The sequence below is a fragment of the Artibeus jamaicensis genome, unplaced genomic scaffold, assembly GCF_021234435.1.
Source record: "Artibeus jamaicensis isolate MK-2021 breed Jamaican fruit bat unplaced genomic scaffold, CSHL_Jam_final contig_415, whole genome shotgun sequence".
Lineage (NCBI taxonomy): Eukaryota > Metazoa > Chordata > Mammalia > Chiroptera > Phyllostomidae > Artibeus > Artibeus jamaicensis.
In genome coordinates, this window is record NW_026521823.1 from 36,129,501 (window position 1) to 36,251,396 (window position 121,896).

Here is a 121,896-nt window from a genome sequence, read left to right on the forward strand (position 1 = left end):
ATCCCTGCTGTTTACCACTTACGTATAGATTTTATAATCTCCCGGATGGACCCGCTGGAACAAACCTTGGCTACAGTTACAGGTGGCAGCTCAGATTTTGGCACCTAACAGACCTGGCTTCCAATTCTGACTCCACCACTCACTACGAGAACTTAGGATATGTTACTTCACTTCTCTGAGCTCCACGTTATCATATGTAAAATGTGGACAACATTCAAGGGTCATTACAAAAATTAAATTATATATAATCTGTGCAGAAGTTCCCCTACTGCCTGCCCTGGAGCAGGTGGGTCATCAAGGCCGCTGTCTCTCATTCTGGCTCAGGCACGGCCCTGCGCTCAGCCCAGTGCTCGGCGGGCAGGGGAGCACAGACGGGGTTTGGCTTACAGTGCTCTTCTCAATGAGCTGTTCTACCGCCACCTCTCAGCCGTCTGTCTGGACAGAATCCCACCTAACAGGACATCCTCTTTCCATCACCCCACCCTCGGTCTCCCCAGCCTTTCTCCTTCCTCTGCGTCAAGGTACCAGCAGCAAAGCCAGACCTGGGTGGCTCTGACCACTCAGTGCTGCTCCTCCCAGCTCTCCGGCTCTGAGCAGCCCTTCCCTAGCCACTCCCCCTCCCCCCTGCACCCCTCAGACCTCGGTGACCTGCTCCGCCTTCGCTCTGCCACCTCTTCCCTGCACCCTCTCCTCTGCCTTCCCGATCCACCTGCCCTACCTGGAGCCCCGGCTGCCTCTGTAGCAGCTGTACCTCTTCCCCTCCAGCCTTCTGTTGCCCCCTCACCAGGCGGAGTTGCTCTGTTTCTACCCCCAGCTGTGATACACGCACCGAGCTGAGTAACCCCTGTTCACGTCACTCCTCCACAGCTGTTGGACAGCATTCGTCCACCCTTAAAGCTTTCAGCTGTCCTGACCTGTCTCAGCTTTGCAAATGCCCCCTACACCGCCGCAGTCGGCACTGCTCTCAGCAGCGAGCCTTGCCCGCTGTTCAGCCAGTGTCATCCCTTCGGGCTCCCTGCTCATGACGGAGGCTGTGTCTCACTCCACTGAGGTAAGAGGCTACAAGAGACAAACAAGTACAGTGGGTTTACTGCCAGGTCCTCTGCCCTTGGAAATGCTCCGACAACTGAAAATGCAACGTGGCACACGACAGAGGACATTGATTGGTGCAGCCGGGAGACTGGCTGTCTTATCTCCCCTCCAAGAGTTTTGTTCCACTTCCTGCAGAATGAGCCCCCTGGGCCCAATGCCAGTGAATCACCCCACGCCAGGGGTTCCGAATTCTCCTTGGCCATACAGCCAGCCCGGTGGCAGCCCAGGCCTGTGTTCGTCACCTGAGCTGGCTCTGCAGAACTATAGTGACCCCTGTGCTCCTCTGGTCAGTGTCAGAGCCCCCAGCCCTGCCCCAGGCTTTCAGGAGTGATTGATCCCGTCAGCTTTGTCTTTTCTAAATGCAGTGAACTGGCTGCACCTGTGGAGATGGGCGCTCCTGGGCACCTGGCATCAGGGTGGTGGCTGTGACCCAATTACATGTGACCACTCCCTGGGACCTCCACCTGGTCACATTTCTGTCCTGGGTCCAACCCAGCCTTTGCCTCAGGTTTGCTAAGCACCGAGCTTTCAACGGGGTGCCCCACATACTGAGGGACATCTCACTTGTTTCCAGTTGGCAATTATGAACAAACCGGCAGTAAAAATCGGTGTTTAGGTTTTTGTGTGGGTGCACACATGTTTTTGACTTGTTGGACAAATAGCATGAAGCAGGAATCTTGGACTGTGACCCATCACTTTTCTGCTTTGCCTGTTACCCTTCTTCCTGCCTGCAACTCGGGGGGCAGTGCCTGGAGAAGAGTAGCCATCCTTCGGCTCCGAGCAGAGGGGCTCCTTGCGAAGGCCCCAGGGTGCATGGCGGTGGAGTCACTGTACCAGCACTGGACTGCCCACATCAGGCTTTTTGTTACGTGCGAAAAGATATTCTATTTTGTTACACTACTGTTCAGCCCCACTCAGCCCCAACCAGTCCACCAAGAAGCCTTCTCTGTGTTTCTGAAACCACCTGGAACTGGCCAGTTTACGGACAAGGCTTTGTTCTTAAAATATTTTTAGCCTGGAAGCAATGTAGTGGTTCTTTTTTTCTTGATTTAAATTCCATCCAAATCTTGAATCTTTTACTTTGTTTAAAATACATTTCCCCACCTCAGTGAATCTCAAAGAACAGAGAAGTGCGTTGCCAGTTTTCGTGGTGGGGAGAGGAAAACTAGAGTTTTCTTCCTCACTGAATAACCAGTTGTGGATGTGAAAACACCATCTGCAGTTCGGTACCTGCTGGGCAAAGGATGCACATTATGAGCAGAGAATCCATTTGCCTTTATGAGAGATTTTTTTTCCCTTTTTCCTGTGGAAGTCCTATTATCAAACCAATTAGTCTCTTTGAAGGATTCTGTTCTGCAGGAGAACTAATTCTCCACACAGCTGCTCATCCTGGAAATGGCCTAAGCGATAGAGGGAGGGTGAACCTGTCACTTCTGCAGAATCTGCTCCCGGAACCAGAACCAGCTCTGCCGAGGCGGGAATCCAACCTCCCCCGCCTGCCCGCCCCCACCCCAGAGGGCTGAGCTCGGCCCACACCAGGAGCTGAGCCCCCTCTCCAGGCCAGGCAGAGCGGAGGGCTCCCGTCACTTCTGGAGACCAGACAAGGCCTCGAACCCCGTCAGCTGAGCTCTGTGGTCAAGAGACCACAGCGGCTAAATCCAAGGGAGGGAAGGGCTCAAGGCCAAGGGCATCATGGGGGGAACAACGCATTAGGGCCCCAACCTGCAGTGTGTTCAGCGGCTCTTATGAAACGGGCCCTTTTCAGTCTCTGCTGGTCATGTGTGTGGAGGCATGCAGTTTGGCCAAAGAGATTCAGTTTATGAACTATAGATAGGAGACAGATTCTTCTTCTAACATGCCATTATGCTGTGTCAAATTCCACTCCTCCGCTGGGGGGTGGGCTCCCCTGAGGGTCTCTTCGTGCCATTTCATAGCTTTTCAGCCACTGTCTACCATTAACCTGGTCTCACTGTGGTTACTCAGCCCAAGTGTTGTTCATTCTTTGAGCCCAGTCTCCTGTTTGACTCACACTGTCCCCACCCCACACACTAGGCTCCCGGCCCCAGGGACTTGGAGTCAGGGTGTGTGGATGGGGTCAGACACCCGAACACCCATCGCGACTTAGAAGGGAGGGGAAGCACTGATCTGTAACTTTTGCTGGTACGTGGGGTGTAGAACCTCCCACCAGGTGTATTTCAAGCCACCATGGTGATGTCACGGAGTCACACCACAGCATCACTGCTCCGAGTGGGCTGTGGCTGGTACTCCTCTCCTCTTTCCTGGGCTTGCTCTTTGGGTGTTGGGTCAGGGAGGAAGGTAAGAGGACCGAGGGACTCACAACCTTAGCAATTACAAGGCGGCAGCAATGAGGTCATTCTCCCCTTCTTACTGGTCATCATCACCCGTCTAACTCAGAGTCCCCAACCCCTGCTGGCAGAGAACACGTCCCCAGGCAGCTCCCCCCACCATCCATGACCCCACGGCCTGGATGTCCCGAGCTGGTGACTTCACGCCATCAGGCGGGTCCTCTGTACCACTCTGCAGGCTGGCAAACCGACAGGCCCCTTTAGTTCAGCCTCCTGGGCCTGAGCGCCGGGGCAGACAACATTTCTAGATGTCCTAGAGTGGGGGCCTGAAGGAGGTACCGGCAGCTCCCGCCAGGACGCTTCCCACCTTCTACCCAGGCCAGACCTGGCGAGCAAACACATGGAAGGGCAGACGTCAGCCCAGGGACAGGTCGCCCTCTCCATGCACCTGACCCAGACCCACTCCACGCTGCCCCGGAACGGTGGCCTCTCACTCCCTTCCTCCGGCCCCTTTATTACATGTCTCAGCAAGTCCAGTGGGAGCTGGCTTGCCGGGGAGTGAGCAGCTTGCAGAACCTAGGACATTAAGTCCTTGGAGCTTCTTTTTCTTTGTCGGCCATAGTCACAATTTTGAAAAGACAAAGCATGCAATAGGGGACATGTGAAGTGTGAATGACATCTATAACATTCTTTATAGTGAACAAAAGGTTTTCGGGGGTCCTTCTGTGGTCTTTGAATTGGGAAACAGGTATGGGGGGGGGGTCTCCAAAGACTTTCTAAGAAGCACCCAAGCACAGAGGGAACCAGTTTTCAGCTCTCAACCTTCCTCACCTTCTTCCTACCAGTGATGAGCATCTTGTGGACGAGGTGTGACGAGGACCCCTCTCCCTTCTGCCCTTCTCCTGATTTTACAAGAGAACAGCGTGCCTCTCACCCACGCCAACCCTCATTAATTTTCAGTGTAGGTCACCATGTGCAGTTGACCACACAGCTCAGACGGGTCCAAAGAACTGATCGAACTTGCACCTAGAAAATATCTTTCACTTCCACCAACTTGTTTTTGAGAGCAAGGTCAATCAACACCTAAATTTACAAGCAAATAATTAGAATGCAGCTGGAGCTGAAGCCTATCCCATCCCAGCAATAAATACTATTTTTTGCTGTATGTGTTTTAATAGCGTTAAGAAACACATTGCCAATAAAAATCAACTTTGCTTTATTTCATAATTTATCAAAAGTTGTACTATATGTTTGTTTTGGTCAGCTGTGTTCTGACCAATAAATCAAACGATAACAATTCAAAAGAAATGTTTGAAGTGGGTGTTATGGTTACAAGAAATGATCTGTTTCGGTTTGCACTCATGGATGTTTTTGGCTGGAGGGAAGAACACGAGGCTCCTGGAGCACACGCCCACCTGCCCGCCTGCTCTCTTCTGCCACAGACTGACTCTCCCAGCCAACTCATGCTAAGGCACAGCCGTGTGGTTTGGTCTGGCCAGAGTGACCTGAGGGAAGTCTGCTGGGGCTTCTGGGAAAGGGTTTCCTCCTGCTCAAGAGAAAAAGAAGAGATCCTTTTCCCTTCCTGCCCTTGGATGGGTGAGAGGATGTGAAACTCGGAGCCACAGCAGCCATGTTATAACTATGAGGAAGAGCCAAAAGAACTGAAGCAAAGCCAGAGTCCTGACACCTCTGAGATGCTAAGCACCTCCCTCCAGATTCCTGATTATGACAGAAGATCAAAACCTGAACCTTGACATTTTTTTTTAGCTAGGACTTCTATTGTTTTCAGGCAAAACAAATCCTAATACACTAACAGTGTGAGATTTTAGAGACCTGGGGAGCCAGAGAAGATTTAATTTCAGAGACTGAGCATCGGACTGGCCTCTCTCTCACAGCCACATGGAGCCTAGATGGAGAAGGAGAGAATGGAAGCAGGGACCAGTGACGGTGACTAGCCACCGTAAGCCCTACCCTCGCATGCAGAGCTTTCACTGATGCATGGCGTGCTCTCCACGAGGAGCTGGGCTAACACTCCTCGCTCCTTCACTCATAGGAACCCAACAAAATCGGTGCCAGCAAACATCTCGTCTTCAGACTATCCACAGGTGTATAGTTTAGGCGTTTCTTGAGATTGGGCATTGAGTTCCTTAAAATTAGCCAGTTCTTTTAAGAGTATGAACAGGTGATATAAGACTAGGTAGATATTCTAAACAATTCTCGCGTCATTGAGTCATCACCATCACCAGGAATTGAACAGCATTCGGACTGAATCGGCCCCTGAATGTGGAGAAGAGTCAGAAAGAGAGTCCAAGGCGGGGTCAGCGCCCACAGACAGCAACAGGAGGGGACACTGTGATTGGTCCCGCCTAGCATCTATGGCACCTTGAATCTCTCTCACACCATGATGACATTTAAAAAGAAAAAAAAATGCCAGAAGAAGGCACAACTTAAATTCAGCAAAGCTGAATTCCGCACATGAACTGAATTCAGAAGTGGGGGCTGCGGGGTCCCAGGTGCTACGGCAACAAACACAACCCTCCTCCGGCGTCTGACTCACCCAGTTCTCACTGACATCGAGGTCAGCGGCCATGCCCCTGAAGCTTTAAAAAATGTTTAAAGGGTGAGAAATTTCGGCAGGAAATCCAGGCAGGGCAATGACAACTTGCTAAAGAGCTAGCAAGCACGTTAAGTGCTATTTTCCCAGCTGCAAGAAATCACAAACAGCAGCCGTCTCTGGGGGGCATGATGTGCCCCCCCCACCCCGCACCCCACTCCCAGGCACGGTTTTCTTGCCTCTCTCTCCCCTGAGCTCCAAGGGCTCTCGTTTTGCCTCTGTAACTTGTTTCCTGAGCCCTTGTCTTCTACCACTCACTTCTTCTACCTCAGTGACGTTAAAAACAACAAGCAAACAAAATCATGAACACATCAAGGGAAAACTTCAAAAGAGCTTATGAGTTACTTGGAACAGCAGAATAATGCCTCCTTCCCAGCCCACATCAGTGGGCCTCAGTGAAGTGCCAAGTCCAAGTTCTAAGCAGCAGGGGCGTCCAAACTTTGGCGTTTCCGGGCCACACGTTAAATACATTGCAGCGTATAATCACACACAAAAAAATCTCATAATATTTTAAGTAAATGTACAGTTTTGTGTCGGGCCGCATTCACAGCCATCCTGGGCTGCAGGTGGCCCGTGGACCACAGGTTGGACACCCCTAAAAGAATCTGATTTAACAGAGGAAGCAACCCTGGAGCGCTGAGCCCACTTTAATGCGTATTTATACCCGACGGAGCAGGAGCACTAAGTGGCTTCCTCTCCTTGAGAGGATGCATTTGCACCAGTGTTTTCTACGTGACAAGTCATCACCCAAATTCTGCGGGTGCAGGCACACACATCACCTACATGTTGATGCGCATCCAGGCTCCCCTGCGCACCGAGGAATTTCCCCACTGGAAAGGCCTCTGTGAGATATTATACATAGTAGCGCTTTGTAAATGCTAAAGCCCAACACGTGTGTAACTAGCTGGTAGTATCTTATTTGCCCTTTTTCTTAAATTAAGAAAGGTAGCATACCCAGCAAAGGGCCTTGGCACTCGGACCCGCCCATCAGAGGCTCCATGCAAAGAAGGGACAGACAGACGCAGCAGCAGAAGCCACACCCACACAGCGAGGATTCTGAGACCCTGGTGAAAACCACAGTCTTCTGCCATTTTGAGAAATAAGAATCTTAAAACTACCCAAAGAAGGTATGAGGTGTCTGGTTTTGTGCCTGACAAACCAAAGGAAATGTTAGTAAGCTTTTTCTTGCTTCTCTGTTTAATAAGGTGTTACATTTACCCCAAAGTTTACACGAACAATGAACAAAGCGTCCAGCATCGTGTTGACTCTTAAAGATGGAACGGGAAAACTGAACGACCCAAGACAATCAGTTCTGACAACTACTATTATTGCTTCTTTCCCCGTACAGCGCAGGGCCCTGCTACCACCAAAGCTGGGCAACAAAAGAAAAGAGAAAAAAAAAGGCCTAGAAAACTCGTGATAAATCACGTAAAGCACACTGTCACCAGGCTGTCTCAGAAGTGACAGAGATATTTAGATGAAAAATAGTGTAGGTTCCAAGCACTATTACAGACAGTCTTTTGCACAAAAACAATGACAATAAATATCTCCAGTAGCAAAAAAGATCACGCCAGCCAGTCGCCCATTCACGTCAAGTAATGCAAAATGCATTCGAGTGCAGGTGTAACCAAGACTCCAAACCATCCCTTAGAGTTTGCTGTGACAGCACTTGGCCTCCAAACTCAAGTTCACCGTGGCACACACTCCGTTTGCAAGGACCCCACAAAGACGGCTGCCCCGGGGGCCGACTGAAGCCAGCTGGCCCCTCTACGGGGCCTCACTACACGCAGCCAGATCGCCGACCAGAGCGTCTGGCCTCCTTGGGCCTCCATCGGGGTTGCTGATGCCCTGCCAGGCCCTCACCTTTTACAGGTTTGAATTGTGTCCAACTCAAACCTTCTCACACCACACCCAGAGATTTCCAAACCCCTTCCCAGCCTGATTTGGCCTTTACATCATAGGTGGAGCTTGTGCCAGCAGTTCCAAGCCTCAGCCCTAGTGCAGTGGTTGGATGGGGTGTTGTGTTCTGCCTCGATCTTAGACGAATTCCCGGGAAGTTGGGATTTAGCTCAACGTCGCTGTTGGGGCCATAGGAATAACCGTCACCAATATCAATGCTGGGGATTCTTCTCCAGCACCACCGCCTCTGTCCGCCCTGGCTGGTAAGGGTCCTGTCCTCTGTTCAGGAGCTCTGACCGGTGTCCTGGGCCATTAGATAAGGAGTGGCCACGTATGGAAGTCCAGATAGGATCTGCACCTTGGGGCCAGCGCAGGCATCATGTCCCCGTGGCTCCCTGGGGTGCACAACACACCAGGATTCACCGCCACCTGATGCTGACCACCTCCGCTGCTCCTCGCACAGTTCCCTCAGGTCTGGTCCCCTCCACGCAGATCCCACAGGCTCCCCCTAAATGTGTGACACCTGTGGTAGGCAGAGGGCTGGCCCCAGTAGTGCCCTAATCCCTGGACCTGCTGAATACCTATGTCACGTGGATCGTGGAATTGAGGTCACAGATGAAATGAAGGCTGTCCATCTACTGATCTTACTGGGGTGGGCCCAATGCAGTCACAATGGTCCTTACAAGTGAACAAAAAAGGCATAAAAAGAGATTTGATAACGAAAGAGGGTCATAGATACGCTATCTTGCTGACTTGGAAGATGAAGGGGCTATAAGTCCAAAAATGGGGATGTATCTAGAAGCTGTGAGGGCAAGAGAACAGCTCTCCCCTAGAGATACCAGCAAGGAACACAGCCCGGCCAGTATCTCAGGTTCGGCCCAGGGACACCCCTTTTAGACTTCTGAATTACAGAACTGTAACGACAATAAGTATGTGCCTTTATCAAGCCACCAAATTTGTGGTTATTTGTCACAGTGGCAACAGGGAACCCATACACCCTTATTCTGCCATTTCTTCCCCGTTCTGTCCTGTGATGACAATCCTTTGAGCGACAGGAGTGGAGAGAGAGGCAGGTGGGGCAGGGAAAGTGATGCTCGAAGGGATTCTTTTGGTTCTCCAGTTACATGAAGTGCATGCACCACAAGTTTTATGCACTTGGAAGATCTGACATGCCAAAACGGGTGAGTAGACATTCACTTTGAAACACACCTTAATCAAATGCTCACTCAATCTAATACACAAGCACTCGATGCGATTCACCAATGTTCTGTCCTGACATATAACCTTAAAGAAAGAAAGAGATGTGTACCTCTTTAAGTTGATAAAACAATTCACTTGCTATCTCTCAGCCCAAGGGCCAGCTTAATGAGGAAATACTAGGTGCATTCCTACAAAGGTCAGAAACAAGACAACAAGAGCTACCACCTCAGTTATTTACTTATGGTTCTGGGGTACTAGCCAATGTGACCAACTAGTAGAAAAATATTGGAGGTGTAATCATTGGAATGGAGAAGATAAAATTGTAATTATTTTCAGATTATAAGGTTGTTCCCATGAAGAAAACTAAGACAACCAAAACTATTCTAAACAAAAAGAAGTCAGGGGTTCAAGTCCAAGATGCCACCACAGGAGGCACCTGCACTCGCCCCCTCCCAGGGCCGCGCCCAGCCAGGCCTAGCTCGCTTTCAGAGGCTGCTGCTCCAGGTGTTGCCGTAGACGTGATGTGTCCGATTTCTCAGATATTTGGGCTATTGGGCGATCTGTAGCCTGTTGTGATTTCTTTCCTCGTTCTCAGTACCTAATGCTCTCAATGTTTTCTATCCTTTTTCTTTAAAAAGCGCCTCCCCATATTATGTAAGCTTCAGACCCCAGAAAACTTGAATGCACGATCAACTTAAAATTTGAATTTGCCGATGCCTCATGGGAAGGTTAGAAGCAGCAGCACCCAGTGACTCCTATTTTGGTACTAAGGACTCCGCCATCCACACCAGGCAAGGAGATTGAAGCAGGGAAAGCGCTGCGAAGGAAGCCTGGGTCTCTAAACGCCCCCCACCCCCTCTTGCTACCCTCTGTCTCTTCACGGCATGGAAAACACAAACAGCCCCTCCCCCAATCTTCTCCCATCCCGGCCCGTTATCCTCAAGGGCTGCTGCCCCTCCACAGCCCCCGGGGTGCTGCTCACTTCGTATCTTAAAAGCGAGAATTAATTAGAAGACTTAACTCCCCCAGTGATAGAGTCTTCGTGTAGAGACACCCTTTGCAGTCTCATCTGCAGGCCGGGGCATCAGCCCGGCAGGTGCCCAGCACCCCGAATTCCCAGACTACCGTGTCGCTTTGCACTTGGCACAGGGGAGCCTTCTTCCACCTACTGGCTCTGAAAGGAGCCTAAAAGTAACGTGAAAAAAATGATAAAGACGATGAAATCCAAAGCCATTAAAAACTCCAATATTTAGAAAATAAGCCAAAATGCTTAACAAGTACAACTATAAAAATACTGCTGAATTGTTTGTTCCTCTAGCAAAATAAAATTACCAACGTGTGAAGAAAAATAAAGGGGGTGATAACTCACTCCGGTCGCCATTTAGGTCAGTGTGTTACTTTAAACAATTTCTAAACAACGGGTTTTGGGCAGAGCTCCGCCCTCGTGTTTGACGCTGTGTGGTGACACCTCGGGTGGTGCCTGCCTCATCTCTTCCCCAGCTCCTTTCCCCCCCAACATCTTTATGCCGCTTCGCCGCACCTGGTTCTGTTCTCCTCGCCTACATCACAGTTTCTCTCGAGTACAGAGGCCAAGGGTCTCCTCTGGGTGGGCCCTCCTCTCCTCCCCTCCCTGACCTGTCGGTCCAAAGGGCAACTGGAAGACAGCCATGGAAGGACTAAAGCCTGCAAAGACCCAGTCCCTGTTCTCTCCAGGGAAAAACAATGCGGCCTGCCGCACACATCAGAACGAACCCCTCCGCCCCGCACACTCAGACTGCCCCACGCAGCGGTCCCAGGGCCTCCCCTCCTTTCCTGGGCTGCTGGGGGCCCGTGACTTCTCCTTTGCTACTCCATGACTTCCTGGGGGAAGAACTCCTTAGAAATTTCACGTTGCCCCTTGCTCCTGGAAGGAGCTCGAGAAAGGCTTGGCATTAAATTGAAGTTCGACAGGAAAATATTAGATGAGGGCTCGATCTACACACTTAACTTCATGATGAAGTGCCCTTCTCTAGGGAGACCATTGTAAATAGCAATTTCTGCGAGACATTTGAGCTCTAAAGGGCTACATTGACAAATATGAATTCTGGTTTTCAGTTTCAGCTTTTGAGAACCTTAAACTTTCATTTTTGTCTGGCGCCTTTTGGTTTTCGGAGCACTGACCCCAGCTAACTGTCCTGGGTGAGGCAGGTTGGTTGATTTCTGTCTTTGCTAATGTAAAGAACGGGAGGGGGGCTGAACCAGCTGAGGCAGCTGTGACTCAGAGCCGTGACTCTCCAGGGCGCCGAAACACCAGTACCCTGCACTTACCCAATCTGCGCTTTTCCTGGGGGCTGTCATTACAGCAAAATGGGGTGAACTTGGTGAATGAAAAGCTCCAGGGCAGCTACAAGACTGTGGAATTACACATAGGACATGATGACAGGGGCCGATCCGAGAGGAAGGTGGCCACGGACACCCAGTGGCCTAACTAGCACAGCCACTGTATATACTACTATGTTGTATCATCTATACTTTATAGATGTAAATACAGTACATCCACACATTTAAATACACCCGGTACTACAGCTACTCTGTGTACTACTGCATAGGTGACTGTAAGCAGGACACACGTGTGTGGGAGCATTCACACACCACAGCTGCCACTACAGCTGCCCCCCCGCCCCGTCCAGTGTCCAGCACCCCACCCCCACACTCTGCCTCTGTGGGCACCTTCATTATACCACGCCGTCACTCACTGCACAGCCTTAATACAGGCCCCTCCCACCTAAGAATCTCTCTCTCCTCCCGAGACTTCCCTCGCCTACAAACTGGTGCTTGAAGAAGGCGGTCCTCTCGAATTAGGCCAAGTCTCCCCCCACAAGCTATTCTTTTCCTGCACAGCAGACTCCACTGTTTATTATGTATCAGGCTATTATGTAGAAATAATGCCTGCCCTCCCCAACAGGCTGTGAGTTCCAAGAAGACGGGGACCTTGTCCTGTGCGCCCACCTTTGCACCTCTGGGGCCCAGAATAACACCCAGCCACAGCAGAGGTGCGATGAACAGTGGTCGCATGGATGGACTGGGGTCTGATGATAACCCAGCTGAGACACAGTACAGGTAGAGTAGGGGCAGACACCTGCGGCGTGACTTCCTCCAGGTGCCCAGAATGTGCCCTGTGTCCCACAGCCTGCAACTGGAGCCTGCAACAGAATCACCTGGAGGGTGATTTGCAGATTGTGAGGTGCCACCCCCAGAGTGTCCGCTTCTCTAGGTCTGGATGGAGCTGGGAATTACGTTTCCAATGCGGTTCCAGGTGATGCCCAGGCTCCTGTCCTTGGAACCTCGTTTCAACAACTACCGTTCTGAGACATCAGGTGGTCCCCATACACACAGCCTGCCAGAAGCAAAGCAGCCACTCCCCAGCTTTCTACCAGGCGCTCCCGGAGCGAGCGAGCGAGCAACGTGCCAGGGGCCGCAATCCCACGCCACGTCCTCGGGGCGGCTGCAGAACCCCAGAGACCACACTTCCGCTCACTTGAGCGTGAACCCCAACATTTACAGTTACCAATGCTCCTCGAGTGGTTTTACAGTACGGCCAGAGCTGAGCACCAATGGCAAAGTCAACCAAAAACTGCGATGGTTACAGGTGTCTAGCCTGCCATCGCCAAGGTTCTTCCGCGAACCATCTGTGCCCCTCGCTGGACTGGAGTTTGGTACCACAAAGTGCCATTACAGGTAAAACTGAAACCGTCTCTGACTCCAAACAGCCACATGAGAGGAAACTGAGCTTGGAGCGAAAGGGGAGAAGAGCTTTCATTTCTCCAATTCTTTACTAGCGGGCAACCACAACAGGTACTGCATTAGATGCTGGGGACATAGTGACGGATGGGACACAATTTCTACAGGAGTGGAACTTACAGTTTCTGGCAGAGTTGCTACAGAATTTCCAGGCGAGGGTCCAGAAGACAGAGGCAGGAAGGTGCAAACCTCAGAAGGCCACGGAGACGCCGCGGAGAAGACCCCATTGGGCCCAGAGAAGCGCTCAAAACTGAAAGGACCTACCTGGTGTCCCCCAGGGCTGGAGGTACCCACGGTGGTCCAAGCAGCACAGAGGTGACGAATGCAGGACACGAGGCCCCCGGGGCCTGGGCACAAACCTGTGAAAGGAAAAGGCCTGCGTGGGCGCGCCTGTGCAGAATGGGCCTGGCGTCTGACTCGCTGCACATCAGGGGTTGAGATGAGGTTTTGATATATTAGCATCGGACGGTACCTTGGCGGGGAATGAGCTACTGCTCCTCACTGGGGCACTCCAGCCATTAGAGAAAACACTCACATACACATCAAGCTAGCAAAATTGGAAGGAAAATCTCGTTCCCATCTGCACAAGTCCCCATACCTGCCAAGTGCAGGGTCCCCCAGAAGTACGAGGCCAAACGGGAGCCTCTGGGCAGAGCTGGAGGCCGGGCACTCAGAGGAGCCGAGCATCCTCCTCGGGAGCGGTGCCCACACCGCTAAGTGGGGACCTGCTGCCCCACGAGTGCGAGGTTTGAGGAGCCTGAGCTCAGCCCCGGCTTCTCAAGACCGACCTCACCTTCCACTCATCAGAGGGATTGTTTTCACCAGCTGGGGCTCCCGGCCCCGCCCCAGGCCAGTTAGGCCACACCCCCGGGGCGGAGCCAGAACCCCGTGGATTTTAGGAGCCAAAAGGCTCGCGAAGACATCTTGCTCTGCTCTATGGAAAGACTCCTGTCGTGGCCATTTCCCCAGGACCTGTGCCTCAACCCCTGGTGGGGCCAGGAAACCATGGCCTGAGAGAAGGGGTGCACCCACATAACGCAGTGTAGAATCTGGGGAGCAGAAAAGTGTGGTAACATGATTTATTAGTAAGTTTGCCAGACAACCGTAGTGTGTATGGGTTGGCCTCATATAATTATGAATAGCTCTCTTGCTCACTCTCAAAGGCTTTCTGATTCGCGGGACAAGAACCGTCCCACTTATTAAGTCTAAAGGCATAACTTTGATTCAACTACCCCCTGCCCCCCACCAAAGGTTATTGAGGGGCCTCTGTCCTAGGGCTCTGACAATGCTGGGCATCATGGCGACTGCAGGGGGGCGGGCGGGGAGGAGCGTCTGTGATCAGCCCTTTCTGGTAACCCAGCCGAGGATCCCGCTGTCACAGGCTAACTATGTCCCCCCACAATGCACATGCCGATGCCCTGACCCCCAGAACCTCAGAATGTGGCTGGATTCGGAGACGGAGTCTTTAAGGTAGCAATGCAGTTGAAATGGGGTCATCCTCACCGGTGTCCTTATGGGAAGAGTGGAGCAGAACAGAGACACAAGCGCAGGAAGAGCAATTTGAAGACACGGGAAGAAGACAGCCACCTGCAAGACAAGGAGAGAGGCCTAGGGAGAAGTCCACCTGCTCACACCTTGGTCGTGAACTTCTGGCTTCAAGAGCTGGGAGAAAAAGAAATATCTGTTGTTGACACCACCCAGCCCGTGTGCTTTGTTACGGGAGCCTGGGTAGCCTCATTGCTCACACAATGCAACGTAGAACAACATTTTCTCTCGACCTCTGCTTCACACAGAACTTTCCGTTGCCTTGACCTACGGTTAGCCCTGCTCAGCCAACAGACGCCCAGCCGCCCCACCTTGGGCCAGCGAATCTGCGTGGGCAGATAACCCGGACCAGCTGATCTCCGGTACCTGGCTGCTCTGTTCTGGGTGACAACCAGATAGGAAGAGTTAGGGGTGATCTGGGGCTCCTTTAATCCCTGCCACTGCGTCTCACTGTGTACGCAGGGCACAGAGGTTAAAAAATGAAGAACCTTAACCACAAACTGGACTCATGCTCCCTGCTATTGGCCAAGCAGGTTTCCAGGGTTACAAACTTGATGCCCCATCCCATCCTCCAACACAATACTTGTTCTCATGCCTGTTTTCCTGGGGCCAACCCGGGGATCTGAAGTTTCTCAGAGAGGAAGGCTGGTCATAAGGCTGGTCAGCTGTCTGGTATCAAGGCCTTTCACAGGGATCAATGAACAATTATCTACCAGTTACTCCTGGCATTGTGGGAATTTCGAAGGAATATTACACCTTCTTCCTGTCCTCAAAACAATGGCCGTCATATAGTTGGGATGGGTATGGTTGAAAGCTTCAAGAGTTCAATAAAAATAGGAAAGCCAAGTAACTAAGCCAAGACCAGAACTGACTCCCAACGTTGTCTCTGGCTCAATGGGTGACCTGAGCAAAGACTTTAGTCTTTGAGTCTCAGGGGCCTCCTTCACCAAAGGTGGGTAAGAGAACTTTCCTCACCGGGGTCCCAGGAGAAGGAAACTGGACAGTCTATGTAAAAAGCGTCTGACTAGTACCCAGCACCTTGCAGATGCGCCTCCTTAAAAAGAGGAAATCAAGTCTGGCCGTGCCCGCAGCAGCAACAAGGGGGGAGCTCACAGCCAGTTAACACAGTGCAACTTTGTTCTTACATGTGTCCAGTGTGTCCTGAGCACCTACTATGTGCCAGAAATCAGCTCTATGTTGGGAATCCAAGACTAGGTCATGAGGTACTCCCAGTCAGCTGGAAGCAGTCGGTGAACATGGCGTAACCAGACCACTGCGGGAGGGCCCCCAAGGGGAGCAAGGCTGAGTTTCTGTTACAGTGACACATTAAGCATTCATGGAAGGTGTCTATTGGGAAGGTGTCATTGTCACACACACACACACACACACACACACACACATCAAAGGGTTTATTGAAATTCTCACTTCATTTTGCAACTCAATGTTTTGCCTATAACAGCACCAGGAGACCCTCATAGATTAACATTCATTTTCAGGTTTCTGTAATGTAATACCTTCTCTTTATTTTCTACAGAAAATGAAAAGATGAACATCTATGATGACTCCACGAATAAAGTAACTACAGACGTGTCACCTGCTGCTCTCTGAAGTCCTGACGTCCCTTCTGTGCCGCTGTCCCGAGGCAGGCCGCTTGGTCACGTGGCCTGCTGAGGCCTCGAAGCTGACCTGGCAGATGGGGAAGGCAGGTCCCACGAGGCTGGGCTGGGGTCTGAGAAGACTCCTGCCTGCACTGACCACAGCAGGTGAGGAACTGGGCTCCAGCCACCCCATCATTCTTCTGGGGGGTCCAGCCCAGCCAGGGGCCATACCTAAGCCAGGTGCAGGTAACATGGTCGTCTCTGTGGCTGAGTTCAGGGAGGGGCCCAGGCAGGAACAAGGGAAGGAGTCATCACCCAGACCAGGGAGGGGCCTGTCTCACAGGGGCCTGGACCGGCAGTCGCAGGCACGCAGCACAGAGCAGCGAGAGGCGGACTGTGAAGGGTGACAGTAGCCACTGTTGGTCCAGGACTCGTTCTTTGCCAAGGACTTTGTGTAGCATCTTTGTGTAGCCTCACAACAACCTCAGGGGTCGTTCTGCATTACCCTGTGTTACAGGTGAGGGATCAGAGGCTGCAGGAGTTCAGAAACTCCCACAGCCAAGAAGCAGAGACCAGCAATCTTGGCTAGGTCAAGTCCAGGTCCCTACCCTTAACTCCACACCCCATTACCCGTAGGGAAAGCTCCTGAGCTTTCAAGAATGAGGGTTCATGCCAGCTACGCTGGCAGGCTCCAGGCCTCACCCACTCAGGGAGAATCTTCCCATGTTGACTGGCCTGGCCAGCATCGGCTGGAGAGCCAGGGAGGGCCGAGGTGTCAGGAGCCTGGCCTCAGTTTCTGCAGCTGAAGGAGGGTTGGGGAGGCAGGAGGTAAGAGCTAAATGCAAAAACAGGCAGGTGGCCCTGGCCACATAGCTCAGTTGGTTAGAGCATTGTCCCCATATGCCAAGGTTGCAGGTTCGATTCCTGGTCAGGGCACATACAAGAATCAACAAATAAATGCATAAGTTTAAGTGGAACAATAAATTGAGGTTTCTCTCTCTCTCTGTCTCAAATCAATAAATAAAAAAAATTTTAAAGCCAGATAAGTGAAAAATTCAGGGCCTATCAGTCTTCTATCCCAAATTTCTAAAATAAACATTAAGATAGCGAAATGAGTTTTCTCCCGTCTACCTGGATGCTCTGACAGATCACAGATTAGCTTATTTCTCTCGTGTCATTCCGGCCATTCTTAATGAATAGCCCTGCATAGATATGGCTTATGTGTCACCCAGCACATCATCCACATGGATTTCGTGAGGAGTTTTACCTGAAAGGAGCAAGCCGGCGCACATGCCTGCACGCCAGTCACTAGAAACGCTTGCTTCACGGGGAAGAATCTTGTTCTGTTCAGATCTATGAAACCAGCCGAAATGGGCTTTCAGCCAGGGGGCAGCAGGCAACAGCAGCAAGGAGAATTTGAGAATGTTCCATATCCAAATACTCAGGTGCCAGATGGAGAGCCCGGAGCATTTGGGGGCCTATTCAGCCTTTAACATGTGGGGACCCAGGCAGAAGTCCTGGGGCTGCAGGAACAGAGAACGGGTATCCGGGTGGGTCAGGCCGGCCCAAAGGGTCTCTGGAGTCAAGAGCCAGAGCAAAGGCCTAATTCCAGATGCAAACAGAAGGTCAACAGCACGGTGAGCCAGGAGTGCCAGAAACGATGGCTGGGGGGCCACGATGCACAGGGTGGGCCTTCTTCAGCACGGCCCGTGCCCTCGATGATGCCGGTGGTTTGCCTGCGGTGCTTGGCCTGCTCTGGATTCCAGCAGCATCGCCCCAATGTCTGCCTTCATCCTCACGCCACCTTCCTCTGTGCGTCCCTAAACTTCCTCCCTGTTAGAGGACGCAGTCCTATTGGATTACAGCCCACATGGATGACCTCACCTTTATTTGACTCCTTTTGCAAAGATTCTATTTCCAAATAACGAGGTGCTGTGGGTTAGGACTGCAACATATGCTTTTTGGGGCGGACACAGTTCTACCCATGATACCCCTTTTCTCCAGGTCTTCAAGTTGTTGGTGTCCCTCAAACCCACCTGCCCCCTGGGCACTAAACGATACCGGTATCTGGAAGCTGTCCCCAGAGATTTCGACTTGACTGGCCTGGAATAGGACCTGGGCATCTGAACCTGTACGAGTTTCTCCAGCTGATGCAAAAGTGTGGTTGTGTTTGAGCACTTCTGTTCCGGGAGTAACATCAGGCAGGGAACCAGAGACACGCGGGCCCTCTGCGAAGGGGCCCCCGACAGACTCAGCATTGGGAGCCCCGGCTCAGCACTGCCATGCTGGGTAGGCTCGGATTGCAGACACAAGCTCTTTGGAGCACTACTCAGTGATGGTCCCCGGTGTTTTAGAATGAGAGAGTCCGGGGTTTTCATGTTTTCCAACAACTACAGTAAAAAGACATAGCTAATCTTTCTCTTCACAAAGATGCATTTGCCTAGGCCTACACTAAGGAGAAACTGGATGATTTCAGGGCATGCCAAAGAGCCAAGAATTTTAAAAGCAGCTGAGTATCAGAAGATTGAGGCTCGGTGGCCTGGCCGCAAGGTGGAATGGGGGCTCACAGCCACGTCTGCACCCCAGGGAAGAGGCGAGCAATGAAAACGAGGCTCCTCTGACGAGCTCCTTAAATATCCACAGGCCTTCTTGGGCGCTAATCAAAATAATTTTGCCCTATTTTTAAACACTGTTGAATCAAAACTAAATTAATATGGACTCAAATTCACAGGGAGAAAAGGCATCAACATTTATAATGAACCGACAGACTAATTAACGTATCGGAACAGAGAAAGGAAACCATAGAAACAGATGGGAAATCATGTGGACCTCATTCATATGGGGGTGAAAGCAATTGAAATAGCATAGGGCAAGTTGATTAAATTTATAATGTGCCCAGAATGCATGCTGCTCCAGCCCTGTGGGGGTCTGGAGAGGTTTCCAGTGCTGTCTGACCAGTGAGTGTTTCTGAAATGCATTCAGAAATGTGTGGATCTTTGCCCTGGGCCTGAGCTTACAGCACGTTCAAGTTCAGGTCCTGGCAGAGCCTGGGTTATCCTTGAAGAGGGATGGTCCCCTGGTGAGGATCAGGCCCCTCCCAGCTTCTTTCCCCCAGATCTCCTCCACCCACCCTCCCAGGAAGCTGGGCAGGCTCCTGTCTCACTGTGGGAATAACCAGCCCCCCAGGCCCGTGGTGAGCAAAGCTGGCTCGCCCAGCCGCAGGCAGAGCAGGTGGGTGGCAGAGGGGTCTTACCTCCCCCTCCCATCCCGTAGCAGCCTGAACCCTGAGGAAAGCTAGCCCCATGTCCAAGCTGAGGTTCGCAGGCGATCTTGTGAATTTTACAAGACCAGGAATTCAGATAAAATTTGTCTCATTCAACTTTTAGGCAGGTTTATCTCCAAGGTATCTGACATTGCCTTTGACAACCACATGTTCACTTTGTACAGTTACCTTGGTCAGGTAGTATTCGTTAACATTATTTTGGTTATAAATAACCAAAACCCACTCTATGAAGGAAAAGGATTTGGGGGGAAGGTTCATCTTGAGGAATTCTAAGGAGATTTGGATAACTGGGGGTGCGCTGCCCTCAACTGGCTCCACCCCCACCCCAGCCCCCGAGTCTCCAGGTCCTAATCCCAAGAGAGGGAGGCCGATAAGCCACTGTCCGCCTCACGTTCACCCCTGGCTGAACACCTGAGCCAGGTTCCCATGTCACATGGTCCAAACCTGGCTACCAGGTCCAGCCCCTCGCAGCAGGCCAGGCTGTGGCAGTGGCTCTGTAGCCACTCCAGCAGCCATCTGCTGGCTGGCCGAGGGACACGGGGGACAGGAAGTCAGAGCCAAGTGCGCCATATGGGTCCATGTCCTTGGTCTCATGTCAGTTCCCCTCTGCCCGGTGTGCGTGTCCTCACCGCAAACCCCCAGTCCTTCTCAGCCACTCCAAGTCAAGAGGCGAGCAGTGCTCCTGCTGGCCGCCACAGTGCCTTGCTGGTGAATACGCTAAAGCCGAGGACTGCTTTTCAACAAAAGATCAGGAAGACAGTTCATAGATACTACAAAAAGAGAAGATATTGGCAATATCTAAAATCAGCAAAAAATGTATGTTACTACATAGCGGCTGAAAATCAACAAGAAGAAAGCAAAATACAGAACAATGGGTATAGGTTACGCATAGGTAATTTCAGAAGAGAAAACACACGAAAATGACAAGCCTACAGCAAGATGCTAAGCATCATGGGTCGTCACCCCAGTGCCAAGGAGCACAGTGCAGTACAGGTTTGTGCCCATTACACTGGAAGGATAAGAGAGCTGAGAAGGGCTGAGTGCTGGCAGGAAGCAGGGCGAGGGTGGCTGCAGTTGGGTGCTGCTCTTCCAGAGCTTGTGAGCATAACAGAGTACCTGGAACACCGCAAGTACACAATTATGTCCATTGCTTTTGTGGTGAGAACTACGAATAAATATCTCCAAGAAGGGAGCTTCTCTTGACAATATCACCAATCGCCCTGCATGGGAGAAACAAGCTTGATCATCTATCTGTTCAAATGGGCGTCTTACGCAGGGTCACAGCCACACACACGGAAGAATCAGCTGCAGTTCAGCTTTCATCCATTCACCCACGGAAATGTTTAATCTACATAGGAAGTAACTTTTGTATATTAAGTTTCCCTAGCATTTTTTCCTGGTAATGATTTTGAAAAGCAATTGAGAATATTACCTTCTTAGAGTGATGGAGGAATGTCCACAGCAGTCCCACTGCCAGATCTTCCCCAAATCGGAAAACCTTTTTCACAAAGCATCTCCCCAGCCCCGCCCCTGGCAAATAGTGAATCAGGTTCTGCTCAAATACTTGCAGCTACGGGGAATTCGTGGCTTCGGGAGACAGTTCTTGCAAGTTACTGCTGCAGTCCTCCTCGTGGTCAGCTCTTTCTACTCAAACCATCCACATCAACATCACAAGTCTGTACTCAGTGGACAAGACTGGAACTCCTATCAGAGCTGAGCCCAGGTTGCTGGTTTAGGGCGACATCCCCAGGACCTAGCACAGTTCTTGGAACCTAAAGGACACCAGAGATATTGGATGGGTGGATGGGTGGATGGGTGGATGGGTGGGAGGGACGCCCTCTCTGGTTGCTATAGAATAAGTTATGCATACTTTCCTCCATCAGACTGAGTCCAAGGCATGTAATAACACAGTTCTATCTAAATTAAAGATTTGGCAAGATTTTTATGTGAAATAACCAGAGAGCTGTAACCGTCCTAAGACCTGGAAACTAGCATAGACTTGAATGTCAGCAGTGAACCTCCGCCTCACAGTGAATCACCACCAATCACAGGAGGACAGGAGCGGTCAGATGAACACCAGTCTCATTCATTCTCAAACAGTAACACCAACAAGTGCCTGAGAGATCATCGCTAAGAACTGCCTGCACTTCCCAGCGGTGTCTTCTCTGACAATACCTAATCTATCATGTATTTTGAACTTAAGTGAATGACTGGAACCCTGATAGAAATGTATGTAATTCTGAGTTGGTCACAAGGACAAACTTTGGACAGAATCTGTTTATACTTCCAAAATGTGCATTTACTCATTAATGGCATGGTCTCTTTCTCAAACTGAGTCATTGGGTTTATTAACTGTTAATCTGAGAAGAACAAGACTGTTACCAGTGCTCAGATGACAAGTAAATAAACAAGCGCATTCACTTTTATTAGTAACTAAGATGAGTCACCCTGTCTCACACTGACTGTGCTGTGTGCTGCATTGTTTTCCTTCTCTTTTGCAGAATTTCATTTGCTCAAAGCTTCAAGTGCCCCAAGACCCATGTATTGTCTTCTTCACAGGAGGAGTGGAGAAGCATTAGGTACCTGGTACCCAGCAGAAGCCCCGAGGGCAGAGTTATCAGTGGAATGCCTCAAAGTCACAAAGAGCTAGAGGAGGGCTCCTTGCTGGCACAACCAGGTCACACCCTGGGGGGGGGGGGGCTCGAGGGGTGTGGCTGGCTCTCTTGCAGGGAATCTGCGCTTCCCTGGCCCAGCTGGGCCCCTCTCCTGGCTCTTTGCAAGACCTCAGGCTCCAGGAATTTGGACCAAGTGGTGTCAACTGCCAGCTTCCTCTCTGTGCTGTCTTGTGATTCAAAGCAGATTCTGCTCCAGTTTTTAAATGAAAAGGGAGCCCATTACTGCTGCAGGCCCACGGGACCAGAAGTGATTGAGGAAACGCCAGAGTCTGTGCATGAGTGTGCTGCTCATTGGTGGTGAACCTTGGGGGGGTGTGGTCCAGGGGAGCCCGGGGCAGGAAGGGTCTGAGGGCTGGGTGTCCCGCAGGGAGGCCATAGGAGCTGCAAGAAGAACACGGGGACTTGGTCACTTCACAGATGACTCTGGGTTGGAGTGCGCTCCTTCCAAACACACGGAAGGACACCCACGTGGGTGCACACTGCACCCCGACAGCACTGCCCTTTGCCCTTGGCTGCAGGAAGGAAGAGTTGGCGGAAAGAGGGTGTTTCATCACCTTGGGACTCGATCTGAACTAAACACCATTGAGCCCAGTGGCTTTCATTGCAAACTTCTCATAGAAAGTGGGTTTGGACTGGGCCTCGCTCACACCTGTGCCACCTCGTACCAAAGCTCAACACCTTGGTGAAAAGGCTGGCAGGCTCCATGTGCAGCATAGTCATTGAAGCTGCCGTTCACTTTGCCTTTCTCTTCTTCACGCTAATTTCCAGCCATCTCTTCACTGGGAAAGGAGGGGCGGGGGGACAGCTCTGTGGTTAGAGTAATGTCTGCATAATTCTGCATACTTCTGTGAAAATGGCTTTTTGTTTACAAATCATTTACATCACGGCAATTCTTATATTCTAGGTATGATTGCCTTGTGTATCAACATTTGAAGGGGCATTTACATTCTCAATATTTTATATATCGCTCACAGAATGTTAGGGCTTGAATGATGAGCCCATTCTATTCCTCACCTGCTTCCCTTAAATGATTGATTGACTGAACCCCCTTTACCTCCTCATCTCTGTATCTGAAACATAGAATGGCTACCGCGGGAGACTGCTGTAATGATGAACCGAGAGAATACAAAGTGCTTTTTTAACACAGTGTATGATTTATCATGAGTGTCATTATTACTACTACAGACAGACACAGCACAGCGATGAGCTGGCTAAGTACCAGGAAATGAGGAGGAGGTACCTCTTTTCCAACGTCCTGGTTTGTTCCTGATCTACCCGGGGCCTGGCGCAGGGTCACGCATCTAGGAAGGGACAGAGGCCGGCAGAAAATCCAGGCCTTGCAACCCACAGGGGTGCTTCGCAGCAAGTGCTCCGGACACAGACCCCGGAGAACGCAGTAACGCAGCTGGGCGGCGGGGCCTGGGAACTGGTAACCACGGCTGCACAATGGACACCTCCCGCCAGCCACCCTGAGCCAGCGCCGAGGAGGTCCCTGTTTTTGGTGGGTCGGACAGGCTGCGGCCTCACCCTGCCTCTCTGGCCCCTGAGCTGCGGGAGCCTTGCTTGCCTCCATGCCGCCTGCCTGTGTGCGCCTGTGCCGCTGCACACCCGCCCCGCTGCACACCCGCCCCACTCGGGGCGCAGCGGCCTCCACGTGGACCAGACTAGGCGAGGACTGAGTTTGCACTCCGCCTCTTCCGGAGCGTGGCCGCCGACACACTGGAACTAACGTGGTCATTTCTCCCGTGGGAGTGTCCGCCCTTCTGGAGATCCTGCAGTTTGGAGCCTGCAGGCGCACTGGCCGGTGGCTGGCAGAGGCCCTGGGTTACACCGTCCCCTGGTGCCTGTCCTCCCTGCTCTCACCCTCAGGCTGCCTGGGCCTGAGCCTCCGGCCACCCGCGGTGTGCGCCAAAGGAGGGTGACCATCTGGCAGACGTAACCACTTTGCGTCGTGGTTACCCTTGATGAATTTTAAGGTTCCCTTTGAACTCCGGGTCCCATGGTAATGTACCAATCTCATTTCACAAGCCCTTTCTCCTTGCCTCCTAGGTGCCAGGCCATATGCGAAGCGCCTCACAACTCTGAGCTTAGTTCACCGTCACAGCAACCCCACTGCAGTGGGTCATCAAATCCTCCTCCCTAATTTAGAGATGAGCAAGCAGACGGAAGGTTTAAGTAACTCTCCCAGGCTCACACATCTAGTGAGTGAGGACCTGAGGCCCCGTCCAGGCTGCCTGCCTCCCAGCCCAGAGCCCACGCTCTGGACCAGGCTGTTCTCCAAAATCCGCAGCCAGTGGCATCGCTCCCCACATACGTCTGTGACTGTGTGTTTTAGAACAGGTCTACCGGCAGGGGCAGGCCCACCCGCCTGGCCCCGCTCAGCCCCCCTGGCTTCATACCTGGCCTTGGCACTAACCTCCGAACTCCACGCGAACGCAGACCCCAGTCCACATCAGTTCCGCTTCTCCATCTTCAGATATGTTGTCAATAAAAAATGATGGGAGTTACAGCTGCGTAAGTTAATATTTTTTGGAAAGTACAAGAACTGATGCCAACACAGTCATGGTGAGAGCTTCCTTTGAGCAAGAATCTCCCATGTATAGGTTAGGACGCAAGAAGTCAAGGTCACGGTCACCCGCTGTGCTCCCCTCCCCCTCCACCTGCACAGTCTTCCGCCCAAACGATTCTCAACATCCCGCTGGATCACAGGTCAGTGTGTTTTCTCTCTGGGGGGTAACCGAAAACAAACGTAAGTCACTGAGAGCTGAATTTTCCTCACCAAGCATGTGACAGAAAAGGACGCCCAGGGAGTCGCTCCCTCGCTGCGGTAGATGCACTTCGTCCAGTGCCGTGTGGCTGGTGCTGTGCCAGGAACCCAGCACCCGGGTCTGCAAGGAAAACTGAGCACCAGCAGCCAGGGCTCCCAGCACCCATGTACATGGAAATAAACTCTGATGCTGTGTGATTATGTGAAACCAGCTGGTGCTGCAGGGTCGGGGGCGGGGGGGGGGGAGGATAGTTTATTTCACCAGCAGATCAGGAAGGCCCCCAGAGGACAGCACCTGAATGGGGCTAGGAAAACCAAATAGAAATATGGAACAGGAGCAGGCGTTGTGGCCTAACTTAAAACGGACTCTCTGAGAGGTCAGATTAAGAGAAAAGGGAGAAACGCAGGTGGTGCTGTCCTGCAGAGAAAGGGGACCCGTCACCATCAGCGCTCCAGGGCGGGTACAATCGCAGCTCCTGGTTCACCAAAGGTGATCATGAGCAGGGTTCCCACTGAGCCCACTCAGGAATCACCACCGTCAAGTGTACCTGACAGTCAAACTCCGTGGAACATAATCCCACTTGGTTTTCCCTTGCTCCCAAACAGCTGTGCTATCTTACGGGGTCACGGCTAATTATGATGAACAGGAATGTGCCGCTTACAGAGTCGTGGTTAATAGGGTTCTCCCATCACTGGTTCACCCCAAGATAGCTCAGAGGGTCCTGTGTGTGCCACTTAAAACAACCCACCAGTGCCCACCACGTGCCCCAGCCCTGTCTTTCTTTTCAAAGTCAGTGCAGACCAGTAAGACACAAACGAAAAGCACCACTAAAGCACATTGCGGGGGCCTGGGGCACTGGTCCCGTCAAACAACAGCAAGGTCTATCCAGGTCTGCAGTGAGACTCGTGTGCACCGTCTCTGTGCTGTGCATCCAGCCGGTATGTGACAACCAGGGACTTTGCCACGCTTCCCGCCTGCCGGTCAGACCGGCACCACGGGAGACTCAGAACAGACGCTGGGGACAGATCCCTAGAGGGCATCCTTCTCTTCACCACATGAAGCCCACAGTTGCCCGGTGCTCTCATTTCTAGGGATTTCCAGGGCCTGTCCAGGTAGATTCATAAAGCAAGAACTCCAGTTTCCTCTCCAGCGTGGAAATGCGGCCAGAAACAGAGGCCCTGCGGCGGAGGCGGCCTGGCCCCTGGCAGAGAGTTCTGTGTGTGATGATGTGTGTGGACTTCAGTTTCACAGCCATGACGTCATGCGATCCTCCCAGAAACCACATACAATCGTTAGACCTCCATTAATAATCCCCCTTTTACAAACGAGACAAGAGGTTCATGATTTGGCAAGAGTCAGCTCACCCAGTGGGCAAGTGGCGAGGCAAGTTTCAGATGGTCTGACTCCAAAGCCTGTGTTCTGTCCACAGTTCCTTAGCCCCGGGCTAAGCCACCGAGCAGCTGCCTAATTACGCAAGCACCCGCCTCCCCTCGCTTTCCCCAGAGGGGGCCTCCTCCCCTCTCAGACCAACCGAAGCCTTTCGAAGTCATCCTAACCTTAGCCCTCCCTTAATTCGCAGGCAGTGAAAACACCCGCATTCACAAACATGAGAACCGTGTGCAACTAACCTGACAAAGCCGGGACCCATCAGAGGCGGTGCTGCACTCAAAAACTTCAGTCCAGCAAAGGCACCGAAGAGGAAGGGCTCGCCAGGCTGGTCTGCGGCAGTTAGGCCCAGGAAAACACCGTTTGTTCTTCCGTCACTTCCCTCTCGTTCTGTGCCCACCCAGGACCCTCCGCTCAAACCCTCCACACCTGCTTCAGGGCGTTCTTGGTCTCCTGCAGCTCACGGTTTTCCTGCCTCCACTCCCCCCCCCCAACCAGCAGCACCCCAGTACTGTCACCTGCAAGGAAGGTGGCTTTCTAGCAGCGAGAGGCCAGGAGGAACAAAGCCAGTGGTGACAGTGGTCTCTTTCGAGATGGCGGGAGAAGAGTACTTAGCCATCGCTCACATCAGTCCCTTGTACCCCGTCACCGATGGTGGCCTGGGAAACGCACGGCAATAAGGCGCCACGGGAGGCTCCGTGCTCCGTGGGGCTTTGTGCCGCGGTCATTCCGGGAGGAAAGGCTCTTCCCAACTGAGGAGAGAGTGCTCTCAGCCCGCCTGTCCTCCTTCAGCAGCGGGCAGGCAGCGGGGCGGGGTAGCACCACCTCCTTCATTCCAGTGACACTGAGCAAGTTCAACGACTTGGCTGAGCCCAGCTCCCTCACCCATAAGTGAGGTCCCCAGGGGTGCTGATGGGATTAAGTAGGACCACAAACGTAGACCACGAACTTTTGGCAGAGTCTGGGAATGGGTCCGCCTTCCCTACTGCTCATTCTGGCCACCGGCATTTCCCCAGAGCCTAGCAAAATTCTCCCTGCGGCAGGTGGGCAGACAGGCTGGGCTCAAGTGGCGAAAAACTGCTTCAAGCCAACTTATTCTGCTGCTTTAATGTGTCCTGCTGAGGGGAAAGAAAAAAAAACAGCTGGTCCCCTGGCCCATGTCTAAGATCACGCTACAGTATGGGCCACTGAAATGACTGGATTCCCCTGCCCACGGCCAGGCTTGCACAGAAACCTGACTCTGCCAGTACACAGCACCTCTCGGCAGAGGACAATCTGATGACTGTTTTTCACCCGTTCATTTCTTTTCTCACTAAAATAAAAGGCGAGCACTGGAGTCAGGCCATAATTGTATCGTATATCTTGAGCCCGTTTTCTGCAGTTGTAGGTTCTACAAAGCCGCTCCGGTAGTGCAGGTTTTACCGACCAGTGAAATCCGCCCGCACCTCTGTCCTGTGCCTGGGGGCGGGGTCCCCGCAGGGAACTGCAGCCTGGCCAGTGGGAGGCTGCTGCTGCCTCCTGGCCCTGCCTCCGGGGGGACCTGAAGGGTGTCGGAGTGGGTGGGTCCCAGGGCAAGTCAGAGACCATTCCAACAGGGGTCCGGAGAGAACCGGCCGGGACAGGCTGGTGCAGGAAGAGGGCGCACGTCACACGCCGCCCGGGGCAGGTTTGTGGACGGCCAGGGGGCTGCGCCGAGGAGGCCAGAGAGGCGAGGGAGGCAGGGAGCCAGCTGCCGGGGAAGGACACCTGCCTGCGGGCAAAGCCCAGCCCGCCGGGGTCAGGAGCAGGAGCCCTGCGCTGCTCCGCTGTGCTCGGACTCAGCAGCGAGCGACGCCTCGCGCCAGCTCCAGATGCCCGGGGAGAAGAGAAACCGTACTGTGGTTGATGCAGTGAAGAATCTGCGATTAATTAGGGAGGGAGGAAGGGAGGGAGGGAGGGAGGGAAGAAATCTCCTGCCGAATCAGTAAATAAATAGAAATCCAGCTGCCCTCCGGGAAGGTGGAGACAATCCACTCTCCCAAGTGCGTGTTCTTTCCCCAACCGTCCCGCGGGCTCTGGCTGACGGTAAGATCACGAGCTTCGGGCTGGGTGTTCGGGAGGGTGGGGATGGGAGCCTTCTCCCCTCTCCTCTGCGCCCCAGGCCCTGGCGGTGGTCCCTGGAGGAGGTAAAAATTAGTCCAGATACCGGGACAAAAATACCCCAAGAGACACCCGGGAAGGGAAGGGTCAGGAGCTAAAGTGGCATCTGGCACAGCCAAGGCAGAAGGCGACTCAAGTCGAACTTACAGCCTGTCTCTCAAACGCAACATCTGGGCTCCGAATCACGACGCGAAGACAGACATTTCACCCGGTCTCACTGGTGCGCAGCAGAAGCCACAGTGATTCTTCTGTTCTGTTTGAGAAATGCTCAGTGGAGTAGGAGGCTTTCAATGTTAAAAGTGAGAGAAAAAGAGACAGACTTACAGATGGAGAGTGCAGGACAGCTAGTGGGAGGAGGGGTGGAGCAAAAAGGGAAAAGGATTCATGGACATGGACGACAGTGTGGGATTGCTGGGGACTAAATGGTAACAGAAAAAATACAATAAAACTCAATTTAAAAAATTAAATGGCTACACAAAAAAATAAAATAAAACTTTGCATTGGATATTAAAACAACAATAACAATGACAAAAAAAAGTAGGAGAAAATGCAACCCGGGGCAGAAATTTGCCTCAGTCTTTTCGCACTGAGGTCACCGTTAGCTGACCTTGTCCTGGGGCAGCGGAGGCCTCTGGGCTGTCGCAGACCCTCCAGGCTTCGCGGGAAGGAGGCTGAGCAGCCCCCCGGAGGCCGGGGAAGGGAGGGGAAGGCAGAGATCCTAGTGACACACACAGGTGTGGGTGAGCACTTGGCCGAATTCCGGTAACTTCTTTTTTCTTTCATTTCCCTGGGATTACCATGGCTGCTGTCCAAGAAGGATTGAAGTTAAATCCTTTAGAAAGTAAGTACAGAACAATTAAAACTACTTCAGGTTCAGACTTGGATACAAACATTTGGACCATAATAGACCCAAGTCAGCATCTGGGCAAGAATTCACTTCTTGTCCCACAAATCATGTATTCATCATTCAGTATGACCTGCTCTAAAATCTATAGTCAGCCTGCATTTTTCATCTAGCAAAAGCAAAAACTTCTGCACATGGTGGGCAGGGATGCAAAAATTGTGTGGCAATGAGGTGTGACTTTGGGTTAAACATTACCAAGCAAGGCAGTAGTAAATTCCCAGTGAATTACGGTGTGTAGCTTCCAAAGTAATCTTTTATTTATTAACAAATGAAATAAAATATACAGGGACTGTCAGCCTTCATTAGAGACATCAGCATACTAAAATAATAACAAAGAAAACCAACACTAGTGTTAACAGGGGTCATTTATATCCATAATGAAGCATTGCCCTATAAGAAAGACTAATAATGTTAAATATATCATTGTCTTGTGAATAAAGAAAACAGTTATCAGTATAGTAGGACACTAAGCATGGGCATTTTTTCTAATATTAGAAGTGATATATGTGTTTTTTAAATGCACCACATCTCAGATCCAGAGTGAGTTTCAGCTTTTCTGCAAGTTGCTGCTGGTCATTATAGTATATAGTTTGTGCCTTACCCGGGGTGGGGGGTGGGGGTGGGGGGAAGTCTCTTTTTTTTTTTTAAATTGAGGTATAACTCACATGCTATAAAATGAATTCTTTTTAAAATGAATACAATTCTTTTTACAATTCAGAGGGTTTCAGCATGTTCTCAACGCTACAGAGCCATCACCACTATCTAATTCCAGAAAATACTCATCACCTGGAAAGGAAGCTCCCTGCCCGAGTAGGGGTCACTCACAGCCCCTCCCCCACTATCCCTTCCCTGCCAGCCCCTCCCCCACAGCCCTAGGCAACAACTCATTTACTTTCTGTCTGTGGATTTGTCTGTTCTGGGCATCTGGTCCATGGAATCACACAGGACGTGGCCTTTTGTGTCTGGCTTCTTTCACTTAACAGTGTTGTCCAGGTTCATCCTCACTGTAGCTTATATGGGCACCTCATTCTTTTTATAGAGTATTCCGTCGTGTGGATGAACTACACTTTGTTTATTCCTCCATCAGTTTACAGACAATTAGGTGCCAAGACACCTTTGGCTTGTTTCCACTTTTTGATTCCTACAGTTCATGTGCACGTTTTTTCTGGATATATATTTTCAATCATCTTGGGTATATACCTAGGAATAGAATTAGAGGGGCAAGTGTTAACTCCGCATTTTTCGTTTTGAAGAACTGCTAGGCAGTCCTCTAAGGAGCTGCACTATTTTAGATGTCTACCTCTGAGAGTTCCTCTTTTTCCATATCCGTGTCAACACTTGTCCCTGCCTTTTTTGAAAATCCCTCTCCAGCTTCGAGATGGTAGAGTTTTGATGTGCCCCAGTAAAACCAGTAAAAAGTTCTGAAGTGAACAGTTGTGCAATGAGGCGAATGTACATAAAGCCACTGAATGACACTCTTGCAATGGTTAAAAAGGTAACATTTATGATGTATTTATTTCACCACAGTATTTGAAAGTCCTTCATGGAGAGAAGGCAGGTAGGAAGAAGGCAAAGACTACCTGCCCAAATTATGAATTAGAAAGTAGGGCTATCAGAGAATAAGTAGCGTAGACGGTGGGAAGAAAATAGACAGGGGGGAGGGCAAGAGTAGTGTGGGAAATGTAGAAGCCAAAGAACTTGAGACACATGGACATGAACTAAATGGGGGGAATGTGAGGGGAGGGGTGTGCAGGGTGGAGGGGAATGAAGGGAGGGAAATGGGACAACTGTAATGGCATAATCAATGAAATATATTTTCTAAAAAAGAAAGTAGGGATATCATAACACTTACCCTCAGGATCTGGATGGCTATTTAAGTTAAGTTGGTTAGGAGGCATTCACCGACTCTGCCCTCCAGCAACGCATTCCTCTGTGTTTGGGCTTCCTGAGGAATTGGGAGGGTGGGGAGGACAACTGCAGCCCATCAACCTTGTAACACACAGTTACAAGGGAGGAAGAGAAAGCACCCCCCCCCCCGTCCTTTTTATTGTAGTCACCCTAGTTGGTGTGGTGTGGTATTTCACTGTCATTCACATTTTCCTAATGACTGATGATGTCAAGGATCCGTTCACGTACTTGTTGGCCATTTATGTACCCTTTTCGGAGAAATATTCATTTCAATCCTCTGTCCATTTTTAAATGGGTCATTTGTCTTTTTATTGTAGAGTTGTAATAGTTCTTAATGTATCCTGGATACTAGTCCCTTATCAGATCTGTAATTTGTAAATATTTTCTCCCACTTTGTAGGCTGTCTTTTTCACTTTCTTGATGGTGACTATTTTTTTAATCCTCAACTGAGAACATGCTCACTGATGTTGGAGGTGGGGAGGGACAGAGAGAAAGAGGGAGAGAAACATTCATCAGCTATTTCTTAAACTTGCCTCAACTAGGTACCAAACCAGCAGCCCAGGCATGTGCCCTGACTGAGCATCAAACCCATGATCCTTCAGTTCACAGTACAGTTCTCTAAAAAACAAAGCCACACCAGCCAGGGCTTGACGGTGTCTTTTGAAGCAAAATAGTTTTTAATTTTGATGAAGTTTGATTAATCTATTTTTTCTTTTTTCTTGTGCTTTTTAGATGTAGTATTTAAGAAATCATTGCTTAGCCAAGATCATAAAGATCTATGTTTTTTCTAAAAGTTTTGGCTCTTATTATTAGGCCTGTGATCCATTTTGAGTTAATTTTTGTATATGGTATGAGGTAAAGGTCCGAGTTCATTCTTTGCCTATGGCTACCCATTTGTCTCAGGGCCATTATCAATAAATCCCATTGAATTTTGGGGGGGAGTGCCCTTGTCAAAATCAACTGACCATAAATGTACGGGTTTATTTCTGGACTCTAAATTCTATTCTATAGACATAAAGGTTTATATTTTGGCCAGTACTACGCAGCCTTGATTACTGTACCTTTTTAGTATATTTAGAAATCAGGAAGTGTGGGTCCTTCAACTCTGGGCTTTTTCAAGATCGTTTCGACTGTTCTGGGTCCCTGCACTTCCATGTAAACTTCAGGACAGACTCACTTCCTGCTGGGATTTCGGTAAGGACTGTGGGATCTGTAGATGGATGTGGCAACGTCACTTTCTAACGGCATGAAGTGCCCAGCCTACGGACACAGGGCCTTTCCTTTCCTTTAGTGTTTTCCAGTGACATTTTTAGTTTTCAGAGGACAACTTTCTCGCTGCTTTTGTTAAATTTATTTCAAGTATATTACTCCTTTTGATGTTATTTATATGGGACTTCAGATTGTTCGGTACTAGTATAAAGACACAGATGAGTTTGATCTTGAGCCCATATTCTAGCACTTTGATGGATGAACTCATTTATTACTCTAATAGCCTTTCCTGTGTGTGTATGGATTCCTTAGGATTTTCTACATACTAGAACAAGTCATCTTTAATGGAGATAGATTTACTTCTTCCTTTCTAACCTGGATGAATTTTTTTTTTCTTTCATAATTTCCCTACATACCCTCCAGGACAGGGTTAAATAGAAGTGGTGAATATTCTTGTCTCATTCCTGATCTTAGGGAGAAATCATTCAGTTCTTCACCACTAAGTATTATGCTAGCTGTGGATTTTTTTGTAAATGCTCCTTTTCACATTAAAAGAGTTCCCTTCCCTTCCAAATCTGTTGAATGTGTTCTGTTGTGTCTATGAAAGGATGCTGGCTTTTGTCCAGTGCTTTTTCTGCATCTATTGAGATGACCATGTGGCCTCTGGCCTTTATTCTATGAATGCAGTGTTTTTCACTGATGGATTTTCACATGTTAAACGCACCTTACATTTGTTGGATAAATCCCATTTGGTCATGGTATGATTTATATGTTGCTAGATTCAATTTACTAGTATCTGTGAGGGTTTTTGTATCTCCTCACACAGGATATTGGTCTGTAGTTTTCTTGTGATACTCTTGTCTGGTTTGGCAAAGCATGGTGCTGTTTTCTTAACTCCAAACATTTTCGTAGTATTTCTTCTGGACTAGCCTTCCTAGCCATACAAGGGCAAAAATCATACATCTTTTACAGTTGTACCTCACTTTTACTACTGTCTTTAGATAATAAAAATGTATTACACTTTTATCATCTACCATAATCACTGTGCTTGGTTTCAAACATCGCTTGGCTCTTTCTCAATATCATTGAGAAGCAATAAAACCACAGTGGTAACAATAAAGTTCATGAGCGATGCCAGACATTGTTCTGAGCACTTTACAAGCATTATTTCACTTCACAAAGCTAAGAGCAAAGCAATAAGAGGATGAGCCAGGATTCAAATTCTAACACTGGAATCCCAAGTTCATGCTCTTAACCACTATATTTTAGCATTTAAAATCTTCAGAAGACATTTTAAGTATTTAAGAACTTTCAGAAGAGGTGATCTAACCATTTTTTTTAGACATGTCAGCACTGACTAGGAAAAGCACGTGCCTTTTTCGGAAACTACTCTGAAGATGCAAAACATCCATTTATGACAAAGTGATTCTTCCATTTAAATATTGGCCACATTGCCTTGCACGGCAATGAAGACGTTTGCAAGTAAATAAATGGTCTCACCCAGTACTTTTACTCTCCTGCATGGTGTAGAGGAAAAGACCATCCAATTCTATTTTAAATATTTTTATTTTTAACAGAAAAAGAAAAATAACACTAGCCATCATCTGAAAGATGCTTTAACAGTCAAATTTGAAATACCTTGGCTTCGCAGAAGTGTTGCAAAGTTAGTGTGCCAGTCCTGCTGCTCTCCAGGCTTACTAGGCAAGCGGGAGCTCAGCCTGCCTTCAGTCCCTGCTGTGCACTGAAGGCGCACCACGCACACAGCAACCACAAATACACGTCTTATCAATTATAAGCATATTGAATGAGACAGCCTGTTCATCGTCAGCCCCCCGCTTTTCTGCACCTACTCCGTGACAGACGCCACACGGGATGGGAGGTAGCACAAGGAGCAGACAGGCGCCGCCCTCAGACAGTCTCAGAGAGCTGAGTTCCGCTGCGCACTCATGGTCAGCTTAGGCAAGTCGCTTCAACTCTTTAAGCCTCGGTTTTCTCATCTGTAAAGTGAGCATAACAATAACACAGTTATGTGGCCATGAAATTAAATAATCCACATAAAGTATTTTTCTCAGGGCCTAGCACATGGTAAACACTTGGTAATATGAATAATTATAAAATAAAAAATTGAGGATAGCCTCCCTTCTCAAGTAGCTTATGATATCATAAGTAACAGTGACAAGAAGCAAAATGTTCTATAAATCGAAAGAATAGGACAAAGTGTGAGTGGGGCTTTAATAACCAAAGGTCACCAAACAGCTGGAGAGGAGAGGATAACAGCAGGGGTGTCCAACCCGCAGCCCGTGGCCTGAGTGCAGCCCAGGGTGGCTGTGAATGCGGCCCAACACAGAATCGTAAATTTACATAAAACATGAGATTTCTTTTGTGATTACGTGCCACCAAGTATTTAGCGTGTGGCCCAAGACAACTCTTCTTCTTCCAGTGTGGCTCAGAGATGTCAAAAGGTTGGACACCCCTGGTGCAGGAAAGGACAGTAATTTAAGAGCAATCAAGGAAGCTGGAGGACACCTGGAAGGAACAGTGGGTGCCGAGGTGCCAAGGCCTAGAGTCCTGGGGGCGGGGCTGTTCAGTGAGCAGCGTGTGTGGGGAGGAGCCAGGAAAGAGATGACCCACAATGCACCTGGAGGGCCCTGCTGTCCCAGCTGCGAGTTTGCAGGTTAGATGGTGTGTTAAAAAGTTTACTGAATGGGACTTTTAATTGAAAGCTGATGGTTTGTTTTCGTTTTTTAGGTTTAGGATCCAAAATCATTTCAACTTAGACAATATTTTAAACTCTTGGGGGGGTCACTGATCTTTTGGACCACTCAAAGCTAACTTGAAAGGAACTTCAGGGAACAAGAGCTCTTCTGTGATTTTTGACGTTGTGTTAAAAGTCATAGGAAGCTTTACCATATGTTGATTAAGGGGTTCTCCTTGTTTCTACAGAGCCTTCGGGGGCGATCGGCCAGAGCCAGCGTTATTTAGAAGAATCCAGAAAGTGCTCTTCATCCCCTAGGATGGTGCGCGCCTTAGAACAGTACGATTTGGATCAGACTCTGCGGAGCAGCAGCGTTTCTGGAGACCTCTGGGTGCCGTGGTCAGAGACCACATTCCGAGCAAGGTCGGCGGCCACAGAACAGCTCAGTGCAGCCCGACTCTGCCCATCCAGACCAGGAGGCAGCCGGGGACATGGGAGCCCTGACGCAGGTCCACACTGTGACCTCCCGCGGGCCCGCCAGCTTCACGGTCACCCTTTGCTCCTCCTCCCTCCCTCCCTGTGCCTTTTCCGTCCTCTTCTACTGAGCTAACCTTGACCCTTTCCCACCTCCGTCCAACTTCCTGTCTTCAGATTACACACTTAGCTGTGACTTTGCCCTAAAGTTTTCACCTTCTCAGAGTCTATTAAATTCCTTTGCCTGTAGTACACATGCTATTACTAACCAGGAGGAGCTGTGTTTGCTTATATCTGAGAAGGGACTTAAAACAAATATTAAGAAAGAGTGGAATGCCAGCACCTCATGTTCCAGGATTCCCTTGGGAGACCATTAGCTAAACTGTTGCCAGTGCCAACGGCCCTGTTTACTTCTGCTCTAGGTAGTAGTACATGATCCGTATGGAAATGACATGCAGCAGCGTTTTCATTGGCCTCGACCTGCTCTTTGCCTGATCAGCTTGAGAGTCTCTCTTTTGAATCCAGAGAGGATTCAAACTTCTCGTGGCACAGAGAAGTTTTCTAATTCTTTGCTCAGAATCTTCCATCTTACCCAGTCACAGGAATTATGGGAGTTTGGTCTACAAGAGAACTTTTAGGCTGTCGATATGACCAGGCAGACTAACTGGCCGATCTACTTACCAAATATAACACAGGAGGTTGACTCCATTCTAGAGTGGGTTTAAAATCCACCAACTCTGTATTCATTTCCTAAGCATGGGCAGAGATAAGCAAAGTGACAGTCACGTGCATGGGCACAGTGCCTCTCACGAGGCTTGGCACACAGTAGATGCCCAATAAATATGGATTTGGTGGAATGACCAAGCCAGACATTTTCCCTGGTGACACAGGCATAATCTGACCCTGCAGAAGACCAGAGGGTGAGGAACGAGGAACGGAGGAAGAACTCGAGTGCACTCTATCTTTGATATTGTGCAAAATCCAATCCCAACGTCTTCTTGGGACCCTGGAGCTCAGCCATGGCATCCCTGCTGTTCACGGCAACACCGTTTGACTTCAGATTTTTGCAGTTCAGATCTTTGTGTCCATTCTCGACCTTCTCTTCCACACCTCAACTATGCAGTGAATCACTGTGACTTAGTGATTATCTCTTCATAATTCTTAAACATCTCTGCCTTCATGCCCTAGAAGTACGTCTTAAATGCCATCAGTCCGTGTCCTCAGCAGGACTGAGTGTCACTCACATCCCGAGGCTCCACTCCTGATAAAGACTTTTCGGTTTTTAAGCTCCTCTGGCAGGATCTAATAATCAACCTATTTTAAAAAGAACTGTTTTGATACCTGACCTCTTCTATTATAATGCAGTTAAAGTCTCCTGGTATTTGTTTAAATCAGCAGAAATACAGGCTCATGGATCTGGCTTATTAAATAATTATTGATCAGTTACCATATGCCAAATGAGAGGTTTGCATTTATGTTTCTTGCTAATACAACATACCAGCCTTGTCATCTTCTCTCATATAGTTTTGTTCCTCTAATGTAGAGGTCACCAAATGATGGCCCAACACCTGTTTTTATAACTAAGGCTTTACTGAAACACAGCCACTCCCACTTCTTTACAAATTATCTATGGCAGCTTTCTTACTACAAGGACAGAATCGAGCAGTTGCCACGGACACCACATGGCCAGCAGTGGCTAAAATACTTAATAGCTGGCCCTTTAGAGATGAAATTCGCCAACTAAAATATTGCTTTCCAATGGCCCTTCTTTAACTGCCATTGAGAGACTAGACACTTCTGTGCCCGAGTGGGCTATTGACTTAATTCTGGAGACATGGCCACTGAATCTCTCTAACAAATATTTCCAGCATTCCCAGCGTGGGCTAGCTACCCCCCACCTCACCTCTTGTGCAAACGAAGTTCTGCAACATGCAGCAGAACATCAGCAGAGAGCTCACCAGAGAGCAAGTGATCAGAAAGCGCTGGCCTCTCTCTCCCCTGCAATGAACGAGAGGTTATCACTCGGTTGTGTGCTCTTGATGGGAGCTCTGTGGCCACGGGGGAATGTGGGCCTTTTTCTGTCCATTTGGCTCCAAAGCCCCAAATCATTTTCCTCAAGTTCTCCTTCCCCATTTCAGAGTCCCTTACCCTCCCTTTGTGTCAAGGCCCAAGTGAGGCCAGAAGGTAGTTTTTCTTCCCAAACATCCTTGACGCTGTACTTCAGGAGCTTTAAAGAGTAATTCCAGTGTTATTTACACTAAAGATACCACCCAGAGATACACTTTTCGAGCAGTTCCACTTCCTATAGGATCCGCAGGCTTGATTCAAACCCACGCTCCCTAATCCAAGAAATACTCTTTGTGTACAAACTCGAAACTTTGGAAACCTGTTTGATTCGTGACTTTTCTAAAGGAGTAATTCATTTCCAATCTCTGCTCAATGGGAAGCACAAGCTTCCCGTTGCTATGACGTAGGTGAGCCAATCGGCCCTAGTGCTGACTGCTCCGGGAGGTTAACTCACGTCACACCTGATGACTGCTCAGAACTGCAACAGGTCATGACGTAGGTCCCTTCCAACTTCAGTCCCCATTCCAAGAAAATCGACTAGCAACTATCCACAGACCAGTCCCCACTGCAGAAATCCCAGTGCCCGGGGTGAGGCTGAAGCGCTTCTCCCAAACGCAGAGACTGAAGACTCCATCAGAAGGAGAAAAGGAACAGCCACCTCTGAGTGCAGAGACCACCCCTTCTCTGGGCTGACACAGCCCTGCATCCACAGGGACCCGGGGTCCTATGGAATCTCCAGGGGAGAAGCGAGCCCCAGGGTGACAGCCAGCTCACCCAAAGTTGCAGGATGCTTCCTGACAAGCCCACTCAGATCTTGCCCCACAGGGACCACTGGGGATCAGACAGAGATGGAGAAAGGGGGGGATTCGAATCTTGGCAGAGCATGTTCCTGCTCGCAGGGCACCTCAGCAGAGGCTCCAGCCGGCAGCAACGCTCATCTGCAGAGTGCAGCCAGGGGCCTGGTTGGCCAGAGAGTCCGGCTGACGGATCTGCCCGAGTCAGATCCCCAGTCAGCGAGCCATACTACTGCCCCCCTGAGGCAGGGAAGCGAAATCACGGCCACACAGCACAGCTTCAAGTCCCGGCCAGCCAGGGAGCCCGGATAGCCAAGAAACCCACCTGACAGCCCCATTTGGGCGGAATCAAGCCCTGTACAACCACTGAGCATAGCAAAGAATTCAGAATAATTCTTCTGCAGTAGATTAATGAACAACAAGAATACACAAAGAAACTAAACAAAGCTAGGAAAATAATACATAAACAAAATAAGAAGATGAATCAATGAAACAAATAGAAACCATCAGAAAAAAAGAAAAACAGCCCTGGCCCGTGTGGCTCAGTTGGTTGGACCATCATCCCGTAACCTAAAGGTTGCAGGTTTGATCCCCAGTCAGGGCACATACCTAGGCTGCAGATTCGATCCCCAGTCCGGGTGTGCACGGGAGGCAACCAATCGATGCTTCTGTCTCGCATCGATGTTTCTCGCTCTCCCTTCCTCTCTCCCTTCTTCTCTCTCTAAAAGCAATGAAAAAATGTCCTCAGGTGAAGATTAAAAAAAAATTTTTTAAACCCAGAAATTCTAAAGCTGAAGAATATAATACTGCCACTGAAGAACTGCAAAGAGTTTAAACAGCAGAGTCAACCAAGCAGAGGAGAGAATCACTAGTGTAGAAGAGAAATTATTTGAATTTTTTTATCCCAAGGAACAAAAAGAACATGAGAGTGGAGAAGCTCTATGGGAGTTGGGGACATCCATAAAAACAAACAAGATACGCATAGGGGAACCCCAGAAGGAGAAGAGGAAGGGAGAGAGAATGGAAGTCTATTCAGAGCAATAATGGCTGAACACCTCTCGAGTTTGGGATGAGAAATGGGTTTCCAGATGATTGAGGCCGAAAGGATCCCAAATAGGTTGAACTAAAAAAAGGGCCACACCAAGACACATTATAACTCAGTCATCAAAAGTCAAAGACAAATTTAAGAACTTTGAATGCAGCAGAAAAGAAACAAATTACATAATAGGGAACCCCCATGAGATAGGTGAATTTTTCAACACAATAGGAGAGAGTGAGGTGTTATACTCAAAGTTTTGAAAGGAAAAAATGTCAACCAAGACAATGATAGCCAGCAAAGCTGTCTGTCACAAACGAAAGGAGAGGTAAAGCTATTCATAAACCAGTAAAAGCTGTGGGAGTTCATCACCAGGAGAACTGTCTCACAAGTCATACTGAAGAACATTCTGCCAGCTGAAGTTTGAAAATGCTAATTAACATTATAAAAACATGTCAATGTGCTAAAACCCACTGTTAATGGTAAATATGTGGTCAAAATCTCATTTGCTAATATGGTAATGGTGGTGCATCATTAGCTAGAACTAATCAACAAATCCAGTAAAATGGCAGGATACAAAGTCAACATACACGTGCCTCTATACACTAACAATGACCTATCTGGAAAAAAAAAAAAAGAAAACAATCCCATTTAAAAATTGCATCAGCCCTGGCTGATATAGCTCAGTGGATTGAGCATGGGCTTGAAGGGTCACCAGTTCGATTCCCAGTCAGGGCACATGCCTGGGTTGTGGGCCAGGTCCCCATTGGGGGCCATGTGAGAGGCAAACACACATTGATGTTTCTCTCTCTCACCCCCTTCCTCTCTCTCTAAAAATAAATAAATAAAATCTTTTTAAAAAATTGCATCAAAAAACACTCTTCGGAATAGATTTAACCAAGAAGGTAAAAAATTTCTACACTGACAACTATGACACATTGATAAAAGAAATTAAAGAAGACACAAATAAATAAAAGGATACCCTGTTCATGAATTGGAAGAATTAATCTTTTAACTGTCTATACAAAATCAATCCTCAGATTCAATACAATTCCTATCAAAATCCCAACAGCATTTTTCACAAAAAAAAAAACCCTAAAATTTGTATGAAACCACAAAAGACTCTGAATAACCAAAGCAATCCTAAGAAAGAACAAAGATGGAGGCATTACACTTCCGGACCTCAAACTATATTACAAAGCTACGGTAATCAAAACAGTATGGTACTATTATAAAAACAGACATATAGATAAAAGGAACAGAACCAAGACCCCTATTGCCCTGGCTGGTGTGGCTCAGTTGATTGAGCACCGACCTGTGAACCAAGAAGTTGCTAATTTGATTCCCAGTCAGGGCGCATGCCTAGGCTGCAAGCCAGATCCCCAACTGGGGCACATGAGAAGCAATCATACATAGATATTTCTCTCTTTCTCTTTCTTGCTCCCTTCCCCTCTCTAAAAAACAAATAAATAAATAAAGTCTTTAAAAATAAATAAATAAATATTTCTTTTAAAAAATACCCCTGTAATAAATCCATGCACAGTCAATGACTATTTGACAAGAGAGCCAGGACTACTCAATAGGGAAAGATAGTCTCCAATAAATGGTGTTGGGAAAACTAGATATTACATGCAAATAAAATAAAACTGGACCCCTATCCTACACTACTCATAAAAGCTAACTCAAAACTGGATTAAAGATGTAAATGTCTGAAGCCATAAAGTTCCTAGAAGAAAATATCAGTAAAAAGTCCCTTGAAAATGTTACTGACAATGATTTTTTTGGATATGACACCAAAAGCACAAGCAACAAATGCAAAAACCAGTTAAGTGGGACGACATCAAACTAAAAGTTTCTTCACAGCAAAAGAACTAATTGATAAAAAGAAAAGGCAATCTATGAAATGGAAGAAAGTATTTGCAACTCACATATCTGTTAAGGGGCCAATACCCAAAATATAGCAATGGATCTTATACAACTCAATAGCAAATAACAACGATCATCCAATTAAAAATGAGCAATGAGTCTGAATAAACATTTTTCCAAAGAAGATATTCAAATGGCCAACAGGTATATGAAAAGGTCACTGATCACCAATGAAATGCAAATCCAAACAACGAGACATCACCTCACATCTGCTAGGATGTCTCATTACCAAAAAGACAAGAGAGCACAGTGCTGGTGAGGCTGTGGGGAAAAGGGAACCCTCGTGCCCTGTTGATGAGAACGTAAATGGGTACAGCAACTGTGGAAAACAGTGTGGAGGTATCTTGCAGAATTAAAAATAGAACTACCATGTGACCCTGCAATTCCACTTCTGGGTACCTACCCAGAGGAAATGAAACCCCCACCTCGACATGTCTGCCCCCCATCTTCATAACAGCAATAGTTACATGTAGCCAAGACAAGGAAAAACAGTGACCACTGACAGATGAACAGATAGAGAAGCTGTGGTATGTGTACACAGTGAAATACTATTTGGCCGTAAGAAAGAACAAAAGGCTGCCATTGACGACAACATGGAAAAACTAAGTGAAGTAAGTTAGAAAGAAAAAGACAAATATTGTATTTCATTTACATATGGAATCTAAAGAAGAGAAACCCAACTCATAGGAACAGAAAGTAGATTGGTATTTGCCAGGGAAGGTGCTCAGAGGGCGGGCGTTTCCAGTTCCAAGTTCTGGGATGTAATGTACAGCACGGTGGCTACACTCTGTACATCTGAAAGCTGCTGCAAGAGTAGGTCTTAACAGTTCCACATCAGAGCCCTGGCTGGGGTGGCCCAGGTGTGGAGCACCGTCCACGCTTCAACGGGCTGTGGGCCTGATCCCCAGTGGGGATGCCTGCGGGAGACAACCGATCAGTGTCTCCCTCTCACATCCATGTGTCTCTTCCCCTTCCTCTCTCTCTCTATAAACGCAATAAAAAAATAGGACCTTGGATAAGGCTTAAAGGAAATTAATACACGAGAAAATTTAACTATGTGAGGTGATGGATGTCTTAACTAATCTTATTGGGGTGATCATTTTACAACACATACGTATATCACATCATTATATTGTACACCTTAAACTTACGCCAAGTTACGTCAACTCTATCTCGATAAACCCTGAGAGAGAAGGTGTGAGGAGCAGCGTAGAGAAGGACGGAACGACTGAGGCCAGCCTGGATTCAGAGGCCAGGCCGGCCTCCTTCTGGCGCACTCTGTAACCTGGGCCGGATGCTGTGTGCCCCGCGCCTTCCATCTTCACAACTTTTACAGTTAAAAAGATGAGGAAAGTAACTAGACACGTGTTCTGGCGGTAACTTCCTAAAAGGCCACTGAATCTGCCAACAGTAAGTGATAATCATTTAAACACGCAAGACACGGCGAAGGGCGTGTTTGCGCTACTTTAGGAGAAGCCGCAGATCCAATGGAGGCGCCGTCATTTACGTTTTGCTGTCTTGTGTTTGCATAATGTCATGTTATAAAGACTCTTAAACCTTTTCATTAAAAATTTTAAAGATTTTATTCATTTATGTATTCATCCACTCATTGTTAGAGAGGGGGAGAGAAACACTGATCAGCTGCCTCTTGCAGACCCCCAGCCCCAGACCTGGCCCGCAACCCAGGCGGGCGCCCTGATGAAGGATCACACCTGGTGACCTTTCTCAGCTTATGGGAGGCCGCCCAACCCACTGAGTCTTACACCTTTTGGGAGTGCGACCAGCCACACACTGGTGGTCTCCGCTGATAGAGGAGAAGGGCCATTGGCCCCATCACTTGGGTGAGACTTGGCCAAGGCCCACCCTGTCCGGAGCCCCTGAGTCTCCGGGCCCCAGAGCCCCTGAGGAGCCCGGAGCCGGCACCTCCTTACAAGTGAAATCAGGCCCAAACCATGAAGGCAGCTGTTTGTATGGGGACGTGAAACAGTTGTGCCATGTGAAGTGCCCGATAGTCATTCATCCAACGCTTACTGCACGTGAGCAACATTACACTGGTTGAGCAAAGTACGAAGCACCTGGAAGTACTAAGCCAGCTCCTGACTCCTGAGAGCTAACAATCTAAAAAGCGACGTCAACATGTAAACGTGTTAGACGACGTTATGGGGGAAGAGTGGAGGTTATGCCAGGAGGGAGGGTGAGGAAGACACTTACCCCTTTGCTCTGGGTAAGGAAATGTAATATAGAAGAAAATGGGTTTACGGTGAGCTAGTTTCCCAAAGCGCATTCCCCAGGGCACCAATCTGGTAAACCTGGAGAAGGGAGATGGGGGGATGGGTCCACGATTAAACACTACATATTCTAGTCCTGTTGGGATTCACTAAGAACATTAGGGAATTAGCAGCTTGGAGAAGTCCACCACTAAAAACAAAAGCACAAAAGGACCTAACTCGCACTTCCCATTTTTAATAAACAAGCAAACCCTTTTACAGAGTAGTGCCTATAAAAAATCTTGGGGACAAATTTTGGGAAAGTAGGTTGCATGACCTCAGTGGTACCAAGAAGCTGCTCCCACTGCAGGAGAGGATGCGCCCAAAGCCAGGAGAGTCCCTCTGTGCTTGACCTCCACTGGGCTGGATTCCTTAGCTGCGTGCCATTTCAACAGCTGCTGAACAAAAGCACATAGGCATCCATCACACAAGATCGAGGAAGAAGGAAAACACACACCTACAGATGACTTCTGAATTCTCGCTCAGAGCATAAATGTTGTTCTTCTGAAATTGTAACTCTTACCGGAGATAAAATTTAAGAGATGCAGACACTGGAGCCTGAGTCTGGCTTACAGTTGTGCAAGCACTCAAGGTCGACGACTGGACCTGCCCTGCATGCAGAATGGTGGAGAAGAGCTAGTCTCAAGGAATGGGAATAGCCGGGCCCATCTAACCGAAGACTCACTCAGACCAGTCGGTCCCATTTCTCGCATTGCGCCAAGGCACCTGGATTCTAACACAGCACCTTTACTGTATTTCATTGTTTACTGTACTTACTAAATTATTTACTATATTAATTACAATTTTATTATGAAACCCTTGACCAGGGTTTCATAATGAACCTCCACTCATTTAATGAACATTTATTTAAAATGTTCAGATACCATACTAGACAGCAACGAAGCCACAGATTATTAGTAAAACCTCATCACCACCAAAGAACCTTTTTTACCCATAGGTAAAAAAGATCCTGCAGAAAGAGACCAACTGCTCAAACGATCAGATTCTTCACTGGTTTTAGGGCAAGTGATGCCAGGTGAATGGTGCCACTGATTTTTCCTTTCTCTGGCCCCATCTGGTCCCCTGCGCTGATGCTGGAAAATAACCATTCCTTACAGAGTTCAGCCAACTCACAATTCCCCGTGTGCACCTAGTTCATGGTGAAAGGCCGCAGATTCTGTACTGCGGGCTGGTTTTATTCTCATGCCATTCATATGCCATCTCCTCGTACGTGCATAAAAATGCAAAACAACTTCAACTGAGTCTAAAATGAACAAAGAAACGTCTTCAAAATAAATACACCTGTATCAGGACGAGTAAGACTCCTACCACAGGGGCCTCTCCAGAGGCCTGCTGGAGTTGACCAGAACACCTCCTGGAAGAGACTGTTTGTGTGAAGGTGTGTGCCCAACTCTAAACAAGTATGTGACCGCAGAGGATGACAACTCACTCTAGAACAAAAGGGTTGGACCGAGTGCTTTCCCAAGGTTTCCCTAGTTCTAAAGATTCTTAGCTTTCACTCTCTATTGTGCCAAGGAACTGATGGAGTTGTGGAGTTGTTTCAAGATGATGCATGGTAAAATTACAACAATCCGAAAACTCCCCTCACTCACCCCATTCCTATGTGCGAGGCTTACCTTCGAAACCGTGAGCACACAGCTGCCACAGCCCTGACCTCTCATTTTCTTTGCAGATTTCTAGCCCGTGAAGCAAGCCCCTTGCACAGCCGGATGTACCTTGGTACACAGAATGCAGTCTGGTAGCGTCAGACACGTTTTCAACACACCGAGCTACACCTTCGAAAGCCTACAGAACAAACCTGCCACTCAGCCCTTTACAAGTGGCCCTTGAAGTGCAGTCCCAGGCGGCACTCAAGGGAAAGCCTCTCAGAAGTTTGCTGAAAATGCACATTCCTGTGCTCCAGAATCTGCACTTTTAACGCATTCTTACACCACCGTTTTAGAAATGTGACCTGATGAGAAGATGTCAATCTGGGCTAGAAATTACTTTTGAAAATAACTATTGGAAAGTGAGGCACAGGTCTAAATGTTAATTTGGGGTTTTTAGATTATTAAATTGGAGGTCTGGGAAGTTTAACTACAAAATTGCACCTTTGGAATTTTCCAATAAGCTCTCTCTAGTGATACAGCAAGCAACGTAAGAATGTGACAAAGTAGTGTGTTCTTTAACAATGTACTCAAGTCCCTAAACCTAATGCATCAAAAATGCAGTATGCAATTCACGTTTATTTCCTAGGGCCTAGATGGCTTCTCTGTTTCTGGAGCGATGCGCAAAGCCAAGATCAGGTGTCCAAGGAAGGCACAAAGGTGTCTGCAGCCACAGGTGTGCTCCTAAGGGGAACACGTGCAGTCCACCGCTGCCGTGTCTACCTTTGTTAGATTTAGCCAGTTCGACCTTCCTACTTCTAAAACTTCCCCTGCAACCCCAAGGCCAGGCTTGGTAGAGCAATAACAGAGGAATGTTAATAGAGAACCAAGTTTCTGAAAAACGATGGGAGAAAAGAGACATCCATTTTGGAAAGGGTACTTATACTGCCATCCCCCTAAGCAAGGAGTAAGGTGACTCTGAAAACTACCTTCAGTAAAATATTCCATGGAATACTGAAAAAAATAATATAAGTTTTGCTAAGTGAGACACAAGTTTTGCTAAGTGTACCTTTTTAATTTCCCCGTTTCACTCCATTAATGCTAAATGCAATATTAGGATTTTATTCACCAAAAGTGAAGGGGTGCAACAGACTTCATATCCAACTTTAATAGTGAATCTAGATTCTTCTGCCTTTCTGAAGTTCTATTGTTCCTAAAAAGGTCTCGGATTCTTCTTTTTAAAGCAGATTGACTATTCCTCCTTTTCCTGAGAACATAATACAGGTATTACTGGGGTTTTTTTAAATAGAATTCAGATAAATTAAGTATTTCTCAGTGTCTCTCTAGCAACAAGGGCTCCCGGCCCACTGCAGCCCAACACCGGCACGGCCCCAGGCTAGTCCCTAGGCGGTGTCAGAAGCTCCCCTGGGCGGGCTGTGCATCCTAGGGAAGGGGCACATTTGAAAACTAAAAGGGAAACTAATATCCTCAGTGGGGTTTCCCCTTCTCTGTCAGCTCATTTGTAGTTGATGTACATTTTTAGAATTCAGGTTTCTACTTCTGGGGAAACTTAGAAAAATCATGAAAAGTAAAATAAGTGATAAATCTTGGCTTTTGCCAGTTGCTGCCGAGTTCTGCTGTCACGGGAGGGTAAAAGATAGCTCCTTTGGGCCAACAGAGTATCGGAGAAGTCCTCCGACTCTCAGCAACCCTGTCTGGTGAATGCACCTGCATTTCTATAGGCTTTCTGTTGATCTCTCTCAAGCTTGCTGAAATCACACAAAGTGCTTTGCCCTTGTTCATTTTAACTCCCACTATACAACCTCATCGTAATCCCCCCAAATGGTATGGTATTGGCAAATCCTTAGCACACCAGAAGGAGAAGCAGAAGTCCTTTAGCATCAACAACATTGAACAAACTATTTAAATTAATCCTCTTAATGCCCCCCTCCCCATCTGGTAATTATTTATCAGCCCAGGAAGGAAAAGAGATTCTCAGTAAAGAGTTGTTGGCAAGTTTAAACAATGTGTTTAAAAAGAAATAGGATGGAACAAGACTAATAAAATCAAGCAAAAGTGGATCTACTTTAACTAAACATCAGGCATTATTTTTATTTATGGAGAGAAAAAAGTCAAGTTAGAATAATGAAAATTACGTATAGGCTTTACACAAATTTTTAAGGAAATACTGTCAACATCATTTTATCTGAGAATCATTTGCATACTGCTGTAACTTGTGCTAGAAATCAAAGGAACACTTTTGTGACAAAAAGGATGAAAATGACCGTTCACTAGGAAATAATCTATTTTGGGATTATTTGGGGAGAAAAGGTCCATTAACAGAATGTCCTGCTAGTAAACATCCCAACCCCATATATATTAGATGAAAATGTCACATATCACTCAGAACAGTCGGAGAGCCCTTAGAAAGAATACATGTCAAAAATGAAAGATGAGAAAATGACAGCTTCCACTTCCTGCAGAAAGAGACAGCACTACATTTGAACAGAAAGGTCATTGTCAAAAGCTGATAGCCGATAAAGGTCGATGGTAGTTAAGAGAACAATTCCTTTTTTGGAATCCAACTGCATAAAAATGACTGTACAATCTTTGCAGCAGTAAAAGACACACCACTATTTCAATGACAGGTGTTTGCAGAGCTGCCTTAGTCAACAGAGAATGAAAGTCAAGGCTAATCCAAAGCCAGTGCCACCACCCGCCGCACATCTACACAGAGACCCTGTGAGTTAGTTTCCGTCCCTGGGAGGTGCTTGCCCTCCCAGGGCACATCGCACAGAGTGAAGTGGGCACTCTTCTGGTGGTGGGTATTGAAGAGATAAGAGTGAGTCTCAGCCTTCAGTACACCAAGTCAATCAATCTTACTAATAAAGGCAAATAATGACTAAATCAATTGACAAATGAGACCCATGAGGCCATTCAAGAAAACTATCTTAATCTCAAGACTTAACTGTTGGAAAATACCATCTGTCCAGCCTAGTCACCCAGTGACCGAAAGGGCCTGAAAGACCTGGTTATTTTCCTCAAATGCCCTCCCCTTCTCCTTTGCTTACAAGAATGCTACAGTACTGCACTCATCGAACTAATATGCTCAGCTTCTCAACACAGAGATGGAATATTAAGCTTGAGTTTCAATGGGTTTCCAACCTTGTGACTAGGTTTCCGGATGAGGGGGCAGAGCATGGTGGCAGAGATTGAGGACAAAAAGAAGAGACTGACAAACTGCTTCCTTCCAACCCCCTCTAGGGCTCATCCCCATAATGGGTTAAAGGTCAAGGCCCTTCAGGATTACCACCTCCAGAGTAACCTTCAAAATGGAAGTAAGATTTTCGTAAGGCAGGCCACTCGAGTATCAGACCGAATCCCTTTCCTAATTCTTCTTAAGCATGAACTTTGAATGACTTGTCTGTAAGCCCTTCCATTAATCTCAGAATCTAAGTATGTATATAATTTAAGACCAGACAAAATATTCCGGATTTTGTGCAGCTCTTGCTGAATTCAGCAATGTGGCTGTTGGTAACTACCCTAACAATTCCATCTATTAAATGATATCCTGCTTCACTTACGGGTGTTCGGTAGAGATAAAAAAGGCTTAAAGTATTGCCTATGAAAACACTACATGACGTTACATATACCTCTCTTTCTTGACAGGCTCTGTCTTTAGTACTGGGAGAGCTTCCAACACCCTAGACTAAAATGAACAGAGCTCAACTGTGTTCTCTCTCCACTTTCATCTATGATTTTCTTCATAAAAAGTTAAATTTCATTGAAATTTAAAGTGTTCTGCTAAAGGGTATGTCATTTTAAATGGTATGAACCTAAAAATACTCCAAATTTAGTATAACTTTATAAATTTATTTCACCCACATAATCTAAATCCATTTTAACCTTTCTCTACTGGTTACCCCAAGCACTACAAGGCACAGCAGTGAGAACACAAGTGGTGAGTGAGTCGGGTCCCTGGGTCGCGCCCTTAGTAAGGGCACACAAAGCCATTCTACTGAGGGTGGACAGGAACAGTGTCGGTTTTCCCTTGTCCTGGGTAAGGGGGAGGGGGGTAATGCAAATGAGCAAAGTCATCTTAAATGTGTTTCCTTTCCACTTAGCTTCTGAATAAAATGGAGAGCTTAAGGATGAGAACAGCAGAGAAGAACCAAGAGACCCCACTGGAGCCCCCAATTTGTTACGGGACTTCTGGAAGCAGGACACCAAACTGCTAAAGGCTAGATGTTTCAGAGTAGGACAGACGATGTGCCCCAAACTGACAACTCCCTCACTAAGGGCCACCCACAATCCTAGTGAGAGAGGAACAGGGGTTGAAGAAAAGTAAGGAAACCAAATAATGTCCAAAGGTGTCTGCTTCTGAATTATCCGCCTATCCACTACAGACGCTGTTTCCGTTGCCAGGCGGAAATGGGAGGAGGTCGTGTGACCAAGAAAACTAAGAACAGAGTAAAAAGACACGCAGGCCAGGTACCATGTAATTACAGTCAGGGTTAACACACAGGAACTTCAAGTGGTGCATTTGTCCAATGCTAGAAAGCAAAGCTTTTAAAATTCCATTAGCTTCAGATAGTTTTAAATGTGACTATTTCCTAAACCACACAAGAGTAAAATAGAGCATTTATTGATGGAATAACAAAAGTGCTTTTCTTAAATATTCTTCAAAATACATTTGTACAACTTACAATAATATATCCAAAATAACTGTATATACAAAACATTACCTAGTTTTAATGTATGTGCTTTTTTCCCCAAAAATTACAAAGTAACTTCTTTTTTTATTTTTTTTTGGCAAAGTTCAACCTTAACAGAGGTGACAATTTTAAAGGTTGGTTTAAGAAAATAGAACCTGAGGGAAATTGACACGCAAGAGTCAATGACAAGCAAGAGATTTGGAGGAATATTTTTAGTTTGTTAAATAAAAATTTTTTTAGCGTGATACTTTTCACATTACAAAAATAAACAAAAATGAAGGAAAGGTCACTGTAAAATGATGAGAAAAGGATCTGCAGACTTGCTCTTAGTATCTCAAATAGCCAACAATGCATGTCAAAAAATGAATGCAAAATCACAACAGTCTTGTAATTACTTTGTATTTGGAGAAGATATAGTGAAATAAGTGGCCACATTCTGTTTTCTTTTAATTGCTATTAATATGGTTGATCTGATTGGCTCTTCGATGAATTTCATCCAGGAAGTTCTCCAGCTGTTCTATTAGCATTCTTTTTTTAAACCTGTGTAAAAAAAATAATAGCACTCTCAATTTCTTGTTAACAGATGAAGTTATGTATCAGGATAATGTTTTTGTTAAAAGAAAACTGCCTTGGCAAGACTTTTCAAAGTGCAATGAAAATTAATATTCAACAACCGTATAATATGTAAAAAGAAAGGGGTTACTCCTTCCACAATCAAAAAGAAAAAGGAAACGACCTAATGTAGACAAGGATTACTAACATTCCAGCAAAATTAGAAGCTCTTCTTATGCTCTTTGAAAGCTGAACGTCAAAAGGAACATGAACAAGGTACGAACCCAATTCCCCCAAAATGTCAGATGAAATAAAAGTGGGGCAGTGGCACTTGAGAACCACGGTGTTCTCCCATTACAGTCTGAAAGCTAGCAAATCACGGTTAGACATCTTTAGTACAGAATATGGCCAACAGCTCAAGTTCAAGTTGTAAACTCAAAATTTTTTTCTGTTAATATAGCACACTAAAATTGCATTCATCTCCGTAAGTACTAATACTGCTGATGCTTTTCAGAATATCCCCAAACACCGCCTAATCTATGCCTGCTTCCTCTTTGCTTGTAACCCCCATATTACACAACACTAAAACAGTGATTTTTAACCTTTTTAGCTGATGGCACACACAAACCCATTGTTAAAATTCTGTGGCACATTAAAAAATAGTTTTTGGCCATCTGACAAAAAAATAGGCGTTAATTTTTATTCACTCACAGCAGACAGCTATTGTTGAGTTGGCTGTTGTCATTCTTTTATTTGACAGTCTAAGGGAAAAGAGGTCAGTGTCTTTGACTACAGAGGCGGGTACTGCATGTTTTACCCCAGTCGAAAGCTGTTGCTTTGAAAGGTGACAGAAGCAGACCACAGGCACCAGGAATATAACTAAATCCACGACGACGTTTGAGCTGACAGAATGTTACACTAAGAGCAGAGTATGTTAAATATACAAAACGAGTCATGTGAAAAGTTATCCCCTCCTTCGAAGTGGCCTAAGCCCCAGCACCCGCCACCTGCCCCGCACAGAACCAACGGCCTCATCTAAAACAAACTCTAAGTGTGGCTGGGAAGGAACCGGGGGGCTACAGACGGGTATATTTGGAAGGTCAGATAAGATAAGCCCTAGGGTTTCTTAAAATACTAAAAACCTTAAAGAAAAAATAAAAAATAATTTTTGTATTCACTAAACTCATGAAACTTCCCAGTTAAGCACACTATGGAGTTACCGTTTACAACCCTGACCCACATTCCTTGCACTAGGAGCACATAATCCTGGGCCACTGGAGCCACCAGAGTGAGGCCCATCTGTCCAACTCCGGTCCTCCTAATCACGTGTCTTCCCACATACAAAGGAACCGCATTCAACGGCTGCCTTTCAGGTCACCAGTTCGATTCTCAGGGCACGTGCCTGGGTTGTGGGCCAGGTCCCCAGCTCAGGGCATGTGAGGGGCAACTGATCTATACATCTCTCACATATTGACCTTGCTCTCCCTTTCTCCTTCCCCTCCCCTCTCTCTAAAAAGTAAATAAAATCTTAAAACACAAATAAAATAAAATATTGCCTTCCAAAATTATTACTAATCACTCATTAATATTCACAGTAGTCCAAGTATAAAAAGGAGAAAAATTAAAGACTATAAAATATAAAGACACCAAAAGCCAGAGTAGGAAACAGAATTATGCAAGTACGTATAATGCGCAGGGAGAAAAGGTTTGATTTCTCAAGAATTTCTTTCAATAAACTGAAACAGGGAGAAGCGCCGCGTGTCACACACACACACAACACAACAGACACTGTTAAACACGGACCATAATGTTCAAAGACTATTTACCTTGATGCTTCTTTGATGACATTTTGTAAAAATATTAGTCTCGTCTGTAAACTGCCTTGCACATGCTTCAGCAAAGTGAAGATTCTTTCGTACTCTTAAAACGAGAGGCAAAAAAAAAAAATTAAGTGTCTTTCCTTTGCACTCTTATTCAACATTTTTCTACTGCAGTTTACAAGACATACTAAGAAAAAAGAAAAATATCCTACATAAAGTTTTCCCTGCTCATTGAAGACTTTCTAATACATATATTTCATCAAACACCAACAAGATAAAATAACTTGTCAAACACTGCTTTTTTTTGGTAAAAGTTCCCATTTAGGTATTGGAGCTTAGAAGGGTGACTAAATAGCATTTTGGTAGTGCCACTAAAAAGCAAGAAGCAAGTGGCCTTCACAGAAATCTATCCTTGTAATTCAAATTCTCAACTGCAGCTAACATGGCGGAACAGGGTGAGGGTGGGGGCACACGAGAGAAACAGAACAGATCAAGGGCGCTACTGCGGTCTCTGGTTCCACGAACGCATCCCCGAGCACCGTGAGAGCCTGACCCGCAAGGACAGAGTCTGAGCCCCTTCCCGGCCCTCGGGCCAGGGGTCTACCAACACCTCCCGCACGGACGCCAGCAGTCCTGGGACTTATCCCATGGAGTTCTCTGTGTGAGTATCATTGGCAGCTTTCCCTACTTCAGTTTTTTGACCTAAACACATCCCTGGTCACTGTCATAGCTTAAATCTTAAACATGGTGCTAGGCTGCTACCTGAAAACTCCAGGTACTGGCTAGAAGAATACTCAAGACTATGGGTTCCCATCACCACAGCCCTTTGGATATAGCAGAGATTTGTCAGCATGTGTCAGCTGGATAGAGTCAGATCTCACATAGCTTACATATCGTGCGAGACTGATCTAGAATCGCATGCTTTTATTTAATCTGACCTTTTTTTTGAGCACACACAGAAATTAAATCTGGGGTTTATGTCTAATTATACATACTTCTTCCTGGCTTTCTAATCTCTTTCATTATTTGTGCTTTGAGTTCAGTGTTGACTTCTTCATGGCTTCTGCAATGCACCAGTTTCTTTCCTCTGCTGAGTGAGGATGTCGGAATATTCTCTTCGGGACACTGTACTTTATTTCTTGGCTCCTCATGATTTTCTAAAAATCCACCGACAGCGAGGTCATTAGTTCCTAAATGATCGTGACCGAGAGCCTCTGTGTGATTGGTTGGTCGTTCCAGTAAACTGGCCGGGGAAGATGCTGCGAACTCAGTATCCATAGCATTTGGTGTAACATCTGACGAGAGTTGGTCAGCAACATGATTTTCAACCACACCATCTACTGTCGAGTCATTACTAACTTCTGGAACTAGAAACAGAGGTAAGAAGAAAAAACTATGTGACAATTTCAAAGCACAGAGTAATGAAAACTTCAAAGAAATATTATTGCAGAAAACCACAAGTGATTGCCTTGACAGATGCAAATGAACAAATAATGTGATATGATTCTTAAGCTTTGCTAAAGATACAGCAGATTCAATGGGAAACATTCATAATATTTACAAAACCTATACTATTTATGTCCTTAGGGAGGAAAAAATAAAAGCCAAATTCAACTCTTACTTCTCTGTTTTACTCTACGGCAATTTTACTGGACGGGTAGGGCTTTAATGGTTTAGGCAGATTATTGTGGTTATCTTCCCCCAGCCCTGGCTCATTCCGACCCTCCACTGCCTTATACATCCATTGTCACTTACAGGCAAAAGCAAAGGCAGACAGTTTACAATGTCCCCTCGTCTTCGGGGAACAGACCGCCGGGCAGGCCCTTTCACAGCACGCCCGCTTCCTACTGTCACTCATCCACCTGGTAACTTGGAACGAGCCGGCGCCCACGTCAGCTCACTAGGCAACGAGACTTCAAGCCTGCCACCTGGCCATTTCACGTGAGATCATTACACTTGCTCCCCAGCCCCGAGAAAGCAGGTGAATTCTGAGTTCCCCGAATGCTCACCACACTTCTAGGACAACAGCTGGATTCATCTCCACTTCCCTTACTTACTGTCCAAAATGGACTCATCCCCACAAAAATCTCAAACCCGACTCCCTCCTCATGTCTGTTCCATGACATGCAAGCTTGACTGTCTTGTACAAGTCCTTTTTAACTGAAACTGCCTTCCTGCAGACACCACTCTCCCTTCAGACCTGAAACAGAACCGCTCTCACGTTCTCCAAGAATGTGGACTCACTGATCCTTCACCTCCCAGCGCCACCTCAAGATCCTACTTCCACGCACTCCTGGACAAACTCTGGCTCTCCTGAGGACCATGTGAGTCACCTCACTTATCCTCTCTCCTCACTGCGATCATTACGGGTCTCCAGGCACATCTGGGTGGTCACAATGTCTCCAGACCTTAGTTCCCACCCCATGTCCCTCAGGACATCATGCTAGGTCCTTACTACTTAGAGTGTGATTTGTGAACCAGACGCGTTAGCATCATCAGATGGCTTGCAAGAAATGCTCTTCCAAAACTCCACTTCAACCCAACCAATGAGAACCTTCTCATTCATCCTTCAAGTGCTGCTTTAAACAACTTCCTCATCAAGTGCCTTGACCCCACAGACCATGCTGAGCCTTCACACCAAACACACCCACAACACACTTGACCTCCCTTCTGCAGAACTCACCCCGCTTCTAAGGAAGCGTCCGATGGCTTGCCTTCCTCACACACTGTAAGAGACAGTAGAAGTCCCTGTCACAGCCACCCCTGGTGCCTAGTGCAGCTCTTTAGTAATGAGTTGGTGCATTACACTGACATTGAATTTGATAGTACCCCTTTAAAAACTATTTTTGAAATACTTAAGATTTGCAAATATTTTAGATGATTGCTAATAAAGCATAATGAACATATGAAATGTTCTACAAACATTCATTAAAGAGATACAAAAACAACTACATGCCAATTTTAATAAACCTATCTTCCCCTGCTGCTCTTGGGCATTATTACAGAAACACCCAACTCTTACTTTTATGAAGAGGAAGGGGTTTAATGAGGTCTGGCTGTGCTTGAGTCGTAGGTACAGGTGGTCCTTTCCCTCCGATGTGATTGTTCACGACCGGGTTCTGCTGTCTGCCTCTCAGCAGTGGGGACATGCAGCGACGCCTTTTAGGGATCCCTTGCATATTTGGTTCTCCGGGTCGTTTATGTTTATTTTGAGGTCCAGCCACAAATTCATCTGCTTCATCTATCATCATACCCTGTAACAAAATATAAAATTTCCCTGGATTTACGTACAGCTTTTATTGGCACAACTAATTCCAACTCCCATTAAAGCAACTATATTTAACTATGTTGACATTTATTAGATATTCTACCAGGAAAATAGCTTTAGCTTACTTTAGTTAAGTTAGGAACTTTTAAATCCACAGCACCTAGCACAAACCAATTATAAAATGAAACGTTTCAAATTTACCTTTTTATCCAGCTTAAAGGGGTTGCCAAACGTGTGCAACCTTCGAGGCTGATCAGGATCAAGTTCTCTTAGTGGAGAAGGTACTTGCTTGAGGTATTCCTGGTAATTCCCCATTTGTGCTATAGGAACACTGTGCACTTGATCTTTTCCAACAAAACAGAGCAACAACAAAAGTCAGCCTCACTAAAACCTGTTACCATCATCGCATATCTTCTTTTTTTATGATTTTTTAAAAAGATTTTATTTCTTTTACTTTTAGAGAGAGGGGAAGGGAGGGAGAAAGAGAGAGAACCATCAATGCGTGACTACCTCTCGCACACCCCCTACTAGAGACCTGGCTCACAACCCAGGCATGTGTCCTGACTGGGAATTGAACTAGTGACCTTTTGGTTTGTAGGCCGGCACTCAGTCCACTGAACCACAGCAGCCAGGGTGACACTTATCTTCTTATATATGAAAGCTACTTGGTGTTATTCTAGGCAGTCGTCCCTTACCACATACTCTAAATTAATTTGTTGCCTTTATTAATATTGTGACACAAGAATCCTTGAAATTTAAAAAATGAAATTAAAAATCATTGATTTGCCCTGGCTGGTGGAGCTCAGTGGATTTTGCATGGGCCTGTGAAGCAAAGGGTCACCGGTTTGATTTCCAGTCAGGGCACATTCCTGGGTTGCAGGTCAGGTCCCCAGCGGGGGCCACATGAGAGGCAACCACACACTGATGTTTCTCTCCCACTCTTTCTAAAAAACAGATATATAAAATATTTTTTAAAAATCATTGATTTTATCTTCTAAACAAAAACAAAAATATTGCAGCTAATTACAGTGCATGGAATCAGCAATATGTGCAATCTTACCATGAAAAGGAATGTTTCTTCTACTCTACTCCAAATACACAAAATTTAATTATAGCACAATTTACAGAGAAATCACATACATAACCTTTTTATATATAGGTATAGTTGGAATGTTCACATCAGAGAGAGCAAAGGGTTCAATTCTCATGACTTGACCTGTAGTAGGTGCCATGGAGATGGCTGAAGCAAATGTCAGACTATGACAGCTACTGGCCACCCAGAGGTAAACCATCAGATGTCAGCACGTCATAAGAAAATAAGTGCGTGCGTGAATGGATGAAAAGCCGAGGAAGAAACTAAGCTGTTAAGGTTGTTACTCAGGGGAATGGAACCTGGAGCGACAGTGATGGCGGAAGGAAATGTAGACTCAGGGATGACTTCCTACTTCATCTGTTCGAGTTTACAATGAGAATGTGATAACTGTAATAATTCTCTAAGAGTTACAGTATTACTATTATGTTTCAATACAAAGAAAAAATTTACAAAAGAAATACCAATATGAAAAGCACGATCTAACCTTCATCCTGTCCTTTAAGGAACCTGCGGGTGCTCTTCATGAGATTGAATCTCATTCTTGTTAAGTGGTCCAAAAGGTTCCGTCTCGGTATGTCATACGCATTTCTGAATGTCTGTGGCTTTAAGTCCTATTGAAAACATTCAAAGACAAACAATTAGGAAACTAAACTCTCTAGCCTGCAGCATAGGTTTGATGTTAACTAATTTAGTTTAAAAACAGAATAGAGTTATGATGTAATCTTAATGTGCTATTTTGGGAACCAAAAGAAAATATTGGCAGTGAATGCAACCAAATAATCTCAAGCTCACATCTAACTTAAGATTTTATTATATATTCCAGCTAAAAGAAATAAATATCCAGATTTTAAAGACTTTCAAGCGTATTTTTTAAAGCTTTTGTATGTAACTTACATAGCATAAACCTGCCTATCTAACCACGCGGTTCAATGAGCGTCAGTCAATTCACAGTTGTGAAAATCACCACAAGCCAGTTCTGGAATTCTTGTAGCATCCCAGAGAGTTCCTCGCGCCCATTTGTAGTCAGTCCCTGGTACCAGCCCCAGGCAACGACTCACCTCCTTCCTGTCTCTTCCATTTTTCAATTAGATATTGCAATATCTAATACTGTCTATCGGGCTTCTTTCACTTAGCCCGATGTTTCTGGGATTCATCTAGGTTGTTCATGTTATCAGTAGTCTATTCCTTTTTATTGTATAAAGTAGTATTCCATTATATGGATATACCATACCTTTTATCGGTCTATCTTTGATAAACACTGGATTGTTTTCCATTTTGGGGGGCTATGATAATGCTGTTATTACATATATTTTAATTTCTCTTGGGTAGATACATACAATTGCTGGTTAAATAGCAAGTATGTCTTTACCTTCTTAAGAAACTGCCAACTATTTTCCATCAGCAACGTGAGAGTTCCAGCTACTCTCCATCCTCACCAACACTTTCTGTTTTTCAGTCTTTTAAATTTTAGCCATTCCAGTGGCTATAAAGTGGGATCTCGTTATGGTTTTAATTTCTATTTCTTTAGTGGCCAGTAAGGTTGACCATCTCTTCCTGCGCTTGTTCAAGTTTGGATATCTTATTTGATGACGTATCTGTTCAAATATTTGCCCATTTTTTAAAATGGGGGTATTTGTCTCTTTGTTATTGAGCTGTATTAAGTTCTTTATGTATTTTGATACTAAGTTCTTTATTCAATATATGCTTTTCTCCCAGTCTTATGACTTCCTATTCATTTTCTAAAGTTTCTTTTGAATTAAAAAATCTTAATTTTAATGAAGTTCAATTTATCAAGTGCTTTCTGTTCTGTATTTTAGAACTCTTCAATGATCCATTGCCCAAGGTCATGATGACTTTCTCCAGTTTTCTTTAGCTTACAGTTTTAGTTCTTACATTTAAGACCATGATCACTTCAAGCAATGTTAGGTGAGGGTCAAGACCCTTATTTTGAATATGGACATCCACTACTTGTCGAAAAGACTATAATATATTCGTACCCCTGAATTATCTTGGCAGCCTTGTTAAGAAGTAACGGACTGTTTGTGTGAGGGTCTACTTCTAGGCTGCACTCTGTTCCACTGACCTGTACGTCCATCCCTGTGCCGACACCAGAAAGCGTTTATCACTACAGTTTTAACAGTAACTTTTAAAATTAGACAGTGCAAACTGTCCAACTATATTCTTTCCCCAAATCGCTCTAGCTATCCTAGTACCTTCACACTTCCACACAAATTTTAGAGTCAGTTTGTCGGTTTTTACAAAAAAGCTTCTGGGGTAAAGATCTGTTTAATAACAGATTCACAGAGTATTCACAAAGTGTTCCAGGACCACCTCGGGCACCACCCAAGGTCGTAAGCATCAAACTGCAGTGATACCACTGGTAGCTGTATGACGTTAAGCATCTCTAAGCCTCTGCTTATTCACTTACAAAGTAAATGGGTTGATTTTCTTACTGTCAGCACATCCATGCATTCACTCACCGTGGACAATATCTGTTTTAATCCTAAAATTCAATGATTCAATAATAGTATGACATAATGGTCATTATTCTGCAGAGGTATACAAGTCCGGACCAAACCGAGTTTCAGTTAATAGAAAATTGGATCTCTATTCCACAATGTAACAGAAGATAACGAGAGCAGTACTAGATCCACGGAACTGTTACCTTATTGAGCAAAGCCACTTGGAACCCAGTGTACTCCTTCATGTTCAGGTCCAGCAGTCTATGAGGGACGTCCTCTGAAATTCCCTGCAGCAGCTGCTGAAAATCTTTCCTATAGGCCATTGATAAGCCGTGTGATCGGCTCCGGACTTTAATTCCAGTTTCCTGTACTACTTTCTTGCCTACAGATCCAATGACTCGATCAGATTCTATTTTGGCCTAAAGTAAAAATAAACAAGAATTGTCTTGATATAATCTAAATTGATAACTTAAATTCTATAGTTTTGGTCCTCTAAGTTAAATATTTATATATTTTAAAAGTATCTAAGAAATTAAAATCCTGAGTGGCATACTTTATGTCAAGTACTTGGAAAATTAAACATAGTTTGAACAATGTCTTGTGATTTTTTATTATAATTCTAACCTTTTGGAGCAGGGCAAACAAATACAAACTCCAATTATAAATACCCACTACACTTAAACCATGAAATGTAAAAATACCCTAAATGAAAATATGCATTTGTAATTCAGAGCAGATAGAAAATTAGAAAAATCCTCTCATCAATATTTACTTAAAGACATTAGCATATAAATAAATGTTCACAGATATGGCAAATAATGATGTAGGTTTTCACTGGAAAGTGGATAGAAAATATTTTGACTCTTTCCACCTGCATTTCAATGAGCAGGTAAGTGTATATGGCAGAAGCATCAGAAAAATAATGCATCTTATACAACTTTAATAACTTGGCAGTCAGTTAAACTGTATATTGCTTAACTACCATAGTATCTGCTAAGGTGATTAATGCCCAAAATGACAAAATTTGATGTCTCTTACAAATATTTCAAAAGAAATTCTCATTTTGAAAGAAAAAAAATCTACAGGTTTTAAAAGAAAAAGCAAAAGGAACTGGCGTTTTTCCTAAGAAAAAACAACTTTCTAACAAATTTCCCAAAAAAAAACAAAGAATGTTCATACTCTGGAAGTCTAGGAAGCCATTTCATAAACTAGGAATTATTATTTGAAACTAACATTTCAAAACATAGCATACTGTGCACTTGATACAGAATTGTGTTAATATATGATACATGTGGTTTTAAAATATACTAATAAAATGGAGTTCTACTAGAACTATCAAGAACTAACATCTGGCCTGTTAATCATCTTAGCCAAAACCATTCCAACATAAAGGCTCTCTATCTCCCAGAGTTACCTGCTGACTCAGTTTTTTGAGGTATGAAATGACACTGTAACTGAGGCCATATTCCATGCTATCCGCTATGAGGTTGGGTGCCCCCATCATTCGAACAGCTTTCTTCAAAGGCTACAGGCAAGAAAGAAAACGCCTCTTGTCAAAAATGTCAGGCTAGATGCATTATGTCAGTTTTGAAAACTTCTCCCCACCCCCAATTTCCCCTTTTCTGCAGTAGGAGTAATATCATACTTATATTTCAGTAGAATATTTGTCAGTGGTATGAAAGGCAGTTTGGAAGTGTTAAAAAGGATTAGAAGCTAGACTAACAACACCCAGGGCAAGAACGGTGAAGACGCAGACTCCCTGGTCCCCTCGGAGACAGTGAACCGGGAAGGAAAGGGCAGGAGACACTGTGCGGAGGCAGACTCGGCAGAACCTGGGTAGTGACTCAGACGAGTCCAGCAAAGAGGAGCGTCCCGCTTTGGGTAGCTGGGTGGGCTGTGGCTCGACCACGCACTAGCTTCGTGACCCCGAGTCTCGGGTTCAGTAGCCTCTCTGTGCCTCACTTTGCATTTGTAAAATGACAGTAACAGTGTCCACCTCGTAGGGCTGTCATGGGGTTAAATGATTAGTATGTGGAAAGCACTTATAAAAGTATCTGGCACACAGTAAGCATTCAGTAGGTGTTAATCATGGCTATTATCAGAGCTGAGCTGCAAGAAAACAGAAGGAAAACCGAGGAGGAAAGACAGTCTAATATTTACAATGGAAGTGGTATAATGAAGTAATATTTAATTGTAAGGAGAGACCAATGGAGAACCACTTTGGCCAGTGACAGCTATCACTAGCAGGAGTGTCCAGCGTATATGAACAGGATAGAGACAGAAAAAGGATGATATCCACTGACATACTGGAAAGTGGATAAGCACTTGTGTGAAACTAGAATCAAATCCCAGAGAAACCAGATCTCTGATATTTCATATCTGTGCAGCTTTGGCTAAGCCCTCCAGGTTCCTATGAAATATAAATGAGTCAACATATGTAACATTTCACATTCAAAGTGTTTCTTCCTTTCACTCTTACATGGCAGGCATTACGTGCCAGACACTCATACAATTTATCTCTTAAAACTGTAAAATATGGTTTTTAAAGCTCAAGAAATTAATGTTCTTATGAGGGGCCATTTATGAAGATCCGTTACAGTCCAATGCTGTACTATTCTTTAATTAAAAGCAGAAGTAATGTCTAAAAGTGCTTTTAGGGTGGATCTTTCCGTTAAGTTACTTTTCATAAAATAAAGTAGTGTACTTACTAATACATATGTTACTGGTCTTATCTACTATAATTAACTAGATTTTAAGCAATCAAAAAATTCATGGCTTTAAAAATATATGGTTCTATGTGAATATACACTTATGTACCTAAGAATATATTTCTGAAGATTTAGAAAATAATGCAACAAAAATAATTTTAAACCTTTAGAGAGAAATAATTCTGAAACTGCAATTTAAAAAGATAGTGCAGTGACTGAGATTAAAAGCCCACATTCAAAACCAGGCTGCCCGGAACTGAATTCCAACCCCCATATATTAGCATTGTAGCCTGGACCATTTAACTTATCTTTTAGTACCTTAGTTTGCTCATCTATGAAATAGGGGCAATGACAATTTCTATCTCCTAGGATTACTACATAAATGAAATGGGGTTAATACATGGAACGTGCATAGGATCGTAGCAGGCATAGGGTAGGCACCGTCTATACTCAAAATCATCGTTATTTTTGCAAATCATCGAAACATTTCTTTCCTATTACATCTATATTGGCCACGTATACACACAGTTTTCATAGCATTTAACCTATAATGGCAAAAAACAGGAATACTTACAATAAACTATAAGCATAATGTAAAACTTTATAACAAGTTCTATTTTAACAATAACATTCTTACCCCAAGGTAGTAGGGAGGCATTGTCTTCAAATAACTTTCAAACGACTGTCTCCATTTCAGTGTTGGTTTTGCTTTATGTACTTTAAACAAGTCATCTGTAAATGTGGAATGCAAACGAACTGTCATCACTCATTTTCACAGTTGAAAATCAAGGCAGGTAAGTTTCTTATTTGTGAGAGGAAGAGTAACATGAGATACAAGCTCTTAACAAAGTAAAAGTGGTAAAATTTTGGGTTCTACAATTTTCAATCAGTAATACCATTTCAAAAATGAAAAGGTGCCAATTATGGTCTAGAATTACACATAATGATAAAAGTGGAATCAGGAAACAGAAAGAAAAACTATACCCTATATCTAGACCTAGACCAGAGACAGGTTCAAGGACATAAGCAGAGTATGCACAGAGCCTTCTATAAATATATGTGCTAATATTGTGACTATAACTTTCAAATCTGAGGTGACTCCATAAAGGAAAATCAGCCCTTTCCAATAGTTCTCAAAAATTATAGCCCGATGGTGCCCAGAAACTAACTTTAGGCTCTCGTGTTATTTTGGAACAAACTCATTCATTTAAGAAAACATCTGCCACGTGGAAACTTGCGCTGAGCCCCGGAGAAGGCGACAGGCGTGACTCACCTAAAAGGGGAAGGAGGACGGGGTAATTGTAAGGCATCACAAAGAGGTTGACACAGTTCAGCGCCGTACTGGCTTTCAAGTAACCAAACGGGTGACCCAGTTCACTGTATTTCGCACTATTGCTCACATATACCTGTTAAAAAGGAGAGGTTAAAACTTCCTATTTTTATGAAGGTTAAAATCTTTACAGGTTATATAAACCATTCACTCAATTTCACTTTTTAAGAAACACTGAACTTAGGTAACTGAGCAGCTCACCTGCCAACATGTTTGAGGAGATTTCCTTTCCAGGATAAACTGAGTCAGTGGTGAAGGTTCCAACTCGTATTTGTCAAAAGGCAATTTGTCAATAACCATTGGTTCACAGTCTGTGCAGGAAAACTTCACTACAGGATGAGACGTACGAGGTGGCTAGAGGGGAAAGTCTTATTACTATTTATGCAAAATACCAGAAACAAACTCACTTTCAGTATCCCTCACTGCCAAAAGGGACTCTAACTAGTTTTGCTAGTTAGAGTTCAATTTACTAGGCAAAGCACCTTTAAGTGAAAGAATCTTGGAAATGCAAAGCTTAAATTATTTAATATTCAAAAGAAAGACAGAACACTTCAAAATCTACACAAAATGAAAATCTCTTTAGGTTTAAAATATACATTTTTGGAATTAAGGATTCATTTTCACATCCAAGGAACATATAGAAACCTTCAGTTTTAAGTACTCACTTGTAGCAATTTAATTACTTGTATAGTAGTGGCTTCCAAACTGATCGATCATACACCTTGGTCAGTAAAAGTTGTTGAATATACTGTAAGTTAGGACATTACGTATTTAAAAATTACTTGTAAATCTGGGACAGGCACCAGGCAGAAGGCATGTTTCCTGGGAAGATCTGAACGGGCCTGCCCTCCTCCCCTGGGTCCCCTGTCCTTCCGCCAGGGTGGCGAGGGGAGCCCTGGGGATGTGGTGATCCCCAGCCTGCGATCCTGAATCATGCCTTAACTACTAATACTGGTTCAAAATTGGAAAATAAATAGATAAAACCTCACCGATCAGAGACTGGTGAGGAAAATATAAGCTATCGGGAAATCATCTGAAATTTCATAACTATAAAGGACTCTCTTAGCCTCCGCTACTCTGTACATTGGCGGCCCCACATCCGTGTGGGGACCAGATCCCGCCCACGCCTTGTGTGCCTACCACTGCCCGCTGCACGTGACCCACCCCTCCAGAGGTCCCTCAGACACTCTACGACCCAACTGGGCATTTCTCCCCTGCACCACGAAACCCACTCTGGAAACCTACATGTCATCCTTAACACCCTCCCCACACCCTCCACATGTAACCGTCACACAGACCTAGATGAAATGATCCCGCAACTTCGAAGGCACTGGGCCGAGGACACACACGGCGGGTGCGCAGTGCGCAGTTACTGCCCTGCCAGTGCTCAGCGCTGGCACCTCCGGAAACGCGTCTTCCAGCGCCTACCACTCCAGTTCATGCCCTCATTTCTCAGACTAGACTGGTAACCTGCTTATTTTTTATCAATCTCCCTAACTAATTAGCCCCCTTTAATCCCATGGCCATCCAATTTAATAAAAGAGTTTGTTCAGTTTTTTCCTTAAGAGAACTCTAGTAGTGCTCAGTTGTCTTTAACTCCATTTAAAACAATTTTGTAAAGACTGTGTTTTGGCAGCTGTCATACCAGTGTGCATTTTAAAAAACATATTAAAATTGCTGAATTTTTGTATAGCCATTTTAAGGTTGAAGGTGGAAGAAAATACACATTTTCGGTATATTATGCTTTATTATTTCAAGAAAGGTAAAAATGCAACTGAAATGCAAAAAAAGATTTGTGCGGTGTATAGAGAAGGTGCTGTGACTGATCAAATGTGTCAAGTGGTTTCTCAGTTTGTGCTGGAGATTTCACACTGGATGATGCTCCATGGCCTGGTAGACCCACTGAGGGTGATAGCAATCAAACTGAGACATCAACTGAGAACATTCTATGTTAGACCACGTGGGAGATATCCAACATATTCAAAATATCCAAATCAGTGAAGTTACTGGTACAAATGAAAAACGTGCCTTATTATTTTATGGAAAAAACCACATGGATATTTTGGCCAGCCCAATAATTATGCTATCTAAAATTATTAGGCAAAAGTAATAAACAATCACCTAAAAATAGGGTCCCGACTCTTAGTATGATACACAAAGACCTCTGACGATCTGGTCGCTGCCCGCCTTCCGACCACCACCCTGTGTGCACCCTGGGCTCCAGCTATCCCAAGTACTTGCAGTTGCTCAGACAGATCATCATCTTTCAGATCCCCCATATCTCACAAGCTATGCCTGACTGCTTTGTTATTCTCTCTCTTGCATATTGCAAACAAAGTTTTTAAGTCTGAACTGGCAAGTTCTCGACCACAAAAAGACTTCCTCCCTGACATCTGTTCCCACTCTGCATCCCAAACATTTACCAGGCAGTTAGGTACCACTTCCCCGTGGGAGGGTTCTGCTCTGCCCTTCTGTTACAGTTACCAGGCTGTACTCTACTGCATTTTTTATATTTCTGACCTTCCCATAAATGGTAACGTTCAACAGGATGAGCACAATGTTTTACTCATCTTGTGCTGTTCATCTTCTGCTCCTGTGAACCCAGCATATACCTAACACATAGCTTATCGAATCAGTCCATGAAACACACTCGTTTTTTGGATGAACACACTGAGGTCCAAGAGGAAAAGGGAGGGGGAAGGAGTCCTCTCAAACTTGGCAAAGAAACTTTTAATTCGTTATTTCATTTAATCCCCCAAACCATCCTATGGGATAAGAGCTGCTATCATCATTTACCAGATGAAAAATTAAGGCATAGAGAAGATAATTAACCAACGGTACATAATTAATAATTGGTAGAGCCATGATTCAAATTCAGAATCAGTCTCTAATAAATGACACTTAAATTTCAATATCATTTCTTATTTGAAATAGTTATTGATAAAAATTTCATTTCCCCTCAAATATCCTTCAGTTACTAAATTTTACCAGTTCTTCCCAATATTATCTTTCTTATGATTCTCTCTTCTACCATCTCAATTCAAACTCTTAATATGTCTTACGTGAACCATAATAGCCCAATAGGAAACCTGCTTACCTTCCAACACATCTCGCTGCAAATAACCACCACCAGATTAATTTTCCTAAAGCAGCACTCTATAAAAATGCCTTGTTATTCTTTGAGCCCCACTGAAAAAAAACTTAAATTCCTTAATCTTGCATTTAAAGTCATGAACAATTTGGTTCATTTACTAGTACTCTTGATATTCTACATATGTGTTGTGACCGACCTACACTCAGCTACTTGTTATTCCCCTAAATTCACCTTGTTCTTTTTTACTTCCACATTTTTTTCTCATACATTTCCTCCTCCCACTTGAAATCCTACCCACACTTCAAAATCCTCTTTGGCTTGTAACAATTTGCAATAGACAACCAGAGTAATATTAATAGATAATGCTTGTGATATTGATTTTGAATTTCTATTACAATTAGACAAAGTACCACACATACGACTGAGGGTATTAAATAAAGACAATCAAAAGAATACCAATAAAACCATATTCAATACAAATATGGTATCTGTTTTATAAGAGTTGAAAAGAGCTCCAGAAGAGAAAGTAAAATAAATAAACAAGGAAACTGATTTTCTCTATAAGGCCAGACAAAAAAACTATGATGGTTCAATTAGAATTAAAAAAAAAAAAAGGAATAAAAAAGATGCCTTACTGAAATTTACTAAATCTAATTTCAATGAACCCCAAATAAATAAAGGAAATATCATTTTATAGATGTTATGTAGATTAAAAATAACTATTCTCCTAAAGAGTTGATATAGGTTTAAAGTATAAAAGATGTCAAATAGGATTCAGTTTAATTTGTCAACAATATCTGGATTTTAAGATATCTGAATATCTGAAATACAAGTCTTATCTTCTAAGGGTAGTATATCTCGCTCTCCCACAAAATAGCCCAGGATGTCCTCATATACTAGAAAAAATACTAATGTGAAAGGAAATGTAGTAACAAGATTACATAGATATGTTGTATAATTTTACTCTATTATCAGAAATAACAGTGAATTCACTGCTATTCACTATATGGTGAATACTGATAATTCACCATAACCTTTCAAACGAGCTTTACTGTTCCCCCCCAAAATAATTCATAAGCCAGCCCAGAAAATCATTTCTATATTAAACCTCCAAACTGATGAAAAATATAACTGAAACCATGCAAGTCAACATAAATGTGTAAGACTAAATCCTAAAAGACTGCAGGCAAATGGTCAAAATTATTGTGTAAGCCTTCATTTAAATTCTAAATTGTGTCCCTGGGACAAATCTTCACATCACGTTATGTTTAGAGTCCAAAGAGAACTCATGAAACATTTATGATTCTGTACCCAGATGCTAAAAAAAAACCCAACAGAAACCCACCAGCAGAGCATCCATTGTGCGTCTCGAAAGAACCAGTGCCTTTCTCCCATTACTATGTAATGAACGACACAATATACTAAAGCAATTAATAGCTTATCACAACACTTTGAACACTGTCGTTTCTGTAAATTAGCCACATATTTAATTGAAAGTAGTAAAAACCAGCATAAAAAGCAGATAAATGGTCACTGTTACAATGTCAGTCTGTCTGGTACTTACTAATGTTGGAGAATTCTGATCTGGCCAAAAGGACTCTGGAACGGGCCAATGACCTATAGGAACCCCCGTTTTCGGGTTTGGTCTGACGTATATGAGTTTGTGACAGCTATGCCAAGGCTGAGATCCAAAAGGCCTTGATATATCTGGCTGCCCATCTATAGCAAAGAAGATAAAAAAAAAAAAAAGCATATATCATTAAGGAGAAAAAGCATCATCAAAACTTCAATGATATCTATTATTACTTCACTTAATAAAAATGTCCTAATACTTGTTCAATTCTGAACTTTTCTATTTCCTTTAAATAGTAGAATCCCATCATGACCACTTAACATCTAGATCAAATGAAATTTCACTAGAGAGTGAAGCCTGCAAATGCCACTGTGAGTTCAACAGCTGAAAAGAGGTCCCATGGCATCCTTTCCTTGCCCAATCGGAATACGTAAAAAATACTTTATGGTAAATAGTTATTTAATGAATAATATGCTTCTCCCACCAGATTATAGGGGCAAACACTCAATTTCTTCATCACTGTGCTTGGCTTAGTAAATACTAGGTAAGCATTGCTAAATGAGTAATCATTTCAACTAAAGCCAGATAACTTAAAAAAAAAAAAAAAAAGAATAAGCAAATCCTGATTTGAAGTACCTACCCTTATCTGAAATAATTCTATCAAAATAGCAACTCTCTTCAACTAGACATTTATTTAGCGCCCAACTCTAAACCAAACAATAAAATAATCTAAAAATAAATACATTCCATGCTTAACTATTCAATTAAAAGAAAATGTTTATTTAAAGAAAAAGCAGAAACAGCAAGACAATTTACATAATCTTGCCACCTTCTGCTCCTTCCCTATAGTCCCCCGCTGAGGGTGCCCAACTTTCATCTTATGACCCTCCCTCTCCCAGTCTAGAGGATCCCCTCTGCCAAATGTCAGTGCCAGCTTCCTAATTCTTGTTGCCCGCTCCATCGTACAGCGCAGAAGGCCCAGGTGGAAGAGTTGTCCATTGGCTCTAATGCAACCCCTTAAATACTCTAACATGAACGGTTCATGACCACAGAGTGTTGGAATACAGCCAGGTGGAGCTGAGCTAGAGACAAATAATCAAGCTTCACGGCAAAGGCTGGGTCCGCATTTTTGGAACCATGTAAACCATTTGGTTCAGTCTAGTTTGGTCCTTAGAAAAAATATAGCTAGGCAATTAAATAAACATACTTGTGAATTAAAACAAATGGGAGAAGCATATATACAGGAGAGAGACAACATTATAATAATAAAAAGGATACGAGGTTGCTCATCTGCAAATACTTAAAAAGTTTTTTGGCTCTTATAAAATATCATGCTATGAACAATTAATATAAAAAAGTGATGTTACGCCCTGGCTGGTGTGGCTCAGTGGATTGAGTGTTGGCCTGTGAACCAAAGGGTCGCTGGTTCCATTCCCAGTCAGGGCACATGCCTGGGTTGTGGGCCAGGTCCCCAGTAGGAGGCACACGAGAAACACATTGGTGTTCCTCTACCTCTCCTTCTCCCTCCCATGCCCTCTGTCTAAAAATAAATAAATAAAATCTTTTTAAAAAGTGATGTTACTGAACCACTATCAGTTCACCTTGACTTTCCTAATGAATCTTCCTTCTTTACCAGCAGCTGTTTCGTCACCTTAATAATTCGGTCCTATCGATCTTAGGGCCGAATCATACTTAGTCTTTCAATTCCAGTTGAATAATTTATACAAGTTTAGAAAGTCCGTAATAAAAGTGCAACACACCTTCTACAGGGGAAGGGTCTGGTCCTGCTTTTTCGAAGTTTATGACCACCCCACTTTGCACTTTCTGCACCAGGGACTCCAGACACTGATTGAGCATTCTCGGAGAGCACACGGAGTATGAGCGACCTGAGAGGTTACAAAGAAAAAGATAAAATAAAGTCTGTTGCAGAAATTCCTAACTTTAGCAAGAAAGAATAATTAATAGTGGAGTTTCTGACAGTAATGATTAACAGAAGTTCAATGGTAAAGTTTGACTTACTGCATTATCTCATGGGAGAATGAACAAAACAGTTACTTTCAATAAACCAACAATTCCATTTTATGGGAATGTATAAATTTTTCCCCCAGTTATCAGTATATGGAAAATACAAACCTTGGTCTGAAGAAATCACAATTAAAAAGGTCATCTTTTACTTATATATGTATATTATATAAAATGTGATTTCAAAAATATAAACATAAAAAACTATCTCTGTTATCCAATACAATTTATCTTTACTATATACACACAACATCTAGTATCTAACCGCCCCAAATCTTATCCCCACTTAACAAAAGTGTACCATAAGATTAATGCTAAGCACATAGTAGATACTTAATTATTTAATTAGTCTACTGATAGTTACTGCTTATTTTAAATATTTGCATTTTAATATACAGATGGTAGCATATGCTTTTCTAAATTTCATCTGGCTTACATACTTGAGAATTATCTATCTTAAGTAAATTTCCCTTCTGAATATTTTATAATCTATAGGATTTTTAGTTCAGAAGCACTAAAATGCTAATGATAAAAAAAATACCAATGAAAAGATCTCCTCAACAGAGAACTTCAATGTATCTAGACCTGTGCAGACCTGTGCAGACCTGCGCTTGCTGGCCACCTGCGACTATTAAGAATTTGAAATGTGGTAGTCCAAGTGGAGATGTATGGTAAATATAAAACATGTGCCTGATTTTGTAGACTTAATATAAAAATGATGTAAAATGTCAACAATTCAAATATAGATTTCATGTGAAAATAATATTTTATATATTGATTTAAGATATTATTAAAAATAATTTCACTTTTCTTTTTAATGTGACTACTATAAAATTTATAACTATACAGTTAACTTGTATCATATTTCTATTATATGTGCTTATGTAGAACAATACTGAAAACCTTAACAACTAAAACAATCTTTAATCAAACAAATATCTTACAACATAATTTTCAATGAGCTCAATATGGAATTTTACAGATTCAACAATTTGACCAAACATGGCTGTATCATTATCTCCAACATACCAAATTACTCACACCAATTTATATGTAACATGTAACTTGCTAAAGGCTACTCAGAAAAAAAAACATTAAAAAGCAGTGGGATTCAAATCCTCAGAGTCAGCTTTAGTGAGAAAAACAAGTATCACGTAACAAACAACTTACCTGTGTACGGTAATGATAGTAATCATAAAAACACCTACCAATTACTGAGCGTCTGTCTATGTGCCTGGCACTACACTAATCACTTTATCATATTTATTTATTAATCCTAGCAACAACGCATGAGTTACTTTTTCCATTTTGCGAATAAGAAAACCACAGCATGCACAAGTTAAATAATTTAACTAAGTACAGTAACTCAAGGTGAGGTTCGAACCTTTAGGGCATTAGAAACTTCAATCTGGGTGTACTTTGTTCCCTGGAAACCAGAGTATTAATTTGAAACAGAAGGTCTACATGGAGGCACAGTTATTTGAAAGAATTTGTCAGTTAAAACATTTCTCCTTGATTCAAACATGTACATAAAGTAATAAATAAAAAGGCTGACCACCTTATCGTAACACACAAATTATGTAGAGGACTATATACAGGCTGAATATCTTATTTCATGACACTTAAGCACATTCCCAAGAAGCCATTAAAAAACAAAAGTTTTAACTGTGGCAATTCCCTCTACTCCCCTAACCTGCGTCATCAATTCACTGATAGGAAAATGTAAGTAAGTAAGGAACGATCTTAGTACGAAATAAAACTACTAGCAAAGATGTTTAACAAAAATTAGAGAAAAGTGAATAAACTTGAGTCACCTGGTGAAAAACAAATATCCATTAGTTCTTTTGAAAATTAAAGAGAAATAGCAATGTTTGCCATCTCTACATAGTGAGCCATACCCTACATAATGTTTCTCTTGCCCTATGTCAAAACTCACCTCTTGGGACGCGTGATACTTTGAAGCACAAAGTTTCTAGGATCACTAATTATATTTGTGTGAAAAGCACACACACCTTCAAGTTAAGAAGCTGGCTCACTTGTGGTTACACAGAGTACACAGACACACACAGAAATAAAACTAAATATAATGAGTCATGAGTCTGAAGGCAGTAAAGTGGGGGGAAAAAACCAACTTTCCCACAGAAGTCTACTATTTAGCATCTTAGTGTAACAGAGAAGAGACAAAAAGAACATTTCTAAACTGGGAAACAGTTTTTACAGAGGCTAAGAAAGTGAAACTGATTTAATCTAGAAAGCTGTCTTACTATTTTTATGAAATGCTTTTGACCCTCATACTCCCACCAGCATGTCTATTAGACATTTTTAATTTGATGTCTCCCCTCTGCCACCCACCGACGCCCAGGCCATTCACTTACCCTTGTTCAGGCCAACCGGCCAGTCTCAGAGCCACCCCAGAGTCCTTCTTCCCTCACCGCCTCATCCTCGGTTCTGCTTTGCACCAGATCTCCTCCCACCTCCAAACCTAGCACTTGAGCCCCAAGTACCATCATCTCCTACTAGTCCCTGCTTCCATTCTTGCCCTCCACAGTATATTTTCAACTAGCAACTCAGTGATCTTTCAGAAATAGAAATCAGATGTCACCTATAAAAAGCCCTCCGATGGCTTCTCATCACACTAAGAAAATAGCAACTATTTCTCAGGACCTAAAAGGCTATTCAATACTTGGTCCTTGCCCACCTCTCCACACTGTCACTCTCTGCCCCTTCCATGTCAGCGACAGCCATGGCAGCCGTCCTGCTGCCCCGCAAAAAACTGGGCACACTCCTTCCCTTACTCCCCGCCCTCTGCCCAGGTCTCTGTGCGGTTTACTCCACTGCCCGGATCTCGGCTTTCCCATTAGACCTATCGTGGTTGTCACCTCGAGCCACACACAAATCCTGACTCACTCATGTTGTACACCCCAAACCAATGTGATGCTGTATGTCAATCTTACCTCAACTGGAAAAAGGCAGGTCAATGGACATGCAGCAACAGTAATTTTAGTGAGATTAATACTTTAAAGACACACCAGGGCTGATTTAACCCCTTTCAAACAAGTGACATTAACTTCAAGATTAGAAATATGAAAATGTAATTTATTTTAAGAATCGCTATTTTATTTACTTCTTTACACAAGCCCAACAATCTCCAAGGATAAACAGTTTTTCAAATTGATTCAAACTGGGGCAAGCATAATCCTTAGGTTTATGATAGGGGGGGGTGGGCACCTCCTCAGAAGCCTCCCGAAGAATACTCTATACCCTTACACATTTTTTCCCTTCACATTAAGGAGCACTCCTTCAAATAACACTGAGTCGTTTTACATGCTTTTATGTCACACAGTCCCAAAATGTAAGCTGGCTGTTGTTCCTGTTTATTCCCAGCATCAAAAATAGTTATTTGCCCTGGCTGGTGTAGCTCAGTGGATTGAGTGCGGGCCTGCGAACCAGAGTATCAGGGTTTGATTCCCAGTCAGGGCACATGCCTGGGTTGCAGGCCAGTTCCCAGCAGGGGTCACACGAGAGGCAACCACACATTGATATTTCTCTCCCTCTCTCCTTCCCTTCCCCGCTAAAGAGATAAATAAATAAATAAATAAAATAGTTATTTGGCATAGAGTGTGTACTCGTAAATCACATAATAGTAAAAGAAAAATGCTTACAATGACAATTATCCACTTTTTAAAAAGCATACATTAAAAATTTAACAAAATATTAATCAATTATTTTGGCAACATGGCAAGTTTCTTTCTAATTTTCTTCAATAAATATAAATTACAATGGGAAAAATAAATGTATACACACTACTCTTATCATTAAGTTTTAAACAACACACAAGAAAAAATGCACAAGAATTAGTAGTAGTGATTACATATTATGTAGCTCAATGCCAACAGATATTAGCTTTCCTGTTCTTTCCACTTTTTTGATGTCTTATCTTCAAAGCTTTCTGCAGTGAACCATAAATAAGAAAATGTATTCTCGACATATATGAAAAGCACATGAGTAGCTTCCCATTGCTGCTTAGCGAGAGCATGGAAAGAGGCGAATAACCTAGCACATGAGGAGAGACTCAGGATGCACATCTGGGAAAGCTTCCTAATTTCCTAACCAACTAAGGTTTCTGGGTCATTAAAAGAAATGACCAAGAGTGACTGTGGAACCTTCACCTCTGGAGATGTTCCCATCAAGAACAGACAACATAACTTTAGTGCGCTTCTGCCCAAGGGCAAGGACATTAACTACGACAGGAGGTCTCGGGTTCTTTTCAGACTCTGATTATGCCACTCACTTCATTTCACATTCTGAATATTCTTGATCCTACAAGGCAAAACATAGTCCCATAACTTTACCACAATTCTAAGTTCAATCTAACTAATTTATAGTAAGGATTTCCAATGTGAGAATGTTTAAATTAGCCCTGGCTGGTGTAGCTCAGTGGATTGAGCGCAGGCTGAGAATCAAAGGGTTGCTGGTTTGATTCCCAGTCAGGGCATGTGCCTGGGTTGCGGGCCAGGTCCCCAGTAGGGGGCGTGCAGGAGGCAACCACACACTGATGTTTCTCTCCCTCTCTTTCTCCCTCCCTTCCCCCTCTCTAAAAATAAATAAACAAAATCTTTTTTAAAATGTTTAAATTATAGGCCCTTCTATAATCTGTTAAGCGAAAACCCTAGAGTTAAAAAAAGAAAAAGAAACAAAAATCAGCATTTCAGCAAGTGGGTCAGTTCAAGGCTGAAAACTAGAATTTCCTGAATGCAAACGTGCATCGCCCCCAGCAACAATTAGGACTATCACTGAAAAATACTATCCATGCACAGAGAATCCTTAGCATTGGATACACACACCTTTTTTTCTTTTGTAGATTAAATTGCGAAGGCACCATAAGAGTTCACCAAGAAGCACTTCTATTAAATGGGAACATTTAAAAATAGAATAACAACTTCCTAACTTATCTATTTCACATGCCCTTTTTGTCTGTGACTTTTGCATTGTTCAAAACCCCATGGAATATAGAAGAAAAGCACCTGCAATATCCACTTCTGGATACTATACTTTCCTTTAACTCACGAAGCTGGCAGGATGAAATCTCAGGGGAGCACCGACTGGGTCTGGAGACTCTGCCACAGGCCCCCGAACCAAGGGAGTTCGTGGTGTGCCACACTCGGACCTTCTGGTGCCAAGTCCTTTCAGTAAGAACCTAAATGCTCCATGAAAACAAGAACACCGAGTCTGTCCTGTTCACTCCTGAAGTCACGGAGCCGTGGTACACAGTAGGTCCTCATACATATCCACGCAAATCAATCCACCTGCTAGCCAATTTCCCACTGAAGACATCCTGCGTCTATCAGGTGTCCTGTTTCAAGAGTGTTATTCATGTTCACTCAGCACAGTGACCACCTGGACTAGCTGGATGCGACCCCGGAGTCCTCTTGCCCACCCAGCTTCCTCAGTGCCTCTGGGGAAAATTGCACTCACCAGGCTTAATCGTTACATGCACAATGGATAATGAGATGATTCTCAAAACATTTTCACAGAAAATAATCCTACAACATTTGTAAATCATTGGCAAACTCTGTAGATAAGAAAATAAGCTCGATGACTTCAAATACCAGCATTGTCTACGTAGAAAAAAAATCACTGTTCATTATGATACCCAAAAGTTTTCACATCCTGTTCAAATCAAATCACAGACCTTCATCAATGTAGTTTTAAAACCGTGTACATCTTCTAATGACCTTTATGATAACTTGTCAAACACAAGCAAACATGGAGTTTTTGAAATGTACACTTTCAAAACGCCCTGATGAACGGCTTTATCACTGACTGGAGGCCGGCAGAAAACTTACCGCCTGTCACTTCACACATGGGTGTGATCGCAGAGTCATCCAAGGGCACGCCTGTCAGCTGCTCCGATTCGACAGACATGGTGCCCGGCAAGCGCAACACCAGCGCGAAGAGCCTCTGATCCCAGCGGAAAGGCTCCTTGGTCAGTTCGCTTCCAGGCAAAGGAGAATTAAGAGGTAAATGGAGCTGAAAGGGGAAAAAAGACCAGTAAAATTTCCGCACACTATAGAGGCCACATTAATTACACCTACCTTAAAACAACATGAGTCTCTCACCACTCAAAAAACAAGCTCAACAACAGAAGCGTGTGTACGTATCACTAAAACGGCACATGGGACAGTTACTTCAATTTTCTGAAGCTCTTCTCTGAAGACCTCAATTGAAAAAAATCTGTTACTGTAATGCTTTTCAGATTTTAATTCTACTAACCCACCAGCTGCTGAACTGTTTCCAAATATATCATTTCATTTTATCTGAAAACAACACTTATTATTCCTATTTTCTAGTTTTTAAAAAATGGGTCTCTGAAAAAATAAATGATTTTAGCCTCCTGGGTCTAAGTCTGTACTTTTTCTATTCCACGTAAGCAGCCTTAAACACCCCTACCATTAATAATTTAAATATGCTTCATTTTTATACAAAAAGTATGTTCCCAAAGCATTTGCATAAAAGTAAATTTTGTCACTCTAACTGCACATCAAATGTATTAAAGATAATGATTCTTGCCACATCTGATTAAAAATAGAGGATCTGGGGGTTTTGCATTTGTTTTTTAATGGCTCTCCCCATCCCTATCAGACCTGCTAAATCAGAATCAAAGATTCTTAAAAATCTTAAGAAGCCTTAAGTGATTCTAATGAGCATAACTAAATAGGGACAACAGACAGTATGTGTTCTCAGGGTGTAATAGAAGTAAAATGTCAAAAGGAAAGAAAAGGGGAAAGGAGAGAAAGGCTGAACCTGCATCTAACCAAGTCTTTAGTTCTGGCCGTCAGTTTACAGGGACGACTGGGGAAATAGGAGCAGTTTAACTGGGGAGAAGTCAGACCCAGACATTCTACGGGACAGATGACCTGGTTCCTCTGAGAAACTGATGGCGTGAACACGTAGCGTGGGGAGGGAGGAAGGCTGATGGAACTGTCATAGGATAGAAGACAAAGCCATCAAAAGCAAAGATTTTTGAAACAACTGGAAAATTTGAAATATATGTTACTGGAATTATTAACAATATTTTAAATGTGATGATGATGTGCTTAAGAAAACTAAAATCCACATAAAATTTTTAAAAATAAAAATAAAACTCAGGATCAGCATACTCAGGAACTTATGTAAATACTAGAGTTTTCTTCAAATTACAGAACACATGTTAGAATGATCACTTGCAAATTCATTGCCAGAGTTCATGCTACTTTCTTCATAAAGACATACTTGTATTGCTTACAGCCTTTCTATTTCTCACCTCAAAGATTTCTGAACTCAATAAATTATGGATTGAAGTCATTCTACACCGACGGAAGACTCAAGTTTCTTCACTGCCTTACATCGAACCACTGAAAGAAAATCAGATTCTAAGCAGAGAGCTCCAGGTAAAGCTCTGCAAATGGGCCCCTCTCTCCTAAAGGTTCGTGCCAAGATACCACAATTCCTATTTCAAGATCAGCCAAGGTTTGGTGACCATGGGTGGCCAGGAGTCATGAGCTCTTCCTCTAGCACTGACCCTACTCCAGGCAGAATTCAAAGCAACAATAAGGAAGGAAGGTTGAAAGAAAGCTGGGCCAAGATGTTCTCCAAGGAAGGTTCTCTAACCTCAGAGGCTCTGGGGCACTTGCAAAAACAGCTCTTACCACTATTTCAAAGATAAGTAAGAAAGCCTTTTTACTGCAGACTAACCACCTTTGTACTAGGGAAGCACAACTACCAGGTGCTCGGTCATTTTCTCTTTAAGATCACAGAAACAAAGCACCAGTGGCACTGGAGGGAGAGTTTCAGCTGCTACTGCTTTGAGAAGCAATGAATACGTGGAACTACCTCAAGATCCCAGTGGCTAGCAGTGCCATAGAGACCTCATATACAAGTAAGTGGTGGGCAGAAAAATGACAGAGACCTCATAGTAGACTCGAACACACAAACGACTAATCAGATAACAATCTGACACACACACGAACAACTAATCCAGAAATGAAAATCTGCAAGGCAGACAACATCCAATAAAATAATTGGCCTTTGGCTGTATCCAGGCTGTAACTGTATTCCAGGTGAGTCCTCTGTTGGATATGAGTATTACAAGTACCTCCTTCCACTTGGAGGGCTTGGTGGAGGCCCTCAGCGCTGAGCCCCGAGAACTCCCAGACCACCAGAGGGACTGGCAACACAGGGCAGCTGGGGGTCCCCTTCAGAGTCAAAGGGAAGGGAGGATATTCCTACTCCACCAATCAAGGAGGTGCTTGGGAAATGGGGAGAAATGCAAAGTTTTCTTGAGAAATATCACCCGATAAAGAAGTAGCAAACCACGCTAACACTTGTTCAATGACAACGCGGTGTTTCACTTCAGGTGAAAACAAACATCCCTGGTTCAAGGCTTTAGTGAGCCAGAGGCCCCCTGGGCCTGAAGCAAGTGCCAGGGGAGCCCAGAGACAGGTGAGCAAGAAGCCCTGCAAACAGCTGCCTGGCGTTTCCACGGAAGGGGCCCTTCCGAACGACAACATGCGTCCGAACGACAACATCCGTCCGTCACTCCTCTCCATATTCAGTCATCAACTGCCCTCAACAGAGTTAGTTCCAGTGTGACGTCAATTCCCATTTTCACTGCACATTTAATTTCCTTTTGGTTCAGTTTACACTCCAGTCCCTTTTTGTTCTCCAAGTGTTATTTACAGATTAAACAGTATATTGGACATGGACTATATATATAAGAAATATTAAAGCAGAAAATCATTTGGGGATCTGGAATGGATTAATTTAATTTGCATGATTTCTAAAGGGAAAAAATAATCCAGTTTTCAAACAAATCACTTCTCGAACAGCCTTTGGAATGAATTAAGTTCAAGACCAAGGTTCCACTGGTTAAAACCAAGGTTCCATCAAGGTTAAAAAAATTAATTGTTAACAACAACCACATACTTACCATTATACGGCAGACATTGTTCTAAACCCTTTATGTACACTAATTCATTTATTCCACAGGCACCACCATAATTTTTACTTACAAATGATAAAAACTGAGGCATGGACAGTTCAGCAACTTGCTGAAAGGTACATGGCCAGAGATGAGACAGAACTGAACCAAGTAACCTGGCCTCTGAGTTTGTAATCTTTTTTTTAAATAAAGATTTTATTTATTTATTTTTAGAGAGAGGGGAAGGGAAGGAGAGATATGGAAGGAGAAGGAAAGAAACATCAATGTATGGTTGACTCTTGTGTGCCCCTTGCTGGGGCCTGCAACCCAGGCATGTGCCCTAACTGGGAATTGAACTGTGACCCTTTGATTCCCAGGCCCAGGCCCAATCCACTGAGCCACACCAGCCAGGCTGATTCTGTATTCTTAAACAAGGCCTAATTATTAATGAAACTATAATCTGCATTTTTTAAATCAAGTACTTAGATATTAATATAAAAAGAAACTAATTCTATTAAATGGAAAGAAACCTTCATTATAAAAATGACTACTTTTAGGAAAAAAATTTAAATCACTGATTTCTGAATCTAATAATTTTCATGTTATAAACACTTTAGATTGCTTATTTGTTTTTATAAGGCACAGTCCTATGCTTTTGCCCCCTTACAGGTCTCTTCCAGTTCTCAAGTGCATGGGTAATAACAACAATAAAAATAAACAGCAGTAGCTAGCATATCGAGTACTTACCACGTGCCAAGCACCATTCTCTGATCTTTTCATATAATATTTATCACAAACCAATGAGGTGGGTACTACTACTATCCCCATTTTAGAGTTAAGTTGTGATACAGGACTGTATGCCAGGAGACATCTGATTGGGGAATACACGCTCAGATGACCCCTGCTATGTAATCAAGTTCAGAGCATCTAAGAAAGACTGAGGATTTAAAGAATTAGAAAAATCATGTATCATTCAATAATTTGCCCAAAATCATATTATTGGTCTTCATTAGGTTTTTCTATAAGATTATACTTGACAAAGCTTCAGTCTAAATGGACTAATAAAGCAAAGAACATTATTTATATTGCTTTATTTTCACTTGAATACAATTGGAGTTTTTTATATTATTATTATTTTCAGTGATTAATTTTAATGATACCACCAGTCCAGGAATCTTATGCAATTATCTTAACAGCTAACAGAAAAGGACACGTAGCTCCAATTTAGGTTTAGGAAGATTGTGCTACTCTTCCTTCTGTCCTTTGGAGATCTCTCTTATTGCCCTTTCATCATTAAGTCTTTCTTGAACTTCTCATTTAAAAAAGAAAAATTTTCCCCATAAACATAAAAGACGATGGGCAGATCAGGTCAATGGAAAGTTACTGTTAGTTATGCTCAAATGTGCTGTGCACACGGCAGTGTAACTTCCCCTTTATTTGGTTGGTTTACGTTTGATCATAGTTCAGACCCTAATTATTCGTAACTTTGCTAACAATGGATTAGGGCTCAACTTCAATTTTAATTATTTAGTTATTCACTGAGTGCCCTCTGTAAGCATGGAATTATTTCAAGATTTAATATGGGTTATACCAAGCCAAACAAGATTTGAGATAATATTTTAGCTAGTTTACCTTAAGAGAAACTATTACGAAACTTCAGCTAATGAGGATTCTCACACAGTGTTATTTATTTTTTAAACTTGCAGAATGTAAAAAATAAACAAAAGTCAGCCAACAGCAAAAGAATATTAAAGACATTTATTTTTCAAATATCTTAACTCGGAAACCAAACATTTCTCCAGGCATACGGCCTGATTGGCTCCTGAGTAATCACGCACACCAGAGCCCATCGCATACCAGAGCCCATTGCGAGAGTCAAGGTTCACTGATCTGTGTACTGCACTTAGGAGGTGTCCCCCTTTGTACTTGGATGTCCTGCCACTTTGTTCTATTAGTGGAGAAATTCGAATTACACATCCTTTTTCGTACATTTTTAAATTCTTGATATGAGAGAGAGAGAAACATCAATTTGTTGTTCCACTTACTGACGTCTTCACTGGTTGTTTCTGGCGTGTGCCCTGACCTTTGCGTATCAGGATGGCAACTCTAACCAACTGAGTGACCCGGCCATGGTCAAATTATACATCTTTCAGTAATCACACCTCCCCCTTGTTCTAACGACCTACTGTCTGGCTGCCTAGCAGACCACTTTGAAAGAGTACAAGGAGAGGAATCTGACTTTCTGCTGTGTCCCCGCCATAGAGAGCATGGGTATCTGTCTTGTGAGAGAACCAGTAAGGTCCCTCCCATTCCCACAGCCTAAGGAAAGTACAAGAGTAAAAGGGGCAGAGTAAGGGCAACAATCAGAGCACAAGCCTCCCTCTGGGCCCCCCAACAACGGTACCTTTCCCAACACACACACAGATGTGGGTTCAGACACAGACGCGGATTCCACGGCAATGTTTGTGAAACATTACCAGAACACCACAGAAGCAAACAGTCTTATCTCCACGAGCTGGGAGTGCTAGTCTGTCCCTATCTGTGTAAGCAGCTCATCACTCCGGCCCCAGAAGGCGCTCACACACAGAGGACGCAAAGCCTCCTGGCACCCGGAGCAACAGTGGACAAACCACCTTCCCACAGGCCGACCCCCTAACAACTACTCCACCTAGCTCAGCGCACAACGCTCACAGTGATAATCTACATGGGGACACACCTCCTCTGAGGCCCGCATGGAATATAAATAACTTCATAAATTCTTCCCTTATTCACAGATAGAAAGAACACGACCATTTATTTTTTGCCAAAAAAATTTTTTAACCTCTCACACCAAGCCATCACATTTCTTTACAGTTTAATGCACTAATACCAGTGAGCTTGGCATGTTATCAAAGAAGTAATTAGGTCATTATTAATATTCAATTTTCAATTATTATCACGTGAGGCCTTTATAAAAATAAGAATGGGGATCACAGGACCCAGCTTTAACACAGGAATGATTTATACAAGGCAACACATAAGCCACGGTAATTTCTTACCTCCCAGAGTACGTAAATAACTAACTGAAGCACACTGTGGTACGGACAGCCGTGGAAGCTGCCCAAGGGACAGAGGAACTCAGGATTACCTGCGGATGAATCGGGGCAGGCTCACAGAGGAGCAGCATCTGAGTGAGTCTGAAGAATTCCAGAAAACTACTAGAATCTAGAAACTGAATCTAGAAACTTTTGCAAGTTAGAGGGAATGTGCAAAATGAAGATAATGATCAAAGAGAAATTATAATAAAAAACAAACAATGGAATGAAAAACTCAATTAAAATTCAGGACGGCTGGAAAGGAAATTAAAAAAAAGAGCAACTGAAGATTTTAAGAAAGCTTGTAAGGATGGGTAAGATTTTAATATGGAGGAAGTAAAGGAATAATGTTCGGGGAAAGGAAGCATGAAAGGAGAGAAACTGGAACCATTCAGGAAACTTTGGGTCAAGTTTAAAGAAAATACAGAGGAATGATCATGAATTTTTCTTCTGTGAGTCTTTTAAACAACTCCCACTATAAGCCCTGAAGATCCTGTCTTCGGTCAGTGTGGCGGACCAAGGACAGCGTAGTTAACGTGTTTCAGGCTTAAGTCTTAACACAGGCCTCGCAGCTCTGCCGTCACCCCTTTAGGAGCCAGTCGCCATGTAAGAAGTTTGAGCTGGACCACTGACCGATGACAGGTCACTTGGAAAGACAGGAGCCACAGGGTCTGGAAGCAGGGTGCCCAGGCAACAGTGAGCAGAAATGTTCCAGGCCCAGCTACGCCCCCAGCTAAATGAAGCCGGCCCACAGAATCTGTTTTAAGCCACTAAGATTTAGGATGATTTGTTACACAGAAAGAGAAAACTAAAAGAGTCATGAAACCAAGTAGAGATTTTTCGAATACAGCTTCCAAGGAGCATTCACTTTTTAGGAAGACCTTTTTCCTTTGGCTTTCACACGCTGAAATATTTTCATGGCTTTCCTTCTCTCCTCTGGCTGCTCCTCTCTCCATATCCCACCCCCACCCTGCAATACCTAGCCATTAAGTACTGCACATCCTCAAGGGTCAGGCTTAAGCCTCGGCCAATTTATAAACCCTCTAAGCTCTAAACCTTCATCCCTCCTACCCACAGCTTCAATTACTATCTATGCTCAGATAATTAAAAATTATACATCTAGCCTAGATCTTTCGAGTGTCAAATATTCCCTTTTGAGTGGCTCTAAGGTACCTCTCACAAGCCCAAAACTGAACTCACCATGTTCCTCCACCCAAAGCAGTACCTTCTTTCTCAGCATGTCCTAGCTCAATGAATGGCACCACACTCTACCCAGTCTTGCAAGAAGCCATCCTCCTTTTCCTTATAACCCCAAATGCAAGATAAGTCAGCAAATTTGGTTGATTTAACCTGCTAAATGTCTTGAAAGTTGCTTCTTTCTATCTCCTCTACCATCACAAACGTCCTTGGCTGATACCACGAGGCCTAACGGGTCGCCCAACATCCACTTGTCTTCCTCTTCTCCACGCCCACCTCCAGTTAAAAGCCCTGCTTTTATATCAACGAACTACCTAGCGTGACCCCAGAGCCTGTGTGGTGTCAAGCCCAACCAACCTTCCTTTCCACTGCTCACAACGAGTCCTCTCCTTTATGCTCCAAGTCACTCCAGTGTCCTTTCGCTCCCTCCTTCTCAAAGACACTCCCTTTGGGAAAAGAGCCTTTGCCCAGTCTCTGCCCGGATGACCACCCTTCCACATTTTGTGCAGCAAATTCTATTCATCTCGCTAGATCTTAGCTTTCCATGACCTCCCTGACTAAATCTAGAGCACCCTTATTGCAAGCTCCAGTAACAGAGCCCTCCCTTTAGCTGGGTTTGTAACAATTTCAATTCCACTTTTACCTATGTGATATTTTTATTCATGTTTATCTTGTCAAAACTAGACCTATGGAGGCAGAGTTCCTGCTTGTTTCCACTTATCATTTGATCTCAGAGCCTAGTACAGTAACTGGTTCATAAGAGAAACTCAATAACTATGCTAAGTAACTAAACAGACAGATGGATTATGAAGGTGACTGGCTAGGTTGTGAAGGATACTAAGGACAATGGAAAGCAATGAAATACTGTGAACAGCAGAAAAATATACTCAAGTGGCATGCTTTAAAATAATTATTGCCACGGTATGACAGATTGAAGGAAAGTTAGGAAACTAATGCAATAATTTTTAAAAAGCACCAGTGTAACTGACAGCTAAAGGACCAGGAAGAAAAGGAAGAAACTGATTAATGAATGCAAAAAGCAAGGAATCGATACCAAAGACAATTACAGAGGAAAAAATATATCTGTCCTAAGGCCCTGATGCTCTCTCTACCTCCAATGTTAGTGATGATTTCACGTGTCCAAGTGATAACAAGGTACTGTAATGTATGAAGCATGATTTAAAAAAACTACAAGGCTACGCTCCAAACCAAACACACTACAACACTATATTTTCTTAAAAGTACAATAATTTAAGCCCTGGCTGGTATAGCTCAGTGGATTGGGCGCAGACCTGCGAACCAGACAATCGTGGTTCAATTCCCAGTCAGGGCACATGCCCAGGTTGCAGGCAGGTTCCCTGCAGGCCAGTTCCCAGCAAGGGATGCAAAAATGCAATCATACATTGATGTTTCTCTCCCTCTCTCCTTCCCTTCCCCTCTAAAGATAAATAAAAATAAAATCTAAAATAAATAAATTAATTAAAAATTAAATAAAAGTACAATAATTTTACAAATTCTAATGTATAATAACTACACGTAATTATTAAATAATATCCCAAATTATTCAGAATCTAACATAAACATTTAAACTAGAATAAATTATGAAGTATTAGGTCAGAAAGTTTATTTAAAATAAAGCATGTCGGTAAAGAAACTTAAAAAATGTAGTAAAAGCTTTATGAACCACGTGGAGAGCCATTATTTTCTATGTAACTGAGAGTACTCAATGCACAAAAACACATCAACTAATTTCCACGGTATGTTAATAAACAGGGTCCAGCCCAAATAGTGCCCCCTTTTTATTATACTCTTTTATTACAAAATCATAAGCATGTCATTCTGGAACATAACAATATCACACTCAAGCGTACCACACGACATTTTAGGTGAAATATTTGCATTGAAACTATGTATTATTACACCCATGTTATTACCCTCCAACCACACTCACGCAGGCCTTCCTTCTGCCAGACCCTGCATGTGTCCCTATCTTCTAGAAACAGATTGTAGCCCATAAAAATAACAACCTTTGCTTGATAATTTAAAGAGGTAGAAAGCAAAAAACTTTAAGACTTCTTGTTCATACCAAATATTGCCCCAAATCACGTGAAAGTTAAGGGTTTCGATTAGATATCCTACATTGAATCATCTTATTTAGTCTTCCAACATACCTATTATTATAACTTAGATTCAAGGTGTATCAATGTAATGTATTGCTTTGCTTCCCCAAAATTTAACATTAAATGTGCACAGAAGTTTTCCCAGTGACAGCACCTTAATTACTCGCACAGTTGCACAGCTCTTTCTTCTGTACAATAGTCTCACAGAATTCCAGCACCACGGACTTTTTTTTTTTCTTTACTGTACAACCCCCTTCAGTGCTCACAGCCCACAGAGAAGGAGGCTGGGCAATGGTTCGGGGCTGCAGTGTACTCTGGCATGGGTACACTATGAGAGGCCCACAGGGAAGGGCCCGCCATAAATCCATGACCATGCTCCCGGCAGCAAAGACTCTGCGCATCTAGGTCTTCTCCACACTAGGTCTGGAGGTTCCTCTGAATCCCTTTTGGCCATTAGATGTTAAGCAGCACATCAGAGTCATATTTTATAGCCTGTGCTTATGATCTTGACCTTTGGCACTTACAATCTTTGGCACTTTTAGTTTGAATATTGTAATTTCATGATGTATCAAAGACTACTAGTATTGCAATTATATTTCTATTTGATTAACTTTAGAATACTTTTTTATTTTCTTAATTTCAATTATAAATTATTCACGGCTAAAAAAATTACTGGGTGCTTCCCTTTAAAAGGCTGGCTTTGGGCAGATGTTTGATTCCTCAGTAACAGTTCCTCACACTCGGTAAAACAATCTCACACTACCACCTCTTACCCTTGAAAATGTTAGCTCTCACCTCCAAAATCTGGCAATTTCAACTGCTTTTATTTGCACTGCCTATTGTAAGTTAGGTGATCTAATGCCAAATCATATTTTTTTTGTTTCGATGCTAATTCACCGTAAGGTAATAATTTCCCTAATAAGAAACATTCAGGGGTCCAAATTTGTCTTAAACTTCTGAGACTTCGGGTTAAAAACAGGTAACAATCAGACATAAAGTGTGAACCATGTTCAGATTCTGATCCAAACAAAACAACTCTGACACGAGCAGGAAAACTGGGATATAAATTGAATAATAACATTATTTATTTGACCCTTTCAAAATTTTATTAAGCTATAAAGATAAATCACATACAGAGAGAGAGAAATAGCAGATTAAGTGGTTTCTAGGGTACAGTGATATGGCAAAGGAGCATGAGAGAACTTTTCTGAAATGGGAGATATATTTCATATTATTATTATTCTCGTTAATAACATGTTTACATGTTAATAACATGTCTATATCTGTCAAAACTCATCAACTTTTATACTTGAAATTGCTATAGCTTGTTGTATATAAATTACAGCTAAATGAAGGGAACAAATAACAACAAAAGAAATACAAACTAGTGCAAAATTTGGGGTACCGTATACTTAGTGGCAAAAAAGAGGGGAGAGAAAATGCTCCGGAACACATATGCCACTAATTTGGAGTCTGGTGCCTTCACGTGTTGTCTCTGCCTCCTTCCAGGAGGGACTCTGTGAAGACGCAGGTGAGTACCCTCATTCTCCGTCTTCGCCATGGACAAAGATGTGCACGCGTGCACGCACACGCACTCTCGTGAGAGCACCAGACCTAAACCTCAGACAGGTAATTAACAATGTTGCCTGCTCAAAACCGAAGCACCAGAGTGGCTTCATTATAAAGGGTACTTGGAAGCTCTCTAAATTCTTATTAACAATAATTTATATGCCTCTCCTCCACATTCTTTACTCCTTCCCACACACTGAAATTCAGGTGTAGTTTTGCTCTAGGACATGTTGTAAAGCCATTATCAACCGTTCTGATAAAAGCAAAGTCAGAGCAACAAAGTAGAAGGAACCTGAGGGCCCAGACAACAGCTTAGGGCAGATTCAGTCTTTGGTGAATGAGAAAAAGATGATTTCTATCTATTTTAAGCCATTATTGCTCTTGTCCCAACTATAGCTGCTGAGCCAATATCCTATAAAAAAAATCATGTCTGCTTCTCAGAGTCCTTAAAGGCTATAACTAGATGCCTGTGAACTTGTTTTGCTTTGGTGCAGAAAATGTGTATTCAGAGAATCACAGCATGTGCATTTAAGGCAGGGAAGCAGACGTTCTAATCAAACTAACAGTAAATGCATTTGTGATTTGGAAGATAAAGCTGGCACCTACAGGATCAGGTCCCACCCATGACAGATTTGACTGAATATAAGTGGGGAAAAAAGCGTCAAGTAAAATTTTAACATTTTTGATGAAACTGAGTGTGTATTTCTTAAATCTCCATCCTCAAAATATAACACAGCCTTAGCTCTTACTCATAACAAATAACAACAAACAAACCGTATCTCTAATACCAGGCCCTGAGAGACTTGTTTCCTCCTTCCCCATAGATTTAAACACAGTTCTAAGACTCAAGATTTAGTCCTTTAAATTCCTGCCTCTCCCTTTAATAAGCATAATCCTTAGTTATTTTTCAGATTTTTTCCAAAAAGAACAGTTTAAAATCCAAGGATACCCAAACTGAAATTATCTGGTCAAGAAAAGATACATGAAAGAATCTGCCTATTCCAGAATTTGCTGCTTGAGACTAGAAAAAACCGACGCACTCTGTTACTGCACCTTCAAATTTTTGTCCAGTATAAAAATTTTAATAAAAAAGGTATGTATTCAGTGCCACTAAACTGTCCATTTTAAAATGATTGATTTTGTTATGTGAATTTCACCTCGATAAAAAGTCTATAAACCTTAATAAGTCATGTTCTTTTATCAACCCAGTTAAGGAAAATTCCAAGAAAGGACAAGAAAGATGAAGTAGGAGACAAAAGATAAATAATGATGGTGATGGGTCGATTCAGAGTCTGATATCCAGAAAGAAAAACAGAGACACAGATGGGAAAAAATTTTGTCAAAGAAATAACATTTCTGAAACTTAAAGGATATCCATTTTTACTGAAGGGGAGGGGGGTAGGATGGTGGGGACAGGGGGCGGGGGATAGAGGTTCAGGGTCAGTGCCCCTAATCCCTACATCAAGTGATGGCCAAATATCTAAGATCAAGAATTAAAATGGAACAAAAAGCCTAAAGAAAAGCCAGGTGAGTGTAAACCCAGGAGCCATGAGATCTCATATTCATAAAGAAAGAGTGCTCAATAATGAACATCACAAAAGAGAAAATTTTTAAGCCAACTACTGGCTTTGGGAAATCAGGGAGTTGTCAGTGACCTGATTAAGAATGGGAGAGTCAGAAGCCAGCGTGTAATTAAGGGTTAAATAGAAGGTAGGGAAGTAAAGGAGATACCAGAATTAATTTCTAAATTTGCTGCGAGATGAAATAAGGAAACTAAAGTCACTAACGAGAAAAACATGGTATGTGGGGGTAAAGATGTGAATTTGTCTATTTATCTTATTGCATTTATTTAGAATGGTTGAACCAGGGAGGCAGAGTTGCAGGACCAGAACATTTTCATCACCCAAAACAGTAACCTCATACCCATCAGCATCACTGCTTACCCCCACAACAGCTAACAACCACTATTTGTTTCCATAGAATGCCTCTTCTGAATACTTCATATAATAGAACCGCCCTGTAAGTGGCCTTTTGTATCTGGCTTCTTCCACTTAGCATGTCTTCAAGGTTCATCATGCTCTTGTGTGTGTCTGCATTCCGTTCCTTTTTAAGGCTGAATAATAATCCATTGTATGGACAGACCACATTTTGCTTATCCAACAGTTGATGGACATTGGTTGTTTTCTACTTTTTGGCCATTATAAATAATGCTGATATGACATTTATATGGGGCATGCTTTCATTTCTTTTGGTTACATACCAAGGAGTAAAATTTTTGCACCATGCTGTTTCACTTCTTGAAAAAACTGCCAAACTCTTCCCACAGCAGCTATATTACTTTACATTCCCCTCAGCAGTCTATGAGGGTTTCAGTTACTCTTCATTTACAGCATGCGTTCTTATCCATCTTCTTTATCATAGTCATTATAGGTGTGAGTGTGATCTCGCTGATTTGCATTGCCTTAATTACTAATGATGGTGAACTTCTTTTCATGTACTTACTGGTCATTTGCTTGTCTTCTTTGGAGATAATATCTTTTCAAATCCTTTATCCATTTTTTAAATTGGGTTTTCTTTTTTATGTTTGTATTGTAATAGTTCTTTGTATATTCTATATTCTAGGTCCTTATCAGATATATGATTTGCAAATATTTCATCCTATTGATCCTGTATTTTCTTGATACTATCCTTTGAAACACATATGTCTTTTCATTTACATGAAGTCAAATTATCTAATTTTTCTTAGACTGCGCTTTGAGTATCATGTCTAAAAAACTGATGCCAAATCCAAGATGATGAAGGTTTACACTTGTTTTTTCCTTTCAAGAGTTTTAACTCTCACATTTAGTTTGCTCACCCACTTTTATTTCATTTTGGTGCACGGTGCCAGGTAGGAGGCCAGCCTCCTTCCCTTGCATATGGATGTTCATTATTCCTTCCCCATTAAACAGTCTTGGCTCCCTTGTTGAAAATCAACTGACCACAAATGTATGGATTTCTTTCCAGACTCTCCACCTCACCCACTGGTCTACGAGTACAGGCCTATCCCTATGCGGTCCCACACTTTTTTAACCCCACACTAGAGTGTAAAGAGCAACAGACCTGAAATAGAAAACAATGGTCCAGCTCTACTTCTTACTTAGGATTCAGCCACACTAAGACTCATTTTCCTTACTTGCACAGAACTGGAAATTGAGTTGTGAAAGTACCTTATAAACAATAGAAAGTAACACAATTAAGTTTTATACATATTTTCTTAATGATTATGCTCAGCCTCGTAAATTATTTTGGCACCAGGAATAAAAGAAAGTAACAGAGTAAAAGCCTATCACTATCTGTTTCTAAGAAACAGGGCCTAGCACATAGAATGCCCTCAATAAATATTTATTGAATGAAATGAACCATTTTCCAATGGTTTTATATTCTCTTTTTCATTTTCGATGACAGTTACAATTATGAAGGAACAATTTATAAATTTAAAATCACCACGCTTCAGCTTCTTTAGCAATTATTTCCTTGGAAAATAATAAAGTAAATTTCCTTTAGCATATTTCTAGCTTTTTCATATTATTATCCAATATAGGCATTTAAGATTCTCCTCATATGATATTTAATATGGAAAGAAAAATTAAGAAATTATTAAAGTCAAAGTGAATTCTATAAACTTTAGTAACAATTGGACTCTCTTAGTTGGCAGTTCCTATAGGTATGCTTTACAGTGACAATGCTTTAAAAACACTTTAAGGTTTAAAAAAACACTTTTGGGGGCTTCTAGTAGTTGAAGGTTATTTGTTCAGAGGAAAGGGCAACTGCTTGGAAATCAGTAATATGGAAATAATTTCTTTAACGGAGTTTTACTCCAACAAATTTTAAAGGTGAGGTCTTTCTAATTTTTTAACAACTTAATTGAGGTATAATTACCTTCCATAAAAGTTGCCCATTTAAAAAGTGTCCAGTTATTTTTAGTAAATTTAAAGCTATACAACCGTCGCCACCACCCCGTTGTAGAATGCTTCCAACACCCCACCAGGATCCCCTCTCCCTCCCTGCAGTCAGTGCCCCGCCCACTCCCTGGCAACCACTCATTTACTTTACGGACATTTCGTAAAAGTGGCATCATACAAATGTCTCATGTGATACGTGGGCTTTGCATCTAGCATAATGTTTTAGAGGGTCATCCATGTTATAACATATCAGTAGTTCATTCCCTTTTATCACTAAATAGTATTCCAAGTTTATTTATTTATGTCTGGTATAAAACAACTCACAAACAAGTGTGCCCTCCTTTATCAGGAGGTAAACAAAATGAGTCGCCAAAAACATCTCCTCGCTGTGCATTCCCCACTGCTGCCACTGCCTTTCTAAAATCTAAACCTGACCATTTTAGTCTCTGCTGCAATCTCTTCCATGTCACCATCAGCCTGTAAGGGAAAGTCCAAGTTCTTTGGAAGAGCATACACGAGTGAGCAGCCACCTCAATCTGCCCACTCACTTCTTGCTGCTTTCTTGAACGCTCTGCCAGCTATCGGAACTGAGGTAGACAGGGTCCCCCCACAGTCTCTTTCAGCACCTTCACGCCCTTGTACCCATCTACATCACAAACTTGAATTAATCTTTCCAAGCCCAAGAGGAAACGTCACTTCCCAGTGCCAGCCTGACCCTCTCGGCAGCTTGTGCTGGGTCCTTTTACTCTTCACGCCATTCCATAACTGCTTCCCTAGCTTTCCAACTCAAGACCTCAGCCCCTAACTTTGTGTCTGAATCACTGGTGTCCTCATCAGGGTTTGCTCCCCTAAACTGAGCGCATTCTGACTCCTGGTATTCATCTGCTCCGTCAGCACAGTAAGGAAGATAGCATTCTAGGACAGCTGGTGCAAAGGGCCTCACACCAGCAGTGCAACAATCTCAAGGTCTAGGCCAGTGGAGTAGACAAAACGGTGTTCTCCGGCGGTCCGCAAAGGACTATGGCCCGCCAGCCAAATCCAGCCCACAGCTGGTTCTGGCAAATAAAATGTTACTGAAGACAGGCGCACTCATTGGTTTAAAATGTTACCTATAGCTGCTTTTGCCTTACAATGGAATTCAGTAGTTCCAACAGAGACCATATGGGCTGAAAGCCTGAAATATTTACTCTCTGGCCCTTTGAAAAATGTTTGGCAACCCCACACACACCATAATGAATGCATGGTCTAGAGGAAGAAAATATCAGAACCTCCTTTGTATAAGATTTTTCACTTCATCTTTTAAAACTTTTTTTCCATGTTTTCTAGTATTAATATAGCAGTGATATATATAATTCCTAAATGCAAAAATGTACTTACATTGAGGATGGTGCAGGCCCCTATTATTGTTTTTTCTAATATTGGTGACTCAAAAAAAATCTAATGGGCCTTAGGACAGGTTTTAGATTTTGAAATTTTAGCAGCAAAGCTTATAATATAAACAATTGGGTTCTATGAGTGCTTAAAGCACAGAGAGAGAAAAGCCTGGGATTAAACTTTTTCCAAACCAAATTGCTCAAAACATCTCTAAAGAAATCTTTCATAGGGCAAAAAATGTTATTTAAATGATGCAGGCAGTTCCAATAATCCTCAAACAGAATGCAATAAAATATGAGCCACATAAATCCAAACTGCCACAAAGATGGCTGTTTTTAACCTCAGATTCTGAAGGGCCCAGGAAATGCCAAATTCCTCCCTCTATAGTTCTTAAGGCTAGGAGGGCAGTTTCTAATAACTCCAAAGATAGGGTCGGATCATCATCAACAAGTTTATAAACTGAGGGTTATCTACCAATTGAACCTGGGTTTGTCAGGTCAGGGACGTCATTCCATGTTGAATCGGATTCTCCAACACGTAGTCACAGCCCCCAGAGAGAACTACACTCTACTCTGCTCACCTTCAAGGCTTTCTCTGAGGCCTTCCGAGATGACTAGCATCAGAGTTTTGAGGAAGGCTAGCCATCAGACAAGGCTTTTCCCCACGATCTGCCTGCTTGAAGTGACATCCAGGATCAGGTCGGTCCTGGATCCAGGAATCACGACCCTCCCTGAGGCACCAATCACGTGAGACAGTCAGTGCACTTTGGCACTTCTCCAAAACCACTGGGCTGCTCCTTTAGCTGAAAGGAAAAAAAACATCAAAACCACAACAAACAAAACAAAGGGGGGGAAATCAGTAATTCAACCTGAAAAAACAGAGCGTGGGGAAAAAATAAACCAAAACAGCCTTGTCTAGATCAAAATGTAGCCTTGCCTTGGTGTAAAAATCATAGTTTCAATATATCTTCCAGTCACTGCATAGTTTATTCCTAATATACAAATTTTTAAAATGTTAAATCTATTGTATTACACAGGAAAAGAACCAAAAGTGGAGATTACACAAAAACAACTAGGGAACACAGCTAAGGAAGCATAACGAAGGCACTGAGAGACCACTGGCAGCTCAGGGTCTCGGCGAGTGGCCTCATCAGGGGCCCAGGTACTCGACTCCCTGGGCTCAGACCGTAACCTGCCTGGAGAGGCCCGAAGCGCACCCAGCAGGCTGACTCATACGTGAGTTTAACTGGCAGAAAACTGCCAATACAGTTAAAGCCAATCTACTATCATTTTTTTTTTTTTTTAAAGAAAGTCAGTCACAGTGGTAGAAGTGAGCCATCAAAGAAATGGGTTCAGGAAACAAGTTACAGAGGCAAAACACGGGGCCTTTGGAGCTTAGGGGACAGGGACAGGTAAAGGTCACGTGCCTGGTGAGGGCAGAGTGGACAGGAAGGATCAGGCTCCTGATCTCTCTCAGTGAACTCCTCTCCTCCCCTACCCTTCTTAAATTACATACTTAAATTAAAATTAAAAGCAAAAAAGGAGTAAGTCTCATACCCTCCTTAACTGACTAGCACAAGGTACCCACCCCCGACACAATGCTCTCAGCCTAGTGTTCTGAATTTCAACGTTCATGCTCGTTTGAAATAAGCAATTCTAAATGTTCCCATCACGATGGCCTTCCATTTAAAAACTTAAAAGACCTGATAAATAGACAGTAAGACAACTTAAGGTTTATTTAATCTGCTTCAAAATAAAAATTCTAACTATAGGAAATCAGAGATAAGATTCTAATTATTTCCATTTGTAAATACAAAATATTTTAAGGCAAGAAAAAAAATGTGTGAGGTTATTGTTTTAAACGTTGGCTCACGACTCCTTTAAAACACTTGCACCCTAAAGAGAGACACTGATCAAACATTCACTTTACATTCCTTTCCACCACTTACCCAGTGCCCCCACTCGGTTAATACCGCCCACGTCCACATGGGCTCCCATGTTGGAAACCTCAAAGACTACTTACTAGACAGTCATTTTTTGTTGCTGTTTTTCCCCCGTCTGAGAATATGATTAACCCCAGAAGCCACCGTCCCTGAGAATGTGTGCATTCACACAGCTAGACAGTGTCTGGGTAGGATTTTAGGAAATTCACAGAATCCCCTAAAGCCCCAGCCTGGACCCTGGGTTCAAAACCCCTGTCAAACAGAGGCTTTATTCTCCTACCACCACCTCTAAAGACCTGACCAGCATGCCCACCCACTGTCTCAAACCTCTGCCCTCCTGTCCAGCACCAGCTCAGTTTTAGCACGCCCCATGTGTTTTCTGGAACTCTTGCATGCAGTTTGCTAAGTCTTCCCAGTTTACCATTCTTCGGTCTGCCTTCTTGCCCCTTGCTGGCAGTAAAAGCGCACTAAGATGCAAATCTGATCATGTTACCCACCTGCTTAACATATCCAGCACCTCCCTATAAATGTTACAGGTTCACGTGCTCTCCTCAGGGGGTATCGAGCGGCCTCTACCTACATTTCAGGCACTCCCTCCTTCCACCTCCAATGTCTACACATCACTCACGTAGTTCGGTTGCCCAACACACTGTCTTCACGCCTTCACACTTTGCACTGTCCCTCTTCCTGAAATGTCATGGCTCAGTTCTTGACTCACCCCTCAAAGCTAAGCTCCTCTCTTCACGCTCCCAGAACCCTGTTCACTCCTGCCATGAGGTCTCCTTCACTGCACAGCAGTGGTACAAGTGCTTGTTTACTCGCACGTCAGACCGCATGCGAGAGTCTGCTAGGGGTCTGGCTCGGTCCCACCTTTGTGTTCCCAGTACCTAGAACACAGCAACACTACACACAAAGGGCGTGCCCCAATTCTTACACACAACCAGTTACCATACATCACAGGAAAAATTGCTGCTGAATAAATCTAAACATCCTTTTAAGAATCCAAAAACCAGAACAACTTGCTATGAAAGGGTATTTAAGCAGCAACTCTACAGAAAGCAAAAATTAAGTGCAACTATCACCAATTCTTTATAAGCTGCCCCTACCTAGGTCAAGTATGTGTGTATGCGTGTGTACGTGTGTATGTATATAAAATGATGTAGTTACAGACATCCAAACCAGGGATTAAAGCACAAGGAGGATGACACAATACTGCGTACCCCTTTGGATGGAAATCCCCAAGCCGAGGACAGACAAGCACACAGCAGATGAGAGGGACGGGTGGCCCCCCTTTCCTCACCCTCTCTCCCTCCACCTCAGCCACGCTCCGGGGCTAAGAGTCACCCTCCACGCCGCAGACCCTAGGCAGTAACTGCAGCCTGCAACCGGCACTGAGGTTAATATTCCAAGGCTACCCGATAATAGATTCTCAACAGCCCAAACACAGTAAAAAGGCAGACATGAAATCTTGAATTTACAGAAGGCTGATTCCATATCCCTTAGAAGTCCATTCTCAAATTTAACAATTCTAAAGTTCAAGAATTAATTTTCATCTTGACGTATTTTGATGGCCCTATAAGTCAAAACAGTTTTAATTGTTTTGTTAAAGTTATTCATTTTCACATGTATTTTTGTAATATATATATATATATATATTTGTAGTTACGCTGTGCCCTAAAACTATGGTTTCCAAATCTGTGCATCAGAATCAACTGGGAAGCTTCAAAAAATACAGGTCCCTGTCCAGATCAACTGAACATAAGTTTCCAGAATCAGAGCGGAGGCCTGTGTATTTTATAAAACATCTTAGGTGATTTTGATGCAGCCATTTGAAAACTACTGTCCTAAATACCACAGTAGTCTAATATGGGGGAGTTAGGATCAAAAGAGTAATAGAAACGTGTCTAGAAACTTTCCTTACAGGTACATTGTCTCATTGCTTATTGGTTCTGACAGGTTGATAAAGGCAGGGTAAAGATGATTCACGCTCTGAATAAAAACAATTTTGACAGATCTTACCACAGATTCTAGATAACAGATTAACTATTGCAGCCACAGAGTTTCAGTAAAGAGTAATCAGCCAGCATTTCTTTTTAATTATCCTATTGTAGTGTCTGTCATGAGATAATCCTTAAGAATATTCCCTTACATATGACCTTGAGAAAAACAAGAGTATTATAATCGTCAATTGCTGAAAATCCACTATAGGTATTAAGCTGAAATATTTCATCAACTCCTTTTCATTGTACATTTTTATTATATATATTTTAATATACTCATAATTGTGGATATGTATTTTTCTACAATACAGCAGAAGCAATAAATCAGGGGTTGACAGAACAGGCAAAAAATATGGGTAAAAAAATACAAATAAATTGTGTGCAACAAATTCTTATTCAATGTTCTTGAAAAGTTGTATTGATAGAGACTAACAAGTAGAGTAATGCTGTCCATATGTGTAGAACAGCTCAATCACAAGTCAGTAACACAAGGGCTAGTCTTGCTGTTGCCACTGAGCCCCCGGTCCATCACTGAAAAGGCACCGCCACACAGGAGGAGACGTGAAAATGCACAGACACGTTCGCACGCAGGTCTGCTGGGTACATTCTATCACGCTGCAGTGATGCCCCTCAAGATTCCATAGGGGTCTTTTGAAAAAAGAAAAAAGAAAGAGAAAGTACCCCGAAACTGTAGGGATACTGGGGAGAAAACTATTTAAATATGTGTTTCAAAGACTTTACTGACCCAATTTAAACAGTATTGACAGCTTTTGGCACATATTTTTAGTAATTTTAGTGAAATAAAAACATTTGGGGGGAAGAGAGATGTGGTATCTGAACTGTTTCAGACACTAGAAACAGACAGTCCTTTTAATCAGTACAGACCACGAAGAGTGAAATACAAACCATAACTATAGACCCTAATCACAGACTGTCCTTGTACAAGGTAAAACTACACTGCCCAGCACGATCCTGGAAAATCACTAATGCCAATCAACATTGCAAGTCTGCTGCAGCCTTGGCATCAACTTGGACAGCTGAGAGGGTGAGAGACCCTAATTTGTAGCTACTTGAACATGTAGCTGAGATCACTCAGACACTTTTTTCCTACACCACATGCCCTTTCTGAACATCTGCCAAGAAGTTATAAAAGTAAGTTGTCCTAGTTTGTCTTAAAAAGCTGGGAAAGGCTCATTAAAGGCAGAACTTTCAATGTCAAAAACCAATAGTTTTTTTTTTTACTGCAAGTATTTTCTTTAAAATGTTAACTTCCAGTGTGGTCGTAACATTGACAGAGCTGCAGAAAGATTCTCAGCATATAGAAATCTCACATTTGAAAGATAATACTACTACCAGCACTTCCAAGGAAGAGGAAAATAACTGCTACCCTTCCTGGAATGTCATTCATCACCAGGAAGGCACTGGCAGGGTTTCTTCAGCCCCTTTATTGAGCAATATCGTCAGCCACGTGTTTCTGGAATCTTAAGTACAGAATAGTTTTCCATTGCAAAACAGTACCAGAGAGGATTACTGCAAGAACCGAAGACCAGAAACAGTGTTGTTCAGCAACTCTAATTATAATTTAGTGAATTCTACCAAAACATTTGACACACCGGTAAATGCTACCATGATTATTTGACCAGAGCATGTTTTTCAACATCGAAGATCACCAAGGAAGTAAACAGTCTAGTTTTCTCGTGTATCAGAATTTAAAGTCCCATCTAATTCCTCGTGCACAAAAATACTGCAAACAACCAATTTTATCGAATAGCTGCATTTAAAAAGAAAAGATATTTTTAAAACACACACGTTTTTCCAACACAAACAGTCGTCAAAAGTCCTAACAAGTTTTCAAAAACACTACACTAGAAACATACCCCTGACACCTCAGACAGTGGCCTGGACTTAATTAAACAAGGTCAAAAAGATCATAAGGACATGGATTCCAGTGACGCGATCACACACATCTCAGGATGACTGTCCACAACCCGAAGCTGCCACTCTTCTAACCCTCGCTCACCGCTATGAGAGGAGCTGTCACAGAGGAAACGGCATCCCTGTTATTTCAACAAACAAGTTATAAGAAATTGGGTTATTCTGGCCAGTATAATCTTAACCAGGTCAAGAGACAACATGGCACCAAGCTTTTCCATTAACTATTTTCTAGGCTTAATACAACTTCATACCAGGCTTTTTTATAAAATTCACACATATAAACTATAAGCCACATCCTCTACCAGATCATCCACAACATCCTTGAATTTAATCAAAATTAAATGACTATAAAAATTCACATTACATAGAATTTGACACAAACACAAGATAGGTGATATTAACCCTCTCTCCCCCATCAGTGCTCTGATACACTCAGTATGTTACCTGTATTTTAGCACTCATAAAGCCATTTAATAAGCAATCTCCCCCATGAGACTGTGAACTTGAATACTGGAAATCCACCCTATTTATTTTGGTTATCCTCATTGCCCTGGTTATCACAGGCATTCAAGTACCCTGAGTGAATAGGAACACATCACTTTGTCACAAGCACAAAGAAAGCTGAAGTAAATGAAAAGGGAATCGGGTAAACAGAAGGTAAATTTTAAGAGCAGGCAAAAAGAGAATCAGAGAGGCAGAAGACACATCAGGAAAAAAGCACTGGTCTGAAGGGGCTGGAACGTCTTCGGACTTTAGATAAATTCTAATACACATTTTGGCAATAACAAATGTTGTAACTTTAGCCAATCACTTTGCCTCCCTGGATCTCGACTTCCTCATTCTAAAATAAACAGTATGACTGGATGAGTTCAGAGTTTCCTCTCACACCATAAGGATGATTTTAAGGCGGCAGAACACTTACTCCTGAAAAACAGCACTAAGAGAACAGATACAGTACACCGTGCGAGATCATGTAACTCTGGAGCAAAGTGTATCATATGGGTGGAAGGCACAGCTGCGTAAATAGTAGCAGGTCACATCAATGACAGTCACAGGCATAGAAAATTATATACACACATACCTAATATGAAAATTACTGACATTTTCACTCATTCAATAAATCTGAAAAAGAATCAAGTTCTGCCAAAGGCAAAGGTTAAGAGATCTGAAAAAAAAAAAGACATGAAGGCAAAACTCTGTTTGCTATTCCTGAGAAGAAATCACAAGACAGATTACATGCAGTACACACGTGTGTGCACGCCCATGCACACCAACCCAGACACAGAGGAGAAAAACAAGCAGCATCTTTATGCTTTTTATGAATGGAAAGTCTCCTTAAAATGAATACCATAATTTAATTTGGGCAGAACAAACCAATGCTTCACAACATTTTAGAAAAAACTGAGCTGCAACAACAGGCACATCAGGTTGCACTGTCTCTCTGCCCCAGAAGAGGAGTCTCACTGGGACATGGAGACCAAACATGCATAGGATCAAAGACTCTCCTAAACTCGAAAACTATAAACTCACAGGCCTATGTTCCTACTACATAACCTATATAAAACTTTGCCTTAAAACAAATAAGCACCCACTTATGATACAAACACTCAGCAAAGTGGGAACAGAGGGAGCATATCTCAACATAGTAATGGCCACATATGAGAAACCTATTGCCAACATCATACTCAATGAGCAAGAACTAAAACCTTTCCCACTAAGATCAGGAACAAGACAAGGGTGCCCGCTTTCACCACTGCTATTCAACACAGTACTGAAGGTCCTAGCCACAGCAATCAGACAAGAAAAAGAACTTAGAAGGCATCCAAACTGGAAAGGAAGAAGTAGAACTGTCATTACTTGCAGACAACATGATAGTGTACATAGAAAATCCTACAGTCTCCACCAAAAAAACTACTTGACCTAATTAAGTGATCTGGCAAAGTAGCAGAGTACAAAGTCAATATTCAGAAACTGATGGCATTTTAATCTTCCTCGAGTTTTCAGGTCTAACTCCATGAATTACAGCCTAAATTCCCATCAAGTTCAACTGCTCACACAAAACAATTCTGGCTTTCTTCCCCGCAGTCAAGATCAGGCAATCACAATTCTTTATTGGCTCCAGTGCTTCATGGTAAACATGTTCTTCTCTGCACAGCCCATCAAGCACTTTCACGTACTGCATTTCATTCAGTCTTCCAACAACCCTATGCAGTAAGACATCGACCACCATGTTTATTTCATGGACAAGAGGCAGATTTAGAGATGGCATAAAGTTCACAGGCAGAAAGTAGCTGGAGGTCGGCTAAAATCCACATTTTCTTATTCCAAGTCCAATTTGTATTCCACAATGTCACACATAAAAAGTATTGCTAAAAATTACTGAACTTAAAAACTACACTTTTCCTACTTAAGCAAACCCTTTCTAAATATAATGAGAATTAAAGTTAAGATTCTAAAACAAATGCAAACAGCAAAGAGAGTAGTCTAAACCATCTCCCTTCTACAACATACTTTAAAAAATAAGTATAGTCCTGGCTGGTGTAGCTTAGTAGATTGAGCATGGGCTGCAAACTAAGGGGTCTCCAGTTCGATTCCCAGTCAGGGCACATGCCTGGGTTGTGGACCAGGTCCCCAGTGGGGGCCATGTGAGAAGCAACCACACGTTGATATTTCTCTCCCTCTCTTTCTCCTTCCCTTCCTTCTAAAAATAAATAACATCTTTAAAAAAATAAAAAATAAATATAATGTTCAAGAGCAGTTCAAATACAATAAAAATAGCCTAAAATTAAAATAATTCTATTGTACTCACCCTATCACACCACACGAAGTCAATTTCTGCATAATATTTGCTAACAGAAAATAGGTAAGATTAACAATTATTATAGAGTATTTGACTTAGAATAAACATGTCCAAAGACCTTTCCTGTTCCTGGTCTCGACCTCCTCACGGCTCTGCTAGACTCTAGTTCACTAGTGTCCACAGCGGAGTGCACGCAGCAATCCACTCAAATACGGGAAGAAATTATCAGAATCCTGCCCTCATTTTTTTAACCTGAAAATAAGAATTAACTTTACTAGCTGTACTGTATGAGCTGATACCATCACCCTCACCTAAACTCAGAATTACACATACAACTGGACTGGGGGAGGCTCAAAGTTTTTTCACAGAAGGGGCTGCTATTCAAGAAAACTCAGAGACTGCTGCTCCAGACAACAGAGAAGGCGCATGCGCACCAGGAGGCAGGTGCCTCTAGCCTGCATCCAACAACCAAAGAGCATCTCCTGAAGGTGTCAACATCCTGCAGTGCACACACAAACAAGCACTTCTCCACTTCACGTCCACAGAATGTGCACAGAATGTGCCGACATCAACACGACTTACCTCGTCCTGCACCCCACTGGTGGTGGTCAGCTTGCTCCCATCGGTGATTGTGATAATTATTGCTGGTTCCAAGAAAAAGGGGTTTCTTCCCTAATGGCAAAAAACACAATAATTATATTAAGGTCTAGACATCAGCTTAAATTTTCTGAGTAAAAAATCAATTCTCAGAACAGTGCATAAATCCCCTTCTTGTTGAATTTTACGTATGATGTATAGCTTTAGTACATTAAAAAAAATTAGGAGTAAACATAAACTAGACAGAAGATAACCCTAAAGGAATGCAATTAGATAGAATTTCATTTCTTCCTACACTGCTTTAATTCACAGTGAGCATTTATAGTTTTGTAACTAAAAGTACTTAATTTCTTAAATGGGACTTAATAATGTAATAATTCTAATAATTTCACATATTTAAATATTACAAAGTAAAAGAATAGGAAGATAATATTTTTGGAGAAATTTCTTTAAAAGGGAGGCAAACTAGCAGGTGAACATTACCATGTAATTCAATCTAACATAATCGACTGTCCCACCTAGTGAGCAGGTGGGTGGATGGAAGGGGTCTGAGAGCTGGTTCCACGCAAACACTAAGGCTACTCTGGGCTTAGCAAAATTAGTAGTAGTCCAACATGAAAAATTAAAATTAAGAAAGAATGTTACTTAAATTGCTCGGCAGAGGGTACAAAAACAACAGCAGCAGTGACAACTGAACGCAAGGCATACAGCTCTCAAATGCTCCACACCTAACTTCCACTCTAATCCCCGGTCATGTCATTCTCAAGCAACTCTAGGTGACCTATCTTCTGAGAAGCTCATGTATACACATAAGCTTATCTTTTGCACATAAATGGCTCTCAGTTGAGATATTAAGCACATTCTGTGCAAAACTGTAACCAAAGGGCAGAAGTTTCAAGAGGGTAAACCTGGTGTTTGAAATCAAAGGCATCGAATTCTCAGCAACTAACCACCTTCAAGCACAGAAGGAAGTTTTACTGGAGATGATGTGAAGGAGCGTATGACAAATTTTAATGTGCACGTGACGCACCTGATGAAATGCAGGTTCTAATTCGGTGGGTCTGACACAGAGTCTACTGTTCTGCGTTTCTAACAAGACTCCAGGCAAGGAGGGGCCAATGTGCAGACCATACTTAAGACCAGCAAGGGCACAGGGGGGTTTTACACGCATGCAGTATTCTATGGTTCATAACTTTTCCCTTACACACTTCTACAATTCATCACTAGCATATCACAATACATACTCAACATCTGCTGAATTTACAAACACTTTTTGCATACAGTAATTGTGATTGTAACCTAATCATCCTAAAGTACTGGGGTGGAGGGCCTGGTACCATTTCTTGACCAAGTTACACAACTTCTAAGTGGCGTATACATTTTCAAACTGGTGTCCAGATGAAGAAAACTTCCTCTGGTCAAATTTTAAAACATATGTTGGATATAACCTCTAGAAGATTTTGAATGCACGGTAGCATTCAAACGTTACAGAAGCCTTGCAGGAAAAAAATATGACTTCCCTCTCCCATTCATGGGAAATAGAATACATTTTTGGAAATGTTACACTACAATGCCTCCGAAACCATTTACCCCCCAACATAAATAATAAATTCTAACAGTACAGGTCTTCTCATGGATCTACAAACAGGCAACGTTCATACCCATCTCTGAGCTCTGACTGGTTCCCTCAAGTGGAATGCTTTTCCTTTTCCCTGCCCACAACCCACCCGATTCTTTATCAGTCTTTAAGGTCCAGCCCAAGGCTTCCTGTTTTTCCATAAAACCTTCCTGCATTATTCCAGCCTTAAATAACTAACACCTTTCTCCTCCTCCAAATCCTAATAGCAGTAGTTTCCAAACCTAAGTTAAATAAACATAATACATTTATATTTTAACACACAAATAGAATAAAATATAAATAGAATATTTCTTCAAGTAAAATTGGGTTTGAGGTGGTTTCATGTAGTACATTTTGAATGCTACTTCCCTATAACATTTACCCTCTCTCCTTAACAAATTATTTTTAACTTAAATATATAACACCTTGCACAACAAAGTAATTCAATGCTACTAAACTCTACACTTTAAAATGGTTACGATGGTAATTCTGTTGAGTTTCTACTACAAATTTTAAAAAATCCATCATCTTGTATTATTTGTCATTGTTTTGTGTTTCGATACAGTGAAAGGCAAGAATTTTGTCATATTTCTTCCTTAGTCCTAAGCACAAAATATTAAAGAGCTGGGCACTTAAATATTCATTATGCACTACTTATACAGCCTAACAGAAACCTGCCCTAGTTCGCAGAACCATTTACAATTGCTCAAACTTCAATAAGCTTCACAAAATACAGAAACGTTCCCTTTGCCTCAATGTGAATGAGTGCTGCCCACACTTCCCACATGATTCGTGAACTCGCTAGGCTAGGAGGGCGCTCACCTCCCTCCTCTACCTGCCCAGTCTCCCTGTCCTTTCACGGTCATGCCTGTCATTCAAACACATACACACAAAATAAAATAATACCACGTTCTTTAATGGCTTTAAATTTTGGGAAATTCAGATAAAGATCAAAGGTAGAAAAAAGGAAAAGAAAAAATACAACCATTCCATTCCACCTATTTATGTGAGGTATTCTCAAATATTTACCTGTAATTGTAACTTCTTAAAACTTTTATTCTTAATAACTATGTTTATGAAGTTACTCAATTAGGAAACAGTCCACACACCTGTATTAGAATTTCCCTCAAAATTCACCTTGTTCATAAAGTAATTATAAACAACCTTTTGCTTAGTTATGAGACCTCAAAAAAAAAGAATTAAATGGCCTCTGCTACAACAAAGGCAGCCAGTAGAGGGACTGCAAGGTTACTGTGGCCATCAGCCAAATTAAACTCAAGATGTTTTAGTCTGAAAGCAGTGGTTCTTGGCAAAGAAAGCTGGATATGTCACCAAAAACATAGTGCAAAGTATAATATCCCATCTCCAGAGCTATCAGCTAATAGAAACCCTCTCATCTATAAAATTTGACTTTAATACCGGTCAAAAGGCTCAGGTAAAAGTTTTTATAAAGTAAAAATGTTCAGTTCTGTCGATAATTTTAAAATATCAGTGTTAAACAATTCAATGAAGGCTTATACCAGTAAGAAAACTTAAAGAATATAATTAAAATAAGTAGAACTTATCCACTAGAACCTATTTCATTTTTGTACACAAAAAAAAAACCTCTTGAAATGTTAAAACATTTTGCCAAAGTTTTGAAAATGTAAAAAAATAAGGCTAATTTCTCTCCAAATACTAACTAGCCTGATTTGCAGAATCAAATTTTTTTGATCCTCACCTGAGGATATGCTCACTGATTTTTAAAGAGAGGAAAGGAGAGTGAGAGAAGCAGCAACGTAAGAAAAGCAACATCAACTGGTTGCCTCCCGTGCACACTCCAACCAGGGACCAAACCTAGACAGGTGCCCTGATCAGGGATCAAACCCAAACCTCTTGGTGTACAGGTGATGCTCTGACCAACTAAGCCACCCAGACAGGGCTCACAGAATCAGAATTTTTAATTTTACCCCCAAATTGTCAACAGACTAGGGGGAGGGGCATTTTACTATCCCCCAAAACAGGCCTCAGCTCTTATCTCCTGAAGCAAAAAGAAGGCAACTGTGCGCATTCAGAAAACCTGTCACTGCTGCTCTGCTGTGGGACCAAAGGCTCAAGTTTTCTTCCCAGTCCTTGGAACGATCTCATGAGGGTGGCCGGGGCCTGCGTCAGCTCCACTTCTCCCGAGACTCAGGCTTCTGCTGGGGCCGTGTGCACCGAAGGCGGGCACTCTGGCTCCGCAGGGGCAGTTCTCACTACCTGGCTATTTCACTATGTGCCAGGAAAGCTACGGTCAATGGCAATCAACAAAACACATCTGGATGAAGAGTATCACCCAGCAAGAACATCAGAAACTTCCGAAATAGCCCACGCTTTTTCAACCTGAAACTTCACCTCAAGTGAGTAACAGAAGCAACATACACAGAAGACAGAAAGGACTGTCTTGAGAAGTGCGCGCGCGTGCGCCGCAGGTCCCCGGCAGGACTTCAGTCAACACCTTTGTCATGGGTAGGCTGCTAGATCAGAGCTTCAGGTTGTCTTTATTTACATCTTTGTGGAATCTACTTACACAGTAAAAATATGAAACGTTGCCTGCAGTATCTACCCTTATTTTCCTCCATTACCATAGATAATAAAGAGGTAACAATAACAAACCACCTCATACTCTTTTTAGAAACTTTCTATGTAATTTCATATAATTTTTCAAAATTCAGATTCTTTAAGGAAAATATAAAATATAGACACTTTAATATTAAACAAAATATTCTTCTACTTTAAGCTTATTTCTAAAAGAAGAGAATCTGAGGATACAATTCACATCCATTGACTGTGGTCATTAGTAACCATAATAATGAACATTATTATTACGACTACACATTAATGAGAAAATAAGCTTTTAACACAGACTTTGCAAGAGAACTAAAACAACATTCTTTAGTTTGGTATTGCTAACTTTCAACATTTGCACACTGCAGCCAGAATCTTTTCCAATACCATTATTCCCTGAACTATTATTTACATACGTAATATTTTTCTTTAAATCAGCTCCATTGTCTTTATTTTAGCCTAAAACTACAGTAGTAAGGCCCATGAAATCATAGTCCTAATCATATTTAATTAATTATATTTTCTACTTAATAATTCCCTGTCAATACTGGTTAGCTACTTTTCGAAAGAATGGGGAGATTCATTATATTACAGGGATAAATATACAACAAATTACACATTCTAAATAAAATATAATAATATTTAAGTTCATAAAGACGTAGCAGGTGTACATTTAATTCCAAGGCCAGAATTACAAGTTTTGTTTATTTTAGAATTCAGTTAAGATCTCAAGTGATATGCTGTAAATGAGTCTTTCGACATAGAAACTCTAAAATACTCATTGTAAAAAAATTAGTGCTTTAAACACACACAAAAGACCTCCGAAGGAAATGTTACAAACTGACTAATCATGGCTGCCTCTGAAGAGGGGACAGAAGCGTCTGCATAACTTTCTACAAGGCCCAAAACGTTTAACCAGGGCAGTTACTACATATTCAAAACAAGTAGTGTTCAAAATAAAAAGGTGATTAGTATCCAAAAATAAAAATTAAAAAACCTGGTAATATATAAAAACCTAGTATCTTAGAATATATTAAGGTCTATAACTATTTTTAAAATGTTAAAATTCCATATTAAAATAAACGTAGTTTTAGTTTCAAGCAGTTTCACTACATAACCGTGTGCGAATACGGTTCCTTTACCTAACTATGTAATTTCTTATGTTAAAAAACAGCACTGCCCTGGCCATGTGGCTCAGCTGGTTGGTGCACTGTCCCACAAACCGAAAGGTTGCAGGTTTGATTCCAGGTCAGGGCACATACCTAGGTTGTGAGTTCAATCCCCCAACAGAGTGCATAAGGGAGACAACCCATCGATGTTTCTCTCTTTCTTTCTCTCTTTCCCTTCCTCTCTAAACATATCCACAGGGGAAGATTAAAAATAATAATAATAAATAACAGCATTAAAAATAGAGAGAAGATTAAGGCAAGCAAAATCAGGAGAGAATCTCCTATGTTCATTTTAATACAGTAATGAAGGAGCAAAATCCTAGAATTTAATTTAAATAATAAACCAAATAGTAACACTGCAAGAAATACTAACTATAAGAACTTGAAAATTGTGTGAAAAAAATTAATGTTAAGGACACTCAGTAACTCATAAGACTAAGTACAGTGCAAAGAATAATCATGTAAATTCAACATATTTAAAATATTAAATATGTAATAATTTCACAGAATTTGAGTTCTACATTTGAACTGGAATGTAAAGTTTGAGTAAGATTACTCTAACAAATAAATAGCTGGTTATGGCAGTGTTTAAAAGTATTAGCAACCATATAGTGTTTATATTGGCATAAAAACAGTAATGAGAATTATCAGAAATATAATTTTACTTAAAAAAATACTAACATCCTGAATAAATAACTTAATATATTTATTGTAGGAATTCTATTGGGTAATATTAATTTGGGAAAATATTATTTCCACAATGCATGTACTAATTAACATCTTAGAAACATCGCAAAAAAAGCAAAACAATAAAAGCCAAGATGAAGACATATTTTCAAAGACAGGTGGAGTCATACAGCACAATGCTGAACGCTGATCCGACTACAATAAACCACCCAGATCTGCCTGCTCTATCGAGATCAATCACCTACTTGGGTTGTTGATGACCACTAAACCCACAGATGTTATTACCTTTGCAAAAGTCTGGTTAGGTCACATCTTTAACCATTATGGTTACTTCCTTCTAAAGACACCCACACTACAAATATGAATACGTTCTCAAAAAAAATCATTCACGCACACAACAGCTGTCCTACAAAAAGGATGGAACTCCACCGTAACATTCTACATAAGTATTCTCAGGAGAGCAACTGAAAATGAGAGGAAACTGCCTAATAAGCGTTGCCTATCAGAGAAGTTAGCAATAAAGCATGCAATTTAATAAAGGGAAAAAAAATAAAGATAAGCACTTGGGAAAACTGAATCTATTGTTTCCCATATGCTATAGCTGAAGGCCAACCTGAAAATAATGTAATTAAATAAATCATAATGTGAGATTAATGTTAAGGGTCCCTATTTTGTAAAGAATATGGTTTTTCATTTTCTAGGAGAATGAGTGATAATCTAATTTCAATAAGGCTTTTAAAGAAATATGTAAATTTCTCTGAATCCATTACGTGTGTGTATGCTCAGTATGTGTGTATATGTGTATAGATGTATACACACACGAGTAATGAGTTTCTAGAAATCTGTTCTTGCTAGATACCAATTCAAACACTTATTGATGCCTATGCTAAATACCTTCCCAAGTGTACACAGATTTAAAATTTTCAAAGTACATTACATTTTGAGGAAACAAAATACTATCCACATATTCCGAACTATAATTTTTTAAAATTTATGTAAGCCTTCCTAAGTATACATATAAATCCACCAAGGTTTTACCTTAGAAATGAACCTCATGAAAAAGTAGATGTCATATATGGATGACTGCAGACTGTTACATTCTAGACTGCGGCTATCACTCACAAAAATGGAAGCTCTAAGAACATGAAAAACTATTTTTTCATTGGATGTACATTCAATAGAGAAGTCTTGTTTGGCATTAACACCTTATCCATTATGGGTTACAATAAAATTTAGATATAAAGACCTTTACTCTTTCTGCTACCTGATTGTGGCCCAATTTTCTAGAGGTAATTTCCTGGCTTTTCTTTCTAACTTACTGTTTTGAGAAATGGGATTGACAACTAAAATTGCACAACAAAAGAAATTCATTTTACATTAGTTATTACCTGCCAAAGTACATCAATGATCAGGAACCATCATAGCTAAGGCATTATCGGGGCCAACACATCGTTTCGCTTACTCCCGATCATCCAAAAGCACTACACCCTGTCATTTTCTTTCAGATCCAGCCTTTGAACGTCACCCACTGTGGCTTTTTAGAGCCAGCCCTTCATAGAACACTGCATACTCAATCACCTTCAACTCCGGTGATTAAAAATAACTTATTGTCAAAAATAATAATAACTTGCCCTGGCTGGTACGGCTCAGTGGACTGAGCACTGGACCATGAACCAAAGGGTCACCAGTTAGATTCCCAGTCAGGGCACGTGACTGGGTTGCAGGCCGGGTTGCCTGTAGAGGGCGTGCAAGAGGCAACCACACACTGATGTTTCTTCTCTCCCTCTTTCTCCTTCCCTTCCCCTCTGTCTAAACTTAAACAAATAAAACCTTTTAAAATAATAATAATCTACTGTTTTAAAACTTTCAGAATAATTGTTTGGATGCTTCCAGTGTTTAAACTACAGAATACCTGGAAGCCCTTGCTGGTGTTTCCTAATACCTAGTTAGGTTTGTCAAATTTAAGACAAAGGGAAAGTATTCATTCAACATGCTAGCCATCGATCCCGAAATTCACTAGTAATAAACTAATGACTTAACAGCTAATGCTACAATTACTTTTTCTCAAGTACGAAGACCTGTTTTTATTTCTACAATAAACTATTTAGATGATATGATTCTTCCAAAGGCCTTCATCGAGTTCCCTAGTGCACCTGGGCAAAACTATGGATTAAAAAATGTTGAAACATCATACCCTTGTAAGACACAGATTAAAAAAGCAGTGTCTATAGAGACTAATGGTTAGACATTACTAGGCTGATATAAATTTGTCCCTTGGTACAACTAATCCTCCTAATTATGTTAAAATACAGTTTACAAGCAAGTATCTCTCAATATTCCAACAAGCAAATTTAAAATCATATATACCTTAAAAAAGAAATACTGTCACCTAAAAAAATCTTTTAAAGGCTTGTCCTACTATGTCTTCCCCACAATAAAAGCACATTACAAACAATAAAAGGGATCACACGTTTTCTCACTGGACCTTCGTTCTGCACAAACAACTCCTCCTTCACCCCATCCCGGCCATTGGCGACATGAATCTTACAACATGGTGCGACAAAGCCCTAGAAATGGACTCCGATTTAAATTTCATCAAAGCTTAATACTTTCCTTGCTTCGAAAATCAAAAGTTTTCTTTAAGTGCTCAATATTATTAAACTGTTTTTGAACAAGAAACCGATTTTGGGGAAAAGACTTCTGTAACACCAACAGGAAAGCATTTTTGGAGCAATCTAGAGATTCAATTCAAACCAAAAGCATTGTGTTCCCTGTGGCAGGAAACTTCACTTTAGCTGGCACTACTAAACAGCCAATTCTGAGCTTCTTGTGATGGTTTATGACTTTTTTTTCCCCCTCAAAAATCTCAAATTAGAAAGCTTTAACCCTGTTAAGTGTTAGAGATGATTATCATCATCATCATCATCATCTAAATTCCCACCACGTACCAAGCAGGCACTTTGCTAGATAATTAACAAATATTATTTCTACACAGTCGAGCTTAGATTTGGGATTCCCAACAGCCTAAATAAAATTTTTGTAAAAATACGTATATTATTTTAAATTCTTATAAAAAATCTCCAAGATTGGTAGCATCGCCACCGGTAAGGTCCTGGGACTCACTGGTACATTGGTTAGTCAGAGGCGGTGTCCAGCACAGCCAGCTCTGATGGGGCGGCTGTTTCGGTACCACACTCTCCTTCAAAAACAAGCTGGACAAGGTAGTCTATGTAACCACGATTCCACTGTTTAAATTCAAATAAAAATTCAAAAACATGGTAGTATGTGTTAAAATAACAAATTATGTTGTACATCACTTAACCTTTGCCACAATCCTGCACAACAGACCCTTCACCCCGTTTTCTTACAGAGAAGCCAAGGCTGAGACTGTCGGGAACTCATGGGTGGAGTGGGGATATGCAGAGCCAAACAGATCCTTTTGAATCTTAAAAACACAGTGACTAGAGTATTTCAAAATTATCTTATGTGAAAAGAAATATAAGTTAACTAATTACAAGACTGCCCAAAGTAAAAAGTTATAACTATAGTACTAATATTGGCTGGCACACTACAGTGAAAAAGTCAATTAATTTTAATTAATTGACTAGGTTAACAGCCCTATGTTAACTGTATCAAAAATGTAGTAAACTATAAAATCAAAAATCAAAAAGTGCAATTAAATATATATATATATATTAGCATCTAGGCCTACTAACAGTAAAAAAAGAAAAGAAAAAGCCTGTCAATTACCCTCCACATGTATGTTCTCCTGTTTTTCCCAACAAGGGAGTGGGGAGCAAACCCAGCTGAACCTAACACCACACGGCATGACAAGACCAGATGCAACGCACTGGCAAGAGGAAGTGCCTGGTTTTCAGAGGAAGCTCAAGGACGCCCACTTCACTGGAGAATTATAAACATACCCCTCAAAAAAGGGCTCAGATCCACTGCTACACCTTTAATTAAAATTTACTCTTAACTATTATATAAATTACTAATAAAATCTGCGTAACTATTCCACAACCAATTGTGTTCTTTAAAATAGTTCAGAAATATAAAGAAGTTAAGCATTTAGCTTCCTAGGCCTTACTCTCATCTATAAAATGAAAAAGATGGAGTGAACTTCTAACATCACATTGAATTCTAAAGCCCTATGAAATAGCAGTCACAAGAAAACACCTATAAAAGTCCAATGAAAAGTTCTGTCAGTAAATGCAAAAATTCAATTTTTTTCAGGAGTGTATATGTAATGATCATATGTGGAAATGAGAATATTTTCTTTATAGTGGATTAAATAAATTATCAACACAAAAAAAGTGTGTATAAAAATTCACCATGTTTCATACTTAGGACTGGGTATTAAGTTGTATCTCAATAAAAGGTTGGTGCAAGAGAGATCAGAGAATAAATATAACCTACAACAAACCAAAAAAATTTAGTATTTTGTTTATGGTCTAGTGACCATTCTTAAGCTAAATAGGTTGATAATAAGGCTTAACAAAAATTAAGTTCATATAAATAAATTTTTTTAGTTGCAAAAAATTCATGGCTGGTTTATGTAATCAACTAAAATAAATAAATAAAAAGTCCACCAAAACAATTTTGGATGAAGGATTATAAGATTATGGTGGTTAAAAATAACTTTAAATATTTAGGAAAACCTCAAGCTAAAAAATATTGTGCATTATCACTGAAGAAATCCATGACATGAACATGGATAAACTGTCCTTTTAGCTAATTCTGACCATGAATGACTTTAATTCAAAATATCTTAATAAGTGAATGCTTTCATTCAAATATTAGATTTGTTACTGGCTTTTCAATTTTCAGTTGTACGTAGTTTAATACATAGTTATTGACATCCTCTTTCATGAAGGAAAAATAAAATTCTCTGATGAAATGGAACCTATTATTTTTGCCTTTTGTAGTTATTTCTTTTTAATAATTTCTAATTAGGAATGCAATAATGTCCTTTATTCTTTTTCTATTTCTTTTGAAAGATCATTACAGGGTGGTTTTTGAACCTTTAGAAAACAAACTTAAGAGTGTAAAATTATGAAGAAAAATTAGAGCTAGTGTTTTCAAGAAAAATAAAATCTTCAAATTTTTAAAATTACCACCTTTTAAATTAATGCTCAAAGGCAAATAAATAATAGCCTTTTTATGCTACATCGAGCTCAGTCAAACCTTATTAAAATATCCCTTGATTTACCCAACAGATGTGCCCCTCACAGCTTTCCTGCAAATCAAACTCGTATAAATCTCGACTTTAATGCACTAGGGGGAGCTCCCTATTTGAAAGAACATTAAAGCATGTGCTTTTGTCTCTTCAGGGTTCCTTTTCTAACTTTTATTCCTGCAAAACAATGACTTTCTGATTTACCTACTGAACTATTTACATCCAGCTTTCACTTGAATATTTTTTAAAAACATTATCCCTGTACTTTACCCCCTACCTATCAATTGTCATTATGACAACTTTGGCCAAGTTACAGTATTTACTTTTCACACTGCTCCAAAAAAAAAACAAAACCAAAGAAAAAATATACATTTAATATACCACTAATGGATTTTAAACTATGTAATAAAAGTCAGCTTTAAATATCAGATTTTTAAAACTGCGATTTCAAATTTTAAGATGAAAAACTAAAGGAAAATAATCTGATGAAAAAAGTATGCTTTGCGTCTTACTGAGCAAACACTTCCTAATTTTTAAAATACATTGTACTATTTCACCCCATTTAACCCTCTTATTGACTCTTTAGTAAGGGTACAATTGCTTCACTACTGGCAATCTGGAATAGGAAGCAGCAGGACAGAGTGGTAATGGGACTGCCTGCCCAAGGACACAAAGTAACGCAGGGGTGGGGTTCCAATTTTCACATCCGTAGCCAACACCTTCTTTTACACAATTAAATCAAGATGCAAGATGGAGAAAAAACATTTAAGCAAGTTTGACTGTGAAGCCCCCTATCAGCCAACAGTAACTATTGCAAATCATTTTAGGAGGCTTCAAAGACCAGGGGCTTGTCAGGATCTGAGTGGGGAAAAGGACAGTCAACAAATGGGGCTGGGAATATATGTCTGCATGCAAAAGAAAGATGGAAACTTACCCTAAAAATACACAAAAATTTACTCAAAATGAATTAAAAACTTAAATGTAAGACCTAAAACTCCTAAAAGAAAATATAGAGGAAAAGCTTCAGAGACATTGGATTTGGTAATGATCGCTTGGATATGACCCCAAAAGCTCAGGCAACAAAAGAAAATATTGATAAACTGGACTACATCAAAAACTAAAACTTCTGTGCACCACAGGGCACAATCAGTAGAATTGAAAAGGCAACCCTGGAATATGAGAAAATATTTGCAAATCACCAAATCTCATAAGGAATTAATACTCAGAATATTTAAGAAACTCCTACAATAGGAAAACAAAATTCTTAAATTAGCAAAGGTCTTCTTGAATAGGCACCTCTCAAAAGCCAATATACCAATGTCTAACCAGAATATAAAGAGATGCTCAACATAAATAATTAGGTAAATGCAAATAAACCAATACCACCTCACATCCCTTAGGATGACTAATGCCAGAAAAACAAAGTAGTGCTGACAAAGATGTGGGGAAACTGGAATTCTTGTGCACTGTGAAAATATTAAACAGTACAACTTCTATAGGAAGCAGTATCACAACATCCAAGGGAGAGGTGAAAGCAACCCAAGTGTCCATCAACAGACGAATAGATAAGCAACATATGGTACATACAATGAAACATCACTCAGCCTTTAACAGAAACAGACACATGCTACATGCATGAATCTTGTGGATATCATGCTAAGTGAAATAAGCCAGTCACAAAAAGACAAATACAGTTGACCCTTGAAAGTGGGCTTGCACTGTGTGGGGTCCAATTATACAGTTTTTTGCTTTTGTTTTAAATATGTACTCATCAGTACTGGTCTTTAACATTTTCTTTCCCCTAACTTACCCTATTGTAATACAGTATGCAATGCATATAACATACAAAATGTGTTGACTGTTATCAGTAACACTTGCTGTCAACCACAGGCTATTAGGAGTCAAAAACAGGGGTCAGTGTCCCTAAACCCAGTGTCGTTCAAGGGTCAACTGTCCTGTGGGATTCCACTTAATATGAGGTATCTCTAGAGCAGATGAATTCATAGAAAAAGGAGAATGGAGGCTGCCAAAGGCTGGGAGGAGGGAAAATGAGGAATTACTGTTTAATGGGTATAGAGTTTCAGTTCTACAGGATGAAAATGTTCCGGAGATTGGCTGCACAGGATTGGCATGTGAATATACCTAGCATTACCAGACTACAGGCTCGAAAATGGCTAAGACTGTAAATTTGACATTATATGTCTTTACCACAATTTTAAATTTAGGGAAAATATTCAGGGACTTAAAAATTTACTGAATACAAGTCACCTTTGTGCTTCCAGTTCATATTCAGCACAGCAGTGTGTTCAAGTATAATCTACTTTCTTTTGAAAAGATGTCTGTAGATCAATAAATACCAGGCTGTGGTTAATACATTTGTTGACAGCCTATGGGAAAACAAAAACCCAAATGGGAATCAAGTTTTCATTTCTTGACCCACCAACGTTAAAAGGAAGCCTGTATTTTCTACCACCTAAGTACCAAATGGATACTGCTTGGGTAAAGAAGAAAAAAGTACGGTACTTATACAACTCTACCCTAATTTTCTGTTAAAGAATAAAAAGGTTTCAGTGACAAAGAATAAAATTGGTTATTCTCCCTAAAATTCATTCTATATTTGACCTTGTCTAAAAGCCACCATTTTTCAATGAGTCAATACTTGGCACTGAAGAGCCTCAAAAAAATGAAACATACATTGTATCTCATTTCAGGGTACTGGTCAAGGATTATCTTCACAGAGAAGACAGGACACAGTAGTAGTAGGTCAGGTACCACTCTGGTCCTGGAACAATCTAGTCAGCACTAGCACGTTGAGTAGTAGGGGCCTGGAATCAGTCCAGTGACAAAAATGATGAATGACAGGCCCGAGTAACACTGAGCACCTAAACCTAAAGGAACCTAACTTCAACAAGAGGGTGGGGGACAACGCTGAAAACAATGACAGAAAACAGAACAATCTGGGACAAATGAAAAATAAACCAATCTACATATAAAACTTTAATCAGACTTTTAAAACTTTAGATGTGCTCTAACTTTAGATATTAAAGCTAGTTCAGATTTCCAGTGGCTCTCAAAAGGTCAGCACTATTTTTGAAACTGGTGAACACATGTGAAAAAACATATACACACAAACACATATATGTATCAAATTTAGCTGCAATAAGCAATGAGGTGCTATTGTACTAGGAGCTACACATTGTTCCCATGATTGTAGAAATATCAGCACTGATTATCAGAATTAAATATTTATAAGGACTTCTTTGTGTGTGTTTTGTTTTTGGGGGGTTTTTTTTGCAAAAAATTTTTAGTAGGATATCCAAAGTGTCTGGGGGGCGGGGGGGAAAGTGCTTGAGGAAAACATTCACCAAGAATCTTTCTTTGTTCTCAGATGCTCTGACCTGACTGAGACCATACAAATTCTGTAAGTATCCTAGCTAACATCTCAAATACGTTTTATTTGTAAGTATGCTAATTTAGCAGAGGCAATATAGGTACTAAAAATACTTTTGCTTATGGAAAAATCACATATGTACTTATGTATGTGGGGCGAGCAGGGGATCCATATACACATATACACACACACACACACACACACACACGTGCCCACATTTAGATACTTAACAAAATTATTTAGAAACTTAAAAGGCTTTCAGATGCTCTATAAAATCGATATGCTTCCACATAGCTCACCTTTTCTCATTTCCTTCAATTATTGTGATTGTTTGTAAGTTCTGTGGGCGCCACAGATCCCAGTATAGAGCATGATCATAGTGAAGTGTTTACGCAAAAGCATGGAGGTTACAGAATAAAGGTACTCCACAGGAAACAGGCAGATAGAAAGTGCTTTTACAGTAAAAAGAAATACATGAACCGAATTTAGTCTCAAAACAGGAGACATCCAAAATTCTTCCCATTTATCCTTTCACTGAATTGTAAATGTATACTATCTAAATTAGTAAGAGAAAGTCTTATGATGAAAAATATCTTCTGGAAAGATGTCTTCTTCTCACTAAATACTTTACTCAATCATTTTAATTTGGACACTGTGGCTTCCTAAATTAGTTTAATGCTAGTGTCGTTTTTTATGTACCAATTCAGGACTTCAGCATTAATATTACTCCTGGCCTCCTTGCTTATTCATCAGAAGGGCTGAGAGGTATTGCCCTCCCCATTCTTCAATTAATAAATCCTAAAATGCAAAAGGCCTCCTAATCTCCAGGCTCTTCTCTTGTTCAAAGTGGTAACAGCACAGCAGGACCACCTTCCACCTCAAACTTTCTGTAAGTTTTATCAGCAAGAACTTAAAAGACTTCCAGTGGAAGATGGCAACTGGGAAAAGGAAAATACAGGTGTAAATGACAAATGTCCTCAGCCTCTCCACAATAATCAGTTTTTCTAAGAAAGCATCCTAAGAAATATTTTTAATTAGCTTGTAGGAAGTGAATGTGTCTATCTGCCTTTCTTACGTATGAAATGTGATGCAGAGAAATAGGAAATCATTAGTCCTGCCATATATTGACAACCTGACAACCAAAAAAGGACCCTAACCCCAACTAATGTACCAAATAATGACACATTTCAAATTTTTTGAGCCTAAAGAAATGTAGATCAAAACCATAATCAATGAAAGACTATAGTACTACGTATGATGAAGGACTATGAAAGGGAAAAAATCCATTATTTTACAGAAGCAAACTGAAAAATTCATGGCAAATTTGCCTAAATTACTGACTTGCAAAATAAAGTAACACAGAGGGGGGAGACAAAAAGATTAATGTGCCAAGTTTACCTAATTAAACAATGGAAGTACAATTAGATAAAAACAGAAACAAAGTGACTCTGAATTGTAACTACTTTAAATGTTCTATGGTCAAATTTCCCCTAAGAAGTACACACATTTCTAAACCAAAGGAACAAAGGAACAATTCAATTTCTTTTTATATGAATCAACTACAAGTTGTACTAAGGAGATTACTCCCCACTGAAATTTGTGAAACTCATTAAAACAGTGGCTCGTGAAACTTGCAAAAAGAATAAAATGTATACCTAAATGTATCATTGTGATGAGTGCTTCACACTACAGCATAAAAATTAAACTTTTGGCTTAACTGTCTTCTATGTGTAACATTACACAAACATCTTTTATTTTCCAGGCCTGCAGTCTCAGGAAGTTGTAACAGACTACCTTACCCTTTCTTCCCCAGTGAACCACCATGTGATTTAAAGCTTTTTTGTCTCACCTTCAAACAGATAAAAGTAAGTGCAGTGGATGGAGGAGGGGGAAAGGTGGGAGGTAAAGGAGTAAGGAACAGCCTCTTCCAAGGTTTTAGAAGTAAATAAAACAAACCGGACCTGACATTTAATTCAGGAACAAATTCAGAATTCCTGCTACACAGTTACATGTTGTGTAAGCTTCAAAAAAGCTGAGACATTCAGTTATTTGGCCAGTTACTGCACTCCAATGAAAGCCTCGCCTTACAATATGGTTACGTTAAATTAAACCCTGATACAACAAACAGAAGGATTTCCTCTAACATTTTTACTAATATAGAAATGAAGACTACTATTTAACTAGTAAAGTACTGCAGACGAACTGCCTATAAATAATCAGAAATTTGAGTGTGGTGAGTTTTACCCTTTTGTGTGACGAGTGCTAGGTATTAAAACCAAATTCATGTCAACATTATAGCAAAGAACTCAGTTTCTAATTCTGAATACAAGTACATTTTAAGAAGGAAAAAGGGCCATAAAACCATATACTGTATGGTCAGAGTTTCACTTTCATGTTTTGTGCATGTCTTACTTTACTCTGAAATGTTTTATACTTGTATTTCATGTTATATAGTTTTTGGACTGGACTGGGTTTTTCCACAAAAAGAAAAATCAACTTTTTTCCACCTTAATATTCAACCTACCTGCCCATAGTTGTCTATGCCAGTTACTAATCTATTTAAATTTAACAAATCAAAAGCTGTCCTTAGGGATTGGCCAAGAGTCGTAAGTCCTTCTGCCTGCAGGTTTTTCAGTTCATTCATAAACGTTGCATGGTTTTCTTTCCATCCGGCCTAAAAAGAAAAACGTAAGATTTTCCCCCTCATTTTAAAGCCATGTATACACGGACAACCTTTACAATCCGTGGTTCCTCAAGGGGCTGCTTCACTTCCCACTATGGTGTGATCAACCTGTCAATCAATACCTTACCACCGCTTAAGAAACTCTTCCAAAGGGGGCCAAGAATAAACCTGCAGCTTTAGACAGCCTAACTGCTCGATAACTTCCCTGGGAAACTGACTTCCTGACCTAATACCCAAAAGGTGGGGATGCAAAGTGCTCGTGGAAAACAGACGTGAGCAGGACTTCCGAAGTTAACCGACAGCTGCCCTGCCGACCACGGCCTCTCGGGGAGAACCTGAAGCCCAAGCCCCACAGCCCCCGGGCCCGGCCGCCGGCTCGCCAGCCTCGGGCCGATTCCCCTTTAACGCCAGCCCAGCCCGGGCTCGGCTCGGCTGGTGGCGGCCGGGCCCGCTGTCACTCGGGCTAACTTGAATAAATATCCCCCACAGTTCATTGCTGCCGCTCCCGCCGCGGAGGGGAAATGTCGGCCATGTTGATCGCAGCGCCGCCGCCGCCGGGCCGGGCTGGGGAGGGGATGGCGGTGGCCCTGCGACTCCGCGCCGCGCCGGGACGCTTCGGGGCGGGGGAGGGGGTGGGAGTCCGTGGGGGAAAGGACCTCAGCGCCTAGAGCACAGCGGGTGGGGGAGGGGAGCATAATGAAGGGTGAATGGGGGGTGGGGAGGGCAGCGAGGAAGGAACAGGGAAGGGAAGGGGGAGGGCGAGGGCTGTTACCTTGATAGCATAGGGAGGCTCTTCGAAAGTGACCAGCATATACCTGTCTCCTCTGCTGGCAGGATCCCGGGCTCGGAGCTGCGGGAGAGCGGGTGGGGGACGGGAGGAAGAACAGGGCCAGCGAGAGGGAAGCAGAGGCGAGGTTACAAGGCGGAGAAGGGGCGCCCAGCGGCCCCGCAGCCCCCCCCCCAGTACCGCACACGCAGCGGCCACCCCTCCACGCCGCCACACACACACAGATCGGCTCCTACACACCGCCTGGGGCCGAAGCCCGGGCCCCGGCCGAGCACGGCTCGCAGCGCCCGCCCGCCCGCGCGGTGGGGGAGGGGGTCCCCGAGCCCAGCAGCTCCCGCAGTCAGGTCCCCGACACCTCCGCCTCGCCGCCCCCGGCCACGCTCCCTGCCACCCCTGCCGCCCGTGGGCTGCCTGGTCGGGATCGCCGCCCGGGCTCGGTCAGTCGGTACCTTCATGAAGGTCTCTACCGCGCCTTTGGCCGTGTCCAGGTAGGTGGTGCCCAGATGGCTGCGCTGGTTCATAGAGGCAGACGTGTCTATCAGGAACAGTAAGATGGGCATAGTGCTGGCCGGGGACACCGGGGCCCGAGGTGGAAGAGAAAGAGGAGATGGTAGAGGTGGAGGCGCCGGTGGCAGCGACCGCCGCTACGCGGGGCGGGGGAAGCGCGGTCCCCGAGTGGAAAACACCGTCTGGGTCTTTCCTCCGGCTGCGGGGAGTTTCTCCCCCGATAGTTGAGAGGAAACTCCCAGACCCAGTCCTCCCCGTCGTACCCCCGTCTCCGCCTCCTGCCTGCTTGCCCGCTGGGGCGGGCGCCCGGCCGTCTGTCGGTCGGTCCGTCCCCCCCGCCTCGGGGGTCCCGTCCCCGCTCCCGGTCCCTGTGTGTGTCCCAGCGGGAGACGGGCCTGGCTCCCCACCCCACCCCCGATGCAGGGAGTGGGGACCGGGGAGCTGACGAAGAGGGGAGTGGGCTAAAGGGAGATTGGCCCTGGGGCTGTTGGGAGAAGTTTCAGGGACTCCCTCCGCACCCCAGCAGTGTCACCACTTTCTCAGCCCCTCTCGCTACTGAAGCGCTTTTCTCTCTCACACTCCGGTTTTAACTCGGGCTGGGGCTGCAGAGGCACCGCCCCCTGACACGTCCTCGTGCCACGTGACGCACCGCTCCGCCATTCCATTGGCTATTCCCTAGTCTTTCATTAGCATATTCAAACAGCTCAGGGTGAGGGAGAAGCTTGTAGGCCGGCTCCGGGAACTGTTAGTGAGCACGCGTGAAGGCGGGGAGTCGGGAGCGCGCGGGAGCGAGCACGAGGGTTAGGCAGCGCGGTCGGCAGACGCGGAGGCGGGCTTCGGCAAGGGGCGGGGACAGGCCGCGGACTGGCCGCGGAAGGATCGCGGGGTGGGGGCCGTAACCGCGTAGGCGCGCGCAGGCTGCGGCTGTGAGTCTGCGCGACAGTGCTGGGGGACTCTCCTTGGCTGTTGGAGGTGACGGGGTCGGGGAAGGGAAGTGGACGCTAGCCTCACCTTCCCTTCCGAGGTCGCTGTAGTAGACCCCTTCCCCAGCGGGGCGAGTAAGGAGGCGATCAGTTACGGATCAAACACCCCGTTAGGGGAAGGAGGCACGCCCGCGGTCGGCGGAGGACTTGCCTGGGCCTTGGAGGGCCGCCCCTGCGTAGGCGGGCCGGGGGCGGGGGAAGGGAAGTGAGAGGTTGTTTATGACCCGGGACTAATCTCCGCGAGTCGCTCCGCGCCGGGGTGTGAGGACGGGGGCTGACCTTCCTCGTACTGGTCTCTCGGCCACGGGGAGCAGCCTGGGGTGAAGGCTTGACCCCAAGCCGACTGGGAACCTTCTCGTTGGAGGACCTCCCAAAAAGGGAACAAGCCACCGTTTTTCTAACGGCCCTAAAATGGCCTGGGGTTGGGGGAGGCTGGACGAACAGTTTGTGTCCCATGTTAGTCCCAGAAATAACTGGTATTACTCAAAGAAATACATTCCCAAGCCATGTTTCCTGATGGCTGTAGACTATCCGTCTCAGGTAAAAGGGTCCTTAGCAAACCAAAATGTAGTAGTGGGATTCTTTTAATGAAGAAACGAACTTCAGCTTGCTCGGGTGACCTAGAATGGGTCCCCACAACCCTACCTGTCTCTTTCCTTTCACTTTATATTGTCTCACACTTGTCCAAATACTGCACAAGGGACGGAGTCCTAAGTTAGAACAAGCCCCATCACGCCTGAAGTAATGAATCCTAGGTATCGAAGGAAAACAGTTTCCTCAAATACACTAGTTAAAAACTGAGGACCACCTGAAATACAAGTTGAATCGGGGACATAATAACCTTTAAGACTAAGTATATATGGGGCCTCCCCTACCAGCCTTGATTTAGGGGTTTTTTGTTTGTTTTTTGTTTTTTGTTTTTTGTTTTTTACTCTTTACCCAGGAATTCTTTATTATTTACCTACTGTTTTTTTTTTAATTGTCCC

At 43.0% G+C, this 121,896-nt stretch overlaps 1 protein-coding gene, 2 long non-coding RNA genes and 1 other non-coding gene across 5 annotated transcripts; 1 reads left to right on the forward strand and 3 right to left on the reverse strand.

The window, feature by feature from the left end:
* Positions 1-28,101: 28,101 nt before the first annotated feature.
* On the forward strand, positions 28,102-35,724 carry LOC119039652 (uncharacterized). The gene is made up of 2 exons (XR_005080654.2): positions 28,102-28,210; positions 35,250-35,724. It is a non-coding gene; the product is annotated as an uncharacterized LOC119039652 (long non-coding RNA).
* LOC119039653 (uncharacterized) lies at positions 33,907-39,602 on the reverse strand. Its single transcript, XR_005080655.2, has 3 exons — positions 38,946-39,602; positions 37,379-37,473; positions 33,907-34,303 (listed from the first exon to the last, which is right to left on the reverse strand). It is a non-coding gene; the product is annotated as an uncharacterized LOC119039653 (long non-coding RNA).
* Positions 39,603-46,995: 7,393 nt separating this feature from the next.
* On the reverse strand, positions 46,996-121,055 carry INTS6 (integrator complex subunit 6). 2 transcript variants are annotated; one of them, XM_037132497.2, is made up of 19 exons: positions 120,939-121,055; positions 119,870-119,984; positions 119,406-119,483; positions 118,475-118,624; positions 101,306-101,395; positions 75,656-75,839; positions 69,548-69,673; positions 67,779-67,933; positions 63,322-63,474; positions 63,064-63,196; positions 62,428-62,522; positions 60,497-60,607; positions 59,286-59,501; positions 57,105-57,231; positions 55,729-55,871; positions 55,282-55,513; positions 53,255-53,626; positions 52,266-52,359; positions 46,998-50,427 (listed from the first exon to the last, which is right to left on the reverse strand). In XM_037132497.2, exons 2-19 carry the CDS (start codon positions 119,978-119,980, stop codon positions 50,334-50,336), a joined length of 2,664 nt encoding a protein of 887 aa, XP_036988392.1. In that variant the 5' UTR covers positions 119,981-119,984; positions 120,939-121,055; the 3' UTR covers positions 46,998-50,333. The 2 variants fall into 2 exon arrangements, with proteins under 2 accessions (XP_036988393.1, XP_036988392.1); XM_037132498.2 differs by lacking the exons at positions 119,870-119,984; positions 120,939-121,055 and adding an exon at positions 119,661-119,721 and having other exon boundaries at positions 46,996-50,427.
* On the reverse strand, positions 85,399-85,535 carry LOC119039694 (small nucleolar RNA SNORA42/SNORA80 family). The gene has a single exon (XR_005080661.2). It is a non-coding gene; the product is annotated as a small nucleolar RNA SNORA42/SNORA80 family (small nucleolar RNA).
* Positions 121,056-121,896: the final 841 nt, after the last annotated feature.

Bases quoted from the DNA above. Each gene is read 5' to 3' on its own strand.
- INTS6 (XM_037132497.2), bottom strand. From the start codon at position 119,980: ATGCCCATCTTACTGTTCCTGATAGACACGTCTGCCTCTATGAACCAG. The intron at 118,625-119,405 runs GTAACAGCCCTC...TTTTCTTTTTAG, and splicing joins AGCCTCCCTATGCTATCAAG to GCCGGATGGAAAGAAAACCA. The intron at 63,197-63,321 runs GTGAGCTGCTCA...CCTTTTTAACAG, and splicing joins CTCCTCAAACATGTTGGCAG to GTATATGTGAGCAATAGTGC.